Source organism: Sturnira hondurensis, unplaced genomic scaffold (genome assembly GCF_014824575.4).
Source record: "Sturnira hondurensis isolate 20B ecotype Veracruz unplaced genomic scaffold, ASM1482457v3 Scaffold0020884, whole genome shotgun sequence".
In the NCBI taxonomy this organism is placed as follows: Eukaryota; Metazoa; Chordata; class Mammalia; order Chiroptera; family Phyllostomidae; genus Sturnira; species Sturnira hondurensis.
The window spans coordinates 3,024,816-3,127,170 of record NW_028093515.1 but is presented as its reverse complement, the minus strand read 5'-3'; the positions used below and the strand labels follow the sequence as shown (position 1 = coordinate 3,127,170).

Sequence of the window (102,355 nt, the reverse complement as noted above, 5' to 3'; positions counted from 1 at the left end):
GACGGCAACTACAGCTGCTGTTGCCCTAACTGAAAGTGTACAAACAGCAGACTTTGTTAACGAACTAGCACATAATGTCTCTGTTGCCTTCCAGACCCAGGAAGACTGGGACCGAAAAGTAGAACAGAAATTGAACGCCTTGTATGATACTGTTAGAATTGTTGGAGAAGAGTTAAAATCACTTGAGGTTCGATCTTCTTTAAGATGTCATTTCATGTTTTCCCATATATGTGTTACCCCTTTTCCCTATAATTCAACTAAGTTTCCATGGGAAAAGGTTCGCAACCATTTGTTAGGAATTTGGCACAATTGCAATTCATCCTTAGACCTTATTACGTTACATAAAGAGATTCAAGATTTGATAAATGCTCCTCCTTTAAACATAGATATTGCTCGAGATGCTCAGAATTTCTTGTCCGCTTTATCTAAGCAGTTTCCCTCTTTTGGACATGTTCTTTATAATTGGATAGGTTTTGGTATCCTCGTTATTTTGCTTTTGTTATGTATACCTTGCATCATTCGGTTTTTTATCAAACAAATCAGTGGCTTGTACGTAGACCTCAAAAGACATAAGCTGGACATGACGAGGAATGTGGAGCCGGTTCGATATATAAAATAAAGAAGGGGGAGATGTGGGAGCCCACCAGGCCACAGGGGATCACGGACAGAGCCCCCACTGTGAAAACGGTGGCGGGACTTGGTTTCTGGTCCCTGGAGCCGGCGGGTATCTTGACATCTTCCGGACCTTCTCCTTCTCAGCCTTGAAGGAAGGAACAAGGTCTTGGCATGTGCGTCATGTTCCAGGAAAGAGATAATCTTGAGGACACTGCTATCTGTGGGCTAATGTTCTCAGGATGTGAGAACATCTTGCCCTCTTGATAGCCTTCGGGAATGTACAAACTTTTGCAAAACAGCATTGTTCTCAGGCCACTGTAGTTCTGCATATAAGCCAGCAGTTCCTTGAATAAACTTGCCATTTGCCAGCCAGGAGCACTTGGACCTCTCCATTATTTTAATTAAGTTAAGTCCATCGCCTCATCTCGCGAACACCTTGCTGCTGCGGGCGGCAGCAGACCAGTCCTGGCATCTCCACACGGCCTCCATGGTGGTTCTCTGGAGTAAGTAAAATGGGACCAGCAAGCACTTTAACTACACATCCAGAGCCTGGCAGGAGTAAGGAGAAATTCCATGAATAACTCTATTCCTTGTGTTCCAAGTAGGTTTTGTTAGAAACTGTGCCCTTATAAGCCTTAGAAGTGGGTCTGGTCCACTAAGGGGATGCCAACACAGGGCACACTCAGCAGAGAAGAGGTAATAAGCAGCAGGGGGTCCTTGCAAGCAGGTATTTCTAATGTCTTTCTTGAAAACTGAAACTCACACTCTCCATCTCAGCTCAACCTAGTAAGAAGTGGAGATACCCTTAACCACAATGGAATATGGCTTAGGAAAATTTCCAGAGCCCAAGTAATGCCAATCAAGAGGAATTAAGTTCTAAATAATCAACTGTTCCAACATAGTTTTGTCTCATGTGTATACAGGTACAGGTGTATGTCATTTTTTTCAAATTCACATATGCTGTCCAAACACGACTTGCTACTGAAGCCTGGAAGTAAACCACTTACGTTTCATTTTGGAATACAAAGGTTTGATGGCCTCAACTCTGTTCTCTCCTCTCAGCCTCAATAAATGGTTAAGTGCTGAAATGTGTGTCAATAGAGTGATCGCACTGGCACTAACCCCAAACACAAAAGATACTGCGGAAACCTGGCCCAGGCCACTGCTCAGGTGTGATCCTGGTCATGGCCGAGCCACAGAGAATGCTGAGGAAAGCTGAAAAGACAGCAAAAGCCAAGGTCAGCTTGCTCTTAGGACCAAAGCATCCGCGTGCTGCGAGTCAGAGGTCCCTCTCCACGGAACTTGTCCCTGTGCTCCCCCGCCAAAGCCAAAGCAGCTGGGGGGACATGCGGCAGGTGTACACATCTCTGTACTCCACGTGCTCGTAATCGGGAGGAATTTTCATGAAACGCCCCGACTTCACACGAGGGTTTATGCCTGAACAGACACAGCAGGGAAAGGGCTAAGGATGGCTCCGCTTTCACAACGGTATGAACAGTTTTCATGTGACCCAACACTCTTTCCCTCTCCACCATCACACGCAACCCCAGTCCCTTGGGAAGTAAACACTGGCCAAAAATGAGAGGCCTGGTTGGACAGAAAACGTGATATATCTTCTTTTTTTGTGTTTTAAAGATTTTATTTATTTATTTATTTTTAGAGAGAGGGGAAGGGAGGGAGAAAGAGGAGGAGAGGAACATCACTGTGTAGTTGGCTCCAGCACACCCCACACCAGGGAACTGGCCAGCAACCCAGGCGTGTGCCCTGATGGGGAATAAAATCAAGGATCCTTTGGATGGCAGGTTGGCGTTCACTCCACTGAACGCCAGTTTAAATATGTCCACAGGGAAGATACACCAGCCAACGTTGTATCTTCCTTTTAATCAACAGATTCACACCAGGAACTCAGGGCAGCAGGCAACCCTGGGGCCCTCTCCATGGTCACTCTCCTCCTGAAACCCTCATGGATCAATGGAGCTCACTGAGGTAGGAGAGCACAGGGTGCGGTAGTGGATGTTTGGAGTGGCTGTTCCTGGAACCTTGTGCCCCAACTATGATAACCCACTTATATAATGTATGCCGCGTGTTTTCCTTTGCTTGTGTTTGTTTTGTTTCTGACTATGGACAATATTTGCCAGCTCCCAACTCAGACCCTTCACTTCTGAACCAAGACTGGCTCACACTCATCTATACCAGGGGCTAAGGTTGATTTTCTTGTACCATCTCGTCCAGAAGCTATTTTCTCCTGGATAAGGCCTTCAAAACAAACTCACAAAAACATGCTCCAGCACTGTGAAACCTGCTTTGGCTGGTGGAAAATGAAACACTTTGGGATAATAAATAAAGATAATATGAATTGTTCTGTGGATTTCCCAACCATTTTCAAAAGGTCAAGAATAACCAGCCCTGGCTGGTGTAGCTCAGTGGATTGAGCGCAGGCCTGTGAACCAAAGGATCGCGGTTCGATTCCCAGGCAGGGCACATGCCTGGGTTGCAGGCCAGTTCCCAGCAGGGGACCCATGAGAAGCAACCATACATTGATATTTCTCTCCTTCTCTCCTTCCCTTCCCCTCTAAAGATAAATAAATAAAATCTAAAACAAAGACAAAAACAGCCATCAGCTTCCAGTCAAGATGGAGGCATAGGTAAACATGGCTCACCTCCTCCCACAACCACAGCAAAAATTACAACCAGGCTACAGAACAACTATCACCCAGAATCATCAGAAAATCAAGCTATATGGAAATCCAACAACCAAGTAATTAAAGAAACCACACTCATCAGGACAGGTAGGAAGGGTGGAGACACAGAACAGGCAGTCCCACGCCCATAAGTGGTAGATAAAAATTGGGGGTATACCTCGGGAGCAAGGGATCCCAGCCCCACACCAGACCACCCAGCCCAGGATTCCAGCTTCTGACAAGGAGTGTAAGTCCCCATAACCTCTGGCTATAAAAAAAACAGTGGTGGTTGGGGAAGCAGAATCAACTGAGATTCTCAGGAGTCTCTTCTTAAAGGTCCTACAACAAACTTAGGACTTTTGCAAACTCGCTCCCTCTGGGCTTCAGCACCAGGGAAACAGCTGGGAGAAATTGAAGCGAGTGCTGGAAGATAGTTTCCTCTTGGGCAAAACTCCAGAGGCCAGGTAGCAGCATTGTCACCTCACCAAACTCTCCCACACAGAGTCACAGGTTGCCCCACCCTGGTAATTACCTAAGGCTCTGCCCAATCCAACTCACCAATGCACTTCTCTACAACAGGCCACACTATTAAGACAGAGAGTCAAAGTAACTCTACCTGATTCACAGAAAAAAAAAAAACACAGGGAGTCTTCCAAATTAAGGTGACAAAGAAATATGGCCCAGAGACTTCCGCCAAGATGGAGGCATAGGTGGAAACACTGTGCCTTCTCCCACAACCAAGTTTGACTACAACAAAAGTTTTGGAGAACTAGAACACACCCAAAGACCAGAACACAGAATTATACGGAAGTCCGACAGCTACGAACCGTTCAACGGGGACGGTAAGAGAGGCGGAACCAGCAATGGAGCTGGGTCGGGCAGGACAGATCCCCCGACCTAGGTGCTAGGTGCACGGGCAGCCCAAAGCCAGTCGAGGTGCAGGGCAGACTGACCAAGGTCGCACATTCGCGCACAGTGAGACGGACCACACAGGCCCCAGGGGGCAAACCCAGTGGTGGAGGGCCGACAGCGGTGGCACACTCGATTGCAGTGGAATGAAACGCGTGGGCCAGGTGACAGTGGTGGCTGCGGTGCCGGTGGGGGTCGCAGCAGCAGGTGGCAGAGGGAAGCCATTGTACCTCTTTGACCCCACCCCCATATACAACGTCACAACCCAGCGACTGAGTTGCCCTGCTCTGGTGAACACCCAGGGCTCCGATCCTGATACATAACAGGCATGAACAGCCCAAAAGATGGCTCAAGAGGAACTCGAAGTCCCAGAGCCAATAACTCTAAGTGACCAGGAAATAGCCAGCCTCTCAGATGCACAATTCAAGACACTGGTGATCAGGATGCTAACAGAACTGGTTGATTATAGTCACAAATTAGAGGAACATATGAAGCCTAAACCAATTTGAAATGAAAGGAAATGCACAGGAAACCAATAGTCGTGGAAAGGAAACTGGGACTCAAATCAATGGAATGGACCAGAAGGAAGAACGAAACATCCAACCAGAAAAGAATGAAGAAACGAGAATTCAAAAATATGAGGAGAGGCTTAGGAACATCCAGGACATCTTTAAACGTTCCAACATCTGAATTATAGGGGTAGCAGAAGGGGAAAAGAAACAGCCACGAGTGGAACACTTATTTCAACAAATATAAAGGAGAACTTCCCCAGTCTGGCAAAGGAAATAGACTTCCAGGAAATCCAGGAAGCTCAGAGAGTCCCAAAGAAGTTGGACCCAAGAAGGAACACACCAAGGCACATTACAATTACATTAGCCAAGATTCAAATGAAGGAGAGAATCCCAGAAGCAGCAAGAGATAAGGGGACAGTCACCTACAAAGGAGTTCCCATCAGACTGTCAGTGGATTTCTCAAAAGAGACCTTACAGGCAAGAAGCGGCTGGAAAGAAGTATTCCAAGTCATGAAATCCAAAGACCTACAGCCAAGATTGCTTTATCCAGCAAAACTTTCATTTAGAATGGAAGGACAGATAAAGTGCTTCTCAGATAAGGTCAAGTTCAAGGAGTTCATCATCACCAAGCCCTTATTATATGAAATGCTAAAGGGACTTATCTAAGAAAAAGAAGATGAAAAATATGACCAGTGAAAGGACAGCAAACTCACAGTTATTAACAACCACACCTAAAACAAAAGCCAACCAAGAGGACAGCTAGATCAGGAGTGGAACCGTAGAGATGAAGAACACATGGAGGGTTAGCAACAGGGGAGTGGGAGGAGGAGAAGGGGGGAGAAGGTACAGAAAATAGCATAGACAGTAGGTAGAAAATAGATGGGGAGGGCAAGAATAGTGGGGGAAATATAGAATCTAAAGAACTTGAGACACGTGGTCACAAACTAAGGGGGGAATGGTGGGAAGGGGGTGTGCCGGGTGGAGGGGAATGAAGAGGGGAATAGAACAACTGTAATGGTATAATCAATAAAATATATATGTTGAAAAAATAAAATTAAATTAAAATTTAAAAGGACAAAAAATAAAATAAAAACTGTTTTTTGAAAAGATCAAGACTGACCATTTTTTTAAGCTAGATTGACAAAGAATAAAAAAGGAGGAGACACAGATCATGAAATTAAAAATAGATGAAGAAAACGCATTTGGTAAAATCTAACATTCAGTCACGATAAGGACTCTCGACTAACTTGGAATAGAAGGGAGATTGCTCATCATGATAAAGAGCATCTACAAAAAGCCTGCATATAATATCATACTTAGTGATACAAATGCTTAATAAACTGAATCTGAGCTTTCCCCCTCAGATCAGGAAGAGTGGCAATGTCCATTTTCATCACTTTTGTTCATTATTGTGTTGGAGATTCTAGCCAGTGCAAATGGGAAAAAGGAAGAAACAAAAAGAAAAGAAAAAGAAAGACAGTGTGAGGAAGAAAATGTGTCCGATGCTCTGGAGGCTTCTGTCCAGCACCGCCCCCAGGGGGCACTGAAGCAGAGGCCTCGCTTTGCCTGCCCAGCATCCTTTGCTCTCCAAGGGGATCACCCTCCTCCCACTGACTCTCAGTCCTTGTAGATCTCTACCTAGAGTCCTAGAGTCAAGGGCTGACTCTATCCCTGGTACGAGAGAGGCCATTTGGCCTTGACCCAGGCCAGGACCATCAGTTTATTTGGTCTTTTCTGCTACATGGATGATTCATGAGGTACACATGACCCCTCTGAATTTCATTTGAACTGTGGGAAAAAAATACAACCTCTCACCATTGGAGTTGCTGTGAAGATAGAGCTCGAGCCTGAAGTAAATGATCTCTATTGTCAGACATAAAAGTGGGGAGAATGGAGACAAGATCCTGCTAACAAGTGGTATCTGAGCTTATTTGCCCAACCAGTCTCAAAGCCAGGAATACTCACGGACTCTTCACGTACATGGGGCATGGACCATGACTCCTTTGCTTCAGCTGATTTTAATTGAGTTTCTGGCACTGGCAATGAAAAAAGTCCTGACTAATACAGGGTAAGACCATCCCCCAAGTACACACCTTGATTTTCACACTAATCTTTGCCAGATCTCACCATTACCCTCTTAGAACCCACAAAGCATTTGCTTTTATAATCCCCCTATGTAAAGGTAAGTCCCCGTAGAACCAGGACTGTCTGTGTTTTGTATTCAAGTATATGCCCAGTGCCTAGCACACAGCAGGTATTCAATCGATAGACATTCATGAATGTAGGAATCTACAGATGAGTGAATGATGGCGAATGGATTGATTTGTTCAGAATTTGACTACAGTTTAAATACAGCTTCAATGATCTTTAATTTCCAGAACTTATCTTCTTTTTTCAAAATGCTGACCATGCCCATCTCCTATCTACTCACACCTCTTTATGATGTCTCAAAAAATTACAGAAACTGTTGCTGAGATTGTAATCACAATTTTCTGTGTCCTCTATGAGAAATAATTCATCTAATCCTATAGACGTGGACTTGCTCAAATCAATAGGATGCCCTTTTATCATCATTTCAGCTACCCTTGACTCCAGTTCTCTCCTGTTTATATTTTTCAGCCCTTTTACAGGCCACTGATTGTTTTCTTTGAGAGAAAATGGAGGTGAGCTGAGCCAGTGCAGTTCGGTGTTGACTCTGCCGTCTCCTCCCAGGGCCCACCTACCCTACAGCGGGCTGGCTGCAGCGGCCTGCACAAACCGTTTTCACTGCCTTCAGTTTGCCAGAACCCTGCCATTGTCAAGAACCTTTAGGTGTTCGTACAATTGTGAGGGGTCATGGCCCTCATGTATACCTCCATTTATTTTATGTGCTTTGTTTTAAAACAATTTTATTAGAGAAGTCCACATTTTTTTTCACAATATTCCTCTTTGGATATATTTTCTCCCCCTTTCTCTCTCTCTCTCTCTCTCTCTCTCTCTCACACACACACACACACACACACACACACCTATCTTTCAGGTTTTTGTAGTTATATCATCAGAATTTCCCTTCTAAGAACCATCATTTCTTCTGTTACTCTGTTCTGTGTTGGTGTATGTTTTCTAAGAAGGTCTACATGGTCTGTGAATTTGGGTTGAAATATTCTCTCCCCAAACTGGGCCACCTGTCTGGCTTCACCCTGTCTGCCCTTCTGCTGGACCCCCCAGCACAGACCAGCAGGGCCTGTTTTCCCACAGCCCCATCCGCTCCAAGTACCTACTAGCCCCTTCTGCCCAGTAACCAGGCCGTTTCCTACCTCTCGCTGTGAGCACCTTCTCTGTGCTTACCCTTCTGATGACAGCAGCATCGTTCAGCCTTCCTTCCCCACTGAGCCCGCTCCCTGTGAGTTCCTGTGTCTACGTAGGGTTGGTTTAGGGACGAAGGCCCTATGGTTTTACTTGCCCCCTTGTACTATTTCTCAAGGATCACATTTACAATGAGTGTGGATGCCGGGGCGGGGGGGGGGGGAGGGCGGTTCCAGTTCTCTTATGTCTTTGACTATTTCCACAGATTTCAGTTTGGTACATATTTATCAGAACTATGGTAAATTCAGTCTTAAGAAAAACCCAAATGTGTCACATAAAAATGCAAAAATAGGAATTCACAACTATCTCTCAACAGGGAAGATTCCTTAGGTCTCCTACTTTCATAATCCATGACTAAAATGAAGATATATGAAAACTAAGTATTTCATCAAGCATGTATAAATGCTGACATCCCGAAATATGCTACCAAGCTCTGTGTGTATGTCTCTGTTGTGGTGTTTATCGAAGTCTCCCTTTTATTTGAATCATTTGTACAAGAATCCCTTACCTACTCTACTGAGCCCCTGAAGGCCCGTGGAGGGAACACAGCAACGTACACAGAAGGCAGCGAGTAAACACTCAGATCATGGAGCTGAACTTTGGACTCTAAGTAAAACCAGTCGGACACAAAGGAATACCCTGTCTGCAGGCACTTTAACATCATCATCTACACAGAAATATCTAACATATTAAATATGCATTACTTTAGGCATTAATTAAAAGACCCTTAAAGCCTTCTGTTCAGAAATGCTTTGAACATGTCCTTTAAAGCCAAGACTGCCTTTTCTGTGTATCACAACCCAGGCAGGTCTGCCTGGTAGTTCATCGGCATGCAAGGTGAGGTATCAGTTCCCATCTGAGGATCCTACACTAAAAAATGAAGAGCAGGAAACATGCCCATTTTTTTTGAGTGTGTATACCAAAAGGTACCTTAAAGCACCTCATACAAAATGAATGACCCAAGCGAAGCATCTACTACACAAGGAGCTGCCCAAGCTCGCTCTTCAGGAGGGACACTCAGCAGAAGGCACACGAGCCCTTTCCGAAGCAGCATCGCCTGGGGCGCGTGGCATCCCGGAACACAGCCCTTTCACCTGCAGGAACAGGCCCTGCGGTTTGGGAGGGTGTTTCAGATGCTGTCCAGTCTCCTCCCCACCGTCCTCCGGGCTCTCTGAGATTTTTCACCAGTGAAGGCAGGACCCCCAGGTCCCTGTACTTCAGCAGAGAATGAAATGGTCCCTGTATATCACTTGGGTAAGTTTGTAAAGCACGCTGCTGTCTTTGGGATGGAAGCTGCTAAAGGAAGATGCTTTTGTTACAGTTTACCAAACCATTTCTGAAATGTGCTTCTTTGGCCCTTAGAGTCAAGTTCAAAAATCGAAGCCTTATCCAGAGAACTACTGTCACAGAAAGACATTCTCCCCACAATTGGAGGCACACTTTAGTGTGTGACATTAGACTCCTTGGATATTAAATCTATATCCTGACTATGTTAATTGGCCATAAAAAGGACAATTGAAAACACAGCACTTGAGGGCCCTGGCTGGCGTAGCTCAGTGGATTGAGCTCGGGCCTGCGAACCAGAGCATTGTGGTTCGATTCCCAGTCAGGGTACATGCCTGGGTTGTGGATTGAGCTCGGGCCTGCGAACCAGAGCATTGTGGTTCGATTCCCAGTCAGGGTACATGCCTGGGTTGCAGGCCAGTTCCCAGCAGGGGACCCATGAGAGGCAACCATACATTGATATTTCTCTCCCTCTCTCCTTCCCTTCCTTTCTAAAAATAAATAAAATCTCAAAAAAAAAAGAAAACACAGCACTTGATCACGGCACATACAATACTAGTGCTGTAACCTCCAAATCAGGCCACTTTGCAGAGCACATTCAGGCCTGAGCTCTGTTGAAACTGTCCCAGGGTGACATTTCACCACCCAATTTCAAAAAGCAACAGGCTATCAAGTCGGTTAGGATTCAGTGAAAGTTTAGACCACAGCACACGATGCAAATTTCCCATTTACTTCCATCCACCATCCCTGATAAGGGTGGAAAAGGCAGAGGGAGAGACATCTTACATGCTTCCTAAGCATTAAAACTGGACTTGCCTGATGCCCACAGTGACACCTTTTGGTATGGTTGGACTTAATGATGTTACAGTAGAAGTAATGAGTTAAACAAATTTGGGGAGTCTGATAAATGAACTCAGGGACCATGTAGCAGCAGAGAGCACTGAAGTCTAAGTAGAGCATGTAACTTCCACATGGCTGATCTCTCATGAGCTGCGGATTGCAGGATGGTCAGGCCCTGTTCCCCTCTACACCCTGGGAATTAGAATGCACTCTGCCCGAATCAGTTCTAACAAGGCTTCAAGAACAGAAGCTTTGCCTTAAAAATCATCACAACTTCAGTTGCTTTTTTCTGTTAGTTTTTGGAAATATCTTCATTTATTGAGAAAATCAGACCTGTTAACTACTGGCAGGTGCCTGGGTCTTTTTAGAGAGACCTGTATCAGCAGAAATCATGCTTAAGACACTCACGGGTGATCAAGTTGAAAAAAACCTGACCTCCTTCTGGCCAAGATGGAGGCATAGGTAGATACACTTTGACTCCTCGCACAACCAAAAGAAGGACAACCACAAATTTGAAAACAAAAAATAACCAGAACTGCCAGAAAATTGAACTGTATGGAAGTCCGACAACCAAGGAGTTAAGGAAGAAACATTCATCCAGACCAGTAGGAGGAGCGTAGATGGGCAGGCCGGTGGAGAGGACTCCCAGCAAGGTGGCAGCTAGTGGACCTGGCAGTCCCACATTTGCATTGGGAGAAATGAGAGGAACAACTGAGGAGTGAGACAGACTGAACAACCCAGGGTTCCAGTGCAGGGAAATAAAGCCTCAAAACCTCTGACTGTAAAAACCTGTGGGGCTTACAAGTGGCAGGAGAAACTCCCAGCCTCATAGGAGAGTTCATCGGAGAGACCCTCAGGGTCCTAGAGTGTAGGCAAACGCACCCACCCAGGAATCAGCAGCAGAAGGGCCCAATTTGATGGTGGGTAGTGGCGGAAGTGACTGAAAGCCAGCAGAGAGCCGAGCAAGCGGCACTGTTTCCTCCTGGATCCCTCCCCCACATACAGTGCCACAGCACAGTGATGTGGGTTGCCCCGCCCTCGCAAATACCTAAGGCTCCACCCCTTACAACATAACAGGTGTGCCAAGACAAAAAATGTGGCTCAAATGAAAGAACAAATCAAACCTCCAGAAAAAAATAGAACTACAATGAAGAGATAGCCAATCTATCAGATGCAGAGTTCAAAACACTGGTAATCAGGTGTTTGGTTAATTTTTTTCTCTTTGGTTCTTTCTTCCTTCCTTCTGGTCCACTCCATTGATTTGAGTCCCAGTTGTCTTTCCAACACTATTGGTTCTCTGTTCATTTTCCTTCATTTCATGTAGTGTAGCCTTCATTTTTCATCTAATTTGCAACCACATTTAACCCATTCTGTGAGCATCCTGATCACCAGTGCTTTGAACTGTGCATCTGATAGGTTGGCTAGCTCTTAGTCGCTGGAAAGTACTGGCTCTGGGGCTTTGATTTGTTCTTCTGTTTGAGCCATAATTTTTTTGTCTGGTCGCAAATGTTACATATGAGGGGCAGAGCCCTGGGTGTTCACCACGGCAGGACAACCCAGTGGCTGGGTTATGATGCTGTGTGTGAGGGGGAGGCAGGGAAAGAGAGGAAGCAATGGCACTTGCTCTGCTCTTTCTTGGATTTCAGTCCCTTCTGCCACTTCCCACAAGCAAGTGGGCCCTTCTGGTGCTGGTTCCCGGGTGGGTGGACTTGCGTACATTCTAGGACCCTGTGGGTCTCCCCAATGAACTCTCCTGTGAGGCTGGGAGTCTCTCCTGGCACCTCAACTCCCACAAGTGTTTTCAATCAGTGCTTTTAGGCTTTATTTCCCGTCACTGGGGCCCTGGGTTGCGTGGTCTGTCTCGCTGAACGTTTTGCCTGGTTTATCCACGTGTGAATGTGTGACTGCAGGCAGCCAATCACCTTGCACGCCTCACTGGGTTTGCTCGTTTCCTCCCCATACCTGGGCTCTGCCAGCCACTGCCTTTTCCTGCCGTGATCCCTCAACGCCGGCTGCCAACTCGCCCCCTCTTACCAGAGTGGATGGATGGTTGTTGGACTTCGGTACAGTTCAATTTTCTGTCTGTTCTGGTTGAATGTTTGTTTCTAACTCTTTGTTGTCCTTAATTTTGGTTGTGCCAGGAGGCACCTATGTCTCCATTTTGGCTGACCGTCTCAAGAAACATTTTTAATCAACAAAATGAACAAGCAAGCAAAATATAACCAAGGACATTGAAATTGAGGACAGGCTGACAGTGACCAGAGGGCAGAGGGGAGGGGATAATGGGGGGAAAGGGTGAAGGGTTTACAGGAACAACTATCAAGGTCACATGGGCAATAACAAGGGGGGCTGGAAACAAGAGGTGGTGGGGAGGGCTGGGGAGGAAAGACAGAAAACTGTACTTGAATTTAAAAAGTTAAAAAAAAAATTTTACCTAATGGGATTTTACACTTGACCCAGGGACCCTCGTTGTACAAGTATACATCAGCCTGCTCTCATTCACTAATTTCACAGTTGTGGGAATTCCACTTTGTGTTAAGGAGACTCAGAAAGGTTTTATAGTTGAGCAGAAAATTTTAAGTCAGCTGGCTCAAATTTAGTTTCCTCCCTGTGTGACCGAGGGTTCTAGTCATGTCAGTCCCTCATCCCTTGCATGAGGGTTTTGGTGGGGTTTTTTTTTGAGATTTTATTTATTTATCTTTAGAGGGGAAGGGAAGGAGAGAAGGAAAGAAATATCAAAGTACGGTTGTCTCTTGTGTGTCCCCTGCTGGGACCTGGCCTGCAACCCAGGCGTGTGCCCTGACTGGGAATCGAACCGCGGTTGTTTGAATCGCAGGCCCGAGCTCAATCCACTGAGCCACACCAGCCTGGGCTGGATGAGTTTATTAAATAGTTAAGAAAACAAGACAAGCGTGTGAAAAGTGACCTATTAACACAAAGTGGCAGAGCCTTTGTTCAAAGGAGGATACAGATAAGGAACGGGAGGACACAGTTTGGGAATATGGCAACACCAGGCCTCAGGCCAGGCACAGGCCCTCCCTGACGAGGCCTGGAAATCCTCATTAGCACCACCAGCCCAGGTAAAAGATGGAGATTCCAAGTTTGAGGTGGAAGGAGTTGTAAATAAACATCAAGCCTGGAGAATCTCCCTGACCTTGAAGCCCACCTTGTGTCCAAAAGGCTGACAGTGGAAAGGGCACTGGTGGCCCGGGTACTGTCACAAAGCAGTCATCCTGTGTTAAGCAGGTGCCTATGACAGGTGTGTGACAGGTAACTTCAGGCAGGTAAGGGGGAGGTTGTAGCAAAACCATGGGACCAGTGGGAAGAGCAAGCATGGGCAGCTACCCCTGCACAGCTGACAGGGAGGAGTGTGCACTGGTGTGAGAAGATGGGAGTGACACAGGAGCAGTTGGACAGACAGGTGAGTGATTCCCTCCAAGAAGCCCAATGTTTTGGGGCCATTGTCCTCCAGCCTAGGGAGGCCTATAGAGGCCTCATGTCCTTGGGGCCCTGTCAGACCTCTGACCTACAGGGGAACCCTCCTTCTAGGACAGGGAAGGGTCCACCTGTAACACACATCCCCAGGCTTAGAAAGGACAGGCCAGCAGTGCCCGCAGGGCCAGAGAAAGAAGACAGAAGGGGAAGCCACCATTCTGCTCCACCTGTGTTTCCCTTGGGTTCTGGGCACATCCTGGGCTCTGTCTCCAGGAACCAGGGAGCTGGTGGGTGTCTGCTGCCTCGGACAGCTCCTGCAACTCAGGGAAGGGCGTGCCACACAGACTCCCCCCACCCCCAGCCCCAGCCCCAGCCCCAGAACAGCTCAGGAAGAGCCTCACCATCTCTACTCCAGGCCAGAGGGCCCCTCCTATCACTGAGCCCCTCACCCAGACCTCTGAGTCATGACCCAGTCCCCAGAACATGCGTACACACACCCCTCTCCCAGCTGGGTATCCACCACACCCACTCAAGACCCACACACACCCAGTGCCCACACACCATGCAGAGGCAGGTCCTCCAGAGCTGTACTGGTGGGAGGTCACCTGTGACCTGGGCACTCCCACACTCCCAGACCTGTGCTGAGATCCCAGCCCCAGGCCCTGCTGGTGCCCTTCACAGGCTGAGCCCTCTCCCATCCCACAGCCCTGACCCCTCTCAGAGCTGGAGCCCAACCTCAAGGATGGGGACGGCAGTGGGAGGAAATGGTACTCAGCAGAGCCCTACACACCACCACACTCATCCTGACCACCACTAGAGCTGGCCTACCGACATTGAGTCATTCCTTCACCCCCATTGCTCTCTGGACCTTATGCTGTGTGGGTTCCCATGCCCAGTCCCTCTCAGGTACTATAAATCACTGCCAAACTGCCCAGCCATGCCTAGCCCCTCAGGAGCTAGGGACTCCAGCTTACCCGCAGCTCAACAAACTCACTGTGTCTCCTGGCCAAAGAGGAGCAGGAAGCACTGACCAGGAGGGGTCAGCACCATCCCCTGCTGCCCTACGACCATGAAGGCACCCCAGGCCAGGACCCACCCCAGAACCCTCCAGGAGCCCATCTCAACATCTGTCTCTTTCACACAAGCACGCACACACACAGAGTAGACACAGCACTCTAGGGTCTTGCCTCCAGGCATTAGTACAGAGCTGAGGGCCTAGCACAGGGTACACCAGTGTGTACTGCCTGAGGCATACATGCACACACTTGACACACAGTGTGTGCGCTACTCAAGTAAACCCCAGTTCTTGAGGCTTATGTCCCACCGTGGTTCCTTTATTGGGCAACTCAGGCTGCACTTGGACTTACAAGCCAATGGGGGATGGGTTCCTAAGTCTAGACCTTAAAGGCCAGGGCAGGGTCTGCCTTGGGCTATGGTACCAACCATGTGCCGGGCACTGGGGAGACCCAGACAGACCCTGGCCTGGAGAGCACACCATCTATTGAGGAGATGAACCTCAAGAAAATAAGTACTTTTATTCTCTTGATACATGAAAGCACAGCAGTGACTATAGGCACAGTTAGAAGTGTCACCAGGCACTAACACCAGGGGAGATATCCTAGGGGAAGGGGGGGTTAGCACGCAGTGTTGGAGGATCTTGGGAAATCTGACTTGGACACAGCCAAGACAGCTTCCTCAGTCTCAACTCCTAAAATGGACTAGAAAATGCTGCTTTTGGAAAATGAGCTTGGAGAGCGGAGTTCCAAAATTCTGGAGTTCGGTGAAGTGTAGTAACTGGGAGCCTGGCTTATTTGTGTAACTGAGACCTGAAGGATCTGACCTGAAGGAAGTAAAGCACTAGGCAGGGAGTGGTCCAGGCAGAGGGAACTGCATGTGCAAAGGCTCTGTGGTCAGAGGGATAGTAGCAGTCAGCAGTCCTGACAGAAGGCAATACGGGCCCTGGAGCTCAGAGGAACAGGGTGATGTGTGGCCAGAGATGTGCCCACTGCCCGCAGGGTCATGCATTTCCTTGCCTCTGACAAAGTATGGCACATAAACACAGTCCTGCTGGGTGGGAGAGCGTGGTGACCAGAGTGGAGCAGGCGTGGAGCTGGAAGATGCGAGGCCACCTCCAGAGCAGACACAAAGGAAAAAAGAAGGGCTGAATTGGCAACAAGAAGAACCAAAAGCAAAGCAGCTTTCGCACCAGAAGCAAAAAAGAGGACAATCAGGCCCTGGCTGGTGTAGCTCAGTGGATTGATCACGGTTCAATTCCCAGTCAGGGCATATGCTTGGGTTGCAGGCCAGTTTTCAGCAGGGGCCAGTTCCCTGCAGGGGATGCATGAGAAGCAACCATACATTGATGTTTCCTTCCTCTCTCATTCCCTTCCCCTCTAAAAGATAAATAATATTTAAAAAAAAAAAAAAGAGGACAATCATAAAAAACCTCTGTGATCACTGGCTACAGAGCAAAGCAGCCCAGCTTAAAAAGAGAAACCCAGAAACAGGCTCCCCCTCCTGGGATCACCTCCTCCAAGAAACCACCCTGATCCTGCTGAAGCCCCCTTCTCCGGAGACACATATTTCCCACCCCAGGACCACCTACCTCTGCGTTTAAACACACACTGCTAATAATCACCAATACTCCCGGTACTTGCTCCCTCGGCCCACCAGGGGGCCTCCGAGCTCCAGGCCGGAGCTCAGCTGAACCGCATGGGCACCACCTCCCCTCCCACTCACCCGGAAGTGCACTCCCCGCAACGTTCCGGTTCCTTCCGCCTGGTCCCGGGGATGGAGGGTCCTACAAGCAGAGCCCCTACTTGTTACCAGTGGGGGAAAGGGACGGCAAGAGCAGCAGCCCAGAGACAGTGCTTCAGGTTCCCACAGGAACAGACCGATTTAAATCCATATTCCGGGAAAAGCACACCGTGATGCACCACGATTTGGCCTCTTGCACACAAGCAACTCCAACACAGGCTACCAGTGGGAAGTCCAGGCTTTCCTGACGCTGATGTTGTCTTTCAAAGAAAAAATTTAATCTGCATGTCTTCCAGCCACACTTCATTAGGTCACCATTCGTGAGGCACCAACAAACAAACCCCCCGCCCCCGCCATTATTCTAAATCTGAAAGGCAGACACATATATCAGGATTTTAGAGTCATTTATACAAAAATAGTCAAACTACAATACTTTTTACCACCTGAAAATATGACATACAACTGGACATTTGTGGGTTATAACTTTCCTAAAGGTAACAACGGTGGGCCAGGTTTTAGGAGAAAACTATATTCTTTTAAAGAAAATGAAAATATCCCCAAAGGTAAAACTTAATTTAAGTCAAATCGCACGCATTAGTCCTGGAGCCTGACATAGTGCTTTCCTGCAGCAGAGGTCCTCCCGTCGCGGGAGCAGGGGCCCCTTCCTGGTCTCTCCTCAGAGACTTGTGATGGGAATCCCGCGAGTGAAGGAAAGTTCCTTTCCCGAGGCTGAAGGGTGGGGGATGAGGTGGGAGAAAACGGGATGGGATCGTGGCTGAAAACACCCCCTGGGACCCAAGGGGCCAAATCCCGGTGACCACAATGGCCAAAGGCAAGCCTCCTCTGCAGGCCCCACACCCTCCTCCCGTGGCCCCAACCAAACAAGGCACACACTGGTGGGCAAGACGCCTAACGAGACACGCAAACACGCACACCCTCATGCCAACTGCCGCCTGCCAGTCCGCGCCCTGCCAGGGGTTCCCTGGGCCCTCGGGCGCAGGAATCTGGCCCCACCCAGCATCCCCTGCCCCTCTACACCCACAGCGTCTGGGTGCCTGCCCCTGAGGGGCCTACGGGGGTACTGGGGGGGGTGTTGTCTCAGAACAGAAAGGGGGGTTAGGGAGCGGCAGAGCCGAAAGGAAGCGGCTGGAGACGGCACAGACGGTGAATAAATAGTAGCTTTGCCGTGGGGCCGGCCCCTCGGACAGCAGCTTGGTGGCAATGGCGGGGGGGGGGGGGGGGGGGGGAGTNGGGGGGGGGCGTCAGAGGCGGGGCAGCTGCTCCGCCAGGACGCAAAGCTCCTCCCCGACCCGACCCGGGTCACCCGTCCCGCCTGCCCTCGCGCGAGCGCGCGCGCGCGCGCGCACACACACACACACACACACACACTGCCCCAGGGTCAGGCTCCCGCCCCTGCTCAGAGCTCTGTGACGTGCACAGCAGGTGAGGGAAGCGGCCCTGGCCGGAGGCGCCGCAGGTGGCAGCGGCGGCACAGCAAGTGGCCCTCCAGCGGGTAGCAGCGGCGTCCATCCTCCCCGCTCAGCTGAAGCCCGCAGTCCTAGGAGAGAACACAGCGCCCCCGTGTGAGTCGGCAAGGGGAACAGACTGGGCACCTCTGGGTCCGGGGTGTGGGCAGTTCGGCAGGGCTCTGCCCAACCTTCCGAGTACTCGGGCTTTCCTCTTGCCGGGTGGGGATCGGGAGCTCAGTATAGGACACAGGCAACTGGGTGCCTCTTAGAGGAGGGAGATGACAACCCAGCCTGCAGTCTGGGAGAGAGGCCAGGGCAGTACATGGTGGCTGGGCTGGGCGTAAAAATGAGGTGACCCTGCTCTGGCCCGTGTGGCTCAGTGGTTCGAGCACCAGCCTGCGAACCAAAGGGTCGCTGGTTCCATTCCCTGGTGGAGCACGTGCCTGGGTTGCGAGTCAAGGGGCAAACTGTGGATGTTTCTCTCACACGTGGATGTTTCTCTACCCCTTTCTTCCCCCTTTCCACTCTCTCTAAAAATAAACAAAACCTTCTTCAAAAATGAGATGATCCTAACAAAATGGATTACATCTCCCAGGGAGCACAGAAAACTGGAAGAGAGGACAAATGGCTTGAGCCGTAGAGGCCCCAATATAAAGAAGAAATGGAGATCTGAGCCAAGGAAATGTGAGGGGGAAATAAGTGAGGAAAACCAGAAATGGTCCCTGGGGCACGGCAACAAGCCCGCAAGGGGCTGGTCGGCGCGGAAAGCTGCTGAGACGTTAGGGCCCTGACAACTGAGAAGTGTCTCCTGGATCCTGCCCTGTGGGGTCCCCCGTGATCTTGGGAAGGAGAGGCTGTCAATGCCTGACCCCAGCGGCCTTGAGAGATCATGGAAGAGAAGAATTGAGACCGTCAAGTAAACAAGGAGCTGTGCTTTGCCTCCCTCATCTTGCCCCTTTACTAGTGTGGTATATGTTAGGGGCTCATTTTTTAACAAGCCATGTGCCTGGCATGTGACTGCTGTAAAACTACTGCCAGGAAGCGTGTGGGGCAGTAGTGGGAGACGTGCTGGCAGAGAGAGTGGGACACCGGGCCAGACTGAAGACCTTTCCCCTTCGTTTTGCCTCCCGCCCCAAGGAGGCCCCTTGAGTCATGCTCCCACCATACACAGGACCGAACTCCCGCCTTGAAGCCGTGATACTTGTTACCCAAAGGCCCTGCGGCCAACACCCGCCCCACCCTCCAGAAGTGACGGAGCTGGGCTGCTGCAGCGGAGCCTCGTGTTCCAAGCCACTCGTGCGTCCAGGGTCCTCCCTGTCCTGCCACAGCTTCCCGGTGGCCCTGCTACTAACTACTGCACAGCAGAGGGGACAAAAAGGACTTAAGAGACCCTCGTTCCCATCGGAGGGTCTCACAGTCCCGAGGCTCTGGGGGTGACCCACCCACTGCTTGACTTGCTCCTGGACTCCTGTGATCAACCTTACCCTGGGGACTGTGCTTAGTGATCCCAGAGGGACACCACAGTCTCCAGGACAGCAGAACAGGATGCCATTACTGGGAGAGGGGGACCATGACCCTCTGCAGGCCAGGATCCGTCTTCTCTGTTCCCCCAGCAGGATTCCGGTCACCACTGGACCGCTTGCCCCACCTGGGCAACCTGGTTCCACATGGACCTTTGATGAGGGAAGAGACCTGGTTCCACATGGACCTTTGATGAGGGAAGATTTATCACTCCTAGTCCTTCCCTGGGCTCTGAAACCCAGCTGCTCTCCTGGGTTTTCCTCCTACCTCCTCATTCACCCACTCTCGGCCTCCCTATACATTGCTTTGCCTCCATACATCCCTCCCAGCGTTACCGCTCCTTGGACCATTCTGAACCCTGCTCCATCCACCGCAGCTCTCCCCGGAAGACCTGTCACTCCCCTCGCTTCAGCAGCTGCCTACCAACCCAGGCAGGGGCTCCTGCTTCAGGCCACCACAGTAACAAGGACTGGACTTCCCATCCCACCTTTAACAATGAAAAGCCAGGCAAAATACATCAAACACTGGATTCTCAGACCCCAGACCACAGGCAAAGCGGGCCAGTGACCTCTGAGAGAAGGGAACCGAAAGAGGCGCATCATACAACTCACTGCTCCGAGTTACGACCAGGAGAGATTTTCCAGGCTGCCCCAAGAGGGCGCACTGGTCTCCTTGAATTGAGATCTCAGGGAGGCCAAGGCTGTAGAAACCACAGGGCAGAGGGTCATCAAGGAAAGTTATATACACCAATGACTCCCAGGTACTTGTCCCTGGAGTCAGAGCCTGAACCCCAGTCCATCTAGCTGCCACCTGGACACCTCTATTCAGGTGTCTCCAGCCAAAAATAAGAGCATCTTATTCCCCCCTCCCTTGCCCTCACCTTTCTCCTGGGGGTCCTCCCAACCCCCAAACTCCCACATCCAGTCACTGACCAAATTCAGTTGTTTTTATTACCTAACAATCACTCACTGAACTCAATTTACTTCCCTGAGTCCAGGACCAGCCTCCTCAGGGAACCCCAGCTGCCTGCCCCTCTTCCTCCATTCATTCCCTGCCCAGTGCTGAACCCTTTCTAGAATCCAAATGCCATCGCGTCACCCTTTTTGATCATTCTCCATTGCCCTCAGGTTAGGTCCACACTCCTTAGCTCACGTGGCCTTTTGTCCCCAGCTCTTGCCAACTTCTCCAATGAAACCAAACACCACACCCACCTTCACACCGAAGCACAGTCTGCTTCACCTGCCTGAAAATGCCCTTCCCACTGCCTCCTTGGCTACCTCTTGTTCATCTTTCAAATCTTAGCTTCAGTGTTACCTCCTCCAGAAAGCCCTCCCTGATTTCCCAAGGCCTCCCATGTGCACTGAAAGCTCCCTATGAAGCAATGACGGTCTGCGTAGACAGTGCCCGAAGACTCGGCTCTCCCATGGGAGTAGGACTATATTCTGTGTGATCTACAATACCCCCCACACTGTACGTCACTAGTAAATATGTGACTGAATAGCAAACAGGCTGAGAGAATGTATCTTGGGGACAGGGCTCACGGTGGGTGGGGAGGACAGGCTAAATGGAAGAGATGGGCCCACAGAATACCTGGGGGGGGGACCCGTGTGAAGGGGCACTGCCCCAGCCTCTCACCTTCTGGGGGGGGGCAGGCTCACCTCGCAGTGGTAGCACTCCACGTGGTAGTCTCTGTCCATGGACACCACCCGGATGGTCGTCTCACAGCCCTGGAGGAAAAGATGGGGTTCACACACAATAAGCTGGGGCAAGAGGTGAATTGTGTTGGGGGCACAAACCTACCCCACGTGCTGGTCCCGGTGGGCGTGCACTCCTGCCCCTGTCAGCACTGACGCCTAGGTTTCCGTGAGGCCAGAACCGGCACCAGCAGATGCACGAGAACGGATGTGCCCGTGCCCAAGGCTGCAGCCACAAGCACATACACGCCCACGAGAGCCATCACGTGGGTGTAAGCGTGTGGGTACGTATTCTTTTCAGTTCTCTGGAGCCAGGAGACCACTGTCGATCCTGCTACCCCCGCTTGGGGCAGAACCAGTGTATGTGGAAGACCCAGTGACTCAGAGAGCTGCCCTACCCAAGGATGTCTCCTGCACCGACCGTCTCCTCATCTCCCTGGTTTCCCGCCCCCGCAACTGCCTCTGCGTGCAGAGGTACCAGACCCAGGAGCAGTTCTTCCATCCATGGGCAAAGGAGCTGAAGAAAGCCAAGCAGCAGGGGACACCATGTCCCTCTAACTCATGCAGGGACACAGCACTCTGCATACACACCCCTCGGCCCTGAGGGATACGGGGCAGGAGTATCTGCTCAGCCCTCCCAGGGGAGCCCAAGGACCGGGGCTGATCCAGGCAGGACCAGGCACCTCGTCCTCACCTGGTGAGTGGTTCCTACCTGTGCAGGGAGGATAGGACGAGCACAGGAGGCACATTTTGGTGCAAAAACCCTAGAAAAATAAAGAAAACCAGAAGTGACCAGCTGAGTGATCAGAGGTCAAGGACACAGGGCAGGCCCATCCCCGGGGCAGCGCCCAAGTGTCAGGCCCCCTTTCCTTCTGTGGACACACTACGGTGGGGGCAACTTCTGCCATGCTTTCTTGGCACTAGCCTTTTATCTGGCTCTCCAAGTCTCCTCCCCTTGATCACCTCCACCAGGATGGCTTCAGGTTCCACTCAACCTTCTTCCTCACACTTTCTGCAAGATCCCTGCCCACTAATGTCCAGGTTTGGGGTGCCCTCTAACTGAGATGCCTGCAAAGCCTGACTCCATGCTGTGTGCCAAGGACCTATGCCAGGTACCAACCCCATCCAAGGCAGCAACATAGGACCGGGGCTGAGCCTGAAGTCAGATCAAGGGAGAACAGAATGGCTGCTCACATGGGGACCAGACAGGCAGGACAAAGACCCCAACCCCCCATCCCAGGCAGAAGAGGCCTGGCCTGACCCTCAGAGCAGACGTATAGACTCTGGGTGAGGCAGTAAGGGAAGTCCCTACCACTAGGAGAGGGGAGCATGCGAGCAAAGGTGGCAAGAGCAAAGAGATGGATGGTGGCTGACCCACCCGAGAGAGGGGGCTCAAGACAGAGATCTGTGCCTTGACCCACCCGCTGAGCACAAACGGGGAGGCCGGAAGTGAACAGGTCAAGAACGAGAACATGGTACAGCCAGGAATACGTTTCCAGGGAAGGCTGAAGGAACAGCGGGAGTCACGCCTGCGCCACACGCAGCTACTCACGTGTGATAGTCTCTGACACAGTAGATGTTGTTCTCCACGTCCACAGTGAAGGGCACCCCGTCCAGGCACTCGTTGCACACGGAGCACCGGAAGCAGCCTGGGTGATAGGACTTCCCAAGGGCCTGGAGGATCTGGGGGTGAGAGACCGTGAAGGGTCAGTGCGGTGGAAGGCTCAGCACAGCCCCCGGGACAGGCTCTGGCTCCAAGCCCCTGGCAGGTCTGAACAGGTAAAAAGGGTGGGGGCCTGAGTTCGCCCACGCCAGAGAGGCCCCCGGAGGCTGGGGGAGGGTCTCACCATCTCCATGATGAGGTGTCCGCACACGCTGCACTTGTCAGCCGTCTGCTGGAACCCGGAGTACTGGCAGGAGACACAGGGTCCAGGAGGTTACGTGACAAAGGGGCACTCACTGCCCAGCCAGCAGCTGGCTCCTGGCCTCGGGTGTGGTGCATGGGAATCCAGAGGGCCCCTGCCCCTTTGACTCACCAGGAAGTCCTCCTGGCAGTACACTTTCTCTCCCACATTGTAGAACGCCTTCCCACGGAGTCGTCTCCCTACAAGGACGAGGGTCGAGAGGGGTCCCTGGGCTGCTGGAGACCAGGGGTGGGTCCCTGCTGCCACTTCTCAGCCCCCTCCTCCAGCAGACGAGACGCGGGTTAGGGACAAATGTTTTAATTTCCCTTTAATGCTATCTTATTATACTAATTTTTAAAATTTACTTTTCAATTACAATTGACACACAATCCTCATTTCAGGTGTACAACACAGTGATTAAACATTTAAATGACCTATGAAGCGATCCCCACCCCCCAGTAAGCACAGTGCCATCTGACACCATAGGATATCGCTGACTGCATTCCCTAAGCTGTGCTTTACATCCCTGACTCTTCTGTCCTTCTTAACCCCTTCATCTTCTCCACCCAGCCTCCTAAACCCCCTCCCCCAGGGCAGCCAGCAGTCTGTTGTCTCTGTTAATGAGTCTGTTTCTGTTTTGTTTGTCCTTTTTTTTTTTTAATACTCCACATATCAGTGAGATCACATGTTGTCTTTTCTGGTTTACTTGGTATAATACCCTCCCGATCCATCCGTGTTGTCACAAATGGTAAGATTTCATTCTTTTTACGGCCAAGTGTTTTCTCGTATATGTGTACGACAGCGTCTTTACCCACTCCTCTATTGATGGGCACTTGGGCTGCCGCGTGTCTTGGCTCTTGCAAATAATGCTGCATATAAAAGGACCACAGGGATGCATGTATCTTGTCGAATTCGTGGCTTCAGATTCTATGGATAAATACCCAGAAGCGGAATCACTAGTTCATAAGGTAGTTCTACCTTTACTTTTTTGAGGTAACTCCAAACTGCTTTCCACAGCGGCTGCGCCAACCTGTATTCCCACCAACAGAGCACGAGGGTTCCCTTCCCCCCACATCCTCACCAGCACTGGTGTGTTGATTTATTGATGGTGGCCATTCTGACTGGCGTAAGGTGGCATCTCACTGTGCTGTTAATTGGCACTTTCCTGATTATTAGTGCTGTTGAGCATCTTTTCATATAGCAATTAATAAAAATTAAATAGAACATGTTGTCAGCAGAACTATTGTAAGAGGTTGCCAAATATTTGAAAAATTTAGCCCTGGCTGGTGTAGCTCAGTGGATTGAGCGTGGGCCTGGGAACCACACGATCACGGTTCGAATCCCAGTCAGGGCACATGCCTGGGTTGCAGGCCAGTTCCCAGCAGGGGACGCGTGAGAGGAAACCATACACTGGTATTTCTCTCCTTCTCTCCTTCCCTTCCTCTCTAAAGATAAATACATAAATAAAAATCTTTAAAAAAATATTTGAAAGATTTATTTCAAATGTACCCTGATGTTCTAATTTTTTAAAAAATCACATTTACTTCAGTTAAACCGAGAGCACTTTTCAGAATGAATTTCCTTATTCCATGAACGTCAGAAATACAACTCTGATGAGGTGAAGGAGCCTGACAGGAAAGAGGCGTCCTCGTCAAAGCAGCAGCCCCAACCGCTGCGAGGAGCGTCCCCCGAGGAGCGTCCCCACGAGAGTCGGGAAGACGACTTGGCACCTGACCAGCCACATGAGGGCGCCTCCTTCACCTGATGAGGGGCATCCACGCAAACCCACAGCTGACACGAGGCATGATGGGGGAACAGTAGATGCTTCTCCACTTAGGGTTCAACATTTGCCACACACGGTACAAAATAAGACAGGGAAATATTTTTTTTTAATTGGGAAGGAAAAGACTATTTTTTAAAGATTCTATTGACTTCTTTTTAGAGAGGGGAAGGCAGGGAGAAAGAGATAAAGAGAAATATGAATGTGTGGTTGCCTCTCCCACGCACCCACAACTGGGGACCTGGCTCACAACCCAGGCATGTGCCCTGACTGGGAATCGAACCAGTGACCCTTTGTTTTGCAGACCAGCACTCAAACCACTGAGCCACACCAGCCAGGGTAATACTATTTTTTTTTGGATTTTTATTTATTTATCTTTAGAGGGGAAGGGAAGGAGAGAAGGAGAGAAACATCAATGTATGGTTGCTTCTCATGCGTCCCCTGCTGGGAACTGGTCTGCAACCCAGGCATGTGCCCTGACTGGGAATCGAACCAGTGACCCTTTGGTTTGCAGGCAGGTGCTCAATCCACTGAGCCACACCAGCCAGGGCAAGTAATACTATTTTTAAACACAGATGACATGATTGTGTTTTGTAGAAAATTATAAGGAATCTACAAAAAAACTACTAGCATAAGTGAGTTTACCAAGGTGGTAGGATAGGTGGACAACATATAAAAACCCAATATATTTTCATATGCTAGCAACAAATGATTGGAAAACGAACTTATAATTTTTAAAACTGCCCTTATAATAGTATCCAAAAAAATCTGTAAGTACTAAGGGATAAACTTAATAAGAGACATGTCTGACCTTACTCTGAAAAACCAAACTTTGCTGGGAGGAACTGTGAAAGACCTGCATAAACAGAGAAGACCACGGCCGAGAACAGCTCTCCGCTGGGTCTCTTGCAGTTCTGCGCATCTTACAAACCAAGGGCTGGCAGCTCTCATTCTGGATTATCCTTCCACGGACACCTGTGGAGCAACTGCTTAGAAGGCAGAGATGGCGTCTTCCTCCGAAGCAGTCTGCCCTCGCAGGTTTGTTTGCTGTCCAGTATAACAACGATGTGTTTCTCCAGGACGAGGGTCAGAGAGCTTTGCTGGCAGCCCTTTATAACACACTGGCATTCCCTAAGCTCAGGGAGGCTCAGCCCTGACACATACCCACTGCATACCCAGCATCCACGAAGGCCAGTCTGTGCCACCCCGGTGGACTTGGGAGGGCAGGCATGATGCCAACAGGGTGCACGTGCAGCCTGCGGTGCTGAGCCTCCGCCCGGTCGGCTCAGGTCTTCAGTCAGCGTCTGCAGAAACGGTAGCGGCTGACTCGTCACAGACCCTGCACAGCTTCTGACAACCATCCTCATGGCTTCAAGTGTGCTGGTATCAATTCTCCTCAAACCGACCTATACATTCAGTGCTGCCCAATCAAAATGCCAGCACTCATTGTGTGTGTGTATGTGGAAACCGACATGCTAATGTTGAAGTTTATATACAAATACAAAGAATAGCCCTGGTTGGTATGGCTCAATGGATTGAGTGCTGGCCTGCATACCAAAGGGTCGCTGGTTCGATTCCCAGTCTGGGCACATGCCTGGGTTGCGGGCCAGGGACTCAGTTGTGGGGGCATGGGAGAGACAACCACACATTGATGTTTCTCTCCGTCTCTTTCTCCCTCCCTTCCCCTCTCTCTGGAAATAAAATCTTAAAAAAAAAAACCCACGCAGAATAACTAAAATCTTGAAAAAAATCAACAAAATGTAAAGACTTACACTGCCTCCTATTTTAAGATTTACAGTAATCAAGATAGTGTAATAATATTGGGATGAGGACAGACAAAAAGAGCACTGGAACAGAACAGAGTCCAAAAGTAGACCCCTAAATATTTCAACAAACACACAAGCAGGAAAGCAAAATCTTTTCAGCACCTAGTACTGAAACAACTGAATAGCCACATGGGAAGAAAATAAAATTCAGCCCTGATGGGTGTGGCTCATCTGGTTGGGCATCAGCCTGCAAAGCAAAAGGTCACAGGTTCAATTCCTGGTCAGGACACATACCTGGGTTGCAGGTTTAATCCCCGGTCAGGGCACATACAAGAAGCAACCGATGGATGTTTCTCTCTCACTTCAATGTTTCTCTCCCTCTCTTTCTCCCCACCCATCCCCTCTCTCTAAAATAATAATAATAATAAAACATTCAATTTCATACTTCATACCATACATAAAAATTAATGTGAAATGGGTTATCAACCTAAACATAAAAATGAGAAACCTAAAACTTCTAGAAGAAAACATAGGAAACTATCTTCATGACTTAAAGGGAGACAAAAAAATTTAAATCATAAAAAATAGTAACTATAAAACAACAACAGCCTTGGCTGGTGTGGCTCAGTGGATTGAGCGCGGGCCTGGGAACCACACAATCGAGGTTCGATTCCCAGTCAGGCCACATGCCTGGGTTGCGGGCCAGTTCCCAGCAGGGGACTCATGGGAGGCAGCCATACATTGATGTTTCTCTCCTTCTCTCCTTCCCTTCCTCTCTAAAGATAAATAAATAAAATCTAAAAAAACCCCAAAACTCCTGGCTGGCGTAGCTCAGTGGATTGAGCACGGGCCTGCGAACCACACAATCTCGGTTCGATTCCCAGTTAGGGCACATGCCTGGGTTGTGGGCCAGTTCCCGGCAGGGGACACACCAGAGGCAACCATACATTGATATTTCTCTCTCTCTCTCTCTCATTCCCTTCCACTCTAAGATAAATAAATAAAATCTTTAAAAAAAATCTAGGGGAAAAAAAGAAGATATTAAAAAAAAACTGACAAACTGGATTTCATCAAAATAAAATTTGGTTAAAAATAATTTTAAAATATTTTTAAATCACACTAGGAAAAAATACAAAACACACATGAAAACAACGTGTACTCAGAAGATATATATTTTTCCCTACAACTAAACAGTAAGAACAAATAACTCCCAATTTAAAAACTGAAGACTTGAACAGACTTCATAAAAGATGATACAAATGACCAAGAAGCAGAAAAAAAGATGCTCAACCTCATTAGTTCTCAGGGAAACACAAATTAAAATCACAATGAGATACTATGCCATATATATTTAGAATGGCTAAAATTGAAAAGACTAAATACCAATTGCCAGCTGACACAGAGACTAACCCAACTTTCTTATATTTTCTAGCAGGAGTATAAATTGGCACAAGCCCTTTCGAAATAGCTTGCCAGTTTCTTATGAAGTTAAACATACACTTAGCCCATGACCCAGAAATTCCACTTCTTGTAACTTACCCAAGAGAAATGAAAACATTTGTCCACAAATGACCAGCACAAGAATGTTTATAGCACCATCTAGTATCTACCAAGAGTCAAATGGATAAATAAATTGTGATATAAAAATGTGGTGTATTCATACAATAGACTCCTATTGAGCAACAAAAAAGGAGTGAGCTACGACTCCCTTAGTCCATGCAATAACATGGACAAAAAAGTTGATACGCTTAGCAGAAATAAAAATCAACCACAAAATAGTACAGACTACATGCTTGTATTTATACAAAGTTCTAGGACTGACAAAACTAACCTACGGTGGTGGACATGACACTGGTTATGTGGACTGACTAGGGAGCATACAGAGTAATTACAAAGGGCAAGAGAGAAGTTTCCAGGGTGTTTAAAATTTTCAATCCCTGGCTGGTGTGGCTCAGTTTGTTGGAGGGTCATCCTGTGCACTGAAAGGTTGTGGGTTCGATTTCTGGTCAGAGAACATACCGAGGTTGCAGGTTCCATCCCCAGTCGGGGTATATACAGGAGGCAACCGATCGATGTTTCTCTGTCTCTCTCTCTGCCTCTGTCTCTCTCTCCATCCTTCCCTCTCTTCCTCCCTCCCCCTACCCTTTCTTCTCTAAAGCAATGAAAAAATGTCCTCGGGAAAGATTAAAAAATATTTTTTCTATATCTTTGTTAGGGTTATATAAAAATAGATACACTTATCCAAATCTTTTTACCATATACTTAGGATCTGTTTGCTGTACTATATATAAATTGCACTCAATTAAAAACAAAGATAAACCTAGAACATCTTGTACCAGAGTACAGAAGTGCTCAAAGGATGATGGGAACTTGTCGAAGGGCACAGAAGCCAATTGGAAGGGACTTCCTCTGGCCAAGTTTGAGACAATTTGCACATGAAAAAGAATAATGACTCTACTGCAATATATTACATGAATAAAAGTCCATGAGTATATAAGAATACTCATAAAAGTAAAAAAAAAATACATTTACCCCCATTCAAGTTTAAAACGTTCCATTACAGAAAGCTTTCCAACATTCCCTAGGAAGATGAACCTTCAATACAGACCTCAACAAACTCCCTCAGGCGTCCTGCCACAATCCAAAGTCACAAAACACGTGAGAAAACAAGGCATCACGACCAAGAGTAAACAGTCAGCCAGAGAAGGAGGACTTGAGAAGGCATCAGAGACTGAGAATATTAGAGAAACAGAGTATGTGTGTTTAATAGGCTTACAAAAGAACAACTCACATCTACAACAGGAGACTACAAAGACTGTAATGTCCTCAGGGAGAGGACATTAAAAGAAATAACTATCAACAAAGATTAATGGACTTCATTAAAGATGTCTTTTCATCCAAAGACTTCATTTTGAAAGTAATGAAGCAAGAATCAGTTAGGAAGAATTTACAGCCCTGGCTGGCATGGCTCAGTGAATTGAGTGCTGGGCTGCAAACAAAAAGGTCGCCAGTTCGATTCCCAGTCAGGGCGCATGCCTGGGTTGTGCGCAGGGTCCCCAGTGGGGGGCACCTAAGAGGCAACCACATAATGATGTTTTTCTCCCTCCCTTCCCCTCTCTGGAGATAAATAAATAAAATCTTCAAAATAAAATAAAGTAAATAAGAATTTACAATACATATATCCAACAAAGAACGTTATCCAAGATATGTGAAGAATTCCTACAATAATGAAAAAAATGAGTGTTTTTCTGCTATAGGAAAAACAGCTTCTCAGAATGATATGACTTAACACTGGGCCTGTACTATACTTTAATAAAATAAAAGATTAAAATGTTTAGTGTAAATGAATGAAAGATGTGTGCTTTGGGGCAAAGCCTGAAAGGACAGCAGGAAAATCAAGAGTGGGCTATGCTGGTTGGGTTATAGTTACTTTTCTCTCTTTGTACCTTTGTCTAGGTTCAATTACAACATTTATAGTTTATAGTGCGTGCAAAATTCACACAAAACAGAATTTCATGGAACAGAACTATTGGTCCCACACCCAGGCAGGGAGAAGGCACAGCACCGAGGCAGCCAGGAGCCACCAGAAGTACCCTGCAAGGCAGGAAGGCTCCAAAGCCCTGGCCCAGAGAGGAGGCCTTCCCGAAGGCCAGCCAAAGGCTCCTCCCTGGCCCCACACATCTCCCCAGGGCTTTGGGCCTCTCAGACAGGCCAGGCCCAGAGAGAAAGGGGCCACAACTTAGCCTCCTCCACACTTCCGCCTAGGTCAGACCCGGAAATCCATCTACCTGGGACTTAGGCACAAGGCAGCTCATGGTGCCAGAGGGGCCACAAAGAGGTTACCTACCACAGGAGTCACACGTGAAGCAGTCGGTGTGATACAGGCTCCCCATGGCCTGGCACGCTTGCCTTGCTCCATAGATGCCAAGCCCACACTTGATGCAAATGCCTGTGGGTGGGAGAGGTAGGAGAGAGCAGCGGTCAGCATCACGACTGTGGGGCTGGAGAGACAGGCGTCCAACTCCCAGTCCTAACGCTGCCCACACGCCTGACCTTGGGCAAGCGAACTTCTCGAGGCCTCCAGCACGCAGTTATTACTGGCTAACACAGGACGATAAGGGTACCCACTACGTAGGGTTTGTTGCTGCTGTTGTTTAGCAAAGTACCCAGCACAGAGTCATCCTCATGATCAAAATCCTGACGACCTGTTTTTACCTAGGAAGTCATTCTGAACCCCCTCCCCCATGACCTGCTCTTCTTAGACTAAGGAAAACGCCTTTCTTCCATCCATGACCCAGAAGGAAGGAAGACCACACAGGCACAGACAGGGCAGAGCCACTGACCGGCCCCAGCCCCACTGCTCTCATCTGTGCCCTCAGGTTAGTACTGTCTCGTTAGTCAGCACATCAACAGTGATGGCCGGCCACACGCCCTCTGCACATGGCGGAGCAGGCGAGTCTACAAGGCACCAATCAAGTCCCCACCCTCAGGGGCCTGTATGCCAGTGGAGGGAGACAGAAAACGCACAGTACCTCAGGAGGAAGCAGTGCGATGGAGGACAATGAAGCTGATTAAAAACATGTCTGAGTATGTGGTTTTTAAGCAAAGCCTCTGGGATTGCTAGGTGGAATCAGAGACCACCCCTGGTAGCACAGGCTGGGGTGCCCAGCAGGCAGGGGAGGAGGGGTGGCAAGAAGAGGCGTAACAAGGAATGCCACGGCAAAATTTGGCACTGGCCCTAGAGGACTCCCTGCCCGGTGCTCCTGGACACCCAGCCCATAAGTGGCCAGGTCACACATCAGAAATGCCCGTCTCAGAGCTCCCCAGGGGGTCCCAGGCCCCAAGGGCGTGCAGATGCGCTCCACCTGCCTGCTGGACCCGAATCTGGCTGCTCCAGGGCCTGCCACCCTCACCCTCTCCCTCCTGCTTTCTACCAGATCTCTCTCCTTGACATTTAACCGCGGCCAAGCCTCTTCCACCTTAAAGAGCCCCTCTCCCCATCAGCCACCCCGCTTCCCTCCTCCTTCCCTCCGTCAAAAAAGCAAGCGCAGTCCACACTCGGTCATCTCCGAACTCCAAGTCCACGACTTGCCATTTGGATATTGCTGCAAGGGGACCTCTCCTCTTTGGTTTCCAGGACATGACCTGCACCTGGTTCCTCACCCTTCCCAGGTCAGATTTTCTCCTACTCTGTCTTGGGTCACCCATGACTGTTCTCCCAGGGCTGAGGAGGACCAGTTCATTCGCTCTCAAACCAGGCAGGAAGGTAAAGGTGGCTGGTGGTGACCCAGGTGAACAGAGAAGAGAGCCATGTCTCAGCTGCGCCAACAGCCGCAGGGGCGTCAAACTCTTTTTCACCAGGGGCCACACCAGCCTTGCTGTTGTCTTCAAAGGGCCGAATGTAATTTTAGGACTGTATACATGTAACTGCTCCTTAACCAGGAGCAAGGAGCTCGGCACTGCCGCTGGGTAGAAACAAGGTGCCGGGCTGGATAAAACCAAGTGGAGGGCCTGATTGGGCCTGTGGGCCTTGTGTCTGCCACCTGTGAGCTACAGGGTGTGAATGCAGGCCCAGCACTGCTAAAGATTCTCATTTTTCAAGAAAAGTTAGATACCTAGATTTGTGTGTGAAATCTTTCCATACTGAAGGTAATCACTAACTTAACTGTTTTGAAAAGGCAGAAGCCAAACACACCCTGTCTGCGGGTCTGCCTGGGTGGTCCCAGCCCCTCTCAACTGCCACCTGCAGAGGGCTCTGCCAGCCAGGACCTCTCTCCCAAGTCACTGCTCCACCTCCCATCGGGCCCCCAGACCTCTGCAGGGTCCGCTGGGAGCCTGCGCATGCCTCTGGACTCCTGCTCAGGAAACGGCACTTCTGGGTAGCTAAGTTTTAGGGAGTGGCCAGGTCTACCTCTCACCTCCAACTCTGAATCTCGACTCCTGTTCCCTTATCTTGACTCCGTTCCCTCCCCACACTCTCACTAGCCTGACTGACTGACCGTGACCAATTCTTACCCCAATGGTTATTTCAACAGACTCCCCCTGGTGCCCCAGCCTGGCCCCCCATAACGCATCCCCAAAACCGCAGTCAGACTTATCTTTCTAAAATGAAAACAATCCACTCTCACATCGCCACTCTGGCCTTTCTATTTTGAAAGCCTGACCTAGTCACTTCTCTAAGTTACCAGACTACCTGGTGAAGAAGAAAAGGGAGCAGTCCGCTGCCTGTGGGACCCGGGACAGGAGGACCGGCTGTGACCTTGCAGCATCAGGTTTTTGGTTCTCTTTGCTGTCTCCCTAAAAACGTGCCCGTGTCACCTGGACACACATACACTGAAGAAGGAAAATGAGAAGCAGGAGGCACTTCAGAAACTCAGGGAGCAGAGTGTTTCAAGGAGAGCTGACTCCTCCTGGGGGACGTAGCAGGGAGGGCCAGAACAGAAAGGCCGGGCAAACACCCCCTGGGGCTGGGGCAGCACCAGGGTTCTGTGTGAGAGCTGGGACAGCCAGGGAGGGGAGACCAGGGGCGGAGAAGCAAAGGTGATGCCCACCAGACACCCTGATGAGAAGATGGATGAAAGGGCCAAGGTGTTTTTTGCGGTTTGTTTGTTTTTAATGAAAGATCCTTGTACATACTTATAACCAAAGGACAAGGGCAGTGGATAGAGGGAAGCTGGAAGGTAGGGCTGGAGACAGAAAGACCCTTGTCCTCAGAGCTGGATGTGCACTTGAGAACCCAGGGGGAAAAGAACAGGAAGCCACTGGGAAGACAGCTGCTGAGCTCAACTGTCTCAGACAAGTAGAAAAGGCGGGGCTGGAGGACAGGGGAATGTTGCTGAAGGAACACAAGAGGGAACTGACCAAGGCTTAGGGTGGTGGATGGCACCCAGAAGAACGGAAGACCATCGCCCTGGCCCCTGGTGTGCGGCAGAACCAGGGGCTGCAGCGCTGACCTGGAGCTGAGTTCCGCAGGGCAGACAGCGATGGGAGGGATCCTAGGTATGAGTGAGGCAGAGGCCACGGTCAGAACTGCAGGCTGCAGAAGGGCAGCAGAAACAGGGTATGGCTCTAGGACTCGGTGGCTGAGGAGAAGGCAGCGAGGTCACCAAACTTAAAGAGGTTCCGGAAACCGGAGGCTGCTGGCTGGCTAATGGCGAAGGACCTTGGTGAGGAGAGATGGGGAAGTTCCCAAGACATCCATGAATGGCAGGAGGATCAGGAAGTCAGCGGGTGCCAGAGTCAAGGAGAGGACGGAATGGCACAGAGAGGAAGATGCCCACCCTGAGATGAGGTTTGCCACAAATCACTGGGGCTCAGGTTACCTGCAGATCTCCTTGTGTAAAATGCTGTATTTTTTCAGGTGGAATCGCATGGCAATTGCCACTTTTAGAGTTCCAAAACATCAAATACCAGCAGTAAAACATCAGCCATTCAAGCAAATAGTTGCCTATATTTTTAAAATCAGAAAACTGTTACCTAAATTCAGCTTCTCTTGAACACCAAGATCTATCATCACTCACCTCCCCTTTCCACTGCTTCAATGGCTGGAACCAGGCGGCAGCTCCCTTTACTAGAAAGGCTGACCCACTCCCCCCCCCCCCCGCCCCCTGTGGTCTTGTGCCTTGGGCCCCTTCACTTCTCCCATGACCTGCCTGGGTCTGGCCACTTAACCTTCACACAAAGATTCATTTGGAGCTGGGCAGACCCACAGAACACACCCCCACCAGGTTCTGCAGTAGGGTAGGGGCAGGAATGAAAAGTCAGAGCAATGAAAAGTCTTCTCTCCTCAGAAGACCGCGTTTGCTCGTGCGCCAGCCAGGCACAAGAGGCAGCAGCTCTCTAACTCATCCCCCTGCTCCCAGGCCAGGCCACAAACATTCTCAGTCACCCCAGACATTCTCACCCTACCGCTCCCACAGGAGCCTGAAGCCCTTCTGCGTCTCCGTGCCGAAAGCAGGCCCACACACTCCCTTGACCACCTGGTCGGTCCCGCCTGGGCTGCAACCCCAGAGAAGTAGTGGGACAATCCGCATCCTTACTTGCCCTGCCTCCTTTTGCCCAGATTATTTCCTCTACCAGAAATGCCCCCATCTGACCTGTCACATACAGCCTCCTCTCCGCTCAGGATCCAGTTCAGGGCGTCCTGAGCTGCTAAGCAGAAATGAATGCATGAAACCCAGCCACAGCCTCAGTCCCTGGCCAGGATAACCACCAGCCAGCCCCGCCCCCCATCCTGCGCCCCGAGCCCAAAGCTGGGTTCCTCAGCTTTCCTACTTATCAGGGAGGGAGGGAAGGAAACCCCCTCCCCAGGCCTCTTCTAAGAACCTCAAGCTTTAAGAGTCCTAAGAACTGTCCAAAGGTCTAAAGGAGATCTGTGCGGGCCAGGCTCAGATTGGAAAAGTGAGACTGTCACAAACCGGTAGCTTTGCAAATGCTGTCAAGCAGGATTCCCTTTGGAAACATCCCATGTACAAAGCGCTGCCCGGAGAGACGAAAGAAAGCCCAGGGTGACAGGCTTGGTCCCCCTCCCTTCCCCTGCCCCTCCTGGTGGACTCTTCCTCCCTCACCACTCTACCTCCGACTGCTACTGTCTCACTTCAGGCCCGGCGGAGCCTCAGGTCAGGCGGGGTCTGCTGGTACCTGAACCACTCCGCCGCCCGGTCTCCGAAACCTATACTGCTGGCGTGGGGGGAACACCGCGTGGGCTGGGGCCCGACACAGCTTAGACCAACCCTGGTCACAAATCATCAAGTAGTATGAACAGAGGGGAGAGCCAAGGATTCAGAAAAAAATTACCCGGAAATGGCTTGTTCAGCCTATTAACATGACTTTTTCTCCCAGTTAGGATAAGGGCATCAACTCATTTTCTCAGAACCCCTCTCCGGCCGCATGACCTAGAGAAGAGGCCGGCGATCCACCCTCACACACCTACGGAACGCGCCGCCGGATCCCCCTCCTCATCCCGGCCCCTCGACAGCGCCAGCCCCGGGCCACCCAAGCCTGTCCTCCGCCGATCCCTTCGGAGGAGGGACATCCACTCCGCCGCCGAAAGACCCGCTCACCGAAGTAGTCCCGCGCCGTTCGCGCTTCCAGCGCCCGCTCCAGCTCTCGCGTCAACGCCTCCAGCCGCCGCTCCGCCGCGCTCGGGCCGGCCTCTCGGCCCAGGGGCATCGGGAGCGAAGGCAGAGGGAAGGCGGCCGGCCCGGCGGGCTCCGGGGAGCGAGTCGGCGCGGGGCCGGCGCCGGGCAGGAGTGCGTCGGCGTACGCGCCGGCCGAGCCGCGGGAACCCAGACTGGATACGCTGGAGCGGGCGCTGCCCACCGACGGCGGCCCGGGGCCGGGACGCGGGTCCGAGCTGCCGGAGCGTGGACTGCCGTGGCGCTGGTCGTAGCCCAGGCTGATGCCGCTGGAGCGGGCGCTGCCGCCGCCGCCGTCAGAGCCCGCCAGGCTGGCCCGCGGGCTGCCCGCCGGCTGCGCGCTCAGCTCCGGGCACCCCGCGCGCCGCGGGCCGCGCTCCCCACGGCTCAGTCCGTCCACTCCGGCCTCGGGGCCGCCGGCGCCGCCCTTCCCTCGGCGGCCCAGCGCCGGCGCCGCCTCCTCTCCAGGCCCGGGCCGCGGCCCTTGCCGACCCCGACCCGGAGAGTCACCGCCTGGCTGCAGCTCCCGCAGGGCCAGCCCGGCCAGGAGCAGAGCCGCCTCGTCTGCGGCCGCCCGGGAACGCTGCATGGCCCGGCCCGCCGGCCCCCGCGCGTCACCTCCGCCTCGGCTTCCCGCCGCCGCTCCGGCTGCGCCGCTGCATCGTCCGCCCGAACCCGGAGCCCGCCCCGGGACCCCTAGGCGCGGGGCGGGGCCGGCGCCCGGCCGGGGTCGCTCCGCGGGCCACGCAGTCCGGGGGCCGCTGCGCTCCGCTCACTGGCGCGCGAAGCGGAGGAATGTGCGCTCTGAGGCTCCGGGCCGCGCCCCCTCCTCCCGCGGCCGCGCGGGGGCGGAGGGACTCCTTTGTGGGAGCAGGAATGCGAGGAAGGAGACGGCGCTGCGGCCTCTGGAATGTGGGGGAGTGGCGGTGGCTGCCGCCGCGGTGCCCGGAGAGTGGAGGGGCGCGGAGGCGCGAGCGCTGCGCTTCTCGGAGCTGGCTCTGGGGTGGCTGGCCGCTCTCGTGGGCCCAGACGGTCTGGCCTGCGGAAAGCTCCACGCGGGCTGAGCTGGAGGCGGCTCCCGCAGTCCGGGCCAGAGAAATAGGAGCAGCTGACAAAAGTTTCCCACATCCTCCCCCATCTTACTTCCCAGTGCTGCCACACTTTCAGGCTCTCGGTCTTCGGCTGAAGCGCAGCGCCGGATCCAGGACTCTGCAGAACACTGTGCGTCTGAAGCAAATGCGTCCCCAGGACCTCGCGTGACCCCACGACCCCCAGCTCACAGGTTTCAGAAGACCGCACCTATCTTGTAGGGAAGGCGCCTAGTGCTAGGAGTCGGGGTTGATTAGAACCATTCCTTGAGCCTGGTCGCTCTGCGCAGGCCTCGGGGCCAAGCCAGGCCGAAGCATACATACTTCAGGCTGAGCTAGTGGACTGTTGAGCCTCGGCTGTGACCACCTCCTGCAGTCACCAAGAAATGTGAGGATTCCCTGTTTTTCCAGCATCTGCCCTCAGGGTGTTGAGTTAGGCGCGGAGGGGATGCTCCTGAAATCACTTGGGCCAACACAAGTCCTGGGATGAGGTGGGGCCTTGGGGACCACATGGTGTGGGGGGAGGAAGAGAGGTGACTAGGGCTTTGTCCCCAAACACACAAGCTACAAAGCCCTTGTCATACATTTCAAACAACTTGTCAGAAAGAGAAGCAAACCATTCATTACCTGTCAGGACCTGGTGGATCCAGGAAAACAACCTTGAGTGGCTGAGTTCTCTTTCCCAGCCTCCTCCCAGAGACTTCCAGCAAGGCACCCGCTGTGTCTCTGGGAGCAGGGAGCCTGGTCTAGAAGTTGTCCGCGTGCGAAATGACCAGGATGTGGGGCCTAAACGTTGCTAGGAGTCGGCTGTGGCCCATTCCCCTCAGCTGGCAGTGTCTGACCCAGCAGCCCCTCCCCAGTCCCTGTCAGCTTGCAGAATCCCAATACCACCTCCCAGCCCTCATGCTCAGGAGGAGTAATTATCCAGAGAAGCTATCTAATGAAAACTTATCTGAGAAAGGAAAAACAAATTAAATAACAGTGAGATGCCACATTTCACATCATCTCCCATTTGAAAAGTGGAAATTTTGCCCTGGCTGGTGTGACTCAGTGGTTTGAGCACCAGCCGGTGAACCAAAGGTGGTAGATTCGATTCCCAATCAGGGCACATGCCTGGGTTCTGGGCCAGGCCCCCAGTAGGGGGCGCGCGAGAGGCAACCATACCTTGATGTTTCTCTCTTTCTCCCTCTCTTCCCTTCTCTCTAAAAATAAATCTTTTAAAAAATGGAAATTTCGACAAGACTGGTGAAACGTGCGTCTATTTTACTGGTAGGAGTGTAGGTTGGTATATCCTGCCAGAAAGCAGTTTGGTTGTATTAACATCCTCGCAAGTGAAAATTCTTATAAGCAGTAGTGCTCCAAGAATGTAACCTATGGGCCCTGGCTGGTGTAGCTCAGTGGATTGAGCCGGGCGGGGGGCGGTGCCTGGGGCCTGCGGCCTCTGGCCTGCGAACCACGTGATCGCGGTTCAATTCCCAGTCAGGGCACATGCCTGGGTTGCAGGCCAGTTCCCAGCAGGGGACTCAGGAGAAGCAACCACACATTGATATTTCTGCCCTTCTCTCTTTCTCTCCTTCCTTTCCCCTCTAAAGATAAATAAATAAAATCTTTTTTTAAAAAAGAATCTATTCTATGGAAGTAATGCAAAATGCAGGTACTGGTGTAAGCAGAAAGTGTTTATTGCATTATTTATGTAATCAATACAACCCCATGATATCCAGCCTTTTGAAAAGGAGATCAGAAGGAGCTCTCTGCCCTCAAATGTAGTTCTTGAATAATTGTTCAATCCCCACAGGCCCCATTTAAAGCTTCCAAGATTTAAACAATATATTAGCGCCCAGGGTCAGCTAAACCACATTACTCTAATAATAACAATAACAACCCGTAGTCAGAAACAGAAACAACCCGAAATAGTTTGCTTTCTCACTTCTGGCCATCGTGGTGGCCGTTCCTGGTTGGGGGCCGTCCCGTGTCTCAAACAAATGGCGGCTGCAAAGAAGATGAAAACACAGGAGTCAATCAGCTCTAGGCTCCAGCTGGTTATGAAAGTGGAGAGTACTGTTGGGGTACACGCAGACTATGAAGATGATCAGACAAGGCAAAGCTTTGACCAGATCCAACCTAGGCATGCTCGACAATATGTACCCTGCCTTGAGGGAACCTGAGCTAGAGCATTACCCCGTATGGTTCAAAACTAGTGTCCATCATAAGCATGACAGTAATACTGACTTGGGCACAGTGTATAGAAAATACTACAGAGTATGCATGCAACTGAAAAATACAGGTCCAGCTGCCAGCCACTACGGAAGCCAATACTCGAGAGGCAGGTGCTAATGTAAAGGAATGTGATTTATTTGCAGATGCCGGTCACCTGGAAGATGGGGGACTCATGTCAGGAAGCCCATCTCCACCTCCCAGTGGAGGCCCAGGTTTTTATAAGGAGGGAGAGAACAGAGATTAAGGGAGAGGGTTGAGAAGTTCTCTACGTGCAGATGAGCACAGTCCATTCTAAGGCAAGTGATCCGGCGTGCGTCATCCTGGTTTAGTCATCCTCATGTCACATTGTCCTGGCTTCACGAATGAAGGTCAGCAAATCTCCCGGAGCTGGGATGCCTGAAGGTCAAAGCCTGTATCTTTTCAAGTTAGTTCCTAGGATTCTTTTTTTTAAAAAAAAAGATTTTATTTATTTATTTTTAGAGAGAGGGGAAGGGAAGGAGAAAGAGAGGGAGAGAAACATCAATGTGTGGTTGCCTCTCACGTGCCCCATACTAGGAGTCTGGCCTGCACCCCAGGCATGTGCCCTGACTGGGACATGAACTGGTGACCCTTTGGTTCCCAGCCCGAACTCAATCCACTGAGCTACACCACCCAGGGCAATTTCTATGATTCTTATATAAACATGCTGTTGATCTACAAGCTACACATTACTCAAAGTTAGCATTTACAGAAGCAATATCAAAATAATAATGGGGTGGGTTACGATTTCCCACCATTACAATTTTCCACTATTACATGCAACTGGCTGTCATTGATCCAGGTAATTCTGATGTAATTAGAAGCATAACAAAACAGACTGGTGAAGAGTAAATTATGCAAAATTTGTCTTTAATAAAATTGGCCAGAACTCTTTTAAATAAATAAAATGTTAATTGTTCAATATTAGAGCAAAGTACTTCCATAAAGTGGGAAGTGCATTAAGCAATGATTTATTTATTTTTTATTTTTTATTTTTTTTAATTTTTAGATCATTTATTTATTTATTTATTTATTTATTTATCTTTAGAGGGGAAGGAGAGAGGGAGAGAAACATCAATGTATGGTTGCCTTTCGTGCATCCCCTGCTGGGAGTTGGCCTGCAGGGAACCAGCCTGCAACCCAGGCATGTGCCCTGACTGGGAATCGAACCTCGATCCTCTGGTTTGCAGGCTCGTGCTCAATCCACTGAGCTACGCCAGCCAGGGCTTAAGCAATGATTTATAAATAAATTAAAAATATTTAATGGTATGGCAAATCATACCACTGTCAGGCTAAATAGATACAAAGCAGTGTTCAAAATTGTGTGGTCTCATCTATACATTACCTGAATGTGTCCCAGACCTCACCTTCTTTTGTAGCCTCACTAAGGGCATGTTGAGTGTTTGATCACAGCTTGCTGGCTTTTTCTGTCTGTGAAGCATAATCGCGGAGAAAGAAAAGAGCAGGAGCCAACTTGTGGGATTTGAAGCACTGCCCGTGAACTCACTGCCCAGCCTCCACTGATGCCTTCTCTGTCCTCCACTGACGCAGGGGTATTCTCCATGCTCACCTCTCTCAGGCCCTTTTCTTCCCCGGTCCAGTGGTATGCTGGTAATTGTTTAACAACCAGTGTCCACCCCTGGTCACCAGCTGGACCCCCAATCAGGGCACCTGCCTGGGTTGCGGGCCAGGTCCCTAGTAGGGGGTGTGAGGGAGGCAACTACACATTGATGTTTCTCTCCCTCTCTCTCTCTCTCTCCCTTCCTCTCTGTCTAAACATAAAATAAATAAATACAATCTGGAAAAAAACAATCAGTGCTTTGGGGGAGATTTGTACCAATCAGGAGTCCTATTTATAGCATTTGCCAATAGCACCACGGTCAATTTAAACTACCGATATGGTATCACTGAGTAGAGTTGGGAAGAAATTAATGTAATCAGCTTGGAAAAGCTAGTAGGAGCTGGCTCCAGCTACCACTGCCTGGGTTTCACCATTGGAGAAAAAAAATTTTTTTTCACAACAAAATTGCTGGACCTTTCCATCTATCATACTTGCAAGTTAACCAGAATCGTTTTTTGTCTAGGCAAATGGATACACTCAGAGGCTGGAACAGAACATGTTCTATGTAGTCTCACACCAAAGTCCTGAACCCACCATCTTTTCCTTTTAAGGCTGCAGAGGCTTGTCCTACCCAGACTCTGTCCATAGTAATGGTGATTTTTAAAAAATGTTATTTATTTATTTTTAGAGAGAGGGGAAGGGAGGAAGGGAGGGAGAGAAACATTGAGAAACATCAACTAGTTGTCTCTTATATAAACCCGACTGGGAACCAAACCCACAACCCAGACATGTGTCCTGACCAGAAATTGAACCAATGACCCTTCACTTTGCAGGATGATGCCCAACTGAGCCACACCAGTCAGGGCACTAACAGTGAGGGGTTTTTTAAAGAGTTGCTTAATGCCCTGGCTGGTGAATTGAGCACGGACCTACAAACCAAACAACCGAGGTTCGATTCCCAGTCAGGGCACACACCTTTGTGGCAGGCCAGTTCTCAGCAGGGGATGCACGAGAGGCAACCAACCATACGGTGATATTTCTCCCCCTCTCTCCTTCCCTTCCCCTCTAAAGATAAATAAAATCTTTAAAATCGCTCCTTGTAATGTAGCTTCCATCAGCCCCCTATACTGTCTGTCCTCAATTATGGATACAGTTCCAGAGTTTTCCTACAGTCTTGGGACATACTCAGATGTCAGACTGGATAACTTCGGTTAACTACAGAAGGGGAATGGCCTTGGAACTCCACAGGGAGGAATTGTCTGGACCCACCCTTTCCCTCCTTGAAGCAGCAGCAGTCTGCCGTTGCAAGTTTTCCTGGGAGAGTAGCAGGAATCTTTCACCTAAAGCACACTTTGTACCTCTCCCACCACAGCTCCTAGGGGCCGACCGTCCTATATACACACAGCCCCATGGCCCAGGGCGCATCTTCTGCCTGAACCACTGGGAGGCGGTCCATTGGAGGTTTGCTTGTCCCTCTTCTGAGGCCCAGCTCTTTCAACCAGATCGAGCTCAACTTCCCTGGCCATGGTATCCCCCTTAGGACTCTCACAGGGCACAGCAATGTCAAAGCATTGACAGCTGAAGCGTTGACAGGTTGGTTCCCCAATCTAAGAATTAGGGTTAGGATCCAACAATTACAGGAAGCAATTGACCATCTTTATTTATTTATTTAAAACGAGACATCAACCCCATTGAACCCCATCAACCCCATTCCACTCACCCATGCTTCATTGGTTGCTTCTTCTGTGTGACTGGGGGTCAAACACACCACCTTAGTGTATTAGGACGATGCTCTACCAACCGCCCTACCTGGCCAGGGCCTGCAAGTGGCCATCTTGGAAGGACCCTCACTTTCTCATCCTGAGAGCTTACTCTGCATTCAGGAATGGGAATTTATGCCCGGATTTTGTATAAGGCAAAGAGCCCAGCCAGTCTGCAGTCTCCTGGAGGGAGCTATTTGGGAAGCCCAGATGGCTAGTTCAGGTACACTTTTGAACTTGGGGTTCGTGTTCATGAGGTTCAGTGATGCTAGGAGCTGTTGCTAGGTCTAACTGGGAAGCTTGGCGACATAGAGGATGGGGGGCCCAGATCCCCCTTCCCACCAATTATTGGCGCAAGAAGTTGGGTTTCTTTTGCGCACCAGCTCTTGTAGTGTCTCACAGCTTTCAGAGGTTTCCACCTAGGCTGGCAAAGTCGGCGAGATTTCCCAAGTGCGGTGCAGCATGGTACAGAGCAGGGATACATGTTCATAGAACAAGCAAGCAGCACAGTGTGTGCACGTCTGTATCTTTCTAAGACTAACTAATCTCCTGAAAACCAAATTGAAGATTTCTTAATGCCCAACGGGCCTTCTTGGTCCATTGGACATTCTGGTACAATTTTTGCTCACAACCTTTCCTATGTAGTAAAAATCATTCATTGTTGCAAGATTTAAATTATTTACAAGATTGTTGAGTTAGACAGCAAAATTTCCAAAAATAGGAGATAATGGTCTTCAAAATACAACCAAACTGCAGAGCAGCATCATAGCCCTATAATTCAACTCAGTTGATTCAGTGAGCAGTTCAAAAATTTCTCATTTTTGGCTGGATTTTAAAATTAGATACCGGGGGCGGGGCAGGAGGGAGTTCCGTCTGTGTGCAGAATGCTAATAATGTATTCCCAGCATGAAAGTGTCTATAAAAATACTTCTCTAAATATATCCCCCTGCAAAATGCTCCAGTGGAGATTCTGGACCTCAGGAAAAATGGGAGGACTTTGCCACCTCTACAAGTCACAGTAACTAGAAACACCTGCCGACCTTTTTCTCTGGATTGTTTGCTTATTTTTGTTTTCTTTTTCTGTATATTAAAACAAAAAGGCTATTAGTAAGGGCTTAAATTTGCCCATGCTTCATAGGGGAAGTACACTTAAGACGTGTGCCACCAATGGGCTACTTTTAGTAACAGGAACATTTATTATGAACCAAATGCTTTCTGGCAGCTTCTAATTAATCTACTAGTGACAACTTAACTTTTCCTAAGTCTCTGAAGGCTCAAATGAAAGAATTCTTCCTAAGTCACAGCCTAGCAACAAGGATGAGTAAAACTGACTTGATCAATGAACCCAGAAATCACTGTAACGCTCTCACGCCAACTTTTTCTTTTAATAATCTTTATTGCCTTCTGATTTCAATCATAGAATATACTCAATACAAAACTTTAAAGTCACACATAGGCACAAAAGGAAAGTACAGACCATATATAAATCCCCACTTTGCTGAGTTTTCAGAGAAAAGTTGGATAGTACAATGAACAACGTATACAGGCTCCACCAATTGTCTGTTAATTTGCTTTTATCTTCCTGTATTATATCTTTTGCCAAGCCATTTGAGTTGGATTACAAAGTTTCATCCCTAATTTATTTCCAATTTCAGGACACTGTCCTACATAACTACAAGAATATTATCATGCCTAAGAAAATAATTCCATTATCACCTAATTTATCCCATTTTCAAATTTCCAATTGTCACAAGCATTGTTAGTCATTTATTTTGCACTTGAGTTCTAGAATGACCTACATCCTGTACTTGTCCCATTATTTGCTTCCAATTTTCATCTGTTCCTCTTACCCCTTTATTTTCTGTCAGCTGCAACTTAAGTCTAGATACTGGTTTAGATTCAGGGTGGTTTTTTTTTGCCTAGATGCCGTTTTAGTTTTTATTTCATCAGGAAGCATGTTATCAGGTTGTCCCATTAGTGACGCTGGGTTTGATCGCTTGACTACTAGTGCCAGACATCAGTCCATTGTCAAGACTGTCTCCTTTCACAAGTTACCTGTACAGCATTTGAGTCCTGAACGAAGGTTCTTTTACTAAAGATTTTGGCATCCATTGATGGTCTTTGCCTGATTAGTTATTAAGGATTCAGGCTCTATCCTCGTGGTACCACAAAGAATTCTTTCATTTGAGCCTTCAGTAATGCAGATTGATCTTTGGGACCATGGACTGACTGTCTTGGTCAACTTCAGTCCTCAGAGTGGTTCCAATTAGGCTGGAAGAATAGTTTGCCAGGCTGTACCGGAAGCTGGAGCTGCGGAGGAAACACTGTTCAGGAGCCCTGCTCCAGGCTCCCCCACTGAGAAGACAACTCACATGGGAAAACCAGAACTACAAGGCCAGAGCTAAAGTCTCTCAGCACTCCAGGGAGAGGATGTGGCTTGGGTTTGGTTAAGTCTAGTTGAACAAGACCCCTGGAGTCAGACCTGCCTTGCTGATAGAGTTTATTTAAAAACAGGTAGAAAATGAACAGAAACTGCTGAAGAAAAAATATATAGTAATAGAGTTGTTGAAAAAAAATGGAAATGCTGCTCTGCCAAAATAAAAACATACCTCCATAGATCAAACTGGCACGCACTTCCACGTACTTTCAAATGGGAAAAAAAGAACATATACAGGAATGCCAGATACAATGCTGTCAACTGTATCTAAAAAGGCAGGTCAAGGGTTTAAGTAATTAAGAGGATTTCAAAAAGCAACTTCTGAGTTTTTCAGAATTCAAATTTCAGAACAATGATTCTCAGTAACCAACCAATTAGCCAAACATTATTCTGAGAAGTGGTGTTTCAGGATATTTCTTTTATCTGTTACTTAGTTCTGTGACATTGAAGTATTTTTTTTTTCTGGAGGAAAACGAAGTTCCTAAAACTCTGAAAGCAAAGTGAACCTCACAGGCTCAGAATTGTGGGCAGGGAGCCAGACTGCTTGCAGTTGCTATCAGAAGGCTGAAGTCAATCCATCTTGGAAACTTTAAGCAGTATGCTCCAGAGGGCTGTATTGTTCAATATATTTTCCTGAAGGTTTTCATTATACGCTGAATTTAAAATGATACAAAAAAAAAAGGAGTAAGAGTTGATAAGCTGGGTGGCAATTAAGAATTACACAAAGTGAGACAGTACGTTATCAATTTGAAATTTAGTTGACTGTGGCCAAAAATCCAAAGGCAAAGACCGAGCATGGGGAAGCAGCTTCTTGAGTTTGTTATCTGAAAACTCAAGGCAGATCTGTGTGAGGAGGTATCCTAATGGCCCTCTGCGGTCCAGGCAGAGGTGTGAGTGCTGATCCATCCAGCTGCTCTGGACACATCTGCAGGCTGGAGTCGGGCCCAATATGACTGGTGCTCTCAAGAAGAACTCTGATGAAGTGAGGGAACAACTCAAAGAAGAATGCAGAATCAAGGCAAGACTCTCACCCTCTGCAACCTCAAATCCAAGGCTATAAGTTAGTGGGGCTGGCCAAAGATGTTAAATGCTCTCAACAAAAAGCCAACTGTTTAGAAAGCAACATCGCCATTAAAAGCTTTATTTTAGAAAGTATGCATCTGTGGCAAACAGTGAAAATCTTTTAACCATCACATCCATTACAAGTTATCTCTTTAAAAGGAAAAAATTTTGCATGCCTGCAGTAAACACAATGGATAAACCCAACAAGGCAGCAGACAGGTGAACTGTGCAGGCATGTGTAACAAGTATGCAGAGGCCATTTATTTGGTCCGTAGTACAGCATAGTTGTATTTGAGTTTTACAAAACATCAAATATAAATAACCTGAAACTGTAACAATACACAAAATTGGCTTCTTACACAGACATACCAGGCAGTACAAGCTGAAAACTTGAGTAAAGTAACATTGTTTTACATCAATATACATAGTGCCAATTAATATTTAAAAACAAGTTTCAATGCATAGCACTTGATACTTTTTGAATCTGTTTAAAAGTATGAAAATGGTTAGATCTAGGCTAAAAATAATTCTTTTTCTAACCAAAAATAAAGGCATAATATTTATAACCAGGTATCAACTTTACTAAACCACAATATTTTAAACTATTAAATGATACCTACGGGTATTTACATTGAAAAGGCAACATGCATTCTGTTGTTTCATCTCATGACTGGTTACATGAACGCTTTGTTCAAAGGGTTTTAGAACTATATTCCTACTTTCCCAACAGCACACTGCAATGTGTCTCATAGTTCTAGCAAAATGAATGCTTTTAAATGCAGCAGAATCATCTTCAAGTCACTGGTGTCAACTCTTTACCTTTGGAACAAAGGACATAACCACCTGGATCTGGGCAGATGACCTAATGCTGTAAGAGGGTTCTGGGAGAGGCAGGGCTGTTCAATCTAATGCTATAACATCATCGAGCTCTTTTGTCTGTTCTGTGCGTGACCTCTTCGTACTGATACTCTCTTTCTCATCCAATTTCCTCTTGCGACTTCTCTCTTCTTCACTTACGTCATCAGCATTATTTGAAGGACCTTCTTCATCTGAATCAACTATGAGAACATCATCTTGCTCTTGTGCTTATTTCAGAGAAAGAAAAATGAAAGCATGGTTAAAAGCGTGGGAGTTACTAGTGGCTCATCACTATTTCATATAAATGAAAAGCTAATTCTGCAGATATACACCAGACTTAAGAATGACTACCCTTAGGGAACCTTCACTTTATACTTTACATATTCCTATTCCAGTTCCTTGTTTCTATTTCTCCAACAGAAAATGGGAAGGTATAATTCCTAATACTGGTAGTAGCAGTAATAATTATAAACAACATCAACAACAAAACAAATGTATATATATGTATATATATATAGCACTTACAACGTGCCAGGAACTGTTCTGAGCACTTTGCATATAACAACTCATTTAATCATCACAACAACCCTATAAAGAAGATAACATTATTAACCGTTTTCCAGAAAAGAAAACTGAGGTACAAAGAGACTGACTTGCCCAAGGTCACACAACACTAGAGGGTGAGGTCAGGATACAAACCCAGAGTGGGGGCTCTGTAGTACATGCTTTAACCTTACACCACAGTTGGTTTTGTACCCCACCCAGAAATACAATCAAAAGCAGAGGATTGATCATAGTGCTATAACCTCCAAAAACCTACCCATAGAGGATCAATAAATGCATATTTCAAGTTATAATTTTTAAAAAACTACCATAGTCCTCCTGGCTAGTGTAGCTCAGCGGATTGAGCACAGGCCTGCAAACCAGAGGATCATGGTTCAATTCCCAGCCAGGGCACATGCATGGGTTGCAGGCCAGTTCCCAGCAGGGGATACATGAAAGGCAACCATACATTGATGTTTCTCTCCCTCTCTCCTTCCCCTCTAAAGATAAATAAATAAATAAAATCTTAAAAAAAAAAAAAAACCAACAAAAAACTACCATAGTCCTTTCCTCAATGGGCGATGGATTTTTCAGAGGGGAAAAAAGGTCATGAACTCATGGTCCACAAGTGGACCAAACACTCTAGATATTCTCAACGTCCATTTTTAAAACCCTAGAGAACATCAGAACCGAGAAACACATTCCAAAGAATACCAAAGACCCAGGGTCAAAGAAATGAAAACAAGTAAAAAAATTGGTAACTTTTACTTTCCAACTTACAGAATGAAGAGGGTGTTTGTGGTCTGTGTTTGTGTTAGTAAACACCCAAATCCAGCACAATAAGGCACCAAGCACCAGCACTGAAAACCCAAGGAAAAAGAGCCTCTGGCGCATTTCCCCAAAGTCATACTGGTTCTGAGAAAACTGTGAAATGCTATAATTCTATACTCACTAATTCACCTGCACACTCAAAACAGATGCACTGATTTGTCACCCCTAAGTAACACAGGGATACAAAATCCAATATTACTACCACTACTACTACTAAGAATGAATGGTCTTTATTTAATAGTAAACTCACTGATATTTCCAGTTGTAAAAATCCACTAACAAAATACTAACAAAGTGTTTCCAGCCTTAAATGGCTTCATGGGTCATACATTCAAAACTCCATTAAAACGATCAATGCCAAAGCAATACATACCTCTAGTGGTCCTATGGATTTCTACTTTATGATCAATGTTCATTTAATAATCATAGTTTGTTGTTAGATAGTCTTGCTTGTTGGGTAATTAACAACCTGCTGGCTGGGGCCATGACTCACCTGTGGACGTGGAGGGCTGAGCTCCATCGTCACTGCCATTGGTTATGCTTTTGGCAGCACCTTCAGCTTGTTTGGGCCCCACTTTTTCTGGAGCATCACCAACAACTTCAAATTCAACATCCTTCCCCAGGTCTTCACTGTAAGAGAACACACATGATAAAACTGGACCAGTGCTACCAATATTTACAAAGCAAAGACACACCAGAGAGATACTGTTCCCTCAACTTCAAGTGCATGGTATGTACACACTCAATATTTGGATTCTGATTTTTCAAAGAGCTAAAATAAAAACAAGACTATACATAACGTATTTTTGTGATAATTCAAAATCTAACTCCAATGGTAATACCACTGTACCTCCAAATCAGAGATTTTTTTAATTTACAAAAAAAATTGGTATTAGAGAGGAAGAGACACACAAAAAGAAACATGGATTTGTTGTTCCATGTATTTATGCATTCACTGGTTGCTTCTTTATGTGCCCAGACTAGAGATCGAACCCACAACCTTGGTATATTGGGATGACACTCTAACCAACTGAGCTATCTGGCCAGGGTCCAGGAAAAGGGTTTAAAAAAAAAAGTTAAATAATTTTTTTTCTGCCATACAGAACATTGAGTCTAAAACTCTATGGCCCAATGTAACTCGGGCATTATTTCTGTAGCTACTTTGTGAAAAGATTCTAGACACTCTACTCTGATCTTGACAAAAACAACTTGGTATTTTAGGATTAGGATATATGGATGCTGGGTTTCCACCCATTTTTAAGGCAGTACCCTGCTTTTGTAATGTGTTTCCAGACGAGATCGGGCGCGTTCAGGGTGGTATGGTCGTACACTGTAATGTGTTTCCAAAAACATGTATGAAAGCGGAATGCATGAAAGTCAAACAAAAGACTTGCATGTTATAAAGGAGATTGTGTTCCAGAGAGCTAAAATATATGATTATAAAAAAACCCTAACTGTGCCTCTTTTAGACACCATCTGATATATTTCCATTTTACTGTATATGTCCTTTCATGGTCTTTTCTTTCACAACTGAACTCAAGCACACCACTGACATCCAGCTGGTGTCTAACCGAGGCCAGAGATCATTCCAAGCATTATCTTGGACTCAAATGTCTGACTTTGTGAAACTTGTTTCTAACAACTCACATTCAGTTTTTCCTGTTATTTTGTTTTATAAACCAAATATAGAAAATACCATGTTTTCTAAACCACACAAACTGTATGTTTGTATGAAGATGGAGATACCAGCAAAACAACTGGACACAGCTGTTGGTTAGATGGTACCCAAAAGTCCCAAGTCAGGATGCAGTTTAGGAGTACTGATGCGCATGCACAAAAATTGCACCTTGTTCAACAGATAAAATGACCAAAGTAGAGGACCATCTATATTTTAACTGTGTCATATATATGCAAATATTCTATGATACAATTATTTTGAATGGCTTCAAAGAATGTAAAATCAAATAAAAAGAAAAATCTATAACCCAGAAATCTATACAGAATAATTTTTAATATTCTCTTGTTCTTCTTACAGATCACAAATGAAGTTATGTCTTCCTTTCTTCTAGTAAATCTTTAAAAATAGAAATTTTTATTCTATTTCAATTATTAAAATGAACTCACCTCTGATTATAACTATTTGAATGCCTGGACTTCTACCCTCTTTCTGATCAGCCACCTTTGACAACAGTTATCCTTAAACATTTTTTGTCTATCCCTTTTATTTTCGAATACCCAAGTTTTTCTGTAGGTCAAACCTCAAGAAATTTTGTGGCCAACTCGAGCAAATCTACTGTGCAGTTTCAAATGAACAGTAGGGTTGAAAGGGATTTTTTATCCATCCACCTTATCTTAAGTGTATATATGCAAACAATTTCTTATAGTTAAAATATTAATAATTCCTACCTATGAAGGATGTTGATCAATAAAGTGTAGTCCTGAAGGAAGTCGTCTGCTTGAAGCCGGCTCCCATTTCTAATTCCAAATTCTGACAACTTCTTGTAATTATTAGCTACAAAATTTTAAAGAAATTTAGGTACTTTAGTTATACCTCTATGGAGCAGTCATGTTAGTTTTAAAAAGCTGACCCCCTACTCTAGGCTGAATTGTGTCCCTCCAACTGGTATGTTGAAGGCCTAACCCCAACCTCAGAATGTGACTGTATTTGGTTAGCACTTTTTAAAGTGATTAAAAGGCTGTTAGGGTGGGCCTTGATCCAGTCTAACTGGTATCCTCTTGAGAAGCCAAGGAGAGAAACCTCAGGAGAAAACAAACCTGTAGGCAGGCACTTTAAGACCTCTAGCCCCAGAGGTATAAGAAAGTAAATTTCTGCTATTTAATTCACCCTCTATCTGCATATTTTGGTATGGCAGTCCCAGCAAACTGATCCATTAAAATATCAGGCGCTTAGGAATTCATCCTTGAACAATCAACTGCTAAAACTACTTCAAAGGTGCCAAACTAAGAAATTCTGAGAAGCCTCTCCCATTCAAACCAAATTAATCCGGAATCCTGAAGAATCAAAGACAACCATACACACACACACACGCACACACTTTTGAAAGAGCAAGAGAAAGAAACATCACTTTGCTGTTCATCTTCTTTATGCATTTGTTGGATGCTTTTTGTTATGCACTCTGACCAGAGATTAAACCCAAAACCTGGACATTATTGGGAAGATGCTCTAACTAACTGAGCTACCCAGACCAGGGCCCAAAAGATATTCTATGTTGCAAACAGGTTTTCCATGACAGAACTTTTTAGCAAACTTTACCATTCAGAAATGTGAGAAAGTTTTAAATAAAAATTTCATTTTCAACATCTCTCAATGAAGAGCTAGTGATGGCCACCCCAAAATAAGTATTCCGACCTAGTTCTATCTTCCACATGTCATTTCTCCTTCATCTGAACATCCCCAGTATGCAGAATGTGCTTAGCACCCCGTTAGCACTCAATAAAATTTTTTTAAAATAAATTTTATTTATTTATCTTTAGAGGGGAAGGGAAGAAGAGAGGGACAGAACTATCAATGTATGGTTGCCTCTGTGAGTCGCCCCCGGGGAACCGGCCTGCAACCCAGGCATGTGCCCTGACTGGGAACCGAATCGCCATTGTTTGGTTTGCAGGCCCGCGCTCAATCCACTGAGCTACACCAGCCAGGGCTTAAAATTTTCTTGCATAAATTGTAAATACTCTAATAATAGAGTACTCTAAGAATACTCCCTCCAACCAAACTCTTAGTGTCACCTATTCTAGAGCCTTTCTGCCTTAATTATGCTTCCTCTCCTGCAAGTTAAAATGCTTCACTCTCCTGACCTGTACATGCACTCAATCCTCATCTACAAAACTGTTTCCTCTAGTAGGGGTGTCCAACCTTTGGGCATCTCTGGGCCACGCTGGAAGAATAATTCTTTTGGGCCACACATTAAATACACTGCAACATGTAATCATAAAAAAATCTCATAATGTTTTAAGTAAATTTACGATTTTGTGTTGGGCTGCATTCCACAGCCATTATGAGCTGCATGTGGCCTGCGGGCTGTAGGTTGGACATCCCTGCTAGAGGGAATTAGTGAATAATACTGTAATAACTACATGTAGTGACGGGTGGTACTAGACTCACAGGGTGATCACTTTGTAAACTGTGTAATTCTCTAACCACTATGCTGTACACCTGAAACTAATATGATATTGAATGTAAAGCTGTAATGCAAAACCAAAAACACACACACAAACCCCCCCAAACACACAAAAACAAAACAAACAAACAAACAAAAAACCCCTCACCTAAGGACATTTTTCCATTGCTTTTAGAGAAAAACATCAATTGGTTGTCTCCTGTATGTGCCCCAAAGAAGGATCAGAGCGGCAACCTAGGTATGCGCCCTCACCCACAATTCAACCTGTGACCTTTCCAAGTATGGGACGATGCTTCAACCAACTGAGCCATACTAGCAGAGCAAAAAAATTTTTAATAAAAAAAAATAAAGTCTTAAGAAAAGGAAAACAAAACCCTGGGCCTCCACCTTGCTCCCTATATACACTCTGCTTGAAACACTCAGCCCACTTTATTGTGTATTTGTTCTGTAGGGGCACAGACTGTACAGAACCTGTTAACCTATATCTACAGTTCCTGACACATACTGAGTAAACTATATCTTAATCCTAGTTATCGTGTTTAAATTTATGTCATTTCTTTTTTCAGTTATTATTTTTCATTGCTTAAAAGTAAAATGCTTAGAAAATATCTCCCTACCTAACTTTGAAAAACTACCAACAACTTCTGGTTCTTTTATAAATCTATTTTAGCTCTTTATTCTATCTGAAGTATCTTCAGAAAACAGTAATTCTTACCCATACTTCCAATCCCAAGACTTTCCACACATTCCCCACTCACTACAAACTCCTCAGACCCAACATATTCAAAACAGTTACTGTGCACGCCACCCTGTTTAATGAACATCATCTGTAAAGCCAGAGTCCTGGCAACAATCCTGTACAGGCCCAACAATCCTACTCTTCTTCACCCGAATTCACCCGAATTGCCCTAAATTCTGACCTTGCAAATATCAAGGCTTATCATCTGTTTCTACCTTAGTTAAAAATCCCTCACTCTCCTCATTTCTTTTCCTCCCTAACTGCTCCTGCCTCCACTCTCACACCCTTCCGCAGATTATACTAGAAGGTAACCACATTTACTGCTCCACTTAAACCTGGCGGAAGTAAGATACTGGGGGAAGAAGATAAACACACATCACATGCAGCCACAGAAGGTCTCCAGTGCACCTCTGGTGAGTCAGCACTGCCACCCCAGAGCATACCACCTTGTAGTGATACAAAATAACTGGCCATTCTCAAAGCCTTTTATGTTGTTTTTAAGTCATGCCTTTGTAGAAGCTACTCATTCTGCCCAAGTGCACACAACTCCCTTCTCTGCCCAGAGAGTTCTTACTTCAAGAACTGGTCCAAGAGTTCTTTTTACCTTTAACCTTCCCCAGTTTCAACTCATACATTTTTTCCATAGTATTTCTTAAACTGCAATAAATCTACTAGCTGATAATCTCTCCTCTATTCCAGGCTATAAATTAATTCAAACCGGAGACTACCATTGTTTTCAAGCTTGAATTATAAATATGTATGACTCTGCCTATAGCATAGGACTCCATGTGTGATTTGAATTAATGCCATCTCACCCTCAGCACCTGTATTTGGTGGAGAACAGCCACATTTAAGCCACTCAGATTCCTGGTCAGTTTCTATTTTTAAGGTCCCAGCATAAAAAGAGCTGGCTAGAAGTAAGAGGGCAGTCATGAACAACGTTTCTTTTTCTTTTTTTTTTTTTTTTTGTAAAGACAGCTGGCTAGGATAGGGCCCAAATATTCAACTAGACTCTTAAAATAGACTACTACCTAGCCAAAACATGGCCTCCAATTACTCATGACCTAACAGCCCAAACAGTTTGACAAGGAACTACAGCCAAGACGACACTTAACCAGTAAAGACATAGGTAAATAAGTAAGTCAATATAGAAAAAAAAAAGCCCCCAGATTTTAAAAGTAATAATACACTGGCAAGATTTGTCACACGAAGAAATCCACTAAAATGGTAACCCAAGAGATTCTAAGATGCCAAAGTAACAGAAGATCTGTGAGAGAACTTCTGAGTCCAATCCGACTGACTAGTGCAGGATGAAGGAGGCGCAACCAGAACCAATCTTCACCTAAGAAAGCTTAAACACAATCGAACGCATTGAACCTCGTGTAACAAATGCAATGACAAAAGAGATGGCTTTCTTGAGAACTTCAAAAAAGTCTAAAATCCCCAAACTAGGCACTGATTTTCAGCACTACTTTTTGCTCTATAGTGGGACTGGCTAGTAAGGCTTCCCCACTCCTGGACCAAACATCTAATAGCCTTAGATTACGTACTTTGATCTAATAGCCAGAACAATCTGCTCACTACCAAATTACCTCTCAGGATTCATGATACACACAAGGGAGTTCCTTTGAAGTGGACAAGAACACTGAGGTCACTAAAAAATGGTGGCTGTGTGCTGGTATCTCACAAAAATAGTTACTGAGACACACTGACAACACAGAGTTCCCAAAACCAGAACTGCTATGATCCCACCAAGGCAATGCTGTCTTGAAAGGGGCACCTTCTTGCCCACATGTTGCGCCTTTCAGCTGTGATACTGAGTAACACATATAATAAAAAAATAAACAAACTAATGTGTACCCTTTCCTTTAGGCATCTCCACCCAAATGAAGGAAGTGAATAAATGCAATGCATCACACCTTCTGTCTCTCCCTCTTCTGAAGATATCAAGATTGTTCCTTTCCCATCTTCAATTTGGACGTCTGGTGCTACCATAGCAAATTTTTCTTTCACAATCTACAGGAAAAAAGATTCAAAATATTAATATGTGTAATTAAAGACTATAAAAATAGACACTTTTTTCCCTAAAAGGTCTTACTTTCCCCTTCCACCGGAGAGGGGCAAAGTTGCTCATAAGACACCAGATGACAAGTAGGAAAGCAGTGGAAATGCACACAATTATCTTACACTCATGTTCCACCCTCATATTTGACCACTAATAGGATCAGAAACAACTTCCTCCATATGGGGGACTGAGAATTCCTTCACTGGCTCTTGGTACTTTGTTCTTCCCTGCAGATGAGGTACTGAGCTGGATGTACTACATAGTTCCTTACTCTATGACAATCCTGTATGGACAGATGTTTTACAGACAGAAATATTCTCATTAACCTGATTCTCAGATGGTCTTGCTCTTCCATTTCACTTTAAATTCGAAGATGAATCAAAATTGGTAATATTCTGTCAAATCTACCTGCTCCTAAAAAAAAAAGAAAATGGAGGAATTCTGAAGGTCCCTTTATTCTACAAATAGTGGAATTGCCTTTAAGCTCAAGAATGAGTAGATGCCAACTATAATTATTTTCTAAAGAAGAAGGTAGGAGACTGACCCTCTGCCAACCAGCATTCTAAGTCCTGCTATTTCGCCATCCAAAACATAAGATCTAATTAACCTGCTCTTATGTTCATTTCTGGGAGAAAGGCCATTCCCTCTCAGGAAACCTTTAGGACCATCAAGGTTTAGGAGGTATGTAAATATACAACATGATGATGGATATAATCAGAGAACAATCTGAAGTGATCACAAAAGTGAGATGTGATACCCACCGGGGCATTTTTGATATCTTCCCTAATAAAGGAACTAAACTAGCCAGTTTAGGAGGAACCTGAAAACCAGGCCACAAAACAGGACCAAACCCTAACCCCCAGCAACACTGTAGAGCGATATAGGTGAATGCAGGTATATAATGCTGATCTGGTCAGGGAATAGCTCAACACACCAGAATCAGGACCATCACCAAACTGTTTAAGGACACCTCCTGTCTGCCAAAACTACAGAATTTATACAACAACTGGGAAACAGAGCATGCAAAGAGTCTCTTGCCTGCCAAGATACTGTACCACCTCTGTAATACTTGTGGTACATTTTCTACAAATACAGCTCATTCCTTTCTGGGATGTGAAATACATATTCTGGAACCACAGAGAAAAAGCCAACAGAATCCCATGTGGTTGAGTGACCAACGCTATCAGAGCATCACATTTCAGTAGCCGGAGGCTTTCAGAGTAATTATGTGGCTTTTAGTTTGTTATTGCAGCACCACAGTAAAAGGCAAAAGAAAATGAGGGATTTTATTGTTGTTGTTTTGTTTTTAAGAAAAAGGAAAAAGAACAAACTTGGGTGAGAGAACGAGCCTCTACACTCACCTTATCTTGTAATGTGAGAACGGTTACTCTATGGACATTCAGTCGCACAGTCACCTCTGGCTTGCTGGCACACACGTAACAATTAGGGTTGGGAGGATCCAGTGCACAAGGCACAAGGAGCTTCTTTCTTGGGTTTGGTTGTTTATTCAAAAAAATCTTTGGAGGAGGAAAGAACATAAGCAGAAATCAAATTCAAGTCAATTTTATACATCATACAATTTGAAGTTGAATAAGGAAAATCATGACCGAAAGAGCCCGATTTTCCAAACTTTTCAAATTAGCTGCTATGTGAAAAGCTGAGCGTACTGAAAAGAAATCTCCTCGTACTGAAGATGCTAGGCTATCCTGCAAAGTAATTCAGCAACACCAAGGACTTAGCCATACTCATCTCTGGTGTCTTTAAATCAGCTTTTAGATGCCTTCCTGGTAGTTAGTTATTCTTATCAATTTAAACCCAACTTATCAACAAGACCAATACATTAATACCTCCAACTAATGACAGTGTTTTCATAAATGTATGAAACCAATGTGCTTGCCTTTCTTTTCAAATTTTCTGTAACTACATTAACATTTACATGATTAAGACAAAAACAATGTACTTCTGGCACTGTATGTAGGCACCTATTTACCATCTCCCTAATACCCAAACATAAAATAGTAAGAACCAAGGAACATTTAAAAAACTACATTTTAATTTAAAAAAGGCCCATGAGCGGGGGCCTGCGAACCAGAGGATCACAGTTCAGTTCCCTGCAGGCCAACTCCCAGCAGGGGACACACGAAAGGCAACCATACATTGATGTTTCTCTCCCTCTCTCCTTCCCCTCTAAAGATAAATAAATAAATAAAATCAAAAAAAAAAAAAAAAGGCCCAGACTTCTGGCCAACATGAAGGTATAGGTAGACACACTGGGCCTCCTCGCACTACCAAAAGAAGGACAACAATTTAAAAACCAAACCAACCAGAACCAACAGAAAACTGAACTGTAAGGAAGTCGGACAACCAACAAGGTAAAGAAGACACACTCATCCAGGAGGGGCAGAAACGGGCAGCCCGGCAGAGGACTCGCAGCCAGGCAGCGGCTAGCGGACCCAGCGAGGAGGCGGCTGGTAGAGCAGATGGTCCCACATTTGTGTGCAGATAACCAGAAGAAACAACTGGGGAGCTGGACAGTCTGCTCAACCCAGGGCCCCGGCACACGGAAGTAAAGCCTCAAATCACTGAATGAAAACATCTGTGGGTGTTGAGGAGGCAGCAGGAGAAACTCCCAGCCTCACAAGAGAGTTTGTTGGAGAGACCCACAGGGTCCTAGAATGCACACAAGCCCACCCACCAGGAATCAGCACCAGAAGGGCCCAGTTCGCTGGTGAGAAGCAGGGGAAGTGATTGAAATCTGGCAGAGAGCAGAGCAAGCACCACTGTTCCCTCAGACCCCTTCCCCACATATAGCACCACATCACAGTGACGTGATTACCACACTCGGGTGAATACCTATGGCTCTGCCCCTCACTAAGTAACAGGGGTGTCAAGACAAAATATAAATGGCCCAAATGAAAGAAGAGATCAAAGCTCCAGAAAAAATACAACTAAGCGTTGAAGAAGTAGCCAACCTATCAGATACACAGTTCAAAACATTGGTAATCAAGAGGTTCACAGAACTGGTTGATTTCCGTAGCAAATTAGATGGAAAAATGAAGGCTATACTAAGTGAAATGAAGGAAAATGTAGAGAGAACCAATAGTGATAGGAAGGAACCTGGGACTCCAATCAGTGGAATGGACCAGAAGGAAGAAACAACCAAACAGAAAAGAATGAAGAAACAAGAATTCAAAAAAATGAGGAGAGGCTTAGGGACCTCCAAGACATCTTTAAATGTTACAACATTCGAATTATAGGGGTACCAGAAGGGGAAGGGGAAGAGCAACAAGTGGAAAAGTTATCCGAACAAATAATAAAGGAGAACTTCCTCAATCTGGCTAAGACAACAGACTTCCAGGAAATCCAGGAAGCTCAGAGAGTCCCAAAGAAGTTGGACCCGAGGAGGAACACACCAAGGCACATCATCATTACATTACCCAAGATTAAAATGAGGGGGAGAATCCTAGAAGCAGCAAGAGATAAGGAGACAAATAAGAGGTAAGTTACCTACAAAGGAGTTCCCATCAGACTGTCAGCGGATTTCTCAAAAGAGACCTTACAGGCAAGGGGCTGGAAAGAAGTATTCCAAGTCATGAAATCCAAAGACCTACAGCCAAGATTGCTTTATCCAGCAAAGCTTTCATTTAGAATGGAAGGACAGATAAAGTGCTTCTCAGATAAGGTCAAGTTCAAGGAGTTCATCATCACTAAGCCCTTATTCTATGAAATGCTAAAGGGACTTATATAAGAAAAAGAAGATGAAAAATATTAACAGTGAAAGGACAGTAAACTCACAGCTATTAACAACCACACCTAAAACAAAAGCAAACCAAGAGGACAGCCAGATCAGGAGTGGAACCATAGAAATGAAGAACACACGGAGGGTTAGCAACACGGGAGGGAGTGGGAGGAGGAGAAGGGGGGAGAAGGTACAGAAAATAGCATAGACGGTAGGTAGAAAATAGATAGGGGGGAGGGCAAGAATAGTAGGGGAAATATAGAATCTAAAGAACTTGAGACACGTGGTTATAAACTAAGGGGGGAGAATGGTGGGGGAGGGGGTGTGCCGGGTGGAGGGGAATGAAGGGGGGGGAATACAGCAACTGTAATGGTATAATCAATAAAATATATTTAAAAAAGAAAAAGATAAACAGAAAATATCAACAGTAAAATAACAGCAAACTCACAATTATTAACCATCACACCATAAAACAAAAACAACAAAACAAACTAAGGAAACAACTAGAACAGGAGAACCACAGAAGATCACATGGAGGGTTATAAACAGGGGAAGGGGAGAGAGGGAGAAAAGGTACAGAGAATAAGCAGCATAGATGGTAGGCAGAAAATAGGGGGGAGGGCAAGAATAATATAGGAAATGTAGAAGCTAAAGAACTTATATGTACATGAACTATCACATGAACTAAAGGGGGGAAATATGGGTGGGAGGGGATGTGTAAGGTGGAGGGGTGTGAAAATAGGACAACTGTAATAGCATAATCAATAAAATATATTAAAATAAATAAATAAATTTTTAAAAAGGGCTCTAACCTCATACTACTATAAAGTTTTGAAACACTAGCCAGATTAATACAAATGTCAAGACAATACTAAAAGCTGATATATAAGTTGTCATCTGTGACTAACATGTACTATGGTATTTGCTAAGATTAATTCTTTTTTTTTTTTAAGATTCTATTTATTTATCTTTTAGAGGGGAAGGAAAGGGGAGAAGGAGAGAAGTACCAATGCATGGTTGCCTCCCGTGAGTCCCCCGCTGGAACTGGCCTGCAACCCAGGCACGTGCCCTGACTGGGAATCGAACGGTGATGGTGTGGTTCGCAGGCCTGCGCTCAATCCACTGAGCTACACCAGCCAGGGCAAGATTAATTAATTCTAAAGATAAAAACTTCCCAGATTCTCCCAAGCTTAAAGAAGTAAATTCCTCGGGAGGCAGTTAAGTGGTAGGAAGAGCCCTCCTGTATGAACAGTATTACCAGTACTACCCATTGTACAGGCAGGTCTGGAATCAGGGTACAATGGGGAAATAGATTTGTTGGATCTTGGGTGTCACTGATAAGGTAACTGTGCCTTAGCAAACTAAAAGTAATGAAAACAATCACTAACACTGCTAATACCAAGGTTAACACTATTAACTCTTCCTGAAATTCATTATAAACAAATAAAAGCCATAGATAATATCATTAACCTGAGGGGAACAGAGCTGAGATGGCAAAGAACAAAGGAGGATGTTATAAGAAATAGCAGACATTTTAATAAATTCAACAATTAGAAATGTCTGTGAGCTCAAAGGCATACTTTGGGCACAAGATAAATTAAGTCTGCTATAAAAGGGTAGAAATCAAAAAAGGAAGTTCTTAGAAATTAAAAATACATTAGCAAAAAATTTTTAATGAAAGGTGGCAGACGAAAAGATGGCAGTATGATTCTACACTCCTTCACCCTGAAATTTCATGAAAACAATAAGATATTTTAAGACTGCATCAATAATGGCACTGAAAAACAAGAGTACCATTGCAGACTAACTTTCTTTTTTTTTTAAAAGAAATTCCTGAAGGTAAATCGGTCCTTTTATTTCAACATTATAGTAAAAAGGGGAACCTAAATAGCAAAAATATTGGCTACAACATACATACACTTTTTAAATCCTCACCTGAGGATATGTTTATTGATTTTACAGGGAGAGAGGAAGGGAGAGACGGGTCCGGGAAGGAGAGGGAAATAGACATGGATGTGAGAAACACCAATTTAGTTGCCCCCGCCCCACAACCAACCAAGGATCGAACCTGCAATCCAGGTATGTGCCCTAATTGGAAATCAAACCCGTGACCTTTTGGTGCAGGGGACAATGGTCCAACCAACTGAGCTACCTGGCCAAGGCACCTAATAACATTTTTAAGGATTTTTTAAAATTGCTATGCTGGTAAGGGAGCAAAAGCATCTTCAGACATGGAAAGTCAACACAGAATGAAAGCAGGAATTCAAAGAGAGTATCCAAGTGGCTTTAATCTTGAGGTACACCTAAGGAGACACTTAAATAAAACAAGAACCTGCAAGGGGAGGAGAAAAAATAACAGAAAAATATCTTCCCCACAGAAATAACAAGAAAAATTACCTTGACCTTGGTGCTTCAAGGAGTGGGGGAACTTCCTTACAATTAATTACAATAATATAGGGCCCATGCAGATTTGCTGTCTGAATATGTATGTGGATTGAAAAACTAAAGAATTCTAAAATGGTCCCAGATTGGCAGGACCCCAGGAACTTAGATATCTAAATAAACACAAATCCTCTTTGAAGAAATATACCTTCAATGGCTCCTTAAAGAATTATCAAAGATACAATTTTAACAGGTACTAAGTCGGTTAAAAAAATCATGCACCATACAAGCAAACAATACACTGTGAGATGTGGCAGACATAACCATAGACTCATTCATAAGACTGCAGACGTTAACATTATCAAAGAATTTTAAAACAAATTTAAAGTAAAATGACTTAAAAGCAGGACTATCCACAGGGATGTAAAGTACAGCATAGGGAATATAGTCAATAATATTGTAGTAACTACGTATGGTGTCAGGTAGGTACTGGAAATACTAGAGAGAACACTATGGAAAGATTATGACTATCTAATCACTATGCTGTACACCTGAAACTAAGGGGGGGGGGGAACAGCACTAAATGTAAACTGTAATCGAAAAAAAAGGAGGGCACTACAAACCAAATTTTAAAACCAGAAACCTCAGCACTCGCAAGGTAATTGGAACAATTATTTTTTCACTGCTTTAAACCAGTTTTATTAATTTATTTTTTTAATTGTCATTTTAATGTGTTTCTTTATAAATTACTTTTTTTCCTCTGCAAATATTACTTTACAAAGAGGTTGAATTAAAAAAAAAACACAAATAGAAATACTCACTGTTCTACACTGGTCTATTTTTCCTGATAAAATCTTCAATCCTTCCAATACTATTAACCCAGCAATCACTGCATTAGTAGTAGCGATAGCAGGAATAATGTTCCCTGCCATTGCTAAAAAAATTAAAAATTAAAAAAAAAGATAAATATGTTTAACTGCTAAAAAGGAAAAGAATAATTTAGCATTTTAGAATACACAAGTACAAAGCAACTTACATTTTATATCAAATCTGCTCTTCATATTCATACTGAAAATATGCATCCTGAGGTTTGCAGCAGAGGTGACAAAATCCATTGCAGATGGGTCATCCTGCCAATAAGTTAAATAACTTAAAGTCTCCCCACAAACTTACTAATTTGCCTAGTTATACTTTCAGAACAATACTTTCACATGTTTGTTAACATTGCAGTCAGTGAAGCAGAACAAGAGATGGCCTTTGGGGAGAGGTAAAACCTCATAGTAGCAGGGAGACTGGATGAGTCGAGGGCAGGGTCTCATCATCAGCTGACCCGGGAAGTAATCTGACAAGAAGGCCATGAGCCACCAGGGTTATAGGAACTCATCCTGCTTCAACAAATGGACTGGACACTAAGTGTATATGGATCCAAACACCAATTCCATTCACTGACAATGGCAATTCTTTCCTGGGTCCATCAGTCAGTATAGGTTTATCTCGCAGATACTGCCAGTTCAGTTCCAGACCACCGTAATAAAGCGAGTATCACAATAAAGCAAGTCATAATCCTTTTGCTGGTTGAGGGTCCTGCCTTCAGTTTGTTAAAAAACACTACACCGGTGCAATGCAACAAAGCAAAGTACAATAAAATTAGGTATGCTTGTAATGATAAGGTTGTTTGACAAGCACAGATTTCAGGCAAAGAAAAAGAGGCTTTTTTCAGAAAGCTATTTCATTAAAGCCTCAGAAATACCTGGACAACTCCTTTCGGCTTTCCTTCTCAAAATTCCATTCATATACACACCACTCTCCTACACTTGCTACTCACAATCTATATTCTTCCTGAGACTATATCCTAGTCTCTTTAATTAGATTTTGGCAAGTTTTCCTGCTTTCCTGAGAAGATAGTATCCTACAGTTCAGAAGCACCAAAGAAGAAAAAGTACTGACAGGATGTGGATTCTCTATATAATTTATTGGCTGGCTGTGTAACTTCAGGGAAATCAACCTCCTTGACCCAAAATTCCTTAATATGTTAAACAGGGAAATTATATAAATATCTCATAAGGTTGTAGTTAAAATTAAGTTGAAATATTTAACAGTACCCAATGCAGTGTCCATAAATTACTTCCCTAGGCAATTGGCTAATCATGTTCATTAGGTGTAGATTTGATTCCAAAGGTAACAATTCCTACTTCCAAAGTTTCGTTATCTAGTCCCTGTGTACCAATGAAAACTTCCCAAATCCCTATTAAAATAACAATGGAAATATTTTTTCAAAGTTACTCCTTATAATACATATACCCAAGAGACTAATGTTCATAAGAATCCTGAAAATCTAAATTTACTAGCTTCATTTTTAGATGTCTGATTCAACCATAATTTCAAAATTTGCACACATAAAGTTATCTATCATCTTGGTTTGCTAAAACTGACTAAACTTTCTCTCACTTTAAAACTCGTAGCAAATCTTTACCATCAGAGAAACACATAAACTGTGTATAGATTATCACTTGCAGCCATAGAAAATATTGCCTACAGTTAAAAATAAATAAAACTCATTAAACCTCAAAATAATCACATCTAATTGCAAAATACTATTATACATTAACTTGTAAGGATAATGTCTCATTTTTGTGCTGAGAGGTGCCACAACTCCAAAATATTTATAATGTTCTCATCTCCAAAAGGATTTTGACTTTTAGTCACAAATCTATACTACACAAGAAGTTTTCTTAAGTCTGTAAAGTATTTTATTCCAAAACATTCACAATATTTCTCTAGCCAACATAATTAAAAACCACAAAGTTTTATGGTATTACCTGAATTAATGTATGAAAAACTCAGAGTTCAATGTAGTAATTAAAGATAAAAACATCCAAACAAAAGTAATACTATATCCTCAAAATCTGGCAGAATAAACAATATTCAAAAATTTACTAGCTTCTGATTACAACTGAACAACTAAAATACACAATTTGACATGTGAGTAATTGGCACACTACTTCAAAACAAACCTTGTCCCATATGAGCTCAGCTCCATCCCCTTTTTCTGCTAAATGAACTCTCAAAGTCTCAATGCTCTTTGAAAAAAGACGGGCATAACTCTTTACATCCAGAACCTGCTGGTCTTTCAGACCTAACTGGGGTTCATTTTGTTGATCTGCTGCTGCATTGAGTTCTTCCCCTGGAAGGAAACGAATTAGAAATTTCACTATTAAACATTATTCCTCTACTATTTTAACAATTCAATGCCTGACCAGTAAGAAAATAATATAGAAGAAACTCTATTTTGTAATTATCACTATGACACACATATTTGTACAAGAAATTGCTAATATAGAAATGGGAAAGGTGCAAGACTGTTTCAGAACCTCACAATGTTACTGGAGGATTCAAGAATATAATCTTTTTTAAATATAATTTTTATTTAATTCTTGTTCAAGTACAGGTTTCTGTCTTATATTCCCAACCCTGCCCGCCCCCCTCAAGAATATAATTAATATAGGTAAGGTGATAAGCATTATACCCAGAACATAGTAAACACTCAGTAAGTGGACACTATTAGACTCATTCTTAAATTGGTCTCTATATTCAAGTATTCATTACTATAAAAAACTGTTCTCAATTGACATCCCTAATCTCCTGGGACCCTTTAAGTTCCAAAGTGCTGACCACTGCTATGCATACACCAACTACAATGCATTTCAGATACGGCAGAGATAATGTGTTGTGAGGGAGTAAGACAAGGAAGTTGTCACTACTGCAATAGTTTCACTCACATTTAAAATTATAAATATGTTCCTAATTTAAATTCTAAAGATATAATCACAGAAAGGTAAAGAGACCTATGGACACATGTCCTCATCGCTATACTGTTTTAGGGAAAATATGAAACCACAAAATATTAACTGTAAGGGACTAAATATGATTTACTAAAAAGAATAGGTCAGAGCATATGAATTTACACGATTCCATAATCTAAAGTGCGTACACAACTGCTGTGTCTACGTGCATAGATCTGACGACCAGACATTCCCTAAAACATTAGCAGTTACTATTTCTCTACATGGTAAGATTTCCAGTGGTTTTCCCTTCTTCATACTTTTCTGAATTGTTCAAACTTCTTACCATAAATTTATATACCACTGTCAAGAAGTAACAGGGCTATTTAAAGATTGAGGGAATTCCCAATGTATCCCCAAGACTAAAATGTACCCTTTACCTTGACTCTGTACTTCAGCCCAGTCCAATGGAACTGGAGGTTTCCTTTTTCGCCATAATTTGTCCATTGTCAACAAATACCTGATATCATCTTTAAAAAGCTTAAAAAACAAAAGCAATTCCATGAGCCTGACAGTCCTTATATTGATAAAATACAACAAAATTTCACTGCTGATTTATTATATTATACTATATATCTTCCGGTTTAAAGACATGACATATAGCAGTAGACTAGCAATAAAAAATATTTTTTATTGATTTAACAGAAACATTGATTTGTCATTCTACTTAATGTATTCATTGGTTGACTCTTTTTTTAAAGTATATTTAACTGAATATGCTGTTACAATTGTCCCAACTTTTCCCCTTTTACCCCCCTCCACCCTGTACCCCCCACCATTCAGCATTCCCCCCAACCTTAGTTCATGTCCATGGGTAGTACATATAACTTCTTTGATTTCCTTGTTTGCTATACTATTCTTAACCTCCCCCCATCTATTTTATTTTATCTCTGGCTGGCTCTTGTGTGTGCCCTGACCGGAGATCAAATCCACAAACATTGGTGAATCCAGTAACACCCTAAACAACTGAGCTACCCAGCCAAGACCTAGATGAACAATTTTTAAAAGAAGCTCAAGCCGGACCTCCACTACACCCAGACAGAGGCGTAAGTGAAAACACTGTGCCCCCTCGCACAAACAAGTTTAAAGACAACAAAGTTCTAGTAACAAAAGCGCAGCCAAATAACAGAACATTGAAATGTATGTAAGTTGGACAACAACGAACCATTCAGCCAGACTAGTAAGAGGGGCGGAGTCAGTGGTGGAGCAGGGTCGGGCTTGAAAGATCTGCAGGACCGACCTAGGTGCACAGGAACGCAGGTGGTGGTTAGCAGATCCCTGGTGTGGGGTGGCAATGGGCAGACCCAGTAAGGGCGCAAGGCAGCTGTCTGATTGTGGTCACACATTCACATGCAGATAAACCAAGCGAAGGAGTGAACAGTGAGACAGACCACTCAGGCTAGCGCCCCAGTGCCGGGAATTAGAGCCTAAAAGCACCAATTGGAAACACTTTCCGGGTTGAGGTGCTGGGAGAGGCTCCCAGGCTCACTGTTGGAGAGACCCACAGGGTCCTGGAGGGTGCACAGGCCCACACACCTGTGAGCTGGAACCAGGGGGGCCAGGTTTGCTTGCGGGAAGCAGCAGAGGGGACCAAAATCCGAGAGAGAGCAGAACAAAAGCCACTGCCCTTCTCTGACCCCGCCCCCACATACAGCAGCACAACCCAGTGACTGAGTCATCCCACATGCGTGAACACCTAAGGCTCCATTCCTCATATGTAACAGGAGCAAACAGACCAAAACATTACAGCTCAAGAACAGCTCAAAGCCCCAGAGCCAATAACTCTAAGTGAACAAGAGATAGCCAACCTATCAGATGCACACAAAACTGGTCAATTTTAGTCACAAATTAGAAGAACAAATGAAGGCTAAACCGATCGAAATGAAGGGAAATGCACAGGAAACCAATAGTCATGGAAAGGAAACTGGGACTCAAATAAAGGGAGTGGGTCCAGAAGGAAGAAAAAAAATGACCAAACAGAAAATATGAAGAAACAAGAATTTTAAAAAATGAGAGGCCTAGAACCTCCAGGACATCTTTAAACGTTCCAACATCCAAATTATAGGGTTACCAGAAGGGGAAGAGGAAGAGCAACAAGTGGAAAACTTATCTGAACAAATAATAAAGGAGAACTTCCCTAATCTGGCAAAGGAAACAGACTTCCAGGAAGTCCAGGAAGCTCAGAGAGTCTCAAAGAAGTTGGACCCAAGAAGAAACACACCAAGGCACATCATCATTACATTACCCAAGATTAAAATGAGGAGGAGAATCCTAGAAGCAGCAAGAGATAAGGAGACAGTGACCTACAAAGGAATTCCCATCAGACTATCAGCAGATTTCTCAAAAGAGACCTTACAGGCAAGAAGGGGCTGGAAAGAAGTATCCCAAGTCATGAAATCCAAAGACCTGCATCCAAGATTGCTCCATCCAGCAAAGCTTTCATTTAGTATGGAAGGGCAGATAAAGTGTTTCTCAGATGAGGTCAAATTCAAGGAGTTCATCATCACCAAGACCTTAGTATATGAAATGTTAAAGGAACTTATCTAAGAAAAACAAGATAAAAAATATGAACAGTGAAAGGACAGCAAACTCAGTTATTAACAACCACACCTAAAACAAAGGCAATCTAAGAGGACAGCTAGATCAGGAGAACCATAGAAATGGAGATCACATGGAGGGTTATCAATAGGGGAGCGTGAGGAAGAGAAAGGGGGAGAAGGTACAGAGAATAAGTAGCATAGATGGTATGTAGAAAATAGGGGGGAGGGCAAGAATAGTATGGGAAATATAGAATCTAAAGAACTTGTGACACATGGACATAAAAGAAAGGGGAATGGCGGGGTGGAGGGGAATGAAGGGGGGGAATGGGAAAACTGTAATGGTATAATCAATAAAATATATTAAAAAATAAAAAAAAGAAGCTCAAGCCTTTTGTAAAAGGAAATTTGACACAGAACCCCCTACATTTGAGACACTTACAAGCAGAGGTGCTCTGAGGAAAGGAGAATAAGGAAACTGTGCTAACTGACCCTGCCCTCCCAAGTCACCTACCTCCCTAACAGCTCTCCAAAGGCCCCAAAGAGCATCTGAAGCACTATCATACCAATCAAGAGGTTAAGTAAACCTATACCAACTACACAAGAATTGGACACAATCATTAAGCCTAGAGATACCAGTTACCAGTATCTTTGAAATGTGTACCCCACAAATAAACACACACACAAAAAACAATTACTATTTCAAAAATGTAAAGATTACCCCATGTAAACTGAAATATTATCACATGAATTACACTACCTCCTAAGTGGTAGAATTTCTATCCAACATATTTATTACATTAATCTGCTATAAATTTATAAATTCCACAGATTTGGCTTAAATAAAAAAACAGATAAAAATGATTTTATTTAGTTTTTAGAGAGAAGGGAAGGGAGGAAGAAAGAGAGGGAGAGAAGCATCAATGTGTGGTTGCCTTTCATGTGTCCCCAACTGGGGACCTGACCCCACAACCCAGGCATGTGCCCTCACTGGGAATCGAATCAGTGACCCTTTGGTTCACAGGCCAGAACTCAATCCACTGAGCCATACCAGCCAGGGCAAAAAAAGAGGTATTTCTATCAAAATCTATTCAATTCAGTATTTAAGCATCCTTAATCTTTGGGAAACAGCCAAATAATTAGAATTCAACTTAGTGTGAAAATCACATAGCTTAGAACACTATTAGGATTTTTGTTGTATATACCTGAAAAATGAGGAGAATTCAAGGAGAAGGTAACATCTGAAATGGGTACCCAGAGAAGGAATGAGAAGTCTGGTATGAGTTGCAAATGTGCCTGGAGACATTTTGTAAAGGACCTTCAGCACTTGCCTGAGAAGTCTTCCAGGCAATGGGCAATTAGCATGGCTTCCCAAGCACAAGCTCCATATCCTTTTTTATCCCATTATTAAATGCCAGGAGTCTCTCAGAGTTCTGTAACTGAAGTATCTCCACACTCTTCTTTTTCTATAAACCCCAAATACACGTCTCGGGATACCCCTCTACTCATCTATGAAATCGCTCGTCATCTCATATTCCACAGGAATCCTATCTGCTTCCTCTGTTTGCCCAGCTGCCCAGCAGGAAACCAGGTGTTGATCCCTCACCTCACACATCCTAAGTCCTGTTAGTTGCTTCATGCTCCCCTGGGAACGCAGGGAATAGAGAGGCTGTCCTTCAGACTACTGTGGCACTGCACAAGCCCAGAAGGCACTGTCCCATATTGCTCACAGCAAGAGCATCACGTGCTAGAATGGTGAACTGCACCCCCTCCACATCCTTATTGTGACACTACTATCTATTAACAGATTAACACTCTCTTCATATGACATCCTTATAACCCAGAAAGCCCTTCCTGATCCAGCCTCAACTTACCTTTCCATTTCTCTTTCCACTCTCCCCTTTAATGGGAATGATTTTAATACTGCCACCTAAGATTTCATTTGTATATGGTCCATTCTGGTCCCCATCTTTATTCTTTAAAATCTTAGGGTGAAATGTCACTTCCTCTGGAAAACCTCTCTTGAACCCTTACACTAAGTATAATAAGTAGGTTAAGTCTACTTACTATTAAAGGATTCCACTGCAACTGAACTTAAAGTCTTAACACTGAATCTGAAATTACTTGTTCAATATTTGACTTCCCCTCTAAACCTTGAGTTCCCTACAAATAGCGGGGACCCTATTTTCTGTCTTGTTCTCCTGCTAAATCTCCTGTAGTTAAAGTGGTGCCCTGGCTGGCGTAGCTCAGTGGATTGAGCACAGGCGTGCGAACCAGAGGATCGCGGTTCAATTCCCAGTCAGGGCACATGCCTGGGTTGCAGGCCAGTTCCCTGCAGGGGCCAGTTCCCAGCAGGGGATGCACGAGAAGTAACCATACATTGATGTTTCTCTCCCTTTCTCCTTCCCCTCTAAAGATAAATAAATAAATAAAATCTTTTAAAAAATAAAATAAAGTGGTGACTGACACACAGCAGATGCGTAAAGTTACCTACTGAACGAAAGATTGGAAGACGTACTTCAGATTATCCTGGCATTCAACTGTTGCTCAGATTGGAATGGAAATAGGTATATGGACACCAGTCTGGACAATACTGTCACTATCCACATCAGAGTTAAGTGAATTTTAAGTATAACCAAAACAAAAGCCACTTTTTTTTTAAAGAAAAAGGCAATGGAGAGAAAATAAATGTACAGGTTTAATAAAGTCAACCTGTGACATCTGTTGACAGTGAGGAAAGAGTTGAACTATAAACGGCATTAAGCAGTAGGCCAATTACTCAGGAGAGCAGGACGATACGTTAGAAAGCAGACAGAAGGGGTCAAAAAAGACGCAGGACAGAGAAAACACTGTTGGAAGAATAGAATACAAGGAGAAAGGAAAATAGCAGACAGAAGAGTTAGCCTTTCCTCGGAGATTTCTCTTAAACAAAAGAGAACAGAATAAAGATTTTGTAGTTAAATGGGACATTCTTTTTTTTTAATAAACTTTTTTTTAAATTTTAATTTATTTATTTATCTTTAGAGGGGAAGGGAAGGAGAGGAGAGAAACATCAATGCATGGTTGCTTCTCGTGCATCCCCTGCTGGGAACTGGCCTGCAACGCAGGCATGTGCCCTGACTGGGAATCGAACCATGATCATGTGGTTCATAGGCCCGCGCTCAATCCACTGAGCCACACCAGCAAGGGCTTTAAATGGGACATTCTTTTAGCAGGTAAATTACGTCCAATGTCTTCAAACCTGTTACATGTCTTTAGATCATCTGGCTAGTGAGGGTGGCAGGAATAATTAGGCAATTTAAGAAGATCTGAGAAAGTTTCAAGTATCTGTTATGATAAACTTGCTATCGAGCAAAGGTAGAAGAAATTGAGACTTTAAAACACAGATCAGAGGGCCTGATCTGTAATTAGGTATACCCAATTAAAGCAATCTTGAGTGATTCTCTACAAGAGAATGGCAAATAATATGTACTAATGAAAATGGATTCAGCCAAGAACAGGCTTCATAATTCAAAAACATTTCAGAACACATTTCCAACTGCCAATATAATATTTAAACAAGGGATATAAGATGGGAAACAGCAAGAACCAAAGGCCAGTTACAAGGAAAATCAACTTTCATTGAAAGTGAGAGAAGGGAAAAAAACCAAGAGTGTATCAGCTTCTGTTTTTTACCTACAAGATGCTATACTGATTTAGACAGATGTCAGTTTTGAAACCAACTTATCTTGACTACATCAATCAATTTGTTAAGACAGTATTAGGCATTAAGAAGGACCATAATTCAATTTCACGTACTATTTTAAAACAAACTGAATCCACAATTATAAAGTAAACCTAACCTTGGTAAAAAGTTTAACTGGATCATATCCAGTTGATTTTGCCCATTCCTTTGTGGAAATACGTTTAATATCACCATCTTCATTTGAGGCTCTGGCTCTGGCTTCAGCTTCCATTGGTTCCCCTACAAAAAAAACACTTATTTTCAATTATAATAAATATAGAACTAAGGTCTCTTCCACCTTTAGGAGGAAAAAGGTTATTCATGCAAGTCACCTGCACATGAGACATTCTGAGTTCAAGGACAAAGAAAAATGACATGCTCATCAGCATCTTCATTGCACCTCAGTTTCTGAAGGCCACATGTAGAATAATCAGAGTATAAACCTGTAATCACACCTGGTAACTCCCAGCCTTATTTATTAGATTTGTGAAATTTCTCTGCACCTTAATTTTCTCACCAGTAAAAGGCAGCTACCCATTTTTTAAAAACATTGTTTTAAAAATCAAATAATAGGTCTTAAGCATGTAATATAGCATCTAGCATGTGGCAGCATTTCCCCCCTTGAGCTATCAATATTAAATCAACAAAATAAAGGTAGTGTTCACTAGTAAGAAAATACATCCTAAGTATTTTAACTCACAGGAAGCTTCAGGGTCAGCTCTGTCAGGAGATACTTCTTGATCAGCATCTTCTTCCCCAAACAACTGGCTATAATTTAAAAGTAGTAAATATTTATGTACAACAAAATATTCTGAAGTATTTACTTTTCCCACTTTCCTTACAAACAGCTAATTTAGAATAACCCTAATCTTTAGTGAGGATGAGAACAAACTGATAGATAATACTCCTTAAAGTTAAAAATATTAAACTCATCTGTTGATAGCCTGCATCGTCATCTCAATTACAACACAAGGAAAGCTAAATTTTGGTAGACCTATATTCATTCCTATCGTGTAGGTGCTGCCTATCTGTATGTTAAAAGTCTCTGATCAAGAGACAGGTGAGCAATCTTTACAGTCTAATTCTAACGTCAGAAAAATGTCGGTGAACCACACCTGCAGCCAGCATTCAACAAACATTATCACGCATCTGCCATGTACCAGGCACTGCTTTAGGTGCAGGAATACACAGCAGTGAATAAGACATTTTTTTCATGGTGGTATATATCACTAAAGAATCTTAAAAAAATAAAGATTTTAATTATTTTTCGAGAGGGGGAAGGGAGAGTGGAGAGAAATACCGATGTTGCACATCGAAGGGTTACCCCTCACACGCCCGCAACTGGGTATGGGGCCTGCGACCTAGGCATGTGTCCTGACTGGTAACCAAGCCAGCAACTGGTTCACAAGTTCACGGGCTGGTGCTCAATCTACTGAGCCACAGCACCAGGAGTCTTAAGCAATATAAAAAATAGTAAGCTGAAATTCTCTTTTGTTAATCAGGCTACACTAAAAGCTGTTTAATTAACAACACTTACGGGAATACAGTTTTCCAACCTTTCCTCAAGCACATGACATAAAGAAAGTTATCTTAAAGGAATCCTTTGTGGTTAAAATAAAAAATAAAAAAAAACCACACAAAAAAACACCAAACTCAAAAGCTATTATCTCAAAGCCCCTAATATGTTTCACAAGAAAATGCCCATGTGTTTCTTAAAGTTGTTGTACCAATTTATACCCCACAATGGCATGTAAGAATTTCTACTCATTCTCTTCCTCTCCAGATTTAATGTTTGCCAAACTACTGGTGTAATACAGTATCTTGCTGTGATTTTATTTTTTCCAAGTTAGTCATAAAGCTACACCTAGCATTTGTTTACTGTCTATTTGGGTTTCTCTTTACGTGAAAAAAATGCCTGTTTGTATTATTTGTCAGACTGTCTGTCTTTTTTTAAGGTTGTCTTTTTCTTACTGATTATAGGAGTATATAACAAATGAACTTTTAGTTGCGTATATGTTGCAAATATTTTCTCACATATAATGGCTTAACATTTATACATCATTTAATGTCTTTTGATGATTATATTTGATGGATTTGAATGTATCAATCAATCCTTTAGGTGGGCACATTTTGTGTCTTCAGAAATTTTTCCCTAACCCTGAAGAGAAAGACTTCCTCCAATATTAGAAAAATTTTCAGTTTTGTCTTTCACATCTAAGTATTTCATCTTCACTGAATGAATTCCTACATTTTGTTTGAAGTAGAAAATACAAAATTTCCCACACTGATAATGAACTAATCTACCTTTTATTTAATCCCTTTTTTCCACCTGGGACCCATTATGCAACCCCAGCTACAAGCTCTGCATTGTCCTCAAGTTGCTTCTCTACCCCTGCCCCAGCAACACCCTAAATTATTTTTAGCTTATATTAACTAAGGACAGCTGTCAGAGCAAGTAATCTTAAATTATTCTCCAGGAACATTTTGGTTCCTCTTAGGCTTTATTCTCCCACGTAAATTCCATATAAACTTTAGAATTAGCTGGACAAGTTCTAGTAAAATCCCTGATGAGCCCTGGCTGGTGTGGCTCAGTGGGGTAGGTGCCAGCCTGGGAACCAAAGGGTCACTGGGTCACTAGCCAGGACACATGCCTAGGTTGCGGGCCACGTCCCCAGTTGGGGGCACCCAAGAAGCAACCACACATTGATGTTTCTCTCCCTCTTCTTTCTCCTTCCCTTTCCCTCTAAAAATAATAAATAAAATCTAAAGGGAAAAAAATCCCTGATGAGATTTTAATTAGAACTGTACTGAATCTACAGATCAATATGGAGACATACTGACAATATTGGAATCTACAATCCACAAATATACTCTTTCCTTTTATAGTTGGTGCTTCTTATGTTCTAACAGTTACTAACTTTCTATATTGAGGCTTCTGTATCTTAAGATTTATTCTCAGGCCCTGGCTGGTGTTGCTCAGTGGATTGAGCACGGGCCTGCAAACCACACGATCGCGGTTCGATTCCCAGTCAGGGCACATGTCTGTGTTGCAGGCCAGTTCCCGGCAGGGGACTCACGGGAGGCAACCATACATTGATATTTCTCTCCTTCTCTCCTTCCCTTCCTTCTAAAGATAAATAAATTTTTTAAAAAGCTTTAAAAATTAAAAAAAAAAATATTTATTCTCAGGTACTTCATACTTTTCAACACCTCACATTTACTTATCTTTTATAATTATCTATATGCTTTTCTAGTGAGTTATCTATTTTTATATTATACTTTCTACCTGCCTGATGTGATTAGAAATGCAATTGATTTTTAACAATCTTTTAGTTAACCATGTTGCTGAATTTCACTATTTTTATAATTTGTCTGTAATGCTTTGGAATTTTTTATGTAATTTTAATGGGGATTATCTAGTTTCTCTTTAAATTTTTAATGAAGTAAATGACAGTTTTTTTCTAGTGTTAAACTATGCTTGCATTACTAAAATAAGTATAATTTGCAAGTCTAACTTGTATGCTGATACTTTCTGCAAGATTTTTGCATCTGTATTTATGAATGAGAATGCCTTGTAATATTCCTTTTATCTCACAATGGCCTTAACTAGTTTTGCTATTAAAGACATGATAGCCCCATAATATGGACTAAGTATTCAATTTTTAAAAATTTCTCTGGAAGAATTTATGTAAGATTAAAATGATATATTCCTTGCAAATTTAATGGAAATCACCCGTAAATTTACAGATATTTGGTGCATTTTCAGAAAAATTGAAACAAATGGTTAAACTTTTCTAAGGCATAGTACTTAATGTCATCTGGACTTCCTATTTAAGTTGGTTTTGTAATTTTTAAAAAATGTATCCATATCACTACAATTTTAAAGGTACTGACATGGTATTCTTTATTGTTGTTTTTCTTCTGAGATGGGCTGAGATTACATTCCCCATTTATTCATTTATTTCTTTCATGATCAAACTTGCCAATTTTTTTCTTTTTGGTCTTATCTAAATTATATCCTTCCTTCTAATTTTACTGAGTTTATTCTGTGGTTCTTTTATAACGTCAGTTAGTACATTAATATTCACCCTTCTCCATGTATGTAAGCCTGTGACTTTTCTTCCCACTACCACATTCAAAGCAAACTACAAGTTTCACATGTAGTATTTTTACTATCATTACAAAGTATTTTAACTTTCCATTAATTTTTTAATCAATGAGTTATTTTAAGTATGTTTTTATATCCCCAAAATACTTGAGTTGTACTCATTTAGTTACATGCCTGTCTCCAATATCACACTAAGCTTCCTAAATAGTTCACTGCATAAAATAGGCATGCAAATAAACATTGGCTGAATTTAATTTAATCCAAACACTATCACAAGAAAGCTACTAAAGCATCCCTTCACTATATTTAAAATAACATACATCATTAACTATAATCTCTCCAAGACTTTAAATAAAAATCACCTCATTTTCTACCATCAGCACTAAAAATATGCCCAGAAATATATATATGTACTCTTCTTACTTGAACAAATACTTTGCCCAAACGATGCAATGAATAGGTTCTGAAGGTGTGTTACGAATTGTACAGCCAGGAAAAGTTCTCTGAGTTGGTTTGGGATGACATTCATAACACTCAGTCACACCCTGCAAAGTCAAAACATGAGAAAACACATTTAACCCATGAGAATGGTTTCTCAATGAGATATTATCATTAACATTTCATTCATTCCTCTCCATTCTGATTGGGTTGTATGTACTGTCAACAAAATTTTAAAATATTAGTGACTCCTTACACTTTATAGAGAAGGAACTACAATATAAAAGCTAATTGAGTCAACTTTAGTCACAGCTAAGGCTAACCCAAGACTCCTCTGAACCCTGGCCCAGGGAACACCCTTAGACCAGCCAAATAATAATTACAGCACCTTAATATCAACCAACTTCTATTCATGAGAAGTTTACCATGATCACACCAAAAACAACAACAAAACAACAACAAAAACTACTAGAAGCAGAAATAGTTTTCCAACTATCTCAAAGTTGTGAAACTCAGAATAAGGTAGCCTTACCTTATTCTCCTAATAAAAACTAAGTGAACTAAAATTACTGATTTCAAGAGCAATTGGATACCTTGGAAAAATTTCGCAGTATCAAACCAAATATTATTCATTTTGCTGAGTGTTACCTTTCAAGTTACACTGTAAAAAGTCCCAAAGCCTACAGCACTTGAGACAATTTTTCAAAACTATCGATTTTTCTTTTCCTCTTAGACATTCTCAACCTCAGTCTTAATACACACTAGTATCTCAGGATCATGATGAGAATTATCTTTCTAATAATGGTTAAAGAACCAAAAAACCTGTAAATACTGTTTTGATAAAAACTGTAGCAGACCGAGGGCTTTCCCCATGATAGCATTTCTGGGGCCCTCCCGGTATGTTTTCTTGGAGGCAATGATATATGGCCAGCAGTTATTCCTCCTATCACAGAAGAGAAAAAAAACAAACCAGCTGCCTTAACCTATTGACAGATCCTGAAGGCCTCTACTGATTTAATTAAATTGACCACACTTTGATATTTACACACCTTTACAGAATGATCCTACATATGCTTCCCAAAGTAGTTTTGACAGTTAAAGTAGAACCAAAATTTTCAAGATGGGTAAACTGCCAAACAAATAAAAAGGGCAAATTTCAAGTACAGTGTAATTCCTTTTAGTTTCAAAATCTGTAAAATCATTCTTCAAATGTACTTATGTTTAGTTTCTTGAAAGAATTAGAAAAAAACGATGTGAACAGCAAATGAATCACAATGCTAAGATTTTATAATTGGGTTATGAGTACACAGATATTCACTCTATTATTTTCTATCCAAACTTCTGGGAAACTTAATACACCAAAAATATTTTCCAACACATTCTTCAGATCTATCCATCCAAACTTTTTATTTTTTTTTAAATGTAACTGTATTTGGAGATAACTCTTTTTTTTTTCTTAAAGATTTTATTTATTTATGTATCTTTAGAGGAGAAGGAGAGAGGGAGAGAAACATCAATGTATGGTTGCCTTTTGTGCGTCCCCTGCTGGTAGTTAGCCTGCAAGGAACCGGCCTGCAACCCAGGCATGTGCCCTGACTGGGAACCGAACCGTGATCGTCTGGTTCGCAGGCCTGTGCTCAATCCACTGAGCTACACCAGCCAGGGCCCAAACTTTTTAAAATTTTATTTTGTTTATGCTTTTACAGTTGTCCCAATTTTTACCCTTTTACCCCCTCCACACACTGCCCACTCACTCAGGCAATCCCCACACCGTTGTCCATGTCCATGGGTCATGCATATCTATATATATCTATATGTATCTATATATATCTATATCTGTATCTATATGCTTTGGCTACTACATTTCCTATGCTGTCCTTTACATTGCCATGACTATTCTGCAACAAATTTTTACAAAATTCCTCTACCTTCTCTAGCCTATCCCCGACGCCCCATCCATCCGGCAACCATCAAAACGTAGTCTGTATCTGACTGTTCCTGTTCTGCTTGTTTGTTTGCTTTTTCAGATACAATTGTTGATAGATATGTATTTATTCACATCTTATTGTTCAGATTTTTGATCTACTCCTTAAAGATGACCCTTTAATATTTCATCTAATACTGGTTTTGTGGTGATGGACTCCTTTGTTTTTCTTGTCTAAGAAGCTCCAGCTATCCTTCGATTCTAAATGATAGCTTTGCTGGATAGAGTAATTTTGGTTGTTAAGTCCCCACTTTTCATCACTTGGAATACTTCTTGCTATTCCCTTCTAACCTGCAATTTCTTTAGAGACATTAGTTGATGGTCTTAAGGGAACTCCCTCATAGGTAACTAAGTGCTGTTCTCTGTTTTTATGTTTCTCTCTGCCTTTAACCTTTGGCATTTTCATTATGACATGTCTTGGTGTGAGCCTCCCTTGGTTCATCTTGTTTGGGATTCTCTGCGCTTCCTAGACTTACATGTCTATTTGCTTCACCAAGTTAGGCAGGTTTTCAGTATTTTCTCCAACAGGCTTCCAATTTCTTGCTCTCTCCTCCCTTCGACACATCCGTGATACATATGTTGGTATATCTGAAGTTGTCCCAAAGTTTAGTTCAACTATCCTCACTTTGGAGGGGATTCTTTTTTCCTTCTTGTTATTCTGACTGGGTGTTTTGGGGCTTTTTGCTTCCTTATATTCCAAATGACTGATCTGATTCTTAGCTTCACCCACTCTATAGGTGATTCCCTGTAATCTTCATTTTAGTGTATGGCTTCATTTCTGAATGGTTCTTTATGGTTCCCATGTCCATTTTATGCTATCGAAGTTCTGAATTCACCCGCTCTTCTCCTAAGTTCATTCAGCAAACTTACAAATGGTGTTTTGAACTCTTTATCTAGTAGAGTTCAAAAAAATGGAGACATTGCTTGTCTCCATTTCACTTAATTCTTTTTCTAGAGTTTTGTTCTTTCTTTCATTTGGGCCATGTTTGTCTTCTCAATTTGGCAGCCTCCTTGTGTTTGTTTCTATGTATTAGGTAGAGCTGCTACTACTCCCTTGCTTAAAAGAGGGGCCTAATATAGTAGGTGTCCAGAGGAACAGCCTCCCCTATCACCCAAGCTAGGTACTTGAGGTGTGCCCACCATGTGGGCTGTGTGCACTCTCCTCTTGTAGTTGTCTTGATTGCTGCTGACAAGTCAATGGGAAGGATTTACCCAGGCCAATCAGTCACAAGGACTGGCTGTCACCACTGACCACTTACAACAGCTATGGAGGGATCCACTCCACAGAGTAGGACTTACTTCAGCAAGGTTCTGGTGCCTTTGGAGTCTGCCCCTTGAATGTGTTGCTTGTGGAGATAGCAGGGTGATAGTACTCCAGCATGGTCTGTTGCTGTCCAGCAGGTGTACTGGCTCTGGGGCCTCACGGAAGGTGGCAGACAAAGGTTAAACACTGCCTGTGTTTCGTCTGGGGCCAAGAGCATAAACTACAAAGCAATCTGTGGATGGCAGCTATTGTGCTGGGCTCAGAGGTGCCCAAAGCAAAGCCAGACACTGCTAGTGCCAGGCCTCCAGCCAGTCAGCCCACAGGGCTCACTGAGGCCAGATGCTGCTTGTTTGAGAGAATTTATAAAAATCTGAAGCACAAGCCAAAACAGGCCATTTGTATAGAAAAGCCTTTGGGAACAGCTTGGGTGGGCCCTAATGTTCGGTGGGACAGAGCCTCGGGGAACCAGCAGGGGTGGGTCAAACAGTGTGAGCCAGGTTGCTGCTCACCCACCAGTCCTGTGGCTCTGTGGTTTGGGGGAGGATGCTCATAAAAGGAACACTGGCCTCTCCCACCACTTCTCTCTGGGAGAAAGCTGCCCCCAGGCTCTCATCCTGGTGCTGGACAATGCAGCTTCTCCCTGTGTGTCTCTGGCGCCTTTCAATCTGCTGCTCCCATGCTGAAGCTGAGAAGGAGTGAGTCTGATTAAGTATGTGCATGGGCCATTAAAGAGAACTGCCAGGGAATTTAGCAGTTTCTGTCTTCCACGGCCTCAATTCCCACTGGTTTTTACTGCCAGAAGGTATGTGCACTTATTTTCCTGGCACTGAAACCATGGGTTAGGGAGCCCAGTGTGAGGCCAGTGTGGGGGTGGGACCCCTCACTCCCAAAATGTATCACCCAATTTTTATCTGCCACATGTGGGTGTGGGACCAGGACATTCCATATCTCCACCCTTACCAGTCTTGATGTGGTCTCTTCTTTATTTCATAGCTGTAGGACTTTCATTCAGGACTTTCGATTTCTGGCAGTTCTGAACAATGGTTGTTTTAGTTTAGTTGTAATTTTGATGTGGTTGTATGAGGGGAAAGCTGTGTTTACCTAGGCCATCTCAGCTTTCTCCAGACTTTTTCACACAAAATGTAACTTTTTAGAATCCTTATTCACCATATACAAACTATACCATGACATCTCACATCTACAAAGAATTTTAAAAGTCAGCCCTGGCTGGTGTAGCTCAGTGGATTGAGTGGGGGCCTGCAACCTAAGGGATCACGGTTGGATTCATGTACCTTGCCTCAGACGAGGCACATGCCTGGGTTGCAGGCCAGTTCCCAGTAGGGGACACACGAGAGGCAACCATACATTGATGTTCCTCTCCCTCTCTCCTTCCCTTCCCCTGTAAACATAAATAAAATGTTTAAAAAATATTTTCTTAAAGTCAGGTTTATTATGTTTACCAGTCTACGGATTTTAAGGTACAAGGTAAATGACTCAAAATAGCAGAGATAAAGGATCTCTGCCTGCCTTCTTTTGGGGTGCCAGATGGTACCCTAAGGTTTAATAGGGCACAAAATTCCTTATGTCCTGGATATCGAGTCACTCATACCATATAAATGCAAAGTTTATGTCATCCCTCCTTCTCCTTGGCGTCTCAAGTATTTCAAAAGTATATATATATAAATAAAAGTTCTTTACCTTTTTAATAGTAGTTACTTGCCCAAGGTAACCAGCAGTTCCACTCTCAATAAGAGGGACATCAGCCGCCAGACACATCCTATTAACATGGTTTCGGGCAGCTGCAAAAAAAAATAATAGTTAGCAGGACTTCATTCAGGGGCAGGGGGAGAAATTAGTTAACCTTTAATTAGGATGACATTTACACAAACTATTTTTTTACTTTACGTGCAATTTACTTACAGCTGTGACCACAACACAACTGTTACAGACATTGAAGAAACACTCACTAGCATCATTTCCAACGTAAGGAATTTGTTTACCTCAGGAAAAGCACCTCTATAGGTAATTATTAAATTTTCCAAAGTGCCATCTTCTTCTATTGCTGTGCCTACTCCATAAACCTTGACTAAAACAGTGTTTCAATGTGTTCTGAGTTCTTAACTTGCTTCTTATTCTAATATAATTTCAGGTAATACATGAAGTTTAGGAGAATGTGGACTATCAATTTGGAACTATTACGGCAGTTTAAGGCTAGGTAAAAGATGAGTTCAGTTAAAAGATTCTTTCTGACCCTTCATATGTGACTTTGTATGTTTTTTCTTTTGCTATTTCTATCCCAAAATTGTTACAAACTCATTTGACAGATGTATTTTACATTTGGAAGTATTTAGAGGCAAGGAATATTAAGTATTTTTACCCCACATTCCAGAAACACGGTAACAATGACTGGCTACATAACACTGGATCATATGAATCATCACCACATATTGTGAAAAGTTTTAGTTCATCCATAATGTGTGCATCTAATAGAATCTAATCTAATATCTCACAGCACCAGATATAGTTCAAGAGCCATAGCTTCTGTTACCAACTTTAGCATCCTGTTGCCTCATTCGCAAAACAGTGGTTTTTAGCTCTGATTGCACTTTCTGGGGAATCATCTGGGGAATGATTGATTCTGATTGAATCATCTGGGGAACTTTTGAAAAAATGACCCTGTAAGTCTGGCTGAACTAGTCTTGGGTAAGATCTGAACATTGATATTTCTTAGATTTCCACATAAATGAAGGGAGTGACAGAATTTAAGTGCTGGGGTAATCAGAATCAAACATCCATGTATATACCCTATGTGGTCACCCTCTTTAGTATTTTTCCTTATATTCACACCTTTGATAGCTAAATTTCTGCCTGAAACCAGTTTTATTTAAAATTACAATCATTTGGCAAGATTTAAATCTGATCACACATCTGTTTAAGTTCTAACTCATAAGGAAACATTTTATTTAATTCTAAATGTGTAAGCAGCCTTGTTATGGGGAAAGAAAAATACTTAGAAATTTTAAGTATTAAAATAATCTCACCTCTGTTATCTAAAGCATTCATAACCAATATAAATTGTCGGAAAAATTCCACATTATAGTCAGGGCTACAACGCAAAACAAAAAAAGATCAATAAAACAACCAGCCTTATACATTATCTTCACAGTAAAATACAGGGTCCTGTAACGTATATTACAGTAATTATGATGCAAAAATAACTGAAATAATCATGGGTCTCTACACTGACATAGATTTGACTTTTTCTAAACACCATAAGAAAATTTTAAAGAAATTACTTTCCCCTAATCCCTAGGACTGGCTTTGTGGTCAGCTACCTAGGGCCAAGAGCAAGATATCCAACTAGCAGAAAGATGGCATGACTTCACTGGTCCCATCAGGCCTTCTGTGGGCAGCAAGTGCCTGGGAACACACAGAGAACACATTCCCAGGATCTGCCTGGCCTCTGGCTTCACCTCACATGGTTGGGATCAGACAGGGTTCAGGTCCCAAGAGTCTCTGCTTTTAGCAGCACTGGGAAAGCAACACAGGGTAAGGGGGTTACAGGGCTGTGGGCAAGCTTGTAGAACAAACATCCAGAGCATAAAAAAGAAGCTGGATGTACAAATTCCCTGAGAAAGTATACGACTTCCTCTAATTTCAGACCTCAAATAAGAACTCATTATTTTTAATACCATTTACTTGTGAGCTACATTACTCTAGGATGATTGAAGCCCTGTGCTAACACCTCCAAAATGACATACTTACTCTATCTAGCTTTACTGGGATCAGAGCATATTCATATACTATCAAAACTACTGACCCATCACAATTCCTATGTTACCCTATAGAAGTCAAGGTCCTAAAAATGAATTACCTTGGAAAGGAACTTTTAAAACTGAAAAAGACCACAGCTAAAATCAATCAGAATGAGAGCAAATAATTTAGAAAAATCTGAATCATCACATAAAAGGATTTTTCATAGTTTAGAGTATGTTTTTATTTAGAACAAGAATATAAGATCCTTTATTAAGTTTTCAAGTTAACTTATTTATTCAAAGTATTAAAATATCTCACCTCTTATCTAAACCACTCAAATCATATATATAAACTATTACAAGAATGCCACTTGACCTATGTGGGCACAAACTACCACATTTTAATTATACTAGAAAAGTCATTTTTACAAAGCAGAATGACTTCAAGCTCATATACTTGGCCAATAAAAATACCTTATACTTTAAAACTTTAATTTAAAAAAATTACAACAAAAAATCTTGCAACATAATAGTAAGAGCATACTTCATGATGCTGTCATGGTAGGCTATGATATTAGCTTTCGGGTAAAACTGCAGTACACTTTCTTTGGCAACCTGGAAAAACAAGCAACACTAAATTACTAATTTACTAAATTAATACAACATTTCTATCTGTATTTGAAATACATTTATGGCAAACAATACTATTGTTTCACCTACTTACTAATCTTGTTTTTATTAAAAACTAAAGAAATATAAAAATGTCAAAATTTCATTAAAAATAAGCTATATACACATATTTATAAAATAATAGGAGGGCCACCCTACTCCCACATATAATTCTACAAGAAAAACAAGCTTCATTAAAAATACAAAATACAGCACAGAAGTGTCATTCATTCATTCAACAAATATTTACTAAGCATCTTCTATGTACCAGGATTTGTATAAGGAAGGCACTTGGTGAGCCAAAGTGCCATTAACCTAATAACCATCTAGATAAATGTAACTATAAACTATGAGAAATGATACCCAGAAAAAGCAGAGGTTATGATGAGAAGATCTGGTTTATTCTCAGAGATTTGGGACAGTATCCCCAGAGAAGGGAGCCTAATGGAGAAAACCGTGGGTGGGAGTTTACCACAAGGACTGGCGAAAAAACCAAAGGGAAAAGATGTTCTAACACCCCAATCAAAATGGGACATTCAAGGAACTAAAAGCCCCAGTCAGACAGGTGTTGCTTAGAGCACTGTTTACACCAAGTTGGAGGTTCATTCCTTGGTCAGCAGACATAAAAGAATCAACCAATCAATGCATGGATATGTAGAACAACAAATCAATGTTTCTCTTTCTCTCTTAAAAAAAAATCAATAAAGAAAAGGGGGAAAAAAGGGACTAAAGAAAGGTCAGGGAGGCTAGAACCACAGGGGAGGCTGTCTCCTTTAAAAACGCACAACAGCACTGGCAGGTGTGGCTCAGCTGGGCGAAACTCCACAAAGCAGGAGGTCCCAGGTTGGATTTCCAGCCAGGGCTCCGGTCTGGATTGCCAGTGAGATCCCCGATCCACTTATGACAGGCAAACCAGTTTATGTTTCTCTCTCACATCGGTATTCTTCTCCCTCTTTTTCTCCCTTCCTTACCCTCTCTCTAAAATAAATAAAGTTAAACAAATAAAATAAAAAGGGACTGCATAAACTACAGCTTCTCTGATCTCCAGATACAGGAGCAGCCAGTCTCTAGAGAATGTAGGAACACAAGGTTCATCACAAGCAAACAATCATAAATTTAAATAAGAAAGGATTTAAATGCTCTACCATTTACAGGATTTGGTAGAGCACTTCCATTTCCTCAGCAGACCAAAAAAGGAAGGTATCTTTAATCCCTTACTCCACTTATCCTTTTTATTCTTCACAATCCCTCAGCTAAAGAGATGGCTCCTCCCTGTTATCCTTCCTACTATATATCTAATTAACCTAACATCATAAATAGAGGATCCATCAAAGAATAGAAAAATACATGAATATACGGAAATGGTATGATTAACATAGTTACCTGGGCCTTTGATCTTCCAACATGTTTCTTTTGAAATAAAAACTGCCTGTTGAGGTTGCTGACATCAATAGTATCCAGATCAATCTACAAATACACAAAACCCAGATAAATCATAACATTTCTGGTATGTTTGAACAATAGCACTATTTTTTGCATAACCAAAAACTTTTGATATTTGCCACATTAGTGGAGAAAGTGCTTTTTTGACCAATGCCATGATTCTTAAATAGATAATGCATATAAAAAAAATACAGGACCCAGCCCTGACTGGCGTAGCTCAGTGGATTGAGCGCGGGCCTGCGAACCAGACGATCGCGGTTCGATCCCCAGTCAGGGCACATGCCTGGGTTGCAAACCGGTTCCTTGCAGGCTAACTACCAGCAGGGGATGTACAAAAGGCAACCATACATTGATGTTTCTCTCCCTCTCTCCTGCCCCTCTAAAAATAAATAAATAAATAAAATCTTAAAAAAAAAAAATACAGGACCCATACTGATTTCTCAAAAATTACTATGGTCAGGGTTGGGGAAAAATACACAATAAGAACAGAAAATAAAACAGGGAATAACAAATAAAAGATAAAGACCCAAAACGGTCATAAAATATTACAAAGAAAAAGTAAAATGAGACAAAAATCTTAAAAAACAAAAACAAAAAATAAGACTTAATTCCAGAGATAACTACCACCCCTCGAAAAATCTTTTTGGATAAAAAAAGAAGAAAAAAATTTTTTTTTTGCCCTGACTGGTATAATTCCCAGTCAGGGCACAGGCCTGGGTTGCCAGCCAGGTCCCCAGTTGGGGTATGGGAGAGGCAACAGATCTATTGATGTATCTACTGTTGTTTCTTTTCCTTACTCCCTCCCTTCCCTCTCTAAAATAAAGAAAATCTTTATAAAAAGAAAATCAACCAGTGAATGCATAAATAAGTGGAACAACAAATCAAAGGTTTTCTCTCTCCATAAAATCAATCAATAAATTCCATATTGAAAATGCAGCCCTGGTGGTGTAGCTCAATGGACTGAGCTGCAAATAAAAGGGTCCCTGGCTCAATTTCGAGTCCGGGCACATGTCTGGGTTGTCGGCCAGGTCCCCACTGGGGGCCACTCGAAAGACAACCACACACTGATGTTTCTCTCCCTCTCCTCCCTTCCTTCCCCTTTCTAAAAATAAATAAAATCTTTAAAAAAATAAAGAAAGAAAATGCATTATATAACCCATCTCCACCAATCTAATCTTTCAATCTACGTATTAAGATTTAACTGTGCAGGAGGGGGTGGGGGGGGCGGGCAGGGAATATAAAACAGAAAACTACTTTGAATAAGAATTAAATAAAAAATTAAAAAAAGAAAGCTTGGAAAAATGTATGTATAAATAAATAAATAAATAAGATTTAACTATGCCCTGTTTTTCTTCCTTAAATAATACTTGGTTGAATTTTGCTAATTTCTTTAATTCAAAAATCTTCAACACAATTTCATTTACAATTGTTTCTTGACGGCTGTAAAGAAAAATTTCTACCCAAGATTTTTAAAGTGTCATATTTTAAGTCTTACCTATTGCTGCTCAAAAGCAAATATAAGGCAAGAAAATAATGACAAGTCATTTTCATTCCATTTCAATAAGTTTATACGCAGAGTAATTAAATCTTCTAATTATGAAACATCTTAACAGTTTTTCCTGTAATCTGGGAAAATCATCAAGCCTTATAACAAACCACCTAAACATTTTATCTTTGTACTTTCAAAATTTACTACAAAAACTTGAATTAAAAATTTTACCACAAAAACTAAACCAAATAAAATAGGATCAGCATTTATTTTCAGGTGCCCAAATTCACTGTCTAGTCTATTACAAAATAGTTCTTTTAAATAAGTATCAGTAGTTATCAGGTGAGGCACAACCATTTTGAGTTTGTAGTACAGAAGGGAATGGGGAGACAGACCCGTGTACGTTGTTCCTCCAATCACTCATTTATCAGCTCAGACATCTCTACTTTTTTCCCAATTCATGCTTCTACTACATCTTAAGACATTTTAAACTCACATCCATTTCCAGGAAACATCTCTAATCTCTGAAGAGTTTACTTTAATAGGAATAACTTGATTTCAAATTAGTCACTGCAAACTAATGCAAAAGTTAAGATCCTAACCAACATCTGTAGTGAAATAAGTGTATTATCCATGCTAATAGTAATGACAGTCACACTCGTTGTACCCACAACAGAAGAGCACGCGCCCCAAAGGAGTTCTGCCACTCGCTTCGAGAGCCAAGGTAAATTACTAAACCCCACTGCGTCTCACTTTTCTTCACATGTTTTTTTTAAAAAAGTGATTAAAATAGTGTTTGCAACTATATAGAAGTAGTTAAGATTACTTGCGTTAATGCGAGTAACCCCTCGGGACTTCACCAAGGCTCGGGACAAGCGCTCATTCGGGTAGTAATACCGCCACCCTCTGCTCTGGATAATCTCTGAGTTCAGGGGGCCCGGCCCTCTGATTTCAAGTCACAATATGCACTAGAAATTCAATCACCTCCTGCCTCGCATTAAAGCTAAGAACTGCTCCACAGCGGGAGGCTGCTTCTACACCCTAGAGAAGCCACGAACTGGTGCTGTCCTGAAGGCGGAGGCCGTCCCGCCGAGGGGCGCCCGAAGACCCGGGCCCGCGGCCTCCTCGGTATCCCGCGCAGGCCCAGGTAGCAGCGAGGCCTGCTCCGTCCCCGCCGAAAAGCTTTCTCAGTTCGGCCAGGACCCCGCCGCCTCTTGGCCCGCTGCCGCACCCCGACTCCGTTCACGACCCCCGGGCCCGGGCACCACGGCCCACCATTCAGCCCGCGCGCAAGCCTGGCCCTCACCAGGTCGATGTGGGTGAACCCGGTAAGCACGAGGTTCTTGAGGAGCTCACAGCCGATGCCGCCCGCGCCCACCACCAGCACTCGGCCACGGGCCACGGCCTCTGCCAGCTCGCGGGGAAGCCCCCGTGAGAGAGCCATGGCGGGACGACCACGAGCAGCGACTCAGGCGGAGGCGGGAGAATTGAGCCGAGACCGGAAGCGGGTGGGGGAAGGGCGGTCCGACTTCCGTTTCTGCGCACTGCGGCCGCCAATCGGCTCAAGATGCGGGCGGGCTAGGATTTGAAGAGGCGGCCGCCCTTCTCAGACTTGATTGCGAGCACCGGGAGTTTCACACTTGGGGCTGTACTCCTGCTTGGTCGTGTTGTTATTTTGTTTTTTAGTTAATTTTCTTAGAGACAGAGGAAGGGAGGGCGAAAGAAGTAGAGAAACACCAATTAGGCTGCCTCTCGCACGCCCTGGACCCGGGACCTGGACCTGCAACCCACTTCGTCTAAGGATGCCCAAAATACTGAGCCACACTGGTCAGGACCGGTCGTGTTCTTTACATACATCCGCAGACCCACTGTCCACTTTAAGAAGCCTAAGGGTCACCTTGTAGCCTGTGGTTAAACCTGCCAGCCAAGATTTCTATACAGGTTAGAAAACATACCCCTACATGTAAAGAGCTCTTATAAATTGGGAAGAAAATGAATGCCACTCCCCCCCACCGCCCGCAAATACTGGCAAAAGATGTGAACAGGCAATCAAAAGAAAATGGGCAATACGATCAATAAGCATATTGAAATTTAATCAAAGAAATACAAAGTTGTATGTAAATTATTCTTACCTGTTAAAGCAGCAAAAAATTGAGAGAGGGGCTGGAAGTCAGGGTGAGAAAGGAGGAGTGATTAAGAAGTACAAATTAGCCCGACTGGTGTAGCTCAGTGGATTGAGCGCGGGCCTGCGAACCAGACGGTTCGATTCCCAGTCAGGGCACATGCCTGGGTTGTAGGCCAGTTCCCAGCAGGGGCCAGTTCCCAGCAGGGGATGCACCAAAAGCAACCATACATTGATGTGTCTCTTCCTCCCTCCTTCCCTTCCCCTCTAAAGATAAATAAATAAATATTTAAAAAAAAGAAGTACAAATTAGAGCCCTGGCTAGTGTAGCTCAGTGGTTTGGGCATGGGAGGCCAACCAAAGGGTTGCCGGCTGGATTCCTACTCAGGGCACATGCCTGGGTTCCAACCAGGTCCCCAGTACCAGATGTGTGAGAGGCAACCACACATTGATGTTTCTCCCTCTTTCTCCTTTCCTTCCCCTCTCTCCAAAAATAAATAAAATCTTAAAAAAACAAAGTATGAATTGATAGTTACCAAAGTGTCATGAGGATGTGAAGTACAGCATAGGGATTATAGCCAATAATATTATAACTATGTATGGTGCCAGATGGCTACTAGAGTTATTGGAGATCACTTCATAAGGTGTATAAGTGTCTAATTACTATGTTTTATACATGAAACTAATATAATATTGTATGTCAACTGTAATTGAAAAAATGTGTCTTAAAAATGGCAGAAAAAAAGTGTAACACTTGTCAAAGGATAGGGTAAACAAGCATGAATAAAGCAGAGCTTTTAGGCATATTAAAAACTTTTGAGTTTATTAGAGCAAAAATCGATTCAAATCAGGCAGCACCCAATCTAGCTGGTAGGCACTTTGAGGAGCTGTTAAAACCCTTTCTTTTTTTTATAGACAGAAGGGAGCAGGAACAAGAAACTTATCACTAAGCAAAAAAAGTGGATGGGTTGGTTTAAAGTCACTTTCCTTTAGAGGGTGAGGGGTTTATCAGGCAGATAACCTAGTTTGGTGATACGCAGCTTAGCATAAGTAACTACATTTGGACCTATGGTCTTTTTTATTTCACAAGGATAATTTGGAAATATTATTCAAAAACTCTAAAATTATGCATACCTTTTGACTCATTCATTCCAATTCAAAGAATTTGTCCTATGACAATTATCACTAATTTTTAAAAGAGCCACGGGGATGGACGTTCATCACAAGAACAAAAATTGGAAAAAAACAATAAAAATTTGTATTGTCAATGAATATTTTTAAAAAATACTTTGCAGCAATACAAATTATTGCTGGATAATAATTTGTATTCCTGGGCGAATACTGTTGGGGAAATGCTCTAAATTTCGAAAGAAACAGATTCAAAACTGTTTGTATGATGAAATTATGTGAAAACAAAAAATGTATTTGTTAAAATCAAAAGCAAATGGAGAGAAGTCTTGCAGTTTCCCTGAGGAAACAAAACAAGTTTAGGCAATAATTTAGTTTAGTTACCAATCACTATGAAGACACTGCTTTATCACAGTATAAGCTGCTTTGTAAAATATATCCGAGTCTCATTCCACGTTCTAGTTTGAGTGCTCCCACTTTGCAAACTGTCTTTTCAGTTGTGCACAATAAACTTTTACTAATTACTACTTCTGTGATTCATTGGTTTTACTTTGGCTGAACCTTTGGCAGTTAAAAAACAAGAAAAACTATAGTTAATATTTTTATGTACCTGTGTGTGGTAGAATTATATATAATTTTATTTCTTCTTTAAAGTTTTTTTCTTTTACTGTTTATTAAGGTGTATCTTAATTTTTTCGCTTTTGCCCCCTCCACCTACCCCACCCCTGTAGCCCACAGTCTGTCCATGTCCACGGGTCATTCATACATGTTCCTTGACTAGTCCCTTCCCTTCTTTCCATCATTCCCCCCCCCCCAACTCTCCTCCCCTCCTATAGCTATCAGTCTGTTCCATGTCTCTAGTTCTGTTTTTCTTATTAGTATATTTTATTCATTAGATCACTAGAATCTAATGAATAGATCACTAGATGAGATTATATGGCATTGGTCTTTTGCCAACTGGCTTATTTCATTTAGCATAATAGTCTCCAGTTCCATCCATGCTGTCACAAAAAGTAGGACTTTCTTCTTTCTGCTGAGTAGTGTTCCATTGTGTAAATGTGTTGGGGACCGCTCTGCCTGGTTTCAGGAATTGTAAACCCCCCATGGCAAAGGATGAGGGAGTGACCTCCAGAATTCGAGCCACAGGAGACAAAGGCTTGTCTCTGGTAGCGAGTGATGCCTTAGTTTCCTCTCCCTGCCCCCAAAGCATGGTTGGAAGTCAGAGACGGGTAAGACTCCCCAGGAGAGGCAACCTAAGCCAGACTCGATCACTTGGGAGGCCATCATGGAAGGACTTGGGGGACTGCAACAAAGAAAGAGCACTAGATCTCTGCNTAGTCCCTTCCCTTCTTTCCATCATTCCCCCCCCCAACTCTCCTCCCCTCCTATAGCTACCATGTCTCTAGTTCTGTTTTTCTTATTAGTATATTTTATTCATTAGATCACTAGAATCTAATGAATAGATCACTAGATGAGATTATATGGCATTTGTCTTTTGCCAACTGGCTTATTTCATTTAGCATAATAGTCTCCAGTTCCATCCATGCTGTCACAAAAAGTAGGACTTTCTTCTTTCTGCTGAGTAGTGTTCCATTGTGTAAATGTGTTGGGGACCGCTCTGCCTGGTTTCAGGAATTGTAAACCCCCCATGGCAAAGGATGAGGGAGTGACCTCCAGAATTCGAGCCACAGGAGACAAAGGCTTGTCTCTGGTAGCGAGTGATGCCTTAGTTTCCTCTCCCTGCCCCCAAAGCATGGTTGGAAGTCAGAGACAGGTAAGACTCCCCAGGAGAGGCAACCTAAGCCAGACTCGATGACTTGGGAGGCCATCATGGAAGGACTTGGGGGGCTGCAACAAAGAAAGAGCAATAGACCTTTGCCCCCCAGCTTTGTGACATAGCCTGAGTCCTCTGGGAGAAGCACTTCTTGGCTCTAATCCACTTAAAACCTGATGGGGAGGGGTGCAGCTCCTTGCCTTGCTAGAGGGAATCTGGCAGCACAAAGAATTCCTTAAAAAATCCTGTCAAACCTGCTCTGCTTAAGAGTGCTTTCATTCATACGTTAAGGGTCCGAGCAGAAAACCCTAAAGTTTCTGCAACCCCCTTCCTGACAGACTCTGACTCAGACTAAGCCCTCAGATTTCTTTGAAATGTTATCTACTGTTTGATCCCTGTCGCCCCGTGTATTACAACTCAATAAAAGCCCCTGGAGAAAGGGGGTCCTGGCCTTTCTCCCCTGAGAAACTGGCCACCTCCCCAAGCAGATCATGTCTCAGTAGTGTTTACTTTCATCCGAGGCGGACAGGGGGACTTGAGGACAAAGTCGCTCCCACAGAAATGTACCACAGGTTTTAATCCACTCATCCACTGATGGGAACGTGGGCCGTTTCCAACACTTGGCTAAACACATGGAACACTTCATGAGTTTGCGTGTCAACCTTGTGCAGGGACCACGCTAATCTTCTCCGAATGGTTCCAGTTTAGCATATGTGCTGCCGAAGCGAGCACTCCTCTTTAAAATTTTGTGTATTTCTCAGATGCTCACGATCCTTAAAGAAAATGTTTTAAAATCAGAAAAAAATTATTACCCAACCACTGACAAGAAAGGATAAGTATGTAATGGTGCTAATAATGCCACAATAGTAATCATGTATGTGTCAACAGTATGTGTATCAAATCAACACATTGTACACCTTAAATTTACACAATATATATTTTTAAAGATGTTATTTATCTTTAGAGAAGGGAAGGAGAGAGAGAAATATCAGTGTATGGTTGTCTGTCATGTGTCCCCTGCTGGGAACTGCCCTGCAACCCAGGCATGTGGCCTGACTGGATATCGAACTGCGATCCAAATTTACACAACATTGTACGATAAGTACATTGATTTAAAAACTGATTAGCCCTGGCCAAATAACAGTAAGACTGTTGTCTCAATAAGCCAAGTTTGTGGGTTCGATCCGTTCCTAGTCAGAAGACATAACAAGAATCAACCAATGAATGCACAAAGAAGTGGAACAAATCAATGCTTCTCTTTCTCTAAAATCAATAAAGAAATGATCAGAACAAAGGTAAAGGTGGAAAACACAGAAAACCCCTTTGGACTTCTATGGTCTTTCGCACCCACTGCCTGATCCTCCTACTGAACACCAAGCTGATTTGCGAGGAATACTGAGGCCGCTGCTCTGCTGCGTAGGCCACAGGAGGCATCAGAGGGCCCACCCAGGGTGGGGCGCCCCTTCACAGAGAGTTGCTGACGTTCCCTTCCAACTATTGGTCTGGCACGCACAAAGGCCCTACCCCGGCAGCTAAACCTAACAGAGGCCCTCCCCAGGACGCTGAACTTACTTCTCTCTTTAGTAACCCAGTGGATGGGGGCCACCTTCCTCGGCTTTCCTCCTGCCTCCAACTTCTTCCCCTGGGCTTAGGCTGGGCTGGGCACCTAACTCTGAAGGCCTTTACTGTTCTTTGTGGATATGTCCATGTGTATATGTGTAAAGTGTAAAATACTTGCCCCACAAGTTCAAATAGGTTCTAAGTAGAGGAGGTAAAAGCTGAAAGTCTCACCCCATATCCTAATACTGCTCTTTTCCTGGTCTTTGTCTTTCCAGATCTAGGTTTTTAAATAGCAATATGCAATTTTACATTTAAACGGGTTCACACTGAACTTATTTGCACTACCTTTCTGTCTTAACAATGTGTAACAACTCTAGCCTTATTTACTGTGCCTTATAACCACTCATAACTGGCTCCCCCTAGCCTCTCAATATCTTTTTTATTTAGCTGGACAGTGAATTTAAGGTGATGGCTGTCAGGATGGGCAGAGTAGGACAAAATGGCGGCTGAACTACAACCCGGAAAAGACGGTGACGTCAAACCAGGAAGCCAAAGCGACAGGCTTGGCCAAAACGAATATCCGCTTTGTTCAAAGGGGACCAATCCCCAGCTCCCAAGAAGATAAAACTCCACTACACTCCCTGCTTGGGTGCAACTCCTTCAGCCCCACTCTGCAGACCGGAGAACCTCGCCCGGGTGCGCAAACCCCAATAAAGCTCTATACTGCCTGACTTTGTGGATAATTGGCATTTCTTCCTCAGCGGAGCCTAAGAAAACCTTTCAGTGGCTTGGACCATTTCTGGGAGTTACTCAGTTTTCCCGAGTCTCTCCCATATACCCAGGAGTCATACATGTTATTAAACTTGTTTTTCTTCTGTTAATCTTTTGTTACATTGGCGGAGTCTCAGCTAAGGATCTAGAAGGGTAAAAAGGAAAATTATTTTTCCTCCCCCACAAAACCCAACGTGCCTGAAGCCTCACTGACCAGCCCCTTCAGTTTGTACTCAGCCAGCCACTTTCTTTCAGGTGCTCAAGAGGGCAGGACCAGGTAGGGTTCTAACCGGACACACACTGACCAGGTAAACCCCACCTCATGATAATCTGGGCCTAATGTGTCATTTACCCAAGCAGCAAACCAATCTGTATACACCCAGCTTCCTCATCTCTGCAGGCAGAGAGCAAATCTGTATACAACTGGTGTGAATGTTTTTATACTGCTGTCAAGGGGTAGCAGAATGAAAAGGGTTAATAACAAAAACCAAATGGAGAGGATGAAACTGTTGGAGGGTGCAGCCAGAGGGCCCCCAAAAGAATTTGGAATGGGGTCCAGAATTTAGGGTGTCCAGGAAATACTAAAAATATGAGCTGTCCTTACCCCCGCAAGTCTGAACTGGGGGATGGGATACATGGAGCAGGGCCATTGAGTTGTTTTGCATAGCAAGTTTCACAGATAACCTCTAGAATTGTCATTTAACATATCTATAACCTTTAAATAGTTTCAGATGTTAAATAGCTGTGGCCATGCTTTGAGCAAGGGAGAAAGGGAGTGACTTCCACTCAAGATGCAACTGGGAGGCAGCTCCCCAGCCCTTGTTATAGCACCTGCGTGAGAGCTTGGAGATGACTGGCTCCACGCCATGGGGCCACGCCTGCCCAGACTCACTATGGCAGCCCAGTAGAGCTGGGAGGATATGGGAGTCCTGGCAGGTGTAGCCGATTGTGGGAGGAGTCAGAAATGGGACTGCAGAGGAGACTGGCACCGGGATTTAAACGCAGACATGGCAGTTGTTGAGACCCACACGTTTTTGGCCAGAATGAGGACTCCCGCAGCCATGTGAGAGAGTCACCATGTACCTTTAGCAGAGACCCACGTGGCTTTGGCCAGAGTGGGGGGACACCTCCACCCCCCGCAGCCGTGAGAAGAATCATCATGCAGCTTTAATGGAGAACCACCACGCAGCTTTCTATTTCTTTTCCTGAGATACAATGCCCCAGACTGGGCAAAAGGGGAAAGGACTGTGTATGTTTGTGGGTTTTTCTTTTTTTAAGATTTTATTTATTTATTTATCTTTAGAAGGAGAGGGAGAGAAACATCAATGTATGGTTGCCTTTCGTGCATCCCCTGCTGGGAGTTGGCCTGCAGGGAACCAGCCTGCAACCCAGGCATGTGCCCTGACTGGGAATTGCACCAAGATCCTCTAGTTCGCAGGCCCACGCTGTTTGTGGGTACTTTAAGGCACTTTGGGATTTTGATGAAGACATTAAGTCATTACTCTTAAGTCTTATAACCTGAATAAATAATTCCTTTTCTTTTCACCAATCTCTAACATGGAGAGCTATAATTTTCTGGTGAAGGGAAAGGCAAACCTAGTACAGGGGGACCCCAGGAGAAGGGGGGTCAACTAGGTAACATTGTGGAACCCCCCCTTCCCTGGCAGCCAATCCGGGAAAACCATGGGAGACCCCATGTGCAGTAGCTTTAAAGTAATGCAACTATTTGTACATGCGCAGTCAAAGCCTGCCAAAACTAGCCAGGAAGGACCCGCCCTATAAGAATAGAGTCCCTCCAGCCCATGAGGTCAGTCTCTGCTTGGAGCTGGCCTGCTCCCACGTTCTCTGCTATAAACTCTGGGTGTTCGGTTCAAATCTTTGTCCCGATCACCAAGAACCTGGTTACCTGTGCCCAACAGGTGACAAAACCAAGAAAGTCAACTTAATGCCGCCTGTCACTACCAGACCCAGTAGGTAGAGACAAGGATTAGATCTTTATGGGTGCTTTATTCAGATGGCCAGCAATTTGAGGTGACAGAAGGTTATGTACCCTGAAAGACCATCTTACATCTCATCTCAAGCTGACCTTTCTTTATGAGGGTAGGTAAAAGGTTTGGAATTCAGGGAAAAAGCAGGTAAGAGGTTTGGAATTCAGTAGAAAAGGTTAATCAGATAAAAGCTGCAGCCCTCCCATTCCCCTTGCATCCTTTCATCTGCTGACTGGTGATTAACTGTGTCCCTCCTCCGCAATGTTCCCTTCCTGGAGCACAGTGGCTCAGATACCATCTTCACTGCTTGCAGTCTGCCTGGGGCACCGAGGTAGAACTGCTTGTGGGTCTCCTGGAGTCAGGGTAGGGCCAGTCATACATTCCCATTTCTGGAACAATAACTTGCTACATGCATTAATCACCAAGCCTATTAATTATACAACTAAAGCTAAAAAACTGCCAACTCTTGAGTTCCCCCATGGAGGAGAAACTAGAAAAGTAGATGGCTGAATGGAAGGACAGTGTTCAGAATTTAGCAAGAGCCCCCTCCCAGTGATAATGCAAGGTCAGAAGGTAGTATCAGCTTAAGAGATGTTCAAACCTGTAGAGAAATTTTTATTATTATTTTTTAAAGATTTTATTTATCTTTAGAGAGGAAGGGAAGGAGAGAAGGAGAGAAACATCAATGTACGGTTGCCTCTCGTGCATCCCCTGCTGGGAACTGGCCTGCAACCCAGGCATGTGCCCTGACTGGGAATCAAACCGCGATCGTGTGGTTCACAGGCCCATGCTCAATCCACTGAGCTACGCCAGCCAGGGCTGTAGAGAAATTTTTTAAGATTTATTTTTTTAGAGAGGAGAAGGGAGGGAGAAAGGGGGAAGGAAACATCCGTCAATGTGTAAGAAGAAAATGACGAGCTGCCTCTCACACACCTGCAAGCAGGGACTTGGCTCCCAACTCAGGCCTGGGCCCTGACTGGGAATGGAACTGGCAATGTTTTGTTTCACAGTCTGGTGCTCAACCCACTGAACCACACCAGTAAGGACAGAATTTTTATGAGTTTAATTTGATAACTGAAAGGTTTTCTTAGGCTCTGCTGAGGAAGAAATGCCCATCAGCCACAAAGTTAGGCAGTATACAGCTTTACTGGCGTTGGCGCACCCCAGTGAGGTTCTCTGGTCCGCAGGGTGGGGCCGAAGAAGCTCCGCCCAAGCAGGGAATGTGGCGGGGTTTTATTTTGGTTGGTTCTCTCCGTGGGAGCTGGGGATTGGTTCCCTTCGAACAAAGCAGCAATGTATCATTGGTGGTTCTCCTCGGGCTCAGGTTGCTATGCAGATATCCATTTTGGCAAAGCCCGTGGCTTTGGCGGCTTTTCTGGGTTATAGTTCAGCCACCATTTTGTCTTACCCCACCCATCCTGACAATAACAAGAAGCAAAATCTCAAGGGACTGAAAAAATTCTCCAGAGAATGGCAGCTTTGCAGCTTACTGTATACACAGACTAAAAAGAGGAGACATAAAGAGGGTTATATGAAATCCACTGGTGGTAGATTAAGAGTCGAGAGAAAGCAAAGTGAGGAAAAATAGAGAAACACTTCTTTTACACTGGTGGTACAGGACAGTTAATCGTTAACATTTACAGCACAGAGATGGTACGGGGTTCCATGGTCTGGAGTTCCGGTGCCAAGATTGTGCCTTGAGAGGTCTGGAAAAGATTACTCTCAGATATCAAAGGTATATTACCTTAGATGCAAACACAATACACAGGTTTACTTAAGGTAAAGAGTGACCTTTGTTGCCCTGGCTGGTGTAGCTCAGTGGATTGAGCGTGGGCCTGCAAACCACAGGATCGTGGTTCGATCCCCAGTCAGGGCACATACCTGGGTTAGCAGGCCAGTTCCCAGCAGGGGATGCACGAGAGGCAACCATACATTGATATTTCTCTCCTTCTCTCCTTCCCTTCCCCTCTAAGATAAATAAATAAAATATTTTTTAAAAAGAGTGACCTTTGTTAAGGAAGCTAAAGGTCTAGGACATGACTCCCCACCATGACTCACTTTTAGTTAAGAACTTTTATGTTCAGATCACCCTGTAGGATTACTTTCAGTCCCTGAGTCTGTGAGGCTGCCATGCAGGACTCCCCTAAGCTTGTCAGGTTTAGTGGGTGGCCCTTTTTAGTCCACAGCAGAATAGGTGAGGGCAGTGAGTGTGGCAGGGGAACACATGGGCAGATATAACAGCTAGTGTCACAGGATGGGAGCCTGAAGCAGCTGGAGCAGGTGGAGTGGCTCGGTCTGTTGGCATCCAGGGACTGCAACAGAGTTCAGGGAGGTGCAGAAGCAGCAGGTGTACTAAGATGCTGACCACTGCTCATGGCTCTTCAGCTAGTCTCCCTTCTAGATGCCCACCAGGCTGCATGTGCAGGTAATGCCTGCCCTCTGGGCTATAGAGGAGCCTCATTCCAAGCTTCTACTGGGGAGAAAGGCCACTGACCCTGGAAGGACAGATGAGCCCACAGCCAGGACATTCTAAATCTCGCTTCAGTCCCGAATAGTGAGACAACACTTATAAATGAGAGTGAAGCTGGTGTGGCTCAGTGGATTGAGCACGGGCTGCAAACCAAAGGGTCACTGATTTGATTCCCAGCCAGGGCACACAACTGGGTTCCAGGCCAGGTCCCCAGTATGGGGTGTGCAAGAGGCAACCACACACTGATGTTTCTCCTCCTCTTTTTCTTCTTCTCTTCCCCTCTCTCTGAAAATGAATAAATAAAATCTTAAAATTAAAAAAAAAAAAGAGGACTTCCGCCAAGATGGAGGCATAGGTGGAAACACTGTGCCTTCTCCCACAACCAAGTTTGACTACAACAAAAGTTTTGGAGAACTAGAACACACCCAAAGACCAGAACACGGAATTATACGGAAGTCCGACAGCTACGAACCGTTCAACGGGGACGGTAAGAGAGGCAGAACCAGCAACGGAGCTGGGTCGGGCAGGACAGATCCCCCGACCTAGGCGCTAGGTGCACGGGCAGCCCAAAGCCAGTCGAGGTGCGGGGCAGACTGACCAAGGTCGCACATTCGCGCACAGTGAGACGGACCACACAGGCCCCAGGGGGCAAACCCAGTGGTGGAGGGCCGACAGCGGTGGCACACTTGTATGAAGTGGAACGAAACGCGTGGGCCTGGTGACAGTGGTGGCTGTGGTGCCAGTGGGGGTCTCAGCAGCAGGTGGCAGAGGGAAGCCATTGTACCTCTTTGACCCCGCCCCCACATACAACGTCACAACCCAGTGACTGAGTTGCCCTGCTCTGGTGAAAATCTAGGGCTCTGATCCTGCTACTTAACAGGCACGAACAGCCCAAAAGATGGCGCAAGAGGAACTCAAAGTCCCAGAGCCAATAACTCTAAGCGACGGAGAAATTGCCAGCCTCTCAGAAGCCCAATTTAAGACACTATTTATCAGGATGCTCACAGAATTGGTAGAGTACAGTCACAAATTAGAGGAACATATGAAGGCTAAACTAATTGAAATGAAGGGAGATGTCCAGGAAACCAATAGCGATGGAAAGGAAACTGGGACTCAAATCAATGGAATGGACCAGAAGGAAGAACGAAACATCCGACCAGAAAGGAATGAAGAAATGAGAATTCAACACAACGAGGAGAGGCTTAGGAGCCTCCAGGACATCTTGAAACATTCCAACATCCGGATTATAGGGGTACCAGAAGGGGGAAAGAAACAGCCACGAGTGGAACACTTATTTGAACAAATAATAAAGGAGAACTTCCCCAGTCTGGCAAAGGAAATAGACTTCCAGGAAATCCAGGAAGCTCAGAGAGTGCCAAAGAAGTTGGACCCAAGAAGGAACACACCAAGGCACATCATAATTACATTAGCCAAGACTAAAATGAAGGAGAGAATCCTAGAAGCAGCAAGGGATAAGGGGACAGTCACCTACAAAGGAGTACCCATCAGACTGTCAGCGGATTTCTCAAAAGAGACCTTACAGGCAAGAAGGGGCTGGAAAGAAGTATTCCAAGTCATGAAATCCAAAGACCTACAGCCAAGATTGCTTTATCCAGCAAAACTTTCATTTAGAATGGAAGGGCAGATAAAGTGCTTCTCACATAAGGTCAAGTTCAAGGAGTTCATCATCAACAAGCCCTTATTCTATGAAATGCTAAAGGGACTTATATAAGAAAAAGAAGATGAAAAATATTAACAGTGAAAGGACAGCAAACACACAGGTATTAACAACCACACCTAAAACAAAAGCAAACCAAGAGGACAGCTAGATCAGGAGTGGAACCATAGAAATGAAGAACACATGGAGGGTTAGAAACAAGGGGGTGGGAGGAGGAGAAGGGGGGAGAAGGCACAGAAAATAGCATACATGGTAGGTAGAAAATAGATAGGGGGGAGGGCGAGAATAGTGGGGGAAATATAGAATCTAAAGAACTTGAGACACGTGGTTATAAACTAAGGGGGGGAGAATGGTGGGGGAGGGAGTGTGCGGGTGGAGGGGAATGAAGGGGGGGAATAGAACAACTGTAATGGTATAATCAATAAAATATATTTTTTAAAAAATGAGAATGAATAACTTGTAGTCAAAATGAAGTAAAAACAGAAATGTGGACATTAAAATTTGTTTTTATGTATATAAATAAAGGGAAATATTCTACTTCAATAAGAATTCATCTGGGTCTTCTTGCACAGTACAAAATTCTTCCATGGGAGTCTGCTGATTTCGAGGCCAACAACTCTTCTCACATGTGTAAATTAGAACTGTTCCAAATGCCACAGAAAGACCTGAAAAATATAACACATTCGGGATTCCAGCAAAGAGAGAGTGTTATGAGAAATGCTCGATATCTGAGTTTGCTTAGTGGACAGAGGCCAGACACTGGAGCAAGGCTGCTTAGGTTGGTGCTCCAGCCCTACCACCCACGGAGCAAGGCACTTCTCCTCTCTGGAACGACGAGTCTACTCATCCCGATGGCAAGAACGCTGCTGTGAGGGGGATAAATACACTAATTCATGTAAGATACTGACGACAGAGCCTGGCACATCTTACGTGTTCACCGTCCAACAAAGAGGCTAAGAAATCAGGTAACAGAGGGAAAGGAGAAAGATGGCTCAATATGAGGATAACCAGTGTTGATACAGGGAGTCGTTTTACCTTACAAGCTGAAAAAATGGTTATGTAAAGCAAAATCAGTGCTTACTAACTTTCAGTCACAATACAGTTACTCTTTCCTACAGTAAATGACCAGTGATGATGAAAAGCAGATTTAACAGAAAAATATACTTTAAAAAAGTTATTCTTTTTAGCCCTGGCTGGTGTGGCTCAGTGGATTGAGCGCAGGCCTTCGAACCACACGATCGCCGTTCAATTCCCAGTTAGGGCACATGCCTGGGTTGTGGGGCAGTTCCTAGCGGGGGACTCAGGAGAGGCAACCATACATTGGTATTTCTCTCCTTCCCTTCCCCTCTATAGATAAATAAATAAAATCTTAAAAAAATAAAAATAAATAAAATCTTTAAAAAAGTTATTCTTTTTAAAAATCTTTATTATATCCTACTTTTAAAAAATATTTTATATTGGGGAGCACTGGGGGTGGGTGGGCTGGGATGGGAGTAAAAGACAGAAAACTGTACTTGACCAATAATTAAATTTAAAAAATATTTACTTTATTTACTTATTTTTAGAGAGAAGGGAAGGGAAGGAGAAAGAGAGGGAGAGAAACATCAATATGTATTTGCCTCTCACATGCACCCCCAATGGGGACCTGGCCCACAACCCAGGCATGTGCCCTGACTGGGAATTGAACGGCGATCGTGTGGTTTGCAGGCCTGCGCTCAATCCACTGAGCTACACCAGCCAGGGCTAAAAATAATTTTAATGACAGAAAATCACATGCCTTAAATCAACCAAAATGTAATCGGTGCATTCCTTAGATTGGTGGATTAGAAATTTCCTTAAAATAATTTCAATTTCCCAAATTTTCTATAATATGCTCATATTTTATAAGTGAACAAAATGAAATAGTCTTTCATTTTCAAATAATTCCAAATTACTGCTGTAAACTCACAAACTCAAATTAATGAAGGGCTTATTACCTGGATTAGCACTTTTCAGCATGCTGACCAGCGCTGGCATGAGCTGAAACTCAAACGTCCTCTGGGCTCCACAGTGGCCGCAGGCTGGGAGCTCGGTGACTTCTGCTGGAGGACAGGACAAAAAAAGTGGTTCTCCACTCCAGGAATACCTAGGGCAAGGAAACAAAAAACAGTGAGTCAGGACCACATACAAGTCATTTTCCCACATCTAAGAACTCACTCTGTGAACTTTTTTTCTTTCTTGCAGGATACCAGGAGTAAATTACAGAAAAAGAAAACCCCAAAGGTTGACAACACTAGTAGCAAGCCTATAAAGCACAGGTGGCGAACACAGGCCTGTAGGCTGAACCCGGCCCTCCACCTTGTTTTACCCGGCCCTGCACTTTTCAGGAGTAGTTACAATTACACAGTCCTAAAATTACATTCTGCCCTTTGAAGGCAACCGCCAGGCTGATGTGACCCCCGCCCCTGGTGAAAATGAATTTGACACCCCTGTGGTAAAGCAGGATAAGATATCTGAAGTCTTATCAATCCTTGATTCAAAGTT

The 102,355-nt window shown here is 44.4% G+C and overlaps 3 protein-coding genes and 1 non-coding gene across 5 annotated transcripts in view; all 4 read right to left on the bottom strand.

Annotated features, from left to right (window-relative positions):
• Positions 1-16,875: 16,875 nt before the first annotated feature.
• Positions 16,876-36,633, bottom strand: WTIP (WT1 interacting protein). Of its 2 annotated transcripts, XM_037030784.1 has the most exons (8): positions 35,575-36,631; positions 30,360-30,461; positions 23,099-23,166; positions 22,910-22,972; positions 22,615-22,745; positions 21,775-21,826; positions 21,027-21,095; positions 16,876-17,936 (listed from the first exon to the last, which is right to left on the bottom strand). In XM_037030784.1, exons 1-8 carry the CDS (start codon positions 36,236-36,238, stop codon positions 17,796-17,798), a joined length of 1,290 nt encoding a protein of 429 aa, XP_036886679.1. In that variant the 5' UTR covers positions 36,239-36,631; the 3' UTR covers positions 16,876-17,795. The 2 variants fall into 2 exon arrangements, with proteins under 2 accessions (XP_036886679.1, XP_036886681.1); XM_037030786.1 differs by lacking the exon at positions 30,360-30,461 and having other exon boundaries at positions 35,575-36,633.
• A 7,613-nt stretch (positions 36,634-44,246) lies between these two features.
• UBA2 (ubiquitin like modifier activating enzyme 2) lies at positions 44,247-87,856 on the bottom strand. Its single transcript, XM_037030732.1, has 17 exons — positions 87,648-87,856; positions 84,793-84,876; positions 83,285-83,355; positions 82,027-82,091; positions 80,684-80,784; positions 75,723-75,844; positions 71,892-71,959; positions 71,310-71,431; positions 65,311-65,410; positions 64,103-64,272; positions 62,125-62,218; positions 61,910-62,022; positions 56,329-56,484; positions 54,822-54,918; positions 50,431-50,536; positions 48,518-48,654; positions 44,247-46,877 (listed from the first exon to the last, which is right to left on the bottom strand). The coding sequence occupies exons 1-17, from the start codon at positions 87,783-87,785 to the stop codon at positions 46,693-46,695; spliced, it is 1,929 nt and encodes a 642-aa protein (XP_036886627.1). The 5' UTR covers positions 87,786-87,856; the 3' UTR covers positions 44,247-46,692.
• Positions 87,857-91,991: 4,135 nt separating this feature from the next.
• On the bottom strand, positions 91,992-92,097 carry LOC118976383 (U6 spliceosomal RNA). Its single transcript, XR_005064259.1, has one exon. It is a non-coding gene; the product is annotated as a U6 spliceosomal RNA (small nuclear RNA).
• An 8,223-nt stretch (positions 92,098-100,320) lies between these two features.
• The window catches only part of PDCD2L (programmed cell death 2 like), a 20,999-nt gene continuing 18,964 nt past the window's right edge, over positions 100,321-102,355 (bottom strand). Inside the window, exons 6-7 of the mRNA XM_037030787.1 lie at positions 101,809-101,957; positions 100,321-100,497 (exon numbers count right to left, since the gene is read on the bottom strand). Of these exons, the coding sequence (XP_036886682.1) occupies positions 100,367-100,497; positions 101,809-101,957 (280 nt within the window). The 3' untranslated portion in view covers positions 100,321-100,366. The remainder of the gene's footprint in view (positions 100,498-101,808; positions 101,958-102,355) is intronic.

Bases quoted from the DNA above. Each gene is read 5' to 3' on its own strand.
- WTIP (XM_037030784.1), bottom strand. From the start codon at position 36,238: ATGCAGCGTTCCCGGGCGGCCGCAGACGAGGCGGCTCTGCTCCTGGCC. The intron at 22,973-23,098 runs GTGAGTCAAAGG...GTCTCCTGCCAG, and splicing joins ACTGCCAGGAGGACTTCCTG to TACTCCGGGTTCCAGCAGAC. The intron at 17,937-21,026 runs GTGAGCCTGCCC...GTTCTCTCCTAG, and splicing joins TGGAGTGCTACCACTGCGAG to GACTGCGGGCTTCAGCTGAG.
- UBA2 (XM_037030732.1), bottom strand. From the start codon at position 87,785: ATGGCTCTCTCACGGGGGCTTCCCCGCGAGCTGGCAGAGGCCGTGGCC. The intron at 48,655-50,430 runs GTAGGAATTATT...GTTCTCTTACAG, and splicing joins TTGATCAACATCCTTCATAG to TGAAGACCTGGGGAAGGATG. The intron at 46,878-48,517 runs GTGAGTCATGGC...CTCTGAAATAAG, and splicing joins TCAGCCCTCCACGTCCACAG to CACAAGAGCAAGATGATGTT.